This window comes from Stomoxys calcitrans, chromosome 4 (assembly GCF_963082655.1).
Source record: "Stomoxys calcitrans chromosome 4, idStoCalc2.1, whole genome shotgun sequence".
NCBI lineage: Eukaryota > Metazoa > Arthropoda > Insecta > Diptera > Muscidae > Stomoxys > Stomoxys calcitrans.
The window spans coordinates 75,979,548-76,110,441 of NC_081555.1; the positions used below are offsets into that span (position 1 = coordinate 75,979,548).

The following is a 130,894-nucleotide window of genomic DNA, read 5'->3' on the forward strand; positions in this document are numbered from 1 at the left end:
TGCGTTAAAATAAATACGCACTATATCTTAATATAGCCCTACAGAGGCCGACCTTATATATATGATATCTGTCCGAAACTCCGAGTATATGTCGCGAACTCAAAAAGGAGTATTTTTAATTGAATTGTATTAAAACTCTCTTCTTGCTGGTTCAAATCGGTCAATAACCTGGTATAGCTGCCAGTTAAACCGATCTTGGGTCATGACTTCTTGAGCCTCTAGAGAGCGCAATTGTTATCCGATTTGCCTGAAATTTTGTACAACGGATTCTCTCATTACCATCAACATATTTGTTTATTATGGTCTGAATCGGTCTATAGCCTGATACAGCTCCCATATAAATCGATCTCTCTATTTTACTTCTTGTTTTGCCTAAGAAGAGATGCCGGGAAAAGAACTCGACAAATGCAATCCATGTTGGGGTGTATATAAGATTCGGCCCGGCCAAACTTTGCACGCTTTTACTTGTTTTAATTTACTAACGAATAGCATTGTGTTTTTATTAAATTTAAAAACTTGACGGCAGTTCGCATCAATTTTCATAGCGTGAAACAATATCGAGCTTTTATCAAGATACAACATGTAACTTTATTCATTAATAACGACGAATACCAAAAAATTATTTAGTAGGTATTTTATTATTTGTGTATTAATTAATTTAAATCAATTATTTATATATTTATTTATTCATTTGATTTATTTATTATTTTACTTATTTGTATATTTTTTCGTTCATTTATTTCTTTGTTTATTTATGTATCAATTAAATAATTAAACTACTTGTTTTTATATGTTTATTGTTGTTTATATGTTTAATTATTTACTTATTTAGTAATCAATTTTATAATTTTCTTAACGAATTATTTTATATTATTTTTCTTTTATTTCAACTTATTTATTTTCCGTTATCATTTTAGATATTCTAGGTAGCTAATAAAACTTCTGTTAATATTATTACAACCACAAGTAACCATGGCTTTTCCACAGATTAATATCCATTTTAGTTATTTTAAAATTAATTAAATTATTTTATAGTTACTTCAACTAATTGTTTTTTTTTTTTTTTTTTCATTTTAAACATTCTATGTAGCTAATCATAACTACAACTATCCATGGCTTTTTGCAGCAAATATATATCCAAATTGGCTGGATGAGCTGTAAAAACGAGTAGAAGCATACAGATAATAACTCATCTTTAAAATATATAAATGTTTTAGATAATTCACTTCTACATGTGAATCAAAAGTGAAGTATAAGTATTGTTAAATAATAAAGTTTTTATTTATAGCTTAGCTTGACTTAAACTCAAAAATTAAAGATCATTATTCAAAATAAACTTTTTGGATTAAGCGAAAATTGTACAAATAAAATAATTATAAATTTGCGGAAAAAAATAACAAATTTTTATAAAGTTAGTACCAAAACTTAAAAGAATTTTGCTATAATTATGTTCGAAACATGCTGAAATTGAGTTCAGATATCCCAACTTCTTAAAAATTGCAACTAGATTTTGGGTCACTCGAATATACCTAAAATAAGGAATTGTGTATAGAAAACGGGCAAAAAAACATTGTAAGCGCCAAATAGTGGTAAATTTTACTACCATTTACTTCAATTTTCATTCATTTGGGGTTCACTTTGTTTGATTGTACAGTAAGACACACCTATGGGCAAATGAATGTGACTTTAGTCCTTCAAATTTACAAGAGTCGGTATAGGCACAGAAAGTGGCATAATACCGAATAAATGGCAGGCCTATATAGCATCCGAGCCCTAGAGGCTTCAATGTTTGCCCGATTTGGCTGAAATTTGTTATGTAAGGTACGTTTACGCCCTTCATCATTTGGAATACATAACATTCACATAGGTGCGTAAGAAGATATGGCCCACATATAATCTGATCCCCCGATTCGTGATTGATTTCTTCAAAATAATCCAAATATAAACTCAGCTTAGTTGCGTAAAGTCCAAACTGAGCAAGTTTTTAAGATCTTACAATTTAACGTAAGCCCAATTTGAAATCTTTATTCATTTATTCAGTTCATTATTGTTCAGGACTTATGTCAATCGACATCTTGATTAAAGCCTTTATCACCTGAACATCGATTCCGTCGTCCAATTTTGAAGACAATTTTAAAGTGAGCTTGTTTTTAAGGCCTGAGATCCATGTTTCTAGTTCTAAACAGAATGAGGTTGAAGATACTATACCATTTTTGATATAGCAAAACGGTTTAGGTATAATGTAGGCTGGTGCGATTCGTACATATCCCATTGTGCATGTTGAAAGTAAAATTATTCCTTTGGAAATTCCGGAAGATGGGTATTTTCCAAACAAATAACCCATACACGAGTTCAAAAAAAAAGTTTTGAAGTTTATCCAGCAACATGTTTGTCCCTCCTTTAATTTGGCCAACACTTCGCTGCTTGTTGGTGGAACGATTCAACCCAGATTTACTTTCGTGTGCTATATTGTTTGTTCGCAGTAAGCTGTTGTGTTCATGTGCTGCCTTAAAACTGGTTCCTAAGCAGTTATAAACAGGGAAGGAGAATCTGCTCAAGAGATTTACTACGAAATACCGGACCACGGTAAACAAAATAAAATTTAATTTTTTTTGTTTTGCTGTGTTGCCGGTAGTTTGTCTGTCCGTGCACTTACTTTGGCCGCCAGTATGTTTCATTTGGTCTTTTCAAACAGTGTGGCAGCAGACTTAAACCTATGGTTAACATAAAACAAGCAATTAAAGCATAATAACGACCATTTGGATGTTTTAGTGAGTCACATTTCGATTTGAATTTTTAGCGGTTTTGTTTAATTGACCCCGCAGCCAATATTTAAAATCTACAAAAGAAGGCGTTTTGCTTTCATGGAAATTTGATATTTGCATAGTAGTCATTAAAGATGTGTACGTTTGCGAAATTCACAAATAAATACTTATTTGGCCATCTCCTGACCAAAAATGTGTCTTTAGTCTATTTTAATACTGTGAATGCGCACCACTTCTTCGCGCTTTGTTTTGTGGATCAGCATTAGAAATTATTGGTGATTTTCCAATATAAGTCTCTTTAGACTTATTACCTTAAAACATATTGAAATTAATTGAATTTGAACTTCGATATAAATATCCATCTGTATATGGTCATGATGCGAACAGTTGAGCAATTAATTCCTATGATACTATGTTAATTAATGTCGAAGTAGTGTATTCAATTCGTAGGTGAATAGCATTTATAGTCATCAATGCCAATACTTTCATTTTAAGCATCCTACCTCAAACAAGGTTTTTTTGTGAACTGGTTTTAAATTTATCCAATTATTGAGAATTCCATTGCAGATATTGTCCGGCCATTAAGAACATTGTTTAATGCTTTCTATTCAAAGAATAGCATACCAAAAAAACATTCAAAAGTAAGCAAAAGTGTGTTGTTGCTAGAAGCATTCGACTGGCTATCCGTCTCGCGACGTCATTTTCGACCATGATCATGGTATAAACCACCATGATCCATTTGACATCGTCCGCTGATGATTTTTCTTGGTTGAAAATGAAATCGCGATACGGATAGCCAGTCAAATGCTTTCACCAACAACACACTTTTACTGACTTTTAGCGCAAACAGACAAACCAAACGAAATGCACATCGCATATGGTGTAGGTATCACTGCCTATACAGAAAAACAGCACCGGCAGCATCAACCGTTGGGCGATTCCCGTGCGAAGAGCAAAAGAGTTTTGCAAAAGATCTTAGTGTTTGTTGCCATTGGTATTGTTGGATAAGTTGGATTTGAATTAGGGAAGTAACATTTGATTTGTTTTCTATTGCGCTTGTGAAGCAAGTCGTCTTAAAAAACGCTGTTAAAATTCAGATGTGTGCTATAAAACCTACTCTAGTTTGGATGGTATGTAAAGCAACATGATCCATTGATTTTTGATGGTTTGATGATTTTTCTTTGTCCAAAACGATACGGATAGGCAGTATGCTTCTTGCAACAACACACTTTTATAGGGGGTATAATCATTTAGTCATTCCGTTTGCAATACATCGAAATTTCCGACCATACAAAGTTATATATATTTTGGATCGTCGTTAAGTTCTAAGACGATTTAACGATGTTTGTGTGTCTGTCCGTGTGTTGTAATCACTCTACAGCCTTCAAAAATTGAGATATTGAGCTGAAATTTGGCACGTCTTTTTGATGCAGTTCTTGAACGGGCAAAATCAGACCATATTTAGGTACAGCTGCTATATAGACCGATCTACCGACAAAGTGTCTAATGCCCATAAATGCTTTATTTTTTATCCGATTTTGCTGAAATTTGAAACATTGAGTAGCTTAAGGCTTCCGAAATCTGATTTACATATGGTTCAGATCAGGCTATATTTAGATATAGCTGCCACATAGACCAATCTGCCGATAAAGGATTTGATGCCAATAAAAGCTTTATTCATTACCCGATTTGAAATAGTGGGTTATTTTAAGCCTCCAGACATCCAACCTAAATATGGTTCCGATCGGACTATAAATAGATATAGCTGCCATATAGACCGATCTTCCGGTAAAGGGTCTAATGCCCATAAATGCTTTATTTTTTATCCGATTAGGCCTCCAGACGTCTGACCCAAATATGGTTTAGATCGGACTATATTTAGATATAGCTGCCCTGAAGACCGATCTCTCGATAAAGTGTCTGAAGCTCATTATTTATTACCCGATTTCGGTGAAATTTGAAACAGTGAGTTATCATAAGCCTCCCGACACCTGTTCTAAATATGGTTAAGATCGGACTGTATTTGGATATAGCTGCCATATAGACCGATCTCCCGACAAAGGGTATGAAGCCTATAAAAACTTTATTTATTACCGAATTTCGCTGAAATTTGAAACAGTGAGCAGTTTTTGGGGTCTCAACATTCGACCAAAATATGGTTCAGATCTGACAACATTTAGATATAGCTGTCGTATAGACCGATCTCCCGATAAAGGGTCTGAAGCCCATAAAAGCTTTATTTCTTTAACCGATTTCGCTGAAATTTGAAACAATGAGTAGTTTTTAGCCTCCCGACATCCGCCCCAAATATGGGTCAGATTAGACTATATAGATATAGCTGTCGTATAGACCGATCTTCTAATTTAGGGTCTAAATCGGCCTAACTTAATACCTTTTTGAATGTTTTTTGCTATGCTATTCTTTGAAGAGAAAACATTAAACAATGGTCTAAAGCCGGACAATATCTTGCAATGGAATCTTTATAAGATGTTAACACCCAAAATATGTATTGCTAGAAACGTTTTTCGTTGCGGCATATTTAAGATGTTAGGTTAGTGGAAAGTTTTTTCAAAAGTACAACATGACTTCCCATCTTTGATGTCGTTCTGCGATTTACTGTCCGAACTCGGCTATAAACAAGAAGTCCACTACCATTGAGCTAATCAGGCTGCATTTTTTTGATATGAATATGCATATGTTGGGTCCAACTTTGGTATCGAAAGAAACTAAAATTGTAAAATTTAATGATATACGCCCTAACAGGCAAAAAAAAAACAAATACTTGAAATAAAAATTCGGCAGAGCACGGCAGGGATTCGAACCTGGGCACACGGAGCAACAGCGATAGCTGTTACTGTTGCTTTACATTCGAAGCCATCAATTCAACTTCCAAAAGAAGCACAGAATTATGTGTATGCCATGGGAGTAGTGTAATTGCGTTGACATGAAATCTGCTATTACACAAACACATGCATTGAGAAAAGAACAGCTAACAGACAGGGTGTCGAGTGTGGTTAATGTGGTGTTAATATCATAAAGGCGTTTTCGCAATAAATTTTATACAGTACAACATACCAACGTACGACCCATAAAGCCTTCACAACTTATATGGCCGATGAGTTAAAATCTCCGATAATTGAGCTTGTCTCGAAACAGAAACCAACAATAATTTTTTTTTTTTGCTTTTGTTCAAAAATGTAAATCTTTTTTCTACATTTTTATACACACCACCGAACGATGGGGGTATATTCATTTTGTTATTCCGTTTGCAACACGTCGAAATATATATTTCCGATCCTATAAAGTATATATATTCTTGATCAGCGTAAAAATCTAAGACGATCTAGGCATGTCCGTCCGTCCGTCTGGATGTAGAAATCACGCTACAGTTTTTAACAATAGAGATATTGAGCTGAAACTTTGCACAGATTCTTTTTTGTCATAAGCAGGTTATGTTCAAAGATGGGCTATATTTTACTATATCTTGATATAGCCCCCATATAGACCGCTCCGCCGTTTACGGGTCTTAGACCAAAAAAAGCCACATTTATTATCCCACTTTTCTGGAATTTTGGACATTGCGTTGTGTTAGGCCCCTCCTTCATCAATTTGGCCCAGATCGGTCCAGATTTGGATATAGCTGCCATATAGACCGACCTTCGGATTTAAGGTCTTATGCCCATAAAACCACAATTATTATCCGATTTCGTTGAACTTACGGACAGTGAGTTGCGTAAGGCCCTTCGATATCCATCGTTAATTTGGCCCGGATCGGTCCAGATTTGGATAAAGCTGCCATATAGACCGATCTCTCGGTTTTGGGTTTTGTGGCCATAAAAGGCGCATTTATTGTCCGATGTCGCCGAAATTTGGGACAGAGAGTTAAGTTAGGCCCTTTCACATATTTCTGCAATTTGGTCTAGATCGATCAAGATTTGCATATAGCTGCCATATAGACGAATATCTCGATTTAAAATCTTGGCCCGAAAAAAGGCACATTTATAATCCGATTTCACTGAAATTTGACACAGTGACTTATGTTAGGCTTTTCGACATCCATGTTGTATATGGTTCAGATCGGTTTATTTTTAGATATAGCTACTAAAAAAACCAATATTTTGTTATACACAATTGAACAATGACATGTACTTATTAGTATTTGGTCCAAATCGGAACATAATTCGTTATAACTACTATGGGACATAAGATATGCAATTCTCACCGGATTTTGATGAAAGGAGGTTTACATATATACCCGAGGTGATGGGTATCCAAAGTTCGGCCCGGCCGAACTTAACACCTTTTTACTAGTCTTAAAACAACTTGGGAAATTTTGACACCATCTACGCTACAACCCAAATCCACTTGATTCGAGAAAAACTCCCAAAACAGTTTATACTATTTTTTGTTTGTTTTTTATATGGCCGTATTGAATAAAAAATGGTGCCTTTTGGCTACAAAAAGTACAGTTTTAACTTGTTTTTAATACCTGTTTTCCAACCTAATTTATGATGCCTGCTACCATTGGTATATAAGCTAAAATAGTCACCCTTTCTCTCTAGTGGGAGAAACACAAGAATAATTATTAGTCCGGTACGCGAATAAGGTTTGCGATAATCTAACACTTTTGCAAATAAAGAGTTTTTGGTGTTACAACAAATGAAAGGTCTTTTTACCGTAGGCGAGGCTGCTAAATGGTTTACAATAAACAATGTTAATTACGTTCAATAATGATACGTTTATGGCAAACGCTTGATACATCGAAGTAAAACGTTACACAGTAACAATAAAATTTCGTTAGAAAAGTAGTTTATTTGTCGTAAATATGTTTGTTGTAAATATTTTTATGCATTGCAAATATGCATAAACATCGCCCATTTGAAAGCTTTCGTATATGATAAGAGATGTTAGAATCGATAGTGTAGGGTATTATATAGTCGATTCCGTCCGACGTTTCTCTTTCCTTACTATTTTTTTTTTTTAGTAAATTTTAAGAAGACGTGAATACAGCAAGAAGACGTCGGGATTTTTACATAACAATAAACGCTTAAACAAAGTTTACCCCCATTTTCAACTTAGTTTTAAACTTAAAATGCTTACAAAATATTTCCTTTGAAAGATTGCATATTCGCATTTCTAATTTTATTTTTATGAAATTATTTCCTTCCTAAATCATTGTGAGAATTTGGTTTGAAGAAACTCCTCATATTCACCACTACATTTTCCTATTCTTGTAGGAACAATGGAACTGCTCCGCATATTAAAAAATGTTGAGTTTAACAAAGTATTGTGGTTAATTGTCTACTTTATGGTGGGTTGCCCCCGTTGAAAAACGTTTCTTATGCAATACACCCAACCATTGAGTTTGCGCTTTTGCATAAAGACCTTTCAACATTGTAACAATACCAACGGTGTAGTCCGGATTTAAATGAGTTTAATGGGTAGTTAAAGGGATTTAAATACTACTCATAAATACAGCTGCACAGATTATGCAGCGCGAAAACAATAACTCTCACAGCGTATTAAAATTGTGTTAAATTGGGTTGGGTCATTTACAGTCGGACATTTAAAATTGAATTAACTTCATATCAAATTGCCATACATGGCAAGACCATCGTTCATTTCATTATGGTATTGAACAATACGATGTAGTTGGAAAACATTTTAATATTTAGTTCCGAATTACAACTGTCCATGGATATTACACAATTCGTAAATTGGAAGAATGTTTATTTCATTTAATAGTCGAGTAATTAAATGCTATGTTTGAACAAGTCGAACTTTATAAATTCGAGATTAGGAAGTGTGGACTGAGACTGAATATGGTGGTGCAAGTTCTATCCATTAACTTACTATGTGTCACTCTAAGACTGTGCCACTATAATGGGTGACTCGTCCGACTCAAGCATTTGTTTTTCTTTTATACTCGCAAAAACAGACTTTTGACATACAAGCGAAGGAAAAAAACCAAGTAAGAGGGACAGGCAGATAAAGATTTGAGTAACATATATTTGTTTTCGAAGTTTGGTAATGTTCAACTGCGATATTAAATATAGAATTCGTAAATCTAAGCAAGGCTGCGGAATCGAGCAAATTTAGCTCAGAGCTGGATGGGGTGTACTAACTTCGTACTAACCGTTTGTACCTAATCGAATTGTTGATCTGAGACCCTACAAATTACATACAAACATTCTTGTCGTTTTGACATTATTAGTTGTTTTAGCCATGTTGGTCTGTGTGTTGGTCCGTCTCTGAAACGCACACGTTCCTTCAATGGAGTACATCTAGCCACTAGAATTGTTGCACATACATATATTGCTTATTAGTGCAGAACGGTTTTGATTTCCAATAGCACTAATCGGTCTTTGACCTGATATAGTTTCCATTTATACTGAACCCCTGATTTGACTTTATGAGTTCACTAAAGGCGTATTTATATCCTCACTTCATGGATGGGGGTATATTCATTTTTTCATTCCGTTTGCAACACATTGAAATATCCAATTCCGACCCTATCTTCTCCTTATAAAGGGTGATTTTTTTGAGGTTAGGATTTTCATGCATTAGTATTTGACAGATCACGTGGGATTTCAGACATGGTGTCAAAGAGAAAGATGCTCAGTATGCTTTGACATTTCATCATGAATAGACTTACTAACGAGCAACGCTTGCAAATCATTGAATTTTATTACCAAAATCAGTGTTCGGTTCGAAATGTGTTCATTCACCGTAACGTTGCGTCCAACAGCATCTTTGAAAAAATACGGTCCAATGATTCCACCAGCGTACAAACCACACCAAACAGTGCATTTTTCGGGATGCATGGGCAGTTCTTGAACGGCTTCTGGTTGCTCTTCACTCCAAATGCGGCAATTTTGCTTATTTACGTAGCCATTCAACCAGAAATGAGCCTCATCGCTGAACAAAATTTGTCAAAATTTTAACACATTTCGAACCGAACACTGATTTTGGTAATAAAATTCAATGATTTGCAAGCGTTGCTCGTTAGTAAGTCTATTCATGATGAAATGTCAAAGCATACTGAGCATCTTTCTCCTTGACACCATGTCTGAAATCCCACGTGATCTGTCAAATACTAATGCATGAAAATCCTAACCTCAAAAAAATCTCCCTTTATATAAAAATCAATTTGTGTTTGTTTGTAGGTTAGTTTGTTTGTGTATTCCTTATAGACTCAGAAACGGCTGAACCAATTTTCTTGAAATTTTCACAGAAGGTGCATAATGATAGTGGTGAAAATAGGGTGCTAAATTTTTTGATATCTGAAGGGGGAGCGGACCCTCCCCCTTACCCTAATTTTCCGAAACCCCAGATCTCGGAGATGGGTGGTGCGATTTAAGCGAAATTTTGTGTGCTCTCATAAAGCACCCTAAAAATAAAAATTTGGTATCCAATTTTCGGATGGGGTACCTAGGGGGGCCGCCCCACCCTAAAACCTACAAAACGTATTTTTAGACCAATCACAACAATATGGGACTCACAGGAAAGGTATTTAGGATAAGAAAACGTATCTGATGTCCAATTGTCGGACCAAGCGTTAGGGGAACCACCCCAACACCCAACACACCCTAAATCGGACATATTTACCAACCATGGCAATATGGGACTCAAAGAAAATGTATTTGCGAATAGAATACGAATCTAATATCCAAATGTGAGGCCACGTTTCTGGGGTTCAACCCCTTCCCCAAAACACCCCCCAAACAGGACTTATTTACTGACCATGGGAATATGGGGCTTAAATAAAAGGTATTTTAGTGTAGAATTCGAATCTGATATCCAAATATGAGACCAAGTGTTTGGGGGGCCGCCTCTCCCCAAAAACATTCCCCCAAGGGGACAAATTTACGACCATACCAATATGGGGCTCAAATGAAACGTCTTTGGGAGTAAAGCACAAATCTGATATCAATATTCGGGAAAAGTGTCTATGGGGCCACTCATACAACACCAACAAAATAGGAAGTATTTGCTGACTTTCGCAATATGAGGCTCAAATAAGAGGGTTTTTAGAGTAGAAAACGAATCCGATACTTATTTTCATCCGCCGCCCATCCCCAAGACGGGTCATGTTTGCCGAATATGGAAATTTGGGGCTAAAATTAAAGGTATTTGACCAACTGTCTAGGAGACATCGCACCACCATAACAACCCCCAAATAGGACGTATTTGCTCAGCCAGATAGTTAGGGTCTTAAAGAGAGTGGAACTAAATATATATAGTTTTTAGGGCCAATTTAAATGAGATTAGAAAACGAATTTGATATCCAATTATGAGGCCAATGACAATATGGGGTTCAAATATATGAGAATAGAGCACGTTGCTGATATATTTTCAGGGCTTAGTGTTTGGGCGACCACCATATGGGCATATTTGCCGACCATGTCAATGTAGGGGTCTACCCCCTTCCACGATATGTTTTACTGACCATCGCAATATGGGGCTGAAATGAAAGTATTTGGGAGTAGAATACGAATTTGATACCAAAATGTAGGACCATGTATGTCATGTCAAAACACCTCCAAAGGTTAAAAATTTTTTGACCATGCCAATATGTGTCTCAAATGAAAGGTATTTGAGATTAGAAAATGACTTTAATAACTTATTTTGGCGCCATGTGTTTGGGGGACGCCTCATCGTGTAAACTCCCCTAAACCAATGGCAATATTGGGTTTAAGTAAATGGTATTTGAGAGAAGAGCACGATGCTAATATTTTTTCAGGGCCAAGTGTCTGGGGGACCACCTCACCCCCGAAAACCACCCTATATCACATATCAAGAGAATATCGGGCTGAAATAAAGTTTTTATACCCACCACCGAAGGATGGGGGTATATTCATTTTGTCATTCCGTTTGCACGGAATCGAAATATCCATTTCCGACCCTATAAAATATATATATTCTTAATCAGCGTAAAAATCTAAGACCATCTAGACATGTCCGTCCGTCTATCCGTCTGTCTGTTGAAATCACGCTACAGTCTTTAAAAATAGAGATATTGAGCTGAAATTTTGCACAGATTCTTTTTTATCCATAAGCAGGTTAAGTTCGAAAATGGGTTATATCGGACTATATCTTGATATAGCCCCCATATAGACCGATCCGCCGATTTAGGGTCTTAGGCCAATAAAAGCCACATTTATTATCCGATTGTGCTGAAATTTGGGACAGTGAGTTGTGTTAGGCCCTTCAACATCCTTCGTCAATTTGGCCCAGATCGGTTCAGATTTGGATATAGTTGCCATATAGACCGATCCTCCGATTTAGGGTCTAAGGCCCATAAAAGCCACATTTATTATCCGATTTTGCTGAAATTTGGGTCAGTGAGTTGTGTTAGGCCCTTGGACTTTCTCCGTTAATCCTCCGATCCTCCGATTTATGGTGTTAGGCCCATAAAAGCTACATTTATTATCCGATTTTGCTAAAATTTGGGGCATTGAGTTGTGTTAGCCCCTTCGACATCTTTCTTCAATTTGGTCCAGATCGGTTCAGATTTGGATATAGCTGCCATATAGACCGATATCTTGATTTATGGTTTTGGGCCCATAAAATGCTCATTTATTGTCCGATGTCGCCGAAATTTGGGACAGTAAGTTAGGTTAAGGGCCTTGACATACTTCTGCAATATCGCACAGATCGGTCCAGATTTGGATGTAGCTGCCATATAGACCGATATCTCTATTTAAAGTCTTGGCCCCATAAAAGGCGCATTTATTGTCCGATTTCGCCGAAATTTGGGATAGTGCTTTGTATTAGGCTCTTCAACATTTTTATGCAACTTGTCCCAAATCGGTCCAGATTTGGATATAGCTGCAATGTAGAGCAATATCTCTATTTAAAGTCTTGGCCCCATTAAAGGCGCATTTATAATCCGATTTCACTGAAGTTTGACACAGTGTCTTACATTAGGCTTTTCGACATCCGTGTCGTATATAGTTCGGATCGGTTTATTTTAAGATTTAGCTAGTATACTTATTAGTTTTTGGTCCAAATCGGAACCTATTTTGATATAACTGATATGGGACATAAGGTATGAAATTTTCACCGAATTTTGATGAAAGGTGGTTTACATATATACCCGAGGTGGTGGGTATCCAAAGTTCGGCCCGGCCGAACTTAACGCCTTTTTACTTGTTTAAGAATGGAATACACCTTACATCCAAATTTAATTTCGTAGACCAATAAAGATCATATGGGATTCAGATAAAGGCACTTATATTGTTAAACTGTTAGTCAAGCGATGTACTATTTTCGTAGCATGGTATTTCACTAAAAGCTCTTTAATTGTCGAAAATAAATATTCCAATTAAAATTTTGTTCCCTATAAAGTAAAAGAAGGCGCAGCGGAGCGGGCCCGAATCAGCTAGTAAAGTATATATAATATTGGTCGTCGTATAAAACTAAGACGATCGTCCATGTCCGTCTGTCTGTTGAAATCTGTTGAAATCACGCTACAGTCTTTAAAAATAGAGATATTGAGCTGAAACTTTGCAGAGATTCTTTTCTTGTTAATAGACAGCTAATGTTCAAAAATGAGCTATATCGGACCTTATCTTGATATAGCCCCCAAATTTGGGACAGTGGGTTGTGTTAGGTCACTCCACATCCTTCTCCAATTTGGCCCCGATCAGTCCAGATTTGGATAAAGCTGCCATATAGCCCGATCTAAGGTCTTGGACCCATAAAATTGGCCGACTTTGCCGAAATTTGGAACAGTGAGTTGCGTTAGGTCCTTCGACATCCTTCGTCAATTTGGCCCAGATTTGAATACAGCTGCCATATAAACCGATCTTAGATTTAAGGTTTTGGGCCCATAAAAGGCGCATTTATTTTCCGATGACGCCGAAATTGGGAGCAGTGAGTTGTGTTAGGTCCTTCGACATCTTTCTTCAATTTGACTCAGATCGCTCCAGAATTGGATATGGCTGCCATATAGACCGATCTCTCATTTGAATGTTTTGGGCCCATAAAAGGGGCATTTATTCTCCGATGTCGCAAACATTTGGGACTGTGAGTTGTTTAAGGCCCTTCGACATTTTTAATTTGGCCCAGATCGGTTCAGGTTTTGATATAACTGCTATATTGTCTTGACCCCAAAAAATGCGCATTTATAATCCGATTTTGTTGCAATTTGAAATCCGTATCGTATATAATTCATATAGGTCTATATTTGGATATGGCTACCATAAAGACCAATATTTTGTTCTACCAAATTGAACAATGACTCTTCTTATTAGACCATTCTAGGTCCGCGCCGAATTTGGTCCAAATCGGACCATATTTCGACATATCTGCTATGGGTGATAAATTATGCCTTTTTATATCCTCCACCACAGGATGGGGGGTATACTAATTTCGTCATTCTGTTTGTAACTACTCGAAATATTCGTCTGAGACCCCATAAAGTATATATATTCTTGATCGTCACGAAATTTTATGTCGATCTAGCCATGTCCGTCCATCCGTCCGCCTGTCTGTCGAAAGCAAGCTAACTTCCGAAGCAGTAAATCTAGCCGATTGAAATTTTGCACAAATACATCTTATTATATAGGTCGGTTGGTATTGTAAATGGGCCATATCGGTCCATGTTTTGATAAAGCTGCCATATAAACCGATCTTGGGTCTTGACTTCATGAGCCTCTAGAGTGCGCAATTCTTATCCGATTGGAATTAAATTTTGCATGTAGTATTTTGTTATGATATCCAACAACTGTTCTGAGTATGATTCGAATCGGTTCATAACCTGATATAGCTGTCATATAAACAGATCTGGGGACTTGATTTCTTGAGCTCTAGAGGGCGCAATTCTTATCCGATTTGAATGAATTTCTGCACGAAGTATTTTGTTATGATATCGAACAACTGTTCTGAGTATGGTTCAAATCGGTTCATAACCTGATATAGCAGTCATATAAACAGATCTGGGGCTTTGACTTATTTAGCTTCTAGAGAGCGCAATTCCTTTCCGATTTGGCTGAAATTTTGCAAGACGTATTTTATTTTTACTTTCAACAACTATGTCAAATAAGGTTCAATTCGGTTCATAACCTGATATAGCTGCCATATAAACCGATCTGGGATCTTGACTTCTTGAGCCTCTAGAGGTCCAATTATTATCCGATTTGCCTGAAATTTTGTACGACGGATTCTCTCATGACCATCAACATACGTGTTTATTATGGTGTGAATCGGTCTATAGCCCGACACAGCTCCCATATAAATCGATCTCCCTATTTTACTTCTTGAGCCCCCAAAGGGCGCAATTCTTATTCGAATGGGCTGACATTTTACACAGGTCTCCAATATATGATTTAATTGTGGTCGAAACCGGACCATATCTTGATATCGCTCTAATAGCAGAGCAAATCTTTTCTTATATCCTTTTTTTGCCTAAGAAGAGATGCCGGGAAAAGAACTCGACAAATGCGATCCTTGGTGGAGGGTATATAAGATTCGGCCCGGCCGAACTTAGCACGCTTTTACTTGTTTTTTTTTTTAACGATTTTGGTTTTCATATATACCCAAGGTGATGGGTATCCAAAGTTCGGCCCGGCCGAACTTAACGCCTTTTTAATTGTTATGTTTTGCGGTCGACTTCTTTATTACAATTTGACAAGTCCGTTTTTCTGTACATGGCCTAATCACGGATTAGGCCATATTTGTTTACCGATTACCATGACATTTCACACAAATTGCTTTTTCAGTCCAAGGTCGAGCGCTTTAGAGTTTGGAGGAAATAGGTTCAGATTTATCCCATATATATCTCACATCCGGAATGGGCTATTTTGTTGTAGAAGCCACCATTTGGGTACGATCATCGCAAATTTTTATATCAATGTTTTAGTTGGTGTCTCAACATTATCTATTTGATGTCGCCATAAATATAAAAAGAAATTCTAAAATCAAACTAGATTTATTTAAAGTTGCGTTTTAAATATATTTTTTTTTTTTCAAAATGCTCACCCTTTTGATAAAAAAGCAGCAGTCGATACACTAGAGTTTTATAAAGTGAGCTGCGCCCGACTTACATCTTTGTCTGTTTTTATTTGGTTTCCGTGAAATTTTAAAAAGAACGTAGTTTTGAACCCCTTGACAGCCCTAAAATTTACAGGCCAAATCCGAGAATATGTGTGTAGCTTATGTATAGTTGGCCGGTTTGACATATCGATTTTACCAAATGCGAATATTCTATCTGATGTAGCTAAGAGTTGAAAAGGGGAGTTTAATTAAATCCGCCAACTATTGTGCCGAATATGTTCCACATTCGACCATAGTTGGATATAAAAATAACAAGTAAAAGCGTGCTAAGTTCGGCCGGGTCGAATCTTATATACCCTCCACCATGGATCGCATTTGTCGAGTTCTTGCCACGGTATCTCTTTTTAGGCAAACAAAGGATAAAAAAAAAGAATTGCTATGTTATTGGAACAATATCAAGCTATGGTTCATTTCGGACCATAATTGAATTGAATATTGGAGACCATAGTAGAAGTCATTGTGTAAAATTTCAGCCAAATCTAGTAAGAATTGCGCACTTTAGAGGCTAAAGAAATAAAATAGGGAGATCGGTTTATAGGGGAGCTGTATTAGGCTATAAACCGATTAATGCCATATTCGACACGTATGTTAAAGGTCACGAGAGAAGCCGTTGCACAAAATTTTAGCCAAATCGGGTAATTCTTGCGCCCTTAAGAGGCTCAAGAAGTCAAGATATATGGTATATTGATTTATATGGCAGCTATATCATGTTATGGACCGATTTGAACTATTCTTAGCACAGTTGTTGAAAGTTATAACAAAACACCTCATGCAAATTTTAGCTAAATCTGATATTAATTGCGCCCTCTAGTGGCTCAAGAAGTGATGACCCCAGATCGGTTTATATGGCAGCTATATCAGGTTATGGACCGAATTGAACCATTCTTAATACAGTTGTTGGAAGTCATAACAAAACACATCATGCATTATTTCAGCCAAATCGGATAAGAATTTCTCCCTGTAGAGGCTCAAGAAGTCAAGATCCCAGATCGGTTTATATGGCAGCTATATCAGGTTATGAACCGATTTCAACCATACTCAACACAGTTGTTGGAAGTCATAATAGAATACCTCATGCAAAAAAACAAAATCGGATAAGAATTGTGCCTTCTAGCGGCTCAAGAAGTCGAGATCCCAGATCAGTTTATATGGCAGCAATATCAGGTTATAGACCGATTTGAACTATTCTTACACACAGTTACACAGTTGTTGGAAGCCATAACAAATACCTTATGCAAAATTTCAGCCAAATTGGATAAGAATTGTGCCCTCTAGCGGCTCAAGAAGTGAAGATACCAGATCGGTTTTTATGGCAGCTATATCAAAACGTGGACCGATATAACCTATTTAAAATCCCATCCGACCTACACCAATAAGAAGTATATGTGCAAAATTTCATGCGGCTAGCTTTACTCCTTCGAAAGTTAGCGTGTTTTCGACTGACAGACGGACGGATGGACATGGCTAGTTCGACTTAAAATGTCATGACGATCAAGAATATATATTACTTTATTGGGTCTTAGACGACTATTTTGAGAAGTTACAAACAGAATGACGAAATTAGTATACCCCCATCCTATGGTGGAGGGTATAAAAGTAAAGCGTTTAGAATATTTTTTCAACGAACAAACATATATGTTTGGTAAGTACTACACTTAAAGTAACTGCTGTATAACATTTCCCTCCATAGAGGCCTAAGCCAACTGTCAATATTGGTATCACTACTGTTGTAAAGAGCATTTGTTTGAAAAGAGTTATAGAGATTCCGATTAACCATAAAATCCGAAATTAGAAGCACCGAGTTGTTTCGGACTAGTTGACATTCTGATGCGATGTGAACTAGATCGGATCATAGTCTATGTATTTTAGCTATATACGATATAGACCGATATAGCCCCTATTAAGATATAACTACGGATATAGAAGTGGAGTTATAATAAAATAGGATGATTACTATATACTTGTTTAATTTGGTCCAGATTTGGTTATAGGTACCATATAGAACTATCTCTCGATTTAAAATCATGGCCCTATAAAAAGCTCATTTATTATCCGATTTCGTTGAAATTTGACGTATTGACTTATATTAGGCTCTTCGACATCCGTGCCCTATATGGTTCAGATCGGTTTATATTTTGATATAGCTGCCAAAATTACCAATATTTTGTTCTTCAAAATTGAACAGTGACTTATATTTATTAGACTACTCAATGTCCGTGCCGAATTTGAGTGCATAAGTTATCCAGTTTTCACCGTATTGTGACGAAAGGAGGTTTACATATATACCCTAGGTGGTGGGTATCCAAAGTTCGACCCAGCCGAACTTAATGACTTTTACTTGTTTTTGATCAGTTTTTAGCGAATGAAAACTACATATTTCGTAATACAAAGTAAGTGTATTAACATCAATAATCTTCTTGCTATGCAGGAAATATACATTGAAACAAATTTTCCAGTTATTGCAAATTCATATAAAAGATGCGACATTTAAGATTAATACGCTAGATAGTCATATCACTGATGACTATTTCTTTCACTTTTCGCTTCATAGTGCCCTATGGATGGCTTATTTGGATGGTGGTACCAAGGCAGCGGCCTCGTGTAGTATACAGAGGGCGAAAGAAATATGAAAAGTTGACAGTGTGACTAAAAAGCAAAATGGATTACCAGCAAGTATGTAGTCGGCTCAGATCAGCTTTGACCATTATGGCTTTTTAAACATATCTCAATTTCCGCAGCTGACATGGTGATTGGCAACATGTACTACAGTCATGTATACATATGCATTCGTGTATGTGTAATTATGATTGATATCTTAGTGAACATTTTTATTTCAAAATAGATTGTTCGCTTCGTTTGGATATGAGTTATGAAAGTAAGTCACCAAAAGGCATTGCATAATGTTACAAAGCTACTTTGGCGCAGGATATCAAAGCTTAGTTCATTTTCTTGTTACACCTAGAAGAAATAAACCAGTTGAAGAGGCAGCTATAACTATAACTAGAGAGGCTATTCTAATGGATAGTTTTATTGGTTGGTTGAGCAAAACTTTTTTACTCGTTTAACGCCTTTTTACTTGTCATTTACTCAATGAGCACACTTACTATAAACAATACCTATGCATTAATATATTAATTTAATTATTGTAATTACTTATCATAGCTTCTCTGGTCTTCGTTATATTAGTTTCAACCATGGAGAAAATACTTCAGAAGTGGTCCCTGGGCTAAGCAGAAGAAAGGTGGATTAGGAAAAATTTCGGCACACATTCTGCACTACTTGCCTTTCTAGACCAGAAGTGGAAGTAAAAGCTGCAGAGGACATCGACATAATGATCACAAAGGCGCAGAATGACTGGTCAAACCATGGGGCTAACGGCTACCGCCATTTTGGTAGACATTTGCCCTACCATAAGAAGAACTGGTTGGTTTAAGGAAGGGCTTCACAAAACTCTTTAACAGGGCACAACGCGATTGATACGTCTATTAGGTTGAGCTAAGAAAATACAAGGGCGAGCTGAGAAAGGCTCAGAACAAATCCTGGGTGGAACTCTGCAGCTACGTGGAGAATACATCTAGGGCCGCTAGTCTAAGGAAGATTCTTTCCTACAAACCTTTTACGATGGGATGTATTCAAAAGTCAGAGAATGTATGGACACACCAGAACTACTACTACGGGAAACTCTCCAACTGTGAACGTGGCGCCAGAAGAGGTTGTCGCTGATATATATTCGATGGAGGTTATTAGAAAACTTGTGACTAAGTCGAAAATCCTTTAGGCGATAAAAAGTTCCGACTCCTTTAGGTCGCTAGGCCCTGCTGATATATCACCGGTTGAATTGTAGGCTGTGTCCGATAGACTGGTTCGTTGGCTTATTGAAATTCACTCTACTTGCATCAGCATGTCGTATATACGTGTAGGATGGAGACACACAAAGGTAATTGTACTTCCAAAATCAGGAATATACAATGGTAGCATTTCTTGATTTTAAAGGTGTTTTCCGTAAGAAAGTTTAATAATAGCTTGCTTACCAAAAGATGCATGACAGGCTTTAGATTTGTAGAAAAGATGGGTTAGCAGAAGAATTCCTCAAGGAGGTGTACAATATATCAATGTCTCTGGAAGTACAAGGTGTATAAATGGTTGAGTTTACTGATGACGTGGCTACTGCACTTAGTCGAAGTGACTACCGAAAGAGGTCCAGGCGTAAATCCGTGAAAGGCAGAAGTAGTTCTTTTTAGCAGGAGATACAAGTTAACTACAGTGGTACCTGTCTCCTTGGCAGGAGAGAATGTACCATTTACAGATAGCGAAAAATACCTGGGTGTTTTGCTGGACAAAAAATTAAACATCAAATCAAACATTTTGAAAAGTATAAGAAATGCAACTCTTGCTCTACAAGATAGCCATTGCCAAAAATTGGCGGCTTAAAACACGTGTTATGCGCAGGGTATATACTGCAGTTGTCAGTCCTATAATGCTATACGGTGTTGTGGTCTGGTGCACAGCACTTCAAAAGCCCAGCTTCTGTTCAATACTCAGTCGGATCCAAAGGATTTTCGTGCATCACAGCCGTATTGAGGACGACATTAGTTGATGCCCAGAATCTTATGCTACACCTAATGCCCCTGAACACTGTGACTAGATAAATTGTTGCGACCTCTGCTGTGTAGTGAAGGGAGCTTTCTATTTGGTCATGTGGCGGCTACGGACAGTGAGTTATCCTTGATACAATGGTAATAGAAGTAGAAGTGACGAACAGGTGGGCTTTGGGGTGTACCTTGAAGAACCAGGTCTGGACATATCGTGGAGATTGCCCGACCACTGTAGAGTATCAAGCGGAGATCCTTGAAATTAAAGAAGTCGTGGAATGGCTAAGATATTATGCCATAACGACGCTCAGTGGGATAGGGAAAAATATAAGTGGAAATAAGTCTGCCATTTTCGAACTAATAAAGATATCTTCAGGAAATTTGACATGGTTAAGCAGAATAATCGGATATGCTAATATCACATCAAATTGTTGATAATTTTGAAAGCAATCTAAATCAATACATTTATTTTAAAATCTTTTCACAAATATCTTCGCAATTTACTAAATACAAGGTCCGCCTCGGTAAAAATAACTTTATAGGTCGAATATATCCATAACAATTAGAGATAATTAAACAAAATATAATTTGTTTTATATGTCTTGAGAAATATTTTCCAACAAATACAAAGTTTTGGAAATCGGACCACAAATGAACATTTCGCAGTGCAAGCAAAAATTTGCAAGTGATGACCTGAAAGGAGGGCCCTGCAATTTTGCATATCGTCTTACAAATACCTTCTCTCTAAATCTTTTAATAATAGATATATCGTTCAAAAATGGCAAACTGATTTCCCCATCTTTTAAGTCTTCCGAATGTGTAATTCGTCGTGAAAGTATTGGGTTGCTCAAAAAGTAATTGCGGATTTTTTAAAAGAAAGTAAATGCATTTTTAGTAAAACTTAGAATGAACTTTAATCAAATATACTTTTTTTACACTTTTTTCTAAAGCAAGCTAAAAGTAACAGCTGATAACTGACAGAAGAAAGAATGCAATTACAGAGTCACAAGCTGTGAAAAAATTTGTCAACTCCGACTATATGAAAAATCCACAATTACTTTTTGGGCAACCCAATATAAGAAAATCACCGAGGTGACCACATTGGATAGCAATTTTCTGACGAAAATACCTAATATCCCTATATTGGAAAAAAATGTTTGCAAAATTGGATTTTTTTTTTTTTGCAAAATAGCCTTAAAGACCTCAATCCTTGGATTGCGCAAAACATTTTTGCATGCCATTAGGGACCACTTGGAGCAATGAAAATATGTTATAAAGTTGGAGTCTCAGTTTTGCGTTTTAAGAACTCGAAGGATTGTCCCAGTTTTTTTTTTTTTGTAAAAAATGCCAATATTGTACTTTTCATATCTCCTACTAGAGTCAACACAATTTATAAAAATTACAATTAAAACGCATCTACAGTGCAGTAAGTAATATTGATAGTACAATAAGCAAAACTGATAGTATTAAGCCAAGCAATAAGCAATAATATTACCATTTTCACGAGAAAATGGCAAAAATGTACTTTTCCACATTTTTTGTTTTGTAACTCGCATAACTTTTTACTGAAGAATCGAGTCTTAGTATATATCGCGGCAAAAATTTTGTAAATTTTGTCAGCTTTCCAAATCAGTTGAAAATTTAAAATCGATGCAGAAATACTTCCACAAGCAAGAAAGTAAAAGACGAGCCTCTGCGAAGTTTTCAAAAAAAAAAACAAATTGGTTAGTCAATTTTCTTGGACACTATTTATGATATTCCGCAATTTCCAGCAAATAATATCGGATCATAAATGCGCTTTTTCCAGCCCGAATAAAAATTTGGAGAGCCATGGTGATCAACTTTCTAGAGCCGCGCAATTAGCATGAAGATATATTAATCCGTTAGCATATGACAGACTTATTTCAAATTTTTTTCCCCATCCCACTGTGTGACGATTAACATTAATGAATATATGCAAATTGCAAATTTTTGCCCTCAAACATTCCACTAAGGAACGAGGGCAAACTTATTTCAACTTTTTTTCCCATCCCACTGTGCGACGATTGACATAAATGAATATATGCAAATTGCAAATTTTTGCCCTCGAACATTCCACTAAGGAACGGGGGTAAACTTCTCATACAATGAGAGCAGTCCGATTCAAGTTTAGGCTCAATGAAAATGGACCTCATTTTTAGAGCCGAGTCCGAACGGCGTGCCGCAGTGCGACACCTCTTTGGAGAGAAGTTTAACATGGCATAGTACCTCACATATGTTGCCAGCATTAGGAGGGGAAAACCACCGCTGAAAATTTTTTCTGATGGTCTCGCCAGGATTCGAACCCAGGCGTTCAGCGTCATAGGCGGACATGCTAACCTCTTTTTGCAGAAGCTGTGAGAACATCGAAGGTGAAGGGACTATAGAACACCTTCTGTCTGTGTGTCCCGCACTAACAGTTAGATGGAGTTCCACTTTAGGTTCTCATTTCTTTGAGAACCTGTCTGATTTAGCGGATGTGAACATTTGCAAGTTATTGGGCTTTATAAAGCGATCTGGATGGTTCAACGGTAGGAACTAGAAGTCATCTTCTTTCTTCTGTTCCTGTAGTATCACAATGGACGAAAACGTCTAAGTGAGTCTGACGGCAGACTGCCACCTAAACCTAGCCTAAGTACGTACACAAGAAAATATTCAAAAGAAAGCTTATATTCTTGCAAATAATTGCAATTGTGTGCTCGTCACCGGTATAAACCCAATCTCACACACCACACTTTTTCCTCTTTTTGACTGAGTAAAGAGCAGTCAGTATGTTGAGAAGTTCGGTCGACTGCAGATGGTGAGTTGGCAAAGTGACAATTTGTAGATTTCCGCCTTAGATACAAAAATGCTAGTATGTCGAATGACAAACATCATTAGAGCAACAGACAAATGGCTGCCAAGTACAAGAAAATACAACAAGAATTTATAAGGCACATACCTTTTTGATAATATTTAGACGATAAAAAAATCCATCGCAAAGTATTTAAATGTGCGAAAACAGAAACTCCCATAATTAATCTTTTAATATATAGCATAATGAATGCAGAAGATCATAATACAAAACCATAATGAAGTTGTGCGAAAATGGAAGGCTTTTAAATAATTGTGTATCATAAATCCAAATAAGCTCTGAAAAAGTTTGAACTATCAACTGAGATCAACTTATAATTGGTAAAAATTTTAGATTGAATTATGTTACAACCAGTGTTTCCGTTTTTGGTTGGTTCCTACCAAAATTGGTAGGTTTTTATTCTCTTGATAGGTTAGTAGGCCGACCCCAATTTTTGGTAGGGTTTTTCCAACATACATATAAAGGGTGATTGTTTAAGAGCTATAGGAAAGTTTTCAAAACAAACAAAAACACATAAATTTCAGAAAAATACATGAAATCTTTATTTGAATCGATAGTACCGTCCATATAACTTAATGTTTGAGATTATTTCATTCAAATGTTGACCGTCACTGCGCCTCAAATGATCCATCCGCTTAGTCCAATTTTGACATACACTCTCCAACATTTCGGCCGGTACCTCACGAATAAATTCTTTAATGTAGTCTTCCTATGCGCCAATTGAAGCGGGATTGTCTGTATAGATATGAGCTTTAACATAGCCCTACAAAAAATAGTCTAAAGGCGATAAATCGCACCATAGCGCTCACCATTCACAGCTACGTTACGATTCGTATTATCTTGTTGAAGTTGTTTTATAAGTAGCCTGAAATCTACTTTACTACGTTGTTATGTTGTGTTGTTATGTACGTTGTTATGTTGTGTTATGTGTACTCGTATATGAAAAACACTTTTTTCAGTCAATAAAATACCTTTGAACTCAATAGGTTATGAGCCCAGTCTCGTAAAAAAAAAATATTTTTCACAAGAAAAGAAAAATTCTGGATTTTTTTTTTTTTTCAAGAAAGAAAGATGTGGAATTCACCAAGAATTTGAAGCCGCTATCAGGTCCTGCGGATTGGCCTATATGGAAAAGGAAAGTAAGGGATATTCTAGACTTCTATGAAGGCGCTTTAGATGTTATAGACAAGAAAGTTGAAGCACCACTTCCTTTGCAAGATGGAGCTACCGAGTCTCAAATTAAAGAACACAAGAAAATAGAGCAATTTTTCCGTAAAGCAAATTGTTATGCGAAAAGCATAGTTACCAACACGGTCACGGATGAAGTATGTATATCAGAAGATTATGGATAAAGAGAATGCCTACGAAGCATGGAATGCGTTAAAGAACATTTATGAAGCTACATCAAAAGACCAATTGTTTAAAATATGTTCAGACATGTTTTCTTTTGGATGGCAAGATCAAGATGCTTCGACACATATTGCGAAACTAAGAGGTTTATGGGATGAATTAAATGCTGGATTGAGATCTAAAGGAGAAAATATATTGCCAGATATGCTCTTGGTATGCAAAATCCTTCATATTCTTCCACCGTCTTATGAAATGTTCCGCTCTAGCTGGATGATGATGACAAGAGATATAGACAAATCCATAGATGAGCTAATTTTACAAATTTGTCTCTATGAAAGAAATTTTAGGAAAGATTTCGAAGATTCAGGTAACAATCAAGAAGCTTTAATGGTAAAAGCAAAAAAATGTTAAACATTCCTCAAAGAAGGAAGACGTTTGTCATTACTGCAAAAAGAAGGGGCATTGGCTAAAAGAATGCAGAAAATGGATTGAAGATGGTAAACCATCAAAGAAGTCGTTAGCGTCGTCGCCGTCTACAAATATTAATGTTGCATTAAATATTGAAAGTGATACAGATTGCACATTTAATTCCAGTGAAATTTGGTGGATTGACAATGGAGCTACGAAACACGTAACAAATTCATATGAGATGTTTTCAGACTTCAACAATTTCAATGAGCCCCAAATTATTAAAGCAGCTGGAAAGGAATCAATAAAGGCTTATGGTAAAGGAACTATCGAAATAATTTCATTTGTCAAAGGCATGAAATTAAAAATGAAACTCGAGGATGTTTGGTATGTACCAGATATTTCAAGAAATTTATTTTCGGTACTTGCAGCACAAGATAGAAATCCAAAAAGCAGTTTTAATTCAACAGTGAAGGAGTGTTGGTTGTCAGTGAATAACCAAGTGGTACTGCATGGAAGTCGTTCAAGGAATGGAAGCCTTTATAAAGCATCAATACGACCAATAATTCCAAAAGTTAAACAAAATATATGCATGGCAGTTTCAGATAATTCTATGCTTCAACTTTATCATGAAAGATGGGGACATCAAAATATACATCATATAAAAGAAAAGTTGGAACATGAATTTGGCATACAAGTTAAGATGAAACGAGAAATTTGTGAGCCACGTGCTTATGGAAAATCTACAAGAATACCGTTTGGAAATAGAGAAACAGCAACATCGTGTGGAGAACTTATTTCAGCCGATATTTGCGGTCCCTTCCAAAAATCTTTTCAAGGGTACAAGTATCTCATATTATATAAAGATGATTTTTCAAAATACAGGTATGGATATGGATAGCTAAAGAAAAATCCGACGTGACTATTACACTCAAGGAAATGCTAGCCCACGCTAAAGCACAAGGTCATTCAGTGAAAACTTTTCTTAGCGACAATGGAAAGGAATTCAACAATAAATACGTAAACGGAATTTTAAAAAGTTTTGGTATAACTCACAAATTAACTGCACCCTATACCCCGGAGCAAAATGGTCGATGCGAACGTGACAACAGAACAATAGTTGAAATGGCAAGAACGTTCAAATATGCAAACTCAGAAGCAAATTTCCCAGAATCGATGTGGGCAGAACTAATAAAAACTGCAATATACGTTTTGAATAGGACATCGAAATCTTCCATATCCAGCATGAGTCCTCATGAAGTTTGGTTTGAAAAGAAACCCAGAATAAACCATTTGCGCATAATTGGTTCGAAATGCTATATGCATATTCCAAAAGAAAAAAGATCAAAGATGGACAAGAAAGCCATGAAAGGGTACCTAGTCGGTCACGACGGTGATGAGAGGTACAGGGTTTATATACCAGAAAAGGGAAGTGTAGAAGTTTCAAGAGACATAAAATTTGATGAAAAAATTCAAAATTGTCAAATAAATTTCATAGACGACAAAAACGAATCGAAGGATGTATCAATAGAGAAGAAGGATATGAACTTAAAGGATATGTCAAAGGATTTGAATTACAGTTCATCAAATGAATTAAGCCTTCCAGCGCCTCCTACAAAAGAACCAGGTTCAGAATATGACGAGGATATAAATGAAGAAAATGAAAATAGTTCAGACATACTTCAAATAGAAAGGAATCAAGCTGAAAGTAATAATCCTGTTGTACCAGCATTATCTGAAGAAGATCAATCATCTTCAGAAGATTTCGAAAGGGTTCCTGAGAACACTGTATCGACGAAACGTTTTAGAGAAACTGATTCCGAAGATGAAGAGCCGATATACAAAAGATTGCGAGAAAGGTCTCTTATTCAAAATCAAAAGTATAAGGATTTTGTTATGATGGTACAGGAAGTAGAAAGCAGCATTGAAATACCAGAAACTTATAAACAAGCTTTGAATTGTCATGAAAAAAATTAATGGATCAAAGCAATGGAATCCGAAATTGAATCACTACAGGAAAACCATACATGGAATTTGATAGAGTTGCCTCCAGGTGGAAAAGCTTTGCCAGGTAAATGGGTTTATCGACTAAAATTAAATGCTGATGGTAGTATAGATAAATTCAAAGCAAGACTAGTTATCAAAGGGTTTTAACAAGAAAAAGGCGTTGATTATAATCAGACCTTCAGTCCAGTAGCAAAAATGAATACAATAAGATCACTGTTAAGTATCGTTGCAATCGAAAATCTCTGCATGATGCAGTTCGATGTATCAACAGCATTTTTGTATGGTGAACTGGATGAAGTTATTTACATGGATCAACCTGAGGGCTTTAATGATGGTAGTGGACGTGTTTGTAAGCTAAATAGAAGCCTGTATGGACTGAAACAAGCACCTAGATGTTGGAACAGAAGAATGGGAAAATACTTAGAAAATGAAGTTAAAATGAAAGCAAGTTCAGCTGATCCTTGTTTATATAAAAGAGAGCAAAATGGAAATAAGTTAATACTTGCATTGTATGTTGATGATGGCTTGGTCGCAGCAACAGACAGGGAACAACTACGAGAATTTATGGATAATTTGAAGAAAGAATTTAAGATAACAGCAAAGGAAACTAGTTATTTCCTTGGCTTGGAAATTCAAAGAACCCAAGATTGTATCAAAATAAATCAACCGGCATATGCAAAGCGCATATTACAAAAATATAACTTCTCCGAATGCAAAGCAGTTTCTACACCTATGGAAAAATCCAAAGACAATTGCAAAAGAGGAAATATTGTAACGGATTTTCCATATAGACAAGCTGTAGGTGCTTTGATGTAACTAATGATTGGAACAAGACCAGATTTAGCATATAGTGTTGGCTATTTATCAAGACATCTGGAAAATCCAACTCAGGAGGACATTATCAAATTAAAAAGAGTGCTCAGATACATATCTGGAACACTAAGCTATGGCATCAAATACGAGAAGCAAAAAGAAAATGGCTTGAAGTGCTACAGTGATGCAGACTTTGGAGGCTGTATAGAGACAGGAAGATCTACGTCAGGAGTAGTGGCTGTCTATGCTGGTGGTGCCATATCTTGGTTAAGTCAAAGACAAAGAATAGTGTCAACATCAACTACAGAAGCCGAAATAATAGCTGCAAATGAAGCTTGCAAAGAATTAATTTGGCTTTGGCGGTTGTACAATGAAATTTCAAATTTAAAGGAGACGCCAGTATTATATATAAATAATAATGCGGCATTACGATTGACACAAAATCCGGAATTTCACCGAAGAACCAAACACATTTCTATCAAACACTTTTTTATCAGGGAAAAAGTTTCTGAAGGCAAAATAGAAGTTGCGAAAATTTCGACAGAAAAACAATTAGCTGATATGATAACAAAACCACTGTCCAAGACACGTTTGGAAGCCTTATGTACCAAAATTAATTTATTTTAACTTATAAAACAAGGGGAAGTGTTGAAGTTGTTTTATAAGTAGCCTGAAATCTACTTTACTACGTTGTTATGTTGTGTTGTTATGTACGTTGTTATGTTGTGTTGTTATGTGTACTCGTATATGAAAAACACTTTTTTCAGTCAATAAAATACCTTTGAACTCAATACATCTTTGAAGAAGTACGCTCCAATGATGCTACCAGCCAACAAACCGCACCAAACTGTGACTTTTTCTGGATGCAATGGTAGCTCTTTCAATGCTTCTGGTTTATCTTTATTCCAAAATCGATATTTCTGCTAATTTACGTACCCATTGAGCCAAAAATGAACTCGGATATGTGGCAGCTGCATACAAATATGGCCATATCTATGTCCATACTCAAGGTTTATGCTAGTCACTGTAACTTCGAAAATGGGTAGTAAAAACGCGTTTCTGGGCTTAAATTGGGGGACCGCTTTATCCAAACTCGTCACGGTTATTCATTGAAATCGGGGCAGGAATGCGACTTTATGAACTCAAGATTTCTTATCAGGAGATCAGTAGAAAGTGTACTATATGAAAATAGTGTCTAGGGCGTGTCTAGATCCTATATGAATAACGACGATCTAGTACTTTGTAGCGTTAAAATTGTATATTGTGTAATTTGATGTGTTCCAAATGGAATGGCAAAATGGCCAACTGTTCGGTGGTGTGTAAAAATACTTTCTATAGCACATGCCTTGCACAGCATTTGGTAGGCTTTAGTCGGGTTTGGTAGAATTTTTCTTAAATTTTGGTAGGAAATAATTTCTTGAATGGCAACACTGGTTACAACATTAAATTAAACTTGGCATCGGCATAGATAAATTATATAAAGATAAAGAATTTGAACTTCGCACATAGACAGATTGGTGACGCCTATGAATGTAGATAAATCAGTATTATCTAAGAACATGCCGCAAGCAGAATTCTGATCCTAATGGCATGCAGTTTGCGTCATTTGCATTTTCTTAATATGCATTATTTCCTTTACGGTAAAACTATGGTGTAATGCACGTCTACAGGGCATTGGCAGTCCTAGCTACCAATATGGTTATATTACTTTATTCTAATTCTTCTCTTTTTGCTGTAAATTAGATTTTTAAATTTTTTCGGCAAAGCTGCTTGCTTTGAAGAAAAATAAAATAATAACCGACACCTACAAGCTTGATATTTGCTGTAAAAATTTGAGATCATAAAAATTCCACCAAATAAACTTTATTTGGCATGCTTTCAGGAACACAGTTTATTTAATAAACTATGTGCTCCTGAAAGCATGCTACGTAAATTGACATTACCATACACAAAGAGGATTGAAATAGCAGAGAAATTGTTGTGCTCTCAAAATTTTACAGCAAATGTCAAGATTATAGGTGTCGGTTATTTTTTTTTTTCAAAGCAAGCAGCTCTGCCGAAACAATTAAAAAAATAAATTTACACCAAAAGGAAAGAAAGAATGATACGCATATTGGAAGCTATGACTGCCTTTACTGGAAAGTAAATAACACATATTTAGAAAATGCAAACGACACACAAACTGCATGCCATTGAGAGCAGAATTCTGCTTGCATCATGTTCTTAGATAATTCTCATTTTTTTATATATTCACAAGCGCCACCAACATGTGCGAAGTTCAAATTCTTTATCCAAATACAGTTTATCAATGGAGATGTTCAAAGAATGATCATCGTTCATCTTGTATGTGTGTTTTGAAGTTTAGCTTTGCTGTGAGATGAGCTTTGTTTTTAAGCTTTGGGTTTTGTTGAAAAATGCAACTCTGCAAACAAATCCTGCAATAGCAGCGCACAAAAGTTAAACACTTTTTATCTTTGACAATTTAAAACACTACTTCAAGTGTGGCAACACAGAACGACGCTCGATTTCAGTCGTCAAAGTTGAAAATTCTTTAACTTTTGCGCGTTGCTTTTGTGTGATTTGTTTGCAGAATTGAATTTTTCAATTCTGCTTTGGTTAATACTCATTTTCATGTACTCTATGTTGATTCTTCCCTCAAAATAGTAATGAAAAACAAGTAAAAGCATGCTAAGTTCGGCCGGGCCGAATCTTATATACCCTCCACCATGGATCGCATTTGTCGAATTCTTTTCGCGGTATCTATTTTTAGGCAAACGTATGATAAAAGAAAAGAATTGCTATGATATCGAAGCTATAATATCAAGTTATTGAACTGAATGTTGGAGACCATAGTAGAAGTCGTTGTGTAAAATGTCAGTAAAATAGAATAAAAATTGCGTCCTTTACGGGCTCAAGAAATTAAATAGGCGATCGGTTTATATGGGAGCTGTATCAGGCTACAGACCGACTCAGACCATGTTTGACACGTATGTTGTAAGTCGTTGTACAAAATGTCAGCCAAATCGGATAATAAATGCAAACTTTAGAGGCTCAAGAAGTGAACATCCCAGATCGGATTATATGTCAGCTATATCAGGTTATAAAAAAATAAAATGATATTAAGCACAGTTGTTGGAAGTCATAACAAAACACTTCTTGCAAAATTGCAGCCTAATCGGATGAGAATTGCGCTCTATATTGGCTCAAGAAGTCAAGATCCAAGATCGGTTTATATGACAGCTATAACAGATTATGAGGTGTTTTGTTATTTTGTTATGACTTCCTATAACTATGCTAAGTATGGCGCAAATCTGTACATAACCTGATATAGCTGTCAGATAAACCGATCTGGGATCTTGACTTCTTGAGCCTCTAGAGAGTGCAATTGCCATCCGATTTAGCAGAAATTTTGTACAGCGGCTTCTCTTATGACCTTCAACATACGTGTCTTATATGGTCTGAATCAATCAATAACTTTAACAGCTCCCATATAAACCTATCTCCCGATTTTGCTTCTTGAGTCCCTACAAGGCGCAATTCTTATCCGAATGAACTGAAATATTACACAATGACTTCTACAATGTTCGGTATTCATTTATGGTTCGAATCGGACCATAACTTGATATAGCTCCAATAGCATAACAGTACTTATTCAACATTCTTTGTTTGCCTAAAAAGAGATAACGCACATAGAACTCGACAAATGCGATCCATGGTGGAAGTTCGGCCCGGCCGAACTTAGCATGGTCTTACTTGTTGAAAATACATTTGACATGTTTGATCGTGTAATGGTAGCTTCAGTCTCACGGCAGTGGCAATTTGTCTAGTCACGAGCTCCAGAGGCGTTAGGCGTAGCATTAAGGCGTTAAGCCTCAAGAGGGCGTAAATACTATCCGATTTGGCTGAAATTTTGTACGGCTCTTTCCACGACCTCCAACATACTTGTCAAATATGGTTTGAATCGGTCTTTAGCCTGATACAGCTCCCATATAAACCGATCTCCCTATTTTACTTCTTGAGCCCCTAAAAGGCAAAATTCTTATTCGATTTGGCTGAAATTTTACACATATACTTTTACTGTGGTCTCTAACATTCAATTTAATTAGCACAATTCTTTTCTTTTATCCTTCGTTTGTCTAAAAAGAGATACCATGAAAGAACTCGACAAATGCGATCCACGGTGAAGGGTATATAAGATTCGGCCCGGCCGAACTTAACACGATTTTACTTGTTTATATATAGTTTGACCGTTGTTCAGGTAAAAAGTCGAACAGAGTACCAAAACTAAGGCAGATTGAATCCCAGACATTTCCCAAACATTTAAAATCAGCAAAAAGTATGTTGTTGTTTGAAGCATTTGATTTGTTTCCTGTATAGCGATTTCATTTTCGACCAAGAAAAATCATCAGCAGGAATTTTTTCCGCAAATACGAATAACTTTTTTTTATTTGCAAAATAAAGTTATTGGGTTGCCCAAAAAGTAATTGCGGATTTTTTAAAAGGAAATAAATGCATTTTTAATAAAACTTAGAATGAACTTTAATCAAATATACGTTTTTTACACTTTTTTTCTAAAGCAAGCTAAAAGTAACTGTTGATAACTGACAGAAGAAAGAATGCAATTACAGAGTCACAAGCTGTGAAAAAATTTGTCAACGTAAAAATCCGCAATTACTTTTTGGGCAACCCAATATTTGCAAATAAAAAACGGGTATTTTCAGCATATATGTTACTTCAGCCTAAAATAATGAAAAATCGGGCGAAATTATGAATCGATGTTTTTTCCTTATTTTGTTTAGTATTGTAAACAAAATATTGATGACTCTTCAGGTTTTAAGATATCTTTATAAAGAAGTTTTACATGGCTGAATAAAATTTAATCAACATTGATAAAGAGATAGCGGCTCTGGAAATTGTTTATGATATTTTCTCTAAGCTTGGAACTCAGGCTTCTCTCGATGAATTTTTGCTTAGAAAAATTGATTACTTTGGATTTTGTTTTCATATAAATTATTCTTTCAATTTATATGAAAACAAAATCCAAAGTAATAAATTTTTCTAAGCAAAAATTCATCGAGAGAAGCCTGGGTTCTAAGCTTGGAGGAAATATCATAAACTATTTCCAGAGCCGTTATCCCTTTATCAATGTTGATCAAATTTTATTCAGCGTTATTTTGTGAACTCCCAACGGAAAGGCTGATTTTTCATAACGGTTTGTGTCAAAGATAATCTTTTCTCTATACGATTTAATACAACACTGAGTCACCCTGCCATTAGCACTGTCAAACTCTGTTTTCTTTGGTTTTTGAGTATTCTCTCCAGGTTTATTCAACATTTGACAGTTGTGGCACTTCTTCGCCAACGGCAACCTAGGGTAAACATTTTGTGGCAACAACCACCACCATTACGAATCATTAATAAAACATCTGCGACAGTGTGTTTGTAAGTTCTTGCAACGAACGGACAGAGACATAGGTTGACTTGTATACCGAAAATAAATTATAAAAGTCATGTGTAAAAGGCTAACAATTTCTACGTTACTCAAGGAAGGTTCGTTCTTCATTCATAAAATACGACACAATATAGCCGGAGTGAAAAAACAATGACGCTGAGGCCTTGCTTTCTCTGCTAACGGACAGACTGCGGCGGTCGACGTCCGTCATGTGTATGTTGTGTTGCTTCCATCCATCCATCGTATCTTTACTTCATTTCTTTTCAGTTCGGACGACGTTTCAACAAACTTAGCGATACTTTTCTTCTGCGGACAAATTTATACGATTTTGGTGTTTTTTCTGGTGTTTGGTTTTTTAAAGCTACATAATAATTGTTATGCTAATCAAAAGGAAAAAATAAAAGTAATAAAAGAATTTCGAAAAAATTTATTTGAAAATATGGAAAAATTTTGCTTAGTAAATATGGTAGGTTTTTGTAAATTGAACAAGTGCCTCGTAACGAGTGAATGGAAATAAATCAAATAATACAGATGTGTGTATATGAAAGATACACCAAGCAAGCGAAAAACATTGAGCAAATAAAACCGAAAATTGTGTGTATGAAAAAAATATTTGTAAAGTGATGTCATTTGTTGTTATTTGTGAATATTAAACAACATATTTGTTCTCGACAACACAGTGTGAGTGAATTGACCAGTAGTCAATTATTGCCCAGCCCGGTCGACAGAAGAACCATAAGTGGAAAAAGATTGGTAGCACATTTATAAACAATTTATCACAATACCTTAATAAAACATCTTGGGATACCCCACGACAATTGGACGCCAAGACAAAAAAAAAAAAAAATCCGGTTTTAGAAAAAAAATTATAAACGGGGCACAGAGACCTTCTTGGAATTTACCACAGGAGAAGGAAAGGAAAATAAGTTAAGTGGTGCAGTGTATTGCTTCAGGAAGTGTTTCAAAGTCATGTGCTTAATTTGATCGTCCTTCGGCAACAGCCTTAACACATAAAAAAATTAACGAAGTCAAGTGGGTACTCAATGGAATTGCTGTAAGTCATCTGCCCACGAAACTGTGTCTTAAAAGTGTAAATTTACAATTCCCCGAAATCCTACATTGTAATGTAAGTGTTTTTTTTTAAATGCAAATCCACAATTTCAACTAAAATCCTCACGAAAAAAATCAAAGAAAAGCCTAACAAAATTACTAACCGCATATGCTTTGTAGTCAGCTATCTAACGCCAACGGAGGAGTGCATGTGGGATTCATAAGATATGATTCACCTTCACAGAAAGCTTCAAAAAGTAATTAACAAAAACGAAAAATATGATGCATTAAAATCAAGTGTAAATAAACAAAACCCACATTAGATAATTTTAAATAGTCGATAAAAATAATGTATAGGCAATCATGTCAATTAACTTGTTAAAATATTTAGTTTTCATTCATAATGTAAACAAACGGAGCGAAACAAACAAATATATAAATAAAACAAATGTAAAAAATCTCTTCAAAAAAGAGAGCGAACGTAGTATTCAATTACGTACATATGAATGTATGTGTAGTCGATTAGCTTGTAAAAAATGAAAAAAAAAACAAAACAATAGCTTCTATGACATTCGTTCAGAGCTGCCAACATTACTTAACTGCTAACCGTTCCATTAATAAAACAGCTGATTCGTAAGATAACGGTATCACATGCTTTTTGTATACAAACATTAATGTCAGCGCTTTGTTTACATCAAAACGGCTTTGACGTTGGAGTCAAGTGGGGACAAACTGCAAAAACTTTATTTGCTTTGATTATTGTGTGGTACAAGGCGAAGTCACGGTGCAATTGAAAGATTTACATGAAAAGGAAACAAATAAATAGTAACATAAATAAATTCGTTGCAGAAACAAAGTCAAGTTTTTGGATATTTATATATAATCGTACAAACATCGAAATTGAAAATAGGCCGGGCGATGTATTTGGTAACAATGTTCACACAAAAACTTAGCACATATATGCAACATTTTTGCAAACTTGCCCATGAACATTCCATTAAGGAACTGGGGCATACTGTCTCACATATCATTGAGTGCTATCCGATTTAAGCTTAAGCTCAATGATTTGGCATCTCCTTTTATAGCCCAATCCGAACGGCATGCCACAGTTTAACATGCGACCACATAGACTATATGGATTACAAATGCCAACAGCATTAGCAGAGAAAAACCACCGCTGAAATTTTTTTCTGATGTTTTCGCCAGGATTCAAACCCACGGCGTTCAACGTCGTAGACGTACACTCCTCTAAGCAACAGAGGCCTCATATACATGGATTACTTAAAAAACAAGTAAAAGCGTGGTAAGTTCGGCTGGGCCGGATCTTATATACCCTCCACCATAAATTGCATTTGTCGAGCTCTTTCCACTCATTTTATGCAAAAAAAGCATACAAGAAAAAAATTGCTATGTTTCTGGAACAATATCAAGCTATGGTTCATTTCGGACCATAATTGATTTGAATATTGGAGACCATAGTAGAAGTCATTAGGTAAAATTTCAGCCAAATCTAGTAAGAATTGCGCACTTTAGGGGCTGAAAAAGTAAACTAGGGAGATCGGTTTATAGGGGAGCTGTATTAGGCTATAAACCTATTCATACCATATTCGACACGTATGTTAAAGGTTATGAGAGAAGCCGTTGGACAAAATTTCAGCCAAATCGGAAAATACTTGCACCCTTTAGAGGCTCAAGAAGTCAACATCCCATATTGGTTTATGTGGCAGCTATATCAGGTTATGGACCGATTTAAACCGTTCTTAATACAGTTGTTGAAAGTCATAACAAAACACGTCATGCAAAATTTCAGCTAAATCGGATAATAATTGCGCCCTCTAGCTGCCATACAGATCGGTTTGTATGGCAGCTATATCAGGTTATGGACCGATTCGAACCATGCTCAATACCGTTGTTGGAAGTCATAACAAAAGACGTCATGCAAAATTTCAGCCAAATCGGATAGAAATTGCTCCCTGTAGAGGCTAAAGAAGACAAGGCCCCAGATCGGTTTATATGGCAGCTATACCAGGCTATGAACCGATTTGAACCATACATAGCACATCTGTTGGATATTACCATATTCAACACGTATGTTAAAGGTCATAGAGAAGCCGTTGTACAAATTTCAGCCAAATCGGATAATACTTGCGCCCTTTAGAGGCTCAAGAAGTCAAAATCCCATATTGGTTTATATGGCAGCTACATCAGGTTATGGGTCGATTTAAACCATACTCAACACAGTTGCTAAAAATCATAACAAAACACCTCATACAAAATTGCAGCTAAATCGGATAACAATTGTGCCCTCTAGTGGCTCAAGAAGTCAAGACCCCAGATCGGTTTATATGACAGCTATATCACGTTATGGGCCGATTTAAACCATACTCAGCACAATAGTTGAAAGTAATAATAAAACACCCCATGCGAAATTTCAGCCGAATCGGATAAGAATTCTGCCCTCTAGTGGCTCAAGAAGTCAAGATCCCAGATCGGTTTATATGGCAGCTATATCAAAACGTTGACTGATATTGCCCATTTACAACCCCAACAGACATACACTAATAATAAGTACTTGTGCAAAATTTCAAGTGGCTAGCTTTACTCCTTCATAAGTTCGCGTTCTTTCGACAGTCAGACGGACGGACGGACAATCAGACGGACGGACATGGCTAGAATTATTAATATGTCATAACGATCAAGAATATATATTGGGTTGCCCAAAAAGTAATTGCGGATTTCTCATATAGTCGGCGTTGACAAATTTTTTCACAGCTTGTGACTCTGTAATTGCATTCTTTCTTCTGTCAGTTATCAGCTGTTAATTTTAGCTTGCTTTAGAAAAAAAGTGTCAAAAAAGTATATTTGATTAAAGTTCATTCTAAGTTTTATTGAAAATGCATTTACTTTCTTTTAAAAAATCCGCAATTACTTTTTGGGCAACCCAATATATATTTTCACAAGCTGTGAAAAAATTTGTCAACGCCGACTATATGAAAAATCCGTAATTACTTTTTGGGCAACCCTATACTATATATGGTCTTAGATGAATATTTCGAGGAGTTACAAACAGAATGACGAAATTAGTATGCCCCCATCCTATGGTATTAAAATTATTTAATTTAATTAATTAATTAAATTAGTATACCCCCATCTAAAAAAAAGTGTGCTAAGTTCGGCCGGGCCGAATCTTGGGAACCCACCACCATGGATTCTGCTAAAAATGTACACATTTTAACTTAGTTTGTATTTGAATTATTTTGGTCTCAAGTATTCACATCGGGTTATCAGTACTTTGGGGGACCTATATTACCATATTGACCGATTTGGATCAAACCTGCCTTTGATGTTGTAAGTCCTAAGATAGAGGTTTGAACCAAATTTTAGCCAGATCAGATTAAAATTTAGGCTTCTAAAGGCTGAAGAAGTCAAATCTGGGGATCGGTTAATATAGAGGCTATATCTGTTTATAGACCCATTCGGATCATATTTGGAATTGATGTTGGAAGTAATAACTCAAGTCTTTGATCCACATTTCAGCCCAATCGGATGAAAATTGAGAACGGACGGACATGGCTAGTTAGACTCAGAATATATATACTTTATGGAGTCGCAGATCAATATTTCGAGGTGTTGCAAATGGTATGACTAGATTAGTATACCGTCATCCTATGGCGGTGGGTATAAAAACGCATGCTTTGCTTTAGGCGTGTAGGATCTCTGGAAATTAAATCAGGGGATCAGTCTTGTTTATTGTCTATGGAGTGAAGACTTGTTTCTCATCAACCTCACACTTCTTACCAGCACAGCAAGAATTAGACACCGATAAGAGTTATCCAACTTCCATTATATATCTAGAACATTAAACGGTCGCGAGCAGAGGATGGCCACAGCGTGAGTAAGAACAAGTAAAAGTGGGCAAAGTTCGGCCGGGCAGAATCTTCCATGGATTCTGCTAAAAATTTATACAACGTAAATTTGTTGAAGGGCATAATATTTTTCTACATACCAAACTTCTGTCAAACCAGTAAATATTAAAGCTTCTAGGAACCGAACAAGGATGATCGAGAGACCGGTTTACATGGAAGCTATATCAGATTATTAACTGATTTGGACCCTGTTTGGCACAGTTGTTAGAAGTCATAACACAACACCGCATGACAAATTTCAGCCAAATCGGTCGAAAATTGCTGCTTATTAGGGCTCAAGAAGTCAATTTAGTAGATCGGTTTATATGGGAGCTATATCAGATTATTAACTGATTTGGATCGTACTTGACACAATTGTTGGAAATCTTAACGGGAGACATGCAAAATTTCTGCCAAATCCGACAAATATATCTGTGCAAAATTTCAAGCGGCTAACGCGTTCGACCGCAATCGTTATTTCCACAGACAGACGGACTAACGGAATGACTAGATTAGTATAGGACGGTTGCATGAAATGTGTAAGGTCTTCAGTATTGCTATTGCGTAAGGAACCAAAGCTGAAAACCCCTCCAAGGTCATTTTATCAGGTTATTGATTTCTAATAACGATGTCAAACTTGTTTTCAGGAAACAGCAAGATATACGTGATGAAAAAATAATGTATGTAGTACACTTTGCTAGGAAGACGATAGCGGTGAGAGATGAACCTGAAGCACATAGAGATAAAATGGGAACACCAGCAAACTACCCAGAATAGACTAACTCAATGTCGTAACTACCAGATGTTTTGCAATGGATCAAGTAGATGTAAGGCCAAACGATTACGTGGCCGTTGTGCTGCTGTAAGGCTAGAATCCAGAAATGTGCTACTTGTGGCGGCAAGCATGAGGCTTTATCCTAGCAATGCCCCAGTATGGACTAAGATATATTGTAGTCAAGGAATACGCCAGACCTAAAAGATAAATGCATATCTCTTTCAATTATGCGGCCCTAGGTAATCAATATACGCCCAACAGTTTCCAAATCAGCAATACCAAACCCAACTTCAGATTAATAACTGAGAAAACTTGCGCCAATCTTCCGGAAAAAATTATCTTTTAATACCCTTCACCATAGGATAGGGGTATACTAATTTCGTTATTTTGTTTCCACCTCGACATATTCGTTTAAGACCCCGTCAAGAATATATATATTTTTGATCGTCATAACATTTTAAGTCGATCTAGCTATGTCTGTCTGTCTGTCGGAAGCAAACTAAATTTCGAAGAGAAAAGCAAGGCGCTTGAAATTTTGTAAAAATACTTCTTATTAGAGTAGGTCGGTTGAGATTGTAAATGGGCCAAACCAGTCCAAGTTTTGATATAGCTGCCATCGGTCTATATGGCAGCTATATCTAAATATAGTCCGATCTGAACTATATTTGGGTCAGATTTCGGAAGGCTTAAAATAACTCACTGCTTCAAATTTAAGTGAAATCGGGTAATAATTAAAACTTTTATGTGCTTCAGACCCTTTATCGGCAGATCGGTCTATATGGCAGCTATATTCAAATATGGTCCGATTTGGCCCGTTCCAGAATTTAGCCTGCCTGCGGTAAAAGTTGTATCTGTGCCAAATTTCAGCTAAATATCTCATTTTTTGAAGGCTGTAGGGTGATTAAAACAGACGGACGGACAGACACACGGACATCGTTAAATTGTCTTAGAATTTTACGACGATCCACTACGCTTTCGTTATCAAAACGCGGAAAAAACTTAACTTATGTCATGTAACCCACTCTCCAATGCCTCTGATTCTGTGTTCGTTTGTTGCGCCTTCCCTTCTAACCATTGACAAACTAGGATCTCACTGAACTCCGACATTGTCATGATCGGTCAATTAGCCTATTTGCGGCTTTTTTTGGAAACTATGTTGAGGTGCTTTCCAATGAGTATGCAAAATTTGGGGATCCTAGTGCGTCCAGAAGCTGATCCATGGGGCTTGAAATTTGATCACCTCGAGTATGTCAAATTTTGTTCTGCTTTCCAAGCAGCCATTTATGGACCGATCGGCTTGATTTTTTAAAAGATGAAGCTCGTAAAACCCTACCATATCTGCGGAAATGTCCAGTATATCTCTAACTGTTTGGACTAACAATGACACTTGGACTTACAATGGACTTGGACTTACAATGATTTTGGTTTGAAAATTTTTGTCAAGGTATGGTCGGTATTTCTAAAATTGTGAGCGTATTTGAAAACCGATTGAAATTTTTTAGACATCTTTGGTAAGGTTCCAAATTCTACGCGTATTAAAATATTTGTTCAAATTGTCCCTTCCTATCGATTCGCTTCAGAATCTAAAATTTCCGAAAAACATCACAATTTGCATTTTACAAAATATATGATGTTGCAAAAAATGCAAAATTTTGATTCTTTTCGGATATTTGAGATTCTGAAGCGAATAAATTTTGATAGGAAGGGACAATTTGCACCATTTTTTAACACCCCATTTGTAGAATGTCCAAAAATTTTTAATCGTTTTCCAAATACGAGCGTTTCGGGATTAGACAACCCTTGTGTTGCAATCTGCCGACTGAAAGCATTATCGTAAAACTTGACATTTTTGAGGTTTTATGTACTCAGAACGTTTTGACATACGAGCGCTATTTGTGTTGTTTACAGTAACCTAAAAGATTCATCTCGTCCAAAAAATTTAATTAAATCGTGAACTTAATTTTTAGCGATAAAGCACCATCAAGGACCAGTGTTAATAGATGATATAGTGAATTCAACCCAACTCGCAGTTCACTCCAAGACAAATTTAATAAAGCTCGCCCAAAATCAGTTGGTCTTCCAAAAACCATTGATGCTGTGCGCCAACTGATATTGCAAGGTCGTCATGTGACCTATCGCGAGATTGAGACATTACTTAGACATTAAAAGTACCAGCATACATTCAACATTGCATTAAGATTTGACCGTCAACATGTGGCGTTAAGTTCGGCGGGGCCGAACTTTGGATACCCAGCACCTCGGATATATATGTAAACCACCTACCGTCATAATACGGTGAAAAATGCATAATTTGTGCCCCCATAGTAGCTATATCAAAATATGATAAGATTTGGACCAACTTCGGCACGGACATTGAGTGGTCTAATAAGTTCAAGTCATTGTTCAATTTTGTAGAACAAAATATTGGTCATTTTGGTAGCTATATTCAAATATAGACCGATCTGAACCATATAAGACACGCATGTCGAAAAGCCTAACATAAGTCACGGTGTCAAATTTCAGCGAAATCGGATTATAAATGCCCCTTTTATGGTACCAGAACTTTACATAAAATATGAATAAATGAATATATTTACCACATTCCTTCGGTGGTGGGTATACAAACATTTCTCCGTGTTGGATCTCACACAATTTGTCAATCGTTAAAAGAAGGCTCGTCTCGATTGGTCGAAAAATACGACATAACTGCATTTTTAAGCACATTTTTGTGTTCTCTAATCCCGAAATATAAAAGGCAACCATAGTAGTCTGACAATTTCGGAAACCATACGTTGACAAAAATTTTCACACAAAAATCGTTGATAGTCTAATAACTTATAAACCGTTAGCGATATACTGGACATTCCCACATGTTTATTTTAAAGTTTTACGAGCTCTATCTTTTAAAAAAATCAAACCGATTGGTCCATAAATGACTGTTTGACAAGCAGAACAAAATTTTACATACTTAAGGTAACCAACTTTCAAGCCCCACGGATCAGCCTCTGGACCTACGTTTTGCATACTTATAGCAAAATACCTCAACATCTTTATCCGTTCAAAAGTTCCGGAATTATTTCCAAGATTTTTCGATTTGGTAACACTGTGCATCTGTCAATATGTCTGTTTGGGGGTTTGTTCGCCGTGTGAGTTATGGGCATGGACAGTCCCCAGACACTTGGTCACAAATCGCCCCATATCTTTCATTTGAGTAACAAATATCTTTCATTTGAGTACCATATGGTTACGGTCGGTCAATGTTTCCGTTATGGGGGTTGTTTTGACGTTGGGACGGCCCCCGGGTATTTGGATCGAAATTTTATTATCAAATTCGTATTCTACTCTTTAATACCTTTCATTAGATATCCATATTCTTCCGATCGGTCAACTAATGATTTTTGATGGTGTTTTTGGTGTAGGGGGGAGGGTCCGCCCCATTCAGATATCAAAAAATTAAATAGCCGTCTTTTAGTTCCAGACCATATTCGTTATCTACTCCCGAATAATTTTCATTTGAGTCCCATGTCATTATCGTACAATATGCCCAGTTTGAGGGGGTTTTGGGGTTGAGGTGGCCCGCTGGATATTTGGACACAATTTTAAAAGAATAGTCTTATTCTATTCGCCAATACCTTTTATTTGCCTATTATCCACTAAAATGGTTGCTTGATGGTATTTTAAAACAAATATTGCAGCTTGTGTACATAAAATTAACAGAACTTTGTACGTTTACAAGTATCCTTGGCAGTCAATAGCCCAACATTCAAAATATTTTGTAACTTGTATCAAAATATTGTCGTGTATTTATACACTTTATCAAAGGGAAGTGTGAAGACAGTGGTCGGTCTGCTGCAAGGGAATACCAAGTGTGGTAAGGGAAGGAGGTTACATAATTTTGACCTCATTATATTCGTGTTATTGAATATTCCAACCCGCGAAATGCGTTAATTGCTTAAGGTATCACAATGCTTATCAAATAATTACTAGAGCTTTTTTGTACAAAATGTTAATTCAAAATAAACATGTCTATATGTAAATAGGAATATCGAAAATAATCAGCCATAAAAATTTAAACTTTAACCTTCAATACGATTTAATTTCCTCAATGTTATGCGATAACACAGCTATCATTTGGATATTGCTCTATTGCAAACATTGAGGTCAATATATCTAGCTTTTATCAAAGAAATATGAGTTTATACATATATCTAGACTAATCTTGTATCCTTAAGTTAGAATTGTTTTGTTTATGCAGTTTGTTCTGTACATCTGTTTCTAGTCATGTAATAGTCCTTTGATAATAATATGATATCTCGATATAGTCCCCATAAAGACCGGCGTCCCGATTTAAGATCTAAGGCCCAAAATCACGATAGCGGTCGAACGTGTAAAGCTAGCCGCTTAAAATTTTGCACAGATACTTAATATTGATGAAGGTCGTTGGGCCATAACGGTTTAGATTTAGACATAGTTCCCGTATAAACCGATCTCCCGATATGACTTCTTGAGCCTTTAAAAGCCTCAATTTTTGTCCGCTTTGGCTGAAATTTTGCAAGTAGTGTACCGTTGTGACTTCCAACAACTGTGCCAAGTACAGTCCAATTCGGTCTATAACCAGATATACCGCCCATATTTTAGCTGAATCCATGGTGGTGGGTTCCCAAGATTCGGCCCGACCAAACCCAGTACGCTTTTACTTGTTGTTTTTAAAATTAAAACAGAAAAACGATGCGCATGTTCATTCGTTGCTGTCTCAACAATGACAAAAACAAAGAAAATAAGACTACGTGTGACTTCCTATCAACGCTACATGTCTGGTCTAAGGCCCATAGAAGTCGCTTTTATCACACGATGTATGGTATGTATGGTTCGAAACGAACCATGTTTGGGTTTAGCTGCCCACCAATTGCCCAATTTCACTGAATTTTAGAAGAGTTAGCAGCGTTAGACCTTTAATGTTAAAGTTACATCAGTGCAATTACTAGCATTCGCTACAACATTCCATTTCTGGAGCCTAGCTCTCGGACGTGTATTTGTAACTCTTTAGATGCATTTGTCGGATTACGATGTATACTCATAAAAACAGTATTATCTGCAAAAGTCGACGTGACCGTTGTATCGGTAGTAGGCATGTCTTCATTATATAAAATGTAGAGCACAGAACCGAATATGCTTCTAGGTTTGTGCTTCATGCCACACCTTGTCGAATGCTTGGGAGATGTCTATGAACAATGCTAAGCTGTACTGTTTTTATACCCACCACCGAAGAATGGGGGTATATTCATTTTGTCATTCCGTTTGCAACACATCGAAATATCCATTCCCGACCCTATAAAGTATATATATTCTTGATCAGCGTAAAAATCTAAGACGATCTAGCCATGTCCGTCCGTCTGTCCGTCTGTCTGTTGAAATCACGCTACAGTCTTTAAAAATAGAGATATTGAGCTGAAATTTTGCATGGATTCTTTTTTTTGTCCATAATCAGGTTAAGTTCGAAGATGGGCTATATCGGACTATATCTTGATATAGCCCCCATATAGACCGATCCGCCGATTTAGGGTCTTAGGCCCATAAAAGCCACATTTATTATCCGATTTTGTTGAAATTTGTGACAGTGAGTTGTGTTAGGCCCTTCGACATCCTTTGTCAATTTGGCTCAGATCGGTCCAGATTTGAATATAGCTGCCATATAGACCGATCCTCCGATTAAGGGTCTATGGGCCATAAAAGCCACATTTATGGTCCGATTTCGCTGAAATTTGGGACAGTGAGTTGTCTTAGGCCCTTTGACATGTTTCTTTAATTTGGTTCAGATCGGTTCAGATTTGGATATAGCTGCCATATAGACCGATCCTCCGGTTTAGGGTCTTAGGCCCACAAAAGCCACATTTATTATCCGATTTTGATGAAATTCGGGACAGTGAATTATGTAAGGCCCATCGACATCCTTCGTTAATTTGGCTCAGATCGGTCCAGATTTGGATATAGCTGCCATATAGATCGATCCTCCGATTTATGGTGTAAGGCCCATAATAGCCACATTCATTATCCGATTTTGCTGAAATTTGGGACACTGAGATGTGTTAGGCCCTTTGACATATTTCTTCAATTTGGTCCAGATCGGTTCGAATTTGGATATAGCTGCCATATAGACCGATTTCTTGATTTATGGTTTTGGGCCCATAAAATGCTCATTTATTGCCCGATGTCCCCGAAATTTGGAACAGTGAGTTAAGTTAAGCCCCTTGACATACTTCTGCAATATCGCAGAGATCGGTCCAGATTTGGATATAGCTGCCATATAGACCGATATCTAGGTTTTAGGTTTTGGGGCCATAAAAGACGCATTTATTGTCCGATGTCGCTGAAATTTGAGACAGTGAGTTTGGTAAGGCTCTTCGACGTCCTTCTTAAATTTTGCCCAGATCGGTCCAGATTTGAATATAGCTGTCATATAGACCGATCTCTGGATTTAAGGTTTAGGGCCCATAAAAGAGGCATTTATTGTCCGATTTCGCCGAAATTTGGGAAAGTGCTTAGTGTTAGGCTCTTCGACATGTTTATGCAACTTGGCCCAAATCGGTCCAGATTTGGATATAGCTGCCATGTAGACCGATATCTCGATTTAAAGTCTTGGCCCCATAAAAGGCGCATTTATAATCCGATTTCACTGAAATTTGACACAGTGACCTATGTTCGGCTTTTCGACATCCGTGTCGTATATAGTTCAGATCGGTATGAGGTATATGAGTATAAGGTATGAAATTTTCACCGAATTTTGATGAAAGGTGGTTTACATATATACCCGAGGTGGTGGGTATCCAAAGTTCGGCCCGGCCGAACTAAACGCCTTTTTACTTGTTTCTCATATGCTTTTCTTATAGAAGTTGTTATACGGTGTACTTGTTCTGCGGTGCAATGGTTCTCTCGAAAACCAAACTGGTAATATTTAATATTTAAATATGTAAGATTTTATTTTTGTCAGTACATTTTTTTCAAATAATTTTGATTAAATGAATAGGAGACTTATGGATCTATACGACTTTATTTGTGTAGGGTCCTTGTCGGGTTTCATAACTATTTCAGATCGTATCCAAGATTGGAGAGAATATCCACAACTTAATATGCTGTTAAAGATGAATAATAATATTCTGATAGTTGATTGTGGGAGTTGTTTTATCACTTTTGCGTTAATACCATCGCCACCTGGTGATTTTATAGATTTATATAACTACTTCAGATCGTTTTCAAGATTGGAGAAAATATCCACAACTTAATATGCTGTTGAAGATGAATAATAATATTCTGATAGTTGATTGGGGGAGTTATTTTATCACTTTTGCGTTAATACCATCGCCACCTGGTGATTTTATAGATTTTCTTTCGATCTCATTAAGTGTCAAACGTAACGGATTGTTTACTGCATTTACTAAAGAGGATTCAAAATCTGTAGTTTGAAGGTTTGGAAGAACGGAACTATTTAAAGTTTCAATAGGTGTGAAAAGTGTTTAAAGCTAATTTGCAAAAGCAAAAAACGTTGGTGAATAATTTGACTGCTTTCTCTATATCATCTTGTGATTGCAGTGGAATTCTGTATTTTCTTATTTGTAGTTTTTGTATTTAGTCCAGTCTGTGATCGAATTATAGTGTTATTTTTCACTTCTAAAGTCCAGCAGAATGAGGATCGTTGAGGAGATCTAACGATGGACGAAGGTTTGGAGTTTTGTTAAGGTCCGTGGGCCAATAGGTGTAATTAGCTTTATAGTCTCCAGCTGCAATACATTTTTGTTCCCATGGTCGAAAAGATTCTAAAAATTTATCTTTATCAATGTTTTATCGAGGGGGAGAGTAGATCGCCGATATTACAGTTTTATTATGAGTGATCTCGATCGAAGTTGCTTGAATGTGGTTGGTCTTGTATTCGGGCAATGGACAATGTTTGATTGAGTCACGTATAATGATTGCTGAACCTATAACTAGGATTTTTGGTGACATATGTGGAATATACTTACATACATATAAAGCAGTTTCTCGAGGTGAGCGGGCCTCAGAGACTCGCAAAATATCTATAATTTGGTTTTGTAGTAAGTGCTCAACTTCTTTTTTATGTTGGCTTAAGCCGTTGGCATTTCAGTAACATATTACTAGGGCATTATTTTTGGTTAAGAATACTTTGATTGAGTATGTTTTGATTGCGCATCATTACCTGTATAATATTTTGCATAGTCGTGAATGCAAACATAGTTTCCATGATGAAATGGCGTAGAATAGTGAACCATTTTCACTTTCACAGATGACGTTTGGACACAATTATCAATCAGCATTGTCTCCACGAAAACTTAACACATAAAAGATCAGCCCTCATCATCAGATTATCTTCCTCATCTCTGAAGGGATATGTGTTTTGACTAAAGCCCAAGATTGGTTATTACTCTTTGGTTAAGTATTAAAATCTTAATTTTTCTTTCTATACCTTTTTGATGCGAAATAAGTTTCTCTTGTTCTCGCGAAACCGATTTCTTATACAACAATAGAATTGTCCTTTACGTAGCGTTAACATAGGTATTAACTTCTTTGGCGATAGATCAATCCACCCCCATCAAATTCCGGGTTAATGATAGTGATGACCATTCACCACTCAAATTTTTCCGAAAGCAGGCAAATAAATTTGGTTTAAGGTGAAGTTATAATCCAAAAGTGGACTAATGGGGATCATATTTGGGCTATAGGTAGATCTGACTAATCACCAGTGCATAAAAATATGAGTTTGAGAGTATATACGTGATATCGTTCTATCTGTATAGTATAGGAAACCATATTTTTGAAAGGTTGTAAAAAGACTTGCGATTTCTTGGCCTTACTTTAAGCATTATCGTTTTAAAACAAAACATTTAAGCTAACGATATCACCTCAGTAGCCAGTTTTACAAATCAGATTGAGCTTAATTAATCCGGCCAGGGGCTACTGCCTCTATACAGAAAAAAAGGTTTAATTGTTCTGTTCCCCTTACCGCGCTTTTCAAAAACACCAGATCTCGGAGATGCGTGCACCGATTTAAGCGGAATTTTGTATGCCATCTCATGGTACCCCCAAAAATACGAAATTGGGTCAACTAACCTGGGGGGACGCTCCACCTCAAAACCCACCTGGACGGGCGTGTTTACCGACTGGGACAATATGAGTATCAAATGAGAGGCATTTAAGAGTAGAGTATGAAAATTTTACCCTTAGTGTCGGGGGGTTCCCCTCCCCCCAAAAGAACACCCAATAGAACACTTTTACCGCTTTAGGCAATATGGGTATCAAATGAATGATATTTAATAGTAGAGTACAAATCTGTATTCCTTGGTGTCTGCCCCCACCAGGACATATTTACCGAATGGGACAATATGGATATCAAATGGAAGGCATTTAAGAGTATAGAAAAAGCTGATATACAAATTAATTCCTTGGTGTCTTATAGATACATAAAAAAATTTGGGATCCAAATTTCAGGTGGGTGCCTAGAGGGCCGCCCACCCCCAAAACCCACCAAATATATATATAAACCAATCAAGACAATATGGAACCAAGTATTTGATGGGCCACCCCAACCCCCAAAACTCCCCTAAATCGGACATACTTATCGACCATGGCAATATGGAGCTGAAATAAAACGGAATTTGAGAGTAAAATAGGAATCTGATATTCAAATGTAGGGCCAAGTGTTTGGGGGCCGCCCCTCCATCAAAACAACCCCCAAAGAGGACAAATTTACCGACCATAGCAATATGGGGCCCAATAAATGGTCTTTGGGCGTAGAGCACGAATTTGATATATATTTTCAGGGCCAAGTCACTCAGTGGCCACCCCATCCCACAAAACAACCCCACCCTTAAACCGTACATATTTGCTGACCATTGCAATAAAGGGCTCAATTGAAAGGTATTTGTGATTAGAAAACGAATTTGATATGCAATTTTGGGGTGAAGTGTCTGTACACCTTAAGCCAATGGTAATATGGGGTTCAAATAAAATATATTTGAGAATAGAGCAATAAGTCTTTGGGCGACCACCCCACACCCCAAAACACTCAAATCGGGCATATTTACCGACCATGGTAATATGGGGCTCAAATGTAAGGTATTGGGTAGTAGAGCACAAAATTAATACCTACTTTCGGGACCAAGTTTCTAGGAGACCACCCCTTCCGCACAACACCCCGTCCCATTGACAATTTGGGGCTCAAAGGGAGTAGAGCTCGATGTTGATAGTGTTTAGGACTTGGGGGTGGGTCGTATTTGCTGAATTTTGTAATAAGTGGCTCAAATGAAAGGTATTTGAGATTAGAAAACGATATCGAATGTTGCTGATATTTTTTCAGGGCTATGTGCCTGGGGAACCATCCTATCCCCTAAAACACCCCTTAATCGGACGAAGGAAGGTCTTTGGGAGTTTTGCCCGAATCCGATATCAACATTCGGAAAAAAGTATTTATAGGGCCATCACACCCCCATAACACATTCAATGGGACTTTTTTGCTGACCATTGCATTATGGAGGTATTTTAGAGTAGACCACGAATCGGATATATATTTTCTAGTCACTGGGTGCAATTGATACCCACTTTCGGAATCAGGTTTCTGGGGTTCAGCACTACCCTCTAAACGCACCAAACAACACCCTTAGGGCCTTCTCAATTAAAGTATTTTTTTTTTTTTAAATGGAGTACATCTAACATCCTAACTTAAGTAACCTCTGAGCGACTTTGTAGTCCTATAAAGATCTTATTGTATTCAAATATAGGCATTTATATTGTTATGCTGTTAGTCAAGTGACATATATACCATTTTTGTAGCATGGTATTTCATTGAAATCTCTTAAAAGTATAGTTTTGTTTCATAAAAAGTAAAAGAAGGCGTAGCGGGCCGGGTTCAGCTAGTAATAAATATATTTAAAACTTCAGTAGTTGAGTTTACAATTTTCTCCTATGGCACCAAATCAATTACAAATTATAATTGGATATACAACATCAGGCCATTGTCGGCAATTGAAAATTTTAATGTCTGTTTTTAATTATCGGCAATGGCCTGGTTTTGTAAATCCAATTGTAATGGTAATTGATTTGGTGTCAAAAGAGGACAAGTTGTAAATATAATTATTATTGTTTATTGAAAACATGGAATTGGAATAGAATTGGCAATTGGAAATAGAAATAATAATCACAATTTTAAACTTAATAAAGAGTTTATTGAAAATGAGTCAAAAATCTACAAAAACAGTACTTAAAACAAAACAATTGGTATTTTTTTCTGTGTACTAGCTCTTACATGTTTTTTTTTTTTTTTTGTTTTATCTTTACCTCACTACAATGAATAACGAAAGTTTCCAGTGCTAAGCTATCCTTGATTGCCCAGTAATTCCGCCAAAGTAATTAAGAATCAAGCTGAAAATAATGATTAGCATAACACTTCCTGTATTATTGCAAACTCAAAGTCAACTTCTTCATAGCTTGCTGAAAGCGGTCACTTTCAACATGCAACCCAATTTATTTCTTTTCAAATTCTCTTTACTCTTTGAAATGATTTCATGGAAACTTTACAATCCGCAAAGCAACAGCCCCAGCAACGGGGTAGCATTTATTGTAAGCCACTAGCTAGTACAACAAAGTCCATACATTTGCAAAGAATTGCTTTGAATAAAAAAGATGTTCCACAGACAGACAATGTCACAAATTAAAACTTTCTGCAATTGCCAATTCGCATGTCAGTCATAATGACACTTGTGGCTTGTGTTGGTAGCTAGCTCCCTGATCTGCCACAGCACCTTTTCTTTTATCAAACAAGGACTGCCTGTATGAAGGACAGTTCGTGAGTCTTTCTTTCGGTGCTCGAATATATTGTGGCGACCTGTTTCTTTTACCTTATTTTACTTCAATGGGGGATTCGTTGAAGTTCGCCACTGGACTCATAGCACACTGTGGTTACCATTTGGATTTGCCATGTGCATTTCTGTTTTTGCCGAACACTTCACTATTTTGTGAACCCCATCGGCTGGGATTGTGGCATACTTTGATTTGATTAAAAGCCAAAGGTTAACAAGAGCTTATGCAAATTTGATGTGCTTGTAATTGAAGGTTTTTGGTTTGATTCCTCGGCGGGCATGCAAAACATAGTTTGAATTGTTTGTGCATGCCAGGTATACAAATGTCACGAAAGTGTCTATCAGATGATGATTGAAATCAATATAAAGTAACGCCCAAGAAATAAGTTAATTGTTAACGGCCAATAGCGTATGCAAAATTTTATTATTATTATATAATTAAATTTTTATTATTATTGTATAAAGGACTGACTTTTCAAGGGTTGCAATGCCTCTGCATTTTCGATATTTGAAGAAAAGGTGCTTGAAGCACCTAACAACTAGAATCAATGAACCATCGCTTAGTATACCAATCGACTCATAATAACATACTGATTCATATGTTTCTGTCTGTATTATCATTCGCCTGTCCACCTTTTATGTATACAACATAAATATCGTATTTTTAAAGGGATTTTCATTGTATTTGTCATATAAATTGGAGTACACCCAAAGCAGCTCCATTGAAAGTGGTAAAGGGTCATGGTTTACTGGAATAGGAAACATTTGTGCGGTTATTTGCAAAAAAATATTCTAGAATTATGAAACAATTTAATTTGGACATACAATGGTTGCCATTCATGATTAACAACATTAAAGATAATGTTCAATTCAGATTGTTGTTGTGCATAATTGGAATCATTTAACAGTTGACATTTTAATCCCGCATAATAAAAATTATCAAATTTAAATTATATGCGAATTTAGGCAGTCAATTTAATAATGTTCGTCATCTTTTGCTATGTCTTACACTCAACCAAATTTGTTATTCAAAACAGCAAAAATGTTTGCTTAAACAGCAGTTTTTCTCTGCTGGAAATGGGAAAAGCAGACATTAATGCTGCTGTTTTAACTAAAAAAATCTGCTGAAAAAATATTTATGCTATTTTTTATTATTACCTGTTACTTGTTTTGTTCGATGAGAAGGGTTTACTTTGTGAAATATTACTATTAAGCAGCTACCTGATACATCCATTGGTATACATTTTGAAATGTGGCTGAGCTCGCTCTCATTTTTAATACCCTACACCACTACTGTGGTACAGGATATTATAACTTAGTGAATTAGTTTGTAACACCCGAAAGGAAGAGAGGTAGACCCATTGATAAGTATACCAATCGACTCAGAATCACTTTCTGATTCGATTTAGCTAAGTCCGTCTGTCTGTCCGTCCGTACATGTTAATTTGTGTACAAAGTACAGGTCGCTGTTTTCATCTAATCGTCTTCAAATTTGGTACTGGCTAGAGACGAAGCCTGTTGATATTGGAAAAAACTGGATCTGGATCTGGATATAGCACCCATATATATATATATATTCGTCCGATTTCCAGTAATAATTCAATAATATAGTTATTTGTAAACCTATTCTCTCAAAATTTGGCAGGAAGGATTTTTTTGACTCTCGACATAGCTAGATATAGCTCTCATATATATCGCCCGATTTTAACTTCTAGAGCAAGCGCATTTATTGACCGATCTTGCCAAAATTTTGCACAACGCTTTCCTCGATGACTACCACTGAGAAGTTTGCTCGAAATCGGTTTAGAATTAGATATAGCTCCCATATACGTGTTCGTCAGATTTTGGGTAATTTGCCATAATGTTGTCATTTGTCAACCGTAGTTTTTATAGTTTGAACATATTTCCTCGCCGAGGTCCATCAAAATTGGATATAGCTCCCACATTGTACTTATAGGGTGGGTGTTGGGTATAATGCAGCCGGCACCGCCCGACTTTTGCCCTTCCTTACTGGTTTGTTATTGCTCTACTCATGTGTACAAGAGTGGAATGGCCATTTGTTTCTAAATTTAAAGAAAAAAGATTATAGAAAGTGTACATTAAGTGGTGGTTATAAACATCCACTGATACACACACTTACATTTGTATTTTATTTTTATACCCACTACCATAGGATGGGGTATACTAATCTAGTCATTCCGTTTGTAACACGTCGAAATATTGATCTGGGATCCCATAAAGTGCATATATTCTTGATCGTCTCGACATTCTGATTCGATCTAGCCAAGTCCGTCCTTCCGTCTGTCGAAATCACGTAGCGGTCGAATGTGTAGAACTTGCCGCTTGAAATTTTGCACAGATACTTAATATTGACGTAGGCCGTTGGGGATAGCAAATCGGTTCAGATTTGGATATAGCTTCCATATAAAACGATTAGGCTAAAATTTTGCACATAGTGTTCTTTTATGACTTTCAACAACTGTGTTAAGTACCGTCTAAATAGATCTATAATCTGATGTAGCTCCCATATAAACCGATCTCCCGAGTTGACTTCTTGAGCCCCTGGAAGCCGAAATTTTTGTCCGATTAGGCTGAAATTTTGCACATAGTGTTCTGTTATGACTTCCAACAACTGTATCAAGTACCGTCTAAATCGGTCTATAATCTGATATAGCTCCCATATAAACCGATCTCCCGATTTTACTTCTTGAGCCCCTGGAAGCCACAATTTTTGTCCGATTTTGCTGAAATTTTGCAAGTGCTGTTCTTTTACAACTTTCAACAACTGCGCCATGCACGGTTCAAATCAGTGTATAATCTGATATAGCTTCCATATAAATCGATCTTTCGATTTGACTTCTTGTGCCCCTGGAAGCCTCAATTTTTATTCGAATTCGCATGTAGTTTTCTGTTATGTCTTCCAAAACTGTGCCAAGTACGGTTCAAATCGGTCTATAACCTAATATAGCTCCCTATATAAGCCGATCTAACAATTTGACTTCTTAAGCCCCTGGAAGCCGCAATTTGTGTTCGATTTGGTTGAAATTTTGCACATAATGTTTTGTTGTGACTTCCAACAACTGTGAGAAGTACCGTTAAAATCGCTCTATAACCTGATATAGCTCCCATACAAACCGATCTTCCGATTGGACTTCTTGAACCCTTACAAGCCGCAATTTTTGTCCGATTTGGCTGATGATCTACCTGGTTGTAGTCATATTGAAATATTTTGTTTTTTTTTTTTTTAATTTAAAGTGAAATTATTTTTTTGCTTTTCTGTTTTATGTTAAAATAAATAAAATAGGATCTTAAGCCGGACAATATCCCGTCCAAACGTCAAACGTAATAATAAAAACCGTAGTAGGCGATCAATGCTTCTTTTATGTTAAATCACTTAAAATATATTAAATTTTTTAGCTATAATCAGTTGAGGATTATTTATAGCGGTTCTTTTGCCTAAACGCTCCCAAAACACAGTTCTTTTTGTCCAAAAAAATCTCATGTCAAAAGTAAAAAAACTTGTCTCCAGAAAAAAAATCAATATCTCAGTGAGAAGAAGCGATAAACACATTTTATAAAATGATAGTTGTAGTGAAGGGAAAAGGTTTATTTTCCATGGAAGGTTTATTTTCCATGGAATTACATATAATGTTACTTGCATACCTACAATGCTAGCCTAGATGTCAATTTTTATACCCTCCACCATATGGATGGGGGTATACTAATTTCGTCATTCTGTTTGTAACACCTCGAAATATGCGTCTAAGACCTCATAAAGTATATATATTCTTTATCGTCATGTCATTTTAAGTCGAACTAGCCACGTCCGTCCGTCCGTCTGTCTGTCGAAAGCACGCTAACTTTCGAAAGAGTAAAGCTAGCCGCTCGAAATTTTGCACAAATACTTTTTATTAGTGTAGGTCGGTTGTTATTGTAAATCGGTCAAATCGGTACATGTTTTGATATAGCTCCCATATAAACCGATCTTGGGTCTTGACTTCTTGAGCCTCTAGAGGGCGCAATACTCGTCGGATTTGGCTGTAATTTGCACGTAGTGTTTTGGTAGCACTTCCAACAACTACGCTAAGTATTGTTTACATCGGTCCATGTTTTGATATAGCTGCCATATAAACCGATCTTGGGTCTTGACTTCTTGAGCCTCTAGAGGGCGCAATTCTCGTCCGATTTATCTGAAATAAGTGTTTCAGTGTTTTGGTATCACTTTCAACAACTGTGCTAAGTATGATTCAAATCGGATCATAATCTGGTATAGCTGTCATATAAAAAGATCTAGGATCTTGACTTCTCGAGCCAATAGAGCGCGCAATTCTCATCCGATTTGGCTGAAATTTTGCATGAGGTGTTTTCTTATGACTTCCAATAACTGTGCTAAGTATGGCGTAAATCGGTATAGAACCTGATATAGCTGCCATATATACCGATCTGGGATCTTGACTTCCTGAACCTCTAGAGGGCGCAATTCTCATCGGATTTAGATAAAATTTAGTACAACGGCTTCTCTCATGACCTTCAACATACGTGTCTAATATAGTCTGAATCGATCAATAGCTTGATAGAGCTCTCATATGAACATTTCTCCCGATTTGCTTCTTGAGCCCCTACAAGGCGCAATTCTTATCCGAATGAACTGAAATATTACACAATGACTTCTACAATGCTCAGCATTCATTTATGGTCCGAATCGGACTATAACTTGATATAGCTCCAATTGCATAACAGTTCTTATTCAATATACTTTGTTTGTCTAAAAAGGGATACCGCCCATAGAACTCGACAAATGTGATCAATGGTGGAAGGTATACAAGATTCGGCCCGGCCAAACTTAGCACGCTCTTACTTGTTTATAATGTATATTATTTAATACCCTCCGCCATGAGATTGGGGCATACTAACATCGTCACTCATCGAAATAATCATCTGATACCCAACAAGGTATAAACATTTGATCATCTTGTTATTCGATAAGTCTATAGGTATCCTTCCGTCTGTCGAAAGCACGCAAACTTTCGAAGGAGTAAAGCTAGGAGCTTGAAATTTTGCACAAATTATTAGTGGTCGGTTGGGATTGTAAATAGGTCGAATCTGTAAATGTTTTGGTATAGCTGCAATATAAACTTATTTCTCGATTTGACTTCTTAGACATCTAGAGGATGCAATTCTTATCCGATTTGGCTGACATTTTCTTAGACTTCCAACATACGTGCTAATTATGGCCTGAATCGGTGTACAACTTGTTTTAGCTCCCATTTTAACCGATCTAATGATTTTGCTTCTTGCGCCTCTAGGGGGCGCAATTATTGTATTGTACCATAATTTGATATCCTAATTATAAGCACGCAGTTCTTATCTAATTTTGCTGAAATTTTGCATATTCAATTATTAACTTTGAAAAAATCTCTTTTTATACCCTCCACCATAGGATGGGGTATACTAATTTCGTCATTATGTTTGTAACACCTCGAAATATGCGTCTAAGACCCATATCATAAATTATATATATTCTTGATCGTCATGACATTTTAAGTCGAGTTAGCCATGTCCGTTCGTCTGTCCCTCTGTCCGTCCGTCTGTCTGTCCAAAGAACGCTATCTTTCGAAGGAATAAAGCTAGGCGCTGGAAATTTTGAATAAATACTTTTTTTTGTGTAGGTCGGTTAGGATTGTAACCGGCCCGGCCGAACTTTGGATACCCACCACCTCGGGTATATATGTAAACCACCTTTCATCAAAATTCGGTGAAAATTTCATACCTTATGTCCTATAGCAGTTTTATCAAAATATGATCCGATTTGGACCAAATACTTATAAGCATAGTAGCTATATCTATAAATAAACCGATCTGAACCATATACGACACGGATGTCAAAAGCCTAAGTCACTGTGTCAAATTTCAGTGAAATTGGATTATAAATGCACCTTTATGCGGCCAAGATTTAAATCGACATTTCGGTCTACATGGCAGCTATATAGAAATCTGGACCGATTTGGGCCAAGTTGCAATAAAATGTCGAAGAGCCTAACACAAAGCACTGTCCCAAATTTCGGCGAAATCGAACAATAAATGCGCCTTTTATGCGCCCAAATCCTTAAATCGAGAGATCGGTCTATATGGCAGCTATATTCAAATCTGGACCGATATGAGCCAAATTGAAGAAAGATATAGAAAGGCCTAAGACAACTCACTGTCCCAAATTTCATTAAAATCGGATAATAAATTGTGGGCCTAAGACCCTAAATCGGAGGATCAGTCTATATGGCAGCTATATCAAGATATAGTCCGATATAGCCCATCTTCGAACTTAACCTGCTTATGAACAAAAAAAGAATCTGTGCAAAATTTCAGCTCAATATCTCTATTTTTAAAGACAGACGGACGGACACTAGATCGTCTTAGATTTTTACGCTGATCAAGAATATATATACTTTATAGGGTCGGAAATGGATATTTCGATGTGTTGCAAACGGAATGATAAAATGAATATACCCCCATCCTTCGGTGGTGGGTATAACTGAGGACAGAGTGGGCCTGGTGGTCTACATTGAGAACCCAGGGACTGATATTCGCAGAGGTTAGCATGTCCGCCTATGACGCTGAACCTGGTTCGAATCCTGGCAGGAACATCAGAAAAATTTTCAACGGTGGTTATCCCCTCCTAATGTTGGCGACATTTGTTAGGTACTTTGCCATGTAAAAACTTCTCCCCAAAGAGGTGTCGCTCTGTGGCACGCCGTTCGGACTCGGCTGTAAAAAGGAGGTCCTTATCATTGAGCTTAGAATTGAATCAGACATCTCTCATTGATTTGTGAGAAGTTCGTTAATGGAATGTTAATGGGCAAATTTACATTTGCATAATACGGTCCTGCAGACGGAGATCCGGGCGATCATGGAATGAGTGAGATGGTGTGGTGTTACCGCGAGGACGGCGAGTATGAACATCTTTACGGACAGTAAACAGGCCATAAGGGCCATAACAACCAGGGCTGTAAGATTACGAACAGTCTTGCAGTGTAAGAAGGAGATTAACGCCTTCTCTGAGGATGACACGAGCCGCATCTTTGGGTGCCGGGCCATAGCGGAGTAACTGGGAATGAGAAAGCAAACGATTTGACAGCGAAGGCCAGAGAACTGCCGTCAATAAACTTTGATTAACCCGAAGCCATTCGGGTCGACGCAGTCGGAGTTAAGGGAGTGGGCGACGAATACGCATGTTATCTTGTGGAACAGCGAAACGGTCGGTAGGACGGCGAAAATCCTATGGGGGCATCCAGATCGTGAGAAGAGGCTATTACTGAAAGGAAGTACGAAGGTGGTCAGTATAGCTATTGGTATCATAACGGGATACATAGGATTACGGGCTCACTTATGTTAAATCGGTGCGGCAAGTGATACCATTTATAGGGCATGATGGGAAGATGATGAGACGTTGGCGCATTTCCTATATCATTGCTCGGCTTTCGCGTCTTGCAAATACCGGCACTTAGATGGGGACACAATACCAGACATGAACCAACTTAGGGGCGTGGCATGGAAAACGATTAAGGATTTTGTAAGTAACACGGAATTCCTAACTTAGATTTTCTTTTTAGAGGCTATTTTATAGTTTTTAGAGCGCACAAAAAGCCGATTACTGGCTTTGGTGTATGTCATGGGGCGGATTAATATCTGTTAATATTCAACCTAGCCAATCAAAGAATGGAACCGATTTATATATAAATTCTCCCTGTGTTTATGCATGGCATTAAACCAACTTTTGCATATAAGCCATTTTCACGAATCAATATCATTACTCCCTAATATTCAAAACTAATTTGTTTGGGTCTCACAAAAAAAAGAAGAAATCCACTTGACTCCAAAGCCAAAATTGCAACAAAAGACAAAGTAAATATGGCCGCAATGTGGCTGTTGTCTCTCTTCGATCGTGTTAATTATGACAGAGTTTTCACTGTTTATTGAGATAGCACCAAACCTTTTTGGCTAGAAAGCGGTCGAGAGTGTACATGAGAGTCTGGAAGAAGAGTAAAGAGCAAAATTCACATCGAACAAGCCGAAAAAGCATGAGAGGTAGCTGTTTGCTTCTAATATCAGCCAGATGTGTGCTTTAGGTTACCTATTTGAATGGATGGCTGAAGGCCGGCTCGTTCATCGAGCTAGCTATTTATTTAATCGCTTGAAATGGTATGATACGTCATACGCTCGCAATGATAACATCAACCACAAAAGCAGCGGCAGCACCATATAGCAGCATTGGAAATCATATCAAAACCATATTCGTTTAAATTGGCGTATCACCTATGAATAAAAAACACTAACAAATGCTCTCAACCGGTGCCGCAGCTCTTGAGAGCAGTAGCCAGCAAGGCAGCAAAACACAGCGAGCGTTCTACAAGTTCAGTGTTCTGTGGAAATGGGAATACGAAATACAAAATACTCTGTTTTAGATTCAGTTTTCAACTTAACGCTCGCGTGGACGCACTTCATTAAAATCTAAAGTGATATTCTCCGTTTACCGCGTTAGTTTCGCGCCGAAAACACCCAAAATTTTTTTCTTTACTTTCTGCGGGGAAACAAAAGCAACCAGCTCAAAGCCGAGACATAATGTTGATAACGTGGGCGAATGGCTTTTGACCAAAAAAGCAACCAATCGCTATTATAATTCGGCTAATTAAAAAAAATCAAAGAAATGATCAGAGCAAAATATGTATATAAAAGTGATTGAGAAATTTATCACCCAAGTGTTTGATAATCGAACCGATCGATTGAAGTGATGTCATAGAGATGAATGTCAGTCAACCTCCCCTCCCCGATTTGAGTAATGTGGTCCCATGCGAGGTCACGACATACATTTGTTTAATGAACGTTTTCAGTTTGAAAAATTAAATATTCAAACCATTATAGAACAAAGAACGTGGAATTTTAAATATTTAACATTGGCTGTTTTTAAATCCACATTCATATATGGGCTCTAAATAAACGGCTGTTTTAACATTGTCTCTTATCTTAAGAGAGAGAAAAATAAGTTAATGAAATTAAATTTTGAAGTAAAAAAAAATTTAAAAAACAAAAAAATAGTACAAAAAAAAGTAAAAAGGCGTTAAGTTCGGCCGGGCCGAACTTTGGATACCCACCACCTTCCATCAAAATCCGGTGAAAATTGCATACCTTATGTCCCATAGCAGTTATATCGAAATATATTCCGATTTCGACCAAATAGTACGACGAACTGTCCTAAATTTCGGCGAAATCGGACAATAAATGCGCCTTTTATGGCCCCAAAACCTAAAACCGAGAGATCGGTCTATATAGCAGTTATATCCAAATCTGGACCGAACTGGGCCAAATTGAAGAAGGACGTCGAAGAGCCTAACTAAACTCACTGTCCCAAATTTCAGCAAAATCGGATAATAAATGTGGCTTTTATGGGCCTAAGACTCTAAATCGGTCTTAGGCAGCTATATCCAAATCTGGACCGATCTTCGCCAATTGACGAATGATGTCGAAGGGCCTAACACATCTTCCTGCCCCAAATTTCAGCAAACTCGGATAATAAATGTGGCTTTTATGGGCCTAAGACCCTAAATCGGAGGATCGGTCTATATGGCAGCTATATCCAAATCTGGACCGATCTGGGCCAAATTGACGAAGTATGTCGAAGGGCCTAACACAACTCACTGTCTTAAATTTCAACAAAATAGGATAATAGATGTGGCTTTTTTGGGCCTAGGACCCTAAACAGGAGGATCGGTCTATATGGCAGCTATATCCAAATCTAAACCGATCTGGGCCAAATTAACGGAGGAACTCGAAAGGCCTAACACAACTCACTGTCCCAAATTTCTAAATCGGATAATAAATGTGGCTTTTATGGGCCTAAGACCCTAAATCGGAGGATCGGTCTATATGGCAGCTATAACCAAATCTGGACCGATCTGAGCCAAATTGACGAAGGATGTCAAATGGACTAACGCAACTCACTGTCCCAAATTTCAGCAAAATCGGATAATAAATAAATGTGGCTTTTATGGGCCTAAGACCCTACATCGGCCGATCGGTCTATATGGGGGCTATATCAAGATATAGTCCGATATAGCCCATCTTGAAACTTAACCTGCTTATGGACAAAAAAAAGAATCCGTGCAAAATTTCAGTTCAATATCTCTATTTTCAAAGATTGTAGCGTGATTTCAACAGACAGACGGACGGACATGTCTAGATCGTCTTAGATTTTTACGCTGATCAAGAATATATATACTTTATAGGGTCGGAAATGGATATTTCGATGTGTAGCAAACGGAATGACAAAATGAATATACCCCAATCCTTCGGTGGTGGGTATAGTAAAATTCTGGAAACAACATATAAACGTACATAATTGTAAACGTTTGTTCCTTTAAGCAGGATACTCCTTTTGTAGTATTTCAAAAAATATTGATCTAAACCCCATAAAAATATTCTTAATCGATCTAGCCATGTCAGTCCGTCCGTCGGTCGAAAGCACGCTAAATTCGAGGAAGTAAAGCTAGCCGCATGGAATGTCTATTAAATTCTTACTAATATAGGTCATGTTTACATACAGCTTTCATATAAACCGATTTTCCGATTTTACTTCTTGTGCCTCTAGAGGGGCAATTACTATCCGATTTGTCTAAAATTTTGCAAGCAATGTTTTACTATGACTCCTAATAACTGTGCCATATATTGTCTAAAGCGGTTCTCCACCTAATATAGATCCCATATAAACCGGCCTTTGAATTATATATCTTGAACCTCTAGAGGTTCAACCTCCATCGTGCTGTGCTAAGTATGGGCTAAATCATTCTTAACCTAATATAGCTCCCAAACAAAGCAAATCTTATCCATTATCCCTTATTCGCCTATAAAGAGATTCTGAGTATAGAACTTGAAAAATGCTCTATATGGTGAAGGGTATATAATTCTCTAATATCTTTTTAAGATAGGGGCACATCGCCCTGAATGTGGATGCCGAATTCGTGCCACTGTTGTCTATGTCCGCCTATGACGTTGAACGCCTGCGTTGGAATCCTGGCGAGAACATTAACATTGGTTTTAAACTTGAATCGGAAAGCACTCAGTGATGTGTGAGAAGTTTGCCCCTGCTCGGTTCCTGGACAAATTTTTACTCTACTCCCAACAGCTTTTCTTTTGAGTCCTATATTACCGTATTGGTAAATATTTCCGGTTTAGGGTGTATTTAAAGGGTGTGGTGGCCACCCTGACACTTGGCCCTCAAAGTAAATATAAGCTTCGTGCTCTACTTTCAAATACATTTTATGTGGGCCCCATATTGCCATGATTGGTAAATAAGTTCTGTTTGAAAGTGGGGTGGACCCCAGGGTCTTTGTCGCGAAAATGAGCATCAGTTTTGTACTCTATTCCCAAATAGCTAGTACCATATAACCATGGTCGGTAAATACGTCCCATTAGGGAGGTATTTTGGGGTGGGGCGGCTTCCTCATCCCACAATTGGAGCAGTTAGATATGATATTCGTTTTTTTCTCTCAAGCATCTTTCGTTTGAGTTCTATATTGTCGTGATTGGTCTATATATCCATTTGGCGAGTTTTTGGAGGCCACCGTGGCACCCGACTCCAACAATAGAAACCATGTTTTGTTTTTGGTGACTGCATTACCAGTCTCCGAGATTTGATGTTTTTGAAAATTAGGGTAGTGAGAAGTACTTTTTAGGGGGGATGGCACTCCAGATATTTCAACTGAAATATGAATATCAAATTCGTGCTCCACTCCTAAATCCCTTTAATTTTAGCCCAATATTGCCATGGGCAGTAAATATGAAAAGTTTGGAGTGTTTTTGAGACTGGGCGGCCACCGGCACTTTGCCCTGAAAATAGATATCAAATTTGTTATTTACTCCCAGATACCGTTGAATTGAGCTCCATATTGCCAAAGTCGGAAATGAAGTTCAGTTTAGAGCATGCTTTAGGGCGAACAACCAAACACTTGGCTCCAAAATTGGATATTAAATTCGTTTTCTACTCTCAATTTGAGTCCCATATTGTCATTATGGGTCAATGAAGCAATTTGAGGAACTTTTAGGAAGAAAAGTGCCACCTAGACTTGAACGCAAATTTTAATGCCATATTCGTAATTTATTCCCAACTACCTTTCATTTGAGTCCCATGTAGCCATGGTTGGCTCATATGCCCATATGGCGGTATTTGAGGTTGGAGCGAGCTCCCATTACTTGGACCTAAATTTGTATGCTATATTTGTAATCTACTGCCGAATACTTTTCATTTGAATCCCATATTGACATGAACGTCGAATATATCTGTTTAGAGAAGATTTGGGGTACTTGGGCCCAAATTTTGAAGCAATATTCGTTTCCCAGTTTCCTATACCATTTATTTGATACTCATATTGTGCCTATTGGTCCACTTTTGGCTTTGGGAGGCGTTTTTGGGGTAAGACGGAAGGTCCGCCCCATTTGATATCAAAAAATTAGATAGCCTACGTTTCCTTCCAGAAAAACCTAGGCAATCTGCAAAGTTTTAAGAAAACATTGGTTCATATGTCCATTTGGGACGTTTTGGAGGGGTGGGTGACCCTCTATACTTCGATCTAATTTTGAATGCCAGACTCGTAATCTACTTCTAAACACCTTTTATCTTTCATTTGAGCCCCATATTGACATGAACGTCCAATAAGTCTGTTTGGAGTGTTGTGGTTAGGGCGGCCCGATGGGTACTTAGACTCAAAGTTCCATATTCGTATTCTACTCTTCAAAACCTTTCATTTGGTACTCATATTGTAAAGATCGGTTCACTTTTGATTTTGAGTGGTGTTTTTGGCATAAGGGAGGGTCCGCCCCATTCCGATATCAAAAATATATGTTGCCAATGTTTCGTTCCAGACCAACCTACACAATCTGTGAAAATTTCAAGGTAATCAGTTCAGCCGTTTTTGAGTCCATATGGAACAAACAAACAAACACAAATTGATTTGTATACTCACCACCATAGGATGGGGGTATACTAATCTAGTCATTTAGTTTGTAACACCTCGAAATATTAAATTAGGATGTAGGTCATTGGGGGCAAATGGGCCGTATCGGTTCAGATTTGGATATAGCTCCCATATAAACCGATCTGTTGATTTAACTTCTTGAGCCCCTGAAAGCCGCAATTTTGGTCCGATATAGCTGAAATTTTGCACTTAGTGTTCATGTGCCAAGTACGGTCCAAATCGGTCTATAACCTGATAAAGCTCCCATATAAACTGATCTCCCGATTTGACTTCTTGAGCCCTTGAAAGCCTCCATTTTCATCCGATTTTTCACATAGTATTCTGTTATGACTTTCAACAACTGTGACAAGCACGGTCCTAATTGGTCTATAACCTATACCCTATCATTCTATAGCTCCCATAAAAACCGATCTCCCGGTTTGACTTCCTAAGCTCTTGGAAGCCTCGATTTTCATACGATTTAGCTTAAATTTTGCACATAGCGTTCTTTTATGACTCCTAATAATTATGCCAAGTGCCGTCCAAATCGGTCTATAACCCTATATAGCTCTCATATAAACCGATCGCCCGATTTGACTTCTTGAGCCCTACAAGCCGCGATTTTTGTCCGGTTTCACTGAAACTTTATGTTATGCGTCTCAACAAGTGTGCCAAATACGATCCAAATCAGTCTACAACCAGGTATTGCTCCCAAATTTTTGCTGAATCTATGGTGGTGGGTTCCCAAGATTCACCCGGCCGAACTAAGCACGATTTTACTTGTTATATATAATATTTGACAGTTGTTCACGTGAAAAGGTTAACAGAGTACCAACTATGACTATGAAGTTCAACATAAATTTTTTTAATGATAGTCGACGTTAATGTATTTCTAAATCGTTTTAAAATGTTTTCGTATTTCATTTTGCTAGCTACTAACCATGAGGAGGGCATAAAAACGCCCTCCACCATAGGATGGGGCATACTTATTTCGTCATTCCGTTTGCAACATCTCGAAGTATTCGTTCTTGATTGTCACGACATTTTTTTGCATTAGGTGTTTTGTTATGACCTCCAACAACTGTGCCAAGTATGGTCTTAATCAGTTCATAACCAGATACAGCTCCCCTATAAACCGATCTCCCTATTTTACTTCTTGAGCCCCTAAATTTTACACAATGACTTCCAGTATGGTCCCCAACAGCCAGCCCAATCGGTTTATTACTTGGTATAGCTTCAATAGCATAGCAAAGAACTTGACAAATGCGATCCATGGTGGAGGGTATATACGATTCGAACTAGCACGCTACTTTTTAAACATAATATGTGTAAGTTTTTAGAACAAATACTCTTTCAACTAAAAATATTAGCAATTCAAACTTACCGTTTCTAATTAATCATAACAAGACGAAAACATATAAATCAACTTTGGACAGAACAGAACACTAGATCGCCTTAGATTTAGAGCTGGCAAAACATCGATGGCACTATCTTTACTATCGATATTTAAGTTTTTGACTGAATATTGATTGGTATTTTTCGGATGGTTACTATCGTAAAAGTTAAAAAAGAAATTTAGCGTGCTTTCGACGGACGGACATGGCTAGATCGACTTAAAATGTCATGACAATTAAGAATATATTAACTTTATAGGGTCTTGGAGGCCGCCATAGCGCAAAGGTTTGCATGTTTAATTTAATTTGCATAATTAAGAGAGTATTCTTCTTTTTTGTGGTCCTACACATTCAAAATCTTCAACTACATACTCACTTCTGTAAGTCCTACTTTTGGGTATGAGAAGAGAAGGTCTTACATTTTTTAACATCCCTTATTATAAAGCAAGGACTATTGAAGGTAGCTGGTACGTCTTCCGACTAGAACATAAGGCTTTTGAGAAGCTGATTTTACTCCTGACATTTCCCCCGCTAGACCACATTCCAGAATTTGTATTCTCTATTAATGCTCTTGTCAGCTTGACTTGTTTTGTTAACCTTAATCTCTCAAACACATCTGTACTGAATTCCATACGTTTGTAACATTGTGTTCAGGAGAAACATGATCCGCAAGTAGCAAAAAGTTTATAAGGTTTCACACCCACAGTAAGATCATTGTCTTTTACCATTTACCATTTCTTTCATATGACGACAATGATCTAATCTAGAGTAAACTTACGAGTGAGGTTATACAATTTGGTGATTTTGGATTGAGCATCAGGTTTTGGCAACGAAACCTATCATATTTGTCATCAATTGCAATAAGCTTTTAAACACTTGGTCTATTTTTCAAGCCATGCGTAAAAAAGGACAAAGGCTGTCAAAAAATACAAATTCTTCTGCGGACCAGTTGAACTTCGCTCTTGCATCGGTCGATCATCTGGCTCTTAATCTACTATTCCTTCTGCGCGAGTAGTAGTAGAACACTTAAGCGGAAGAACAACATATAACAGCAATATGTTGTTTCATTGGCCAGACAAGAGATCTCACTCATCATGTCCGTCATAACCATCTCTTCTTCCTGTGGTATCACAATGGACTAAGAAGTCAAAATGAGTATAATTTCAAACTGCCACTAAAACTTTGCCTCACCATAGACTCAAAAAAAGGTTGAACCGATTGTCCTGAAGTTTTTAGTGAATGACGAATTTTTGATCTCTGTAAAAAGAGGGTACTGCATTTTTTTATACACTCTACCTTAGGAAGAGGTATACTATTTTCGTCATTCCACTGGTAATTCCTCAAGGCACCTGCAATTTTGCATATACATATACTTCTTTTCATTGTAGGTCGGTTGCGATTGTAAATGTGAATAATCGATCCCTGTTGAAAAATAGCTCCCATATAAACTGATCTCTCGATTGAACTTCTTGAGCCTTTAGAGAGCGCAATTCATATCCAATTTTGCATGATAATTTTTTTATGACCTCTAACGTACGAACCGAGTTTGGTCCGAATCGGTCCAAAACATGATATATCTCCCAAAGAAACCGATCTCCGGAATATACTTTTGGAGCCTCTAAAGGACGTAAATCTTATCCGATATGGCGGCAATTATGCACCGATTTAGCTCCTAATACTAATAATAGATACCTCGATATAAAAAAGATAAAATAATGCTAAGCCAGACGGAATCTTGGGATTCCATAGATTCTGCTAAAAATGGACACAATATAAATTTAGCTGAATTTTTCTCTACGTACCAAACATTAAAGCTTCTAAGAACTGAACAAAGATAATCGACAGATCGGTTTATAAGGGAGCTATATCAGTAAAGAGTCCGCGACTTTACTTCTGTGCATATTGAGTTGTAGGATTTTCAATGTGACAGCTGCTCATTCGCTTTACAGCTTCTTGAGCAAGGTAGCTAATCCACCTTGATTTTACCCTCGTTAGATCAGATACAACATTTCGGATTGTTTCCACATTTCTTTAGCTTGTTTTGCTGCACTTGATGCATAGACCTGTTCTTTGTCTGTCGGGCCCTTTACACTCCTATTGAATGTGTCCGCTCCGAAGCATCTAAAACACCTTTTCATCACTTCGCGGTATCTAACTCTGCAGATCGTCCATCCTTAGTTTCTCCGTCTTCAATATTTTGTTTGCCCAGTTGACCAGGAGCGAAACAAAAGCTCTCCTTTGTTTCCTTCTGTTTGACGTAGTGAGACGTATGCTCATGTTGCCCGGAGGTATGTGTGTGCTTTCATTGATGGCGATTTCCACCTCTTCTTCTATAGACAATGCGTTAAGGTCTAGTATCTCTAGCTTGGCTTTTGGTTTAAGGTCCTTTGCTTCTACGCTTTTTTAGGGTGTTCTTAATGCCGTCTTGGAATTGGTCTTTCTCCCCTCCTCTTCCCATCACAAGCAAAATTGATTCAGTTTTCGTTATGCTAATGGACCGAATAGCAAAGTCAGCTTCATCTGGTTTTACGTTCTTTCGAAGGTCTCTTAGCACTTCGGCGTAATTCTGGCCTTTTAGGGGTTTATTGACAACCGCTTCTGAATTTTTGTTTTGGTTTTCGCCCCTCCTTCGCTTTTTTCTTTAGTCTGTTGCCCTGTCTCTTCGGAAATTCGTTATTTACTTTTTCCCGTTGAGAAGCAGTGGCAGAATGGTCAAGCTTTTTGCGGCGTCTGGTACTATTTTATCTCCTTCACATTTTTAACGGTTTTAGTTCAGCTGGGCTGGTGGCAACAAGTTTATGGGAGGCTGATGCCCTGTCTCGCACTGCCGGCCAGGAGGCAGCATTGCCAGCTTCTCTTTCTTTCTACAACTTTGTCAAAAAGTTCTTCGAGCTCGTCGATTTCATTTTTAACTTCCAGGTTAACTTTTTTTGTTTCCTCATTTTGAAAAATTCTTGCCGAGGGGAGTTCTGCATTAGGCCATCCCGCATGTTGGTGGATTCTGTGGCCGCCATCTGTGGAGTGATGTATGTTACTGCTTCTTCTCTTCCTTTGGGATCAACAGCAAACTTCGGGGTATCCAAGGGTGATTGATAGATCGTTCCCTCTCTTTCTCGAGACTCGGCCTGAGGTCCGAAATCAAGCGGTAATCGGGGTACTATCGATTTTCTTGCGAGGATCAATGCTGTCTTTACTGCTGCTGTGTTGGTTGGTGTATCCAGTTCGATTGGGTCCCAACTTAGACCCATTATCTGTGTCCGAAAATTTAGTCGTCCTTCATGTTGACCCGGAGGGTGCCTTTGTAAGCAGTGAGGTCATCGTGAGTGTTGACGCAAGACCTTATGAGTAGTTGCGTTCAGAGCCAGGTCGGGCATTAATCTGGATATGTCTCAACAGAACCGACTTAATGGTTAGGTTAGGAGGCACAGAGTGTTCTTTAAGTCCTGTCAGGGAATTAGGGGTAAGGAGGCAGCTGGGGAATTAGCCTGAAAGCCGTTTCGTGAAGGATGTCACTCGCTCCTATTCAGGTAACATAATACCACAGCTGTCAGCCGTTAGCATCAATCCAAATCCGTTATCAAAATCATATTCTACTCTACGCGCAAAAATTAAGCACGGTCCACTTGCATCTATCTGTGAAGCAGACTGCATCTATCTGTGAAGCACCCCTGTGGTTGCATGCTTAAGCAACTGGCGGCATCCTTTCGCATTGTGGCGAAGACCACGTCTGGTAAAAATGCCTTTTTCGTAGCATCTGATCGGAATGGTTTTATGAACTGATTAGCTCCATATAAACGGATCTTCCAATTAAACTACTTAAATGGATGTAGGGCTAAATTCGATTATGTGTTGACATTTTACATGTGATACTTTTTATACCCTCCACCGAAGGATGGGGAATATTCATTTTGTCATTCCGTTTGCAACACATGTCAATATCCATTTCCGACCCTATAAAGTACAAATATTCCTAATCACCGTAAAAATCTAAGACGATCTAGCCATGTCCGTCCGTCTGTCTGTTGAAATCACGCAAAAAAAAGAGATATTGAGCTGAAACTTTGCACAGACTCTATTTTTGTCCATAAGCAGGTTAAGTTCGATAGCCCCCATGTTGACCGATCCGCCGATTTGGGGTCTTAGGCCCATAAAAGCCACATTTATTATCCAATTTTGCTGAAATTTGGGAAAGTGAGTTGGGTTAGGCCACTCGACATCCCACTTCAATTTAGCCCAGATCGGTTCAGATTTGGATGTAGCTGCCATATAGACCGATCTCTCGACTTAAGGTCTTGGGCCCATTAAAGGCGCATTTATTGTCCGATTTTGCTGAAATTTGGGACAGTGAGTTGTGTTATGCCAGTCAACACCCAATTCAATTTGGCCCAGATCGGTCCAGATTTGGATATAGCTGCCATATAGATCGATCTCTCGATGTAAGGTCTGGGGTCACAAAAGGGGCATTTATTGTCCGATTTTGCCGAAAATTGGGACAGTGGGTTGTGTTAGGCCTTTCAACATTATTTTTCAATTTGGCCTAGATCGGTCCAGATTTGGATATAGCTGGCATATAGACCGATCTCTCGATATAATGTTTTGGGCTCATAAAAGGCGCATTTATTGTCCGATTTCGCCGAAATTCGGGACAGTGAGATGTGTTAGGCCCTTCGACAGCACTCTTTAATTTGGCCCAGATCGGTTCAGATTTGGATATATCTGCTATATACACCGAAATTTCGATTTAAAGTCTTGAACTCATAAAGAACACTTTTATTATCCGATTTTGTGAAATGTGACATAATGACTTATGTTAGGCTTTTCGACATCCGTGTCGTATATGGTTTAGATCGGTCTATAGTTGGATATTGCTACCAAAATGACCGATATTTTGTTCTACAAAATTGAGCAATGACTTGTACTTATTAGACTTCTCAATATCCCTGTAGAATTTGGTCCAAACCGGACCCTATTTCGATAAAGCTGCTATGGGGGCATAAATTATGCATATATACCCGAGGTGGCGGGTATCCAAAGTTCGACCCAGCCGAACTTAACACCTTTTTACTTGTTTGGACTCAAAACTTTACTCCAAATTGGTTCATAATGTAACTTCCCACATAAACTAGAGGGCACAAATATTATTTAAATTGGGTGAATTTGTGCATATCGCTTTCTGCTATGTTTTCCAAAGCCATATTATTGTAAGAGATCTACTGTGGTGTCCTCTTGATGCATATCGGTTGCCTATTAGATGTACAAAAATGTAAAAGAAATAATTGAATTTATTAAAATTAATAAACAAATTATTGACATTTTTGGTGAACTTATTCATGACACTAAATCGAAAGTTCGACCAATAAAATTCAATTTATTCAAAAAAAAAAAAATAAAAAAAAAATATATATATATGTATATATATATATATATATATATATAAATAAATTCACAAATGACTTGCATTTATCGGTATGATCATCACTTCAAAAGTTTTTTTTTTAACATTTGTCGCAGAAAATGTAAATTGATATACTCAAAGAAATATAAAACTACAACAATTTTCTTTAACAAATGTCATTATAGATTCATCAAAGAAATCATCGCTGGTTGATGAACCTTTTTTTGAATTAAGAATGCAAACATATGTGACCCATATATAACAGAGCTCTACACATGCTGGTTAGTGTACATTCAGATGTACACTTTATACAGTAGCAAATAAAACAAACTCACCACGTATGGATAGTACTGAGAATTAAGCTAAAGTGACTGTGTGTTCGTATATTCGTTCATTGATATTTATGCCAGAGTGTATTACAATTTCCGTCCATTAAGTGAGTGAAGTGTAATGAAGTGAAAAATTGTGAACCACTGTGTCCATGTCGAATGAATAGCGACCGAGTGACCCAGCGCCCAAGCGAATGAATGTGTGATTGATCATCGTTTGTAGCATTCAGAGAGCGAATGTAAACACTGCAACCACTATTCAAAGTGCATAAAAAACGAAAAATCGGCGACCATAAAACTTGGCATCACCATCATCATCCTCACATTATGGTGCTGTTGTAGTCATTTGAAAATTTTGTTACACTTTTTACGGTCATGGTGCCGTTTTTACTGCCGAGACACCAACGAATTGTTCACCCTTTAAATGGATTACAACAACTACACAATCTTCAAAAGCACCTCCGATAACAGAAGCAACACTATTGAATCATAGGAGAAATTCTTTGATTCTATTTCTGAATTACGATATAAAGTTATTGCCTGTTTGCTGTTCCAAACCGGAAGAGTACAACAACCAAAAAACGACAACGACAACAACATTTCGGGTTCAAGTTCCAGTTTCGAAAATTTGTTATTGTTTTTTGCTCGCCTGTTTTCAAAAGATTAGAACCGTTCTTATGTACGGCTATTTGCAAGAAAGCCGTCATCATCATCATCAACACCACGACCATTCACATTGGCTCCACCAGTATTTCGACTTCAGACCCAACTCTTCACCCGACTGCCCGAATCGTCGACAGTAAAACATAAAAATGTATTCTGCCGGTAATTAATCCATGAATTATAAATTTGTCTGCTCCCTTTTTTGTGTGTGTGAATGTAAACGCTTCAACGCTTTTTTTTTGTTGCCAACTCTATTTTGCACTGTGGACATTTGTTATTTGCTTGAAATCACAATTTTATTTAAATTTTGCTGGATTTTACGCTCAGATAACTTCAACCTTAGCATCTTCACTACGCACACACTCACCATCATGGGCTTTTATATTAGCATTTTCACCTATATAGTTACCATAGACATTATAACCATTATTCAAGTTTTGTGACAATTTCTCTTACAATAATTTAACATACATACATATCTTTATGTATTCTTGCATGCTAAATAAACTTTGTAAATAATATTGTTTATGTTTATTCTTTGTTTCTATGTGTTTATATTAGGGTGTCCCAAAAAAAAATCATTGTTTTGGAAAGCGTATCCCATTTTTTTTTCTTTTGATCCTTATAACCGAAACACAAAATGTTACAGTGATAGGTTAACGATAGCACGCGGCAAAGTCATGTCTAAAATTGATGGGAATCCTTCAAAGTATTTGGTTGTTAGAATGTAAATTGTGTGCAAATTACTTATTTATATGTCATTTATTATTAATTAACATGATTTAGTAAATAAGCAGTGAACCACTACTTGGTAGTGCTGCATAAACAATTCGAAGAAAAGTTTGTGCTGATTATTATTATGGTTAAAATAGGACACGATTCTTTTGAATCCGTTCAAGCGAACATAAATTTCACATTCCTTTTTTTTCACACTTCTGAAATCCCTGAACAATAATAAATGCTGATAACCATAAAGTATGTCTCTCTTATTTTTTCGAGAAATCTGTTAAACAGAGGGTTATGTGTTTGTGTAAATAAAATCAGAAGTATTGAGTCGTCAGTTGCCCAAGGAAGTGTTCTTGGACCAGCATTGTACATAATATTGAAGTTTGCCACTTCCATAAATAAAGATGTGACTATTGCTACCTACATAAGACATACGGATTTAGTGTGTAGCAGTCACAGAAGCTACGAGACTTAGAGCTATAGGAGATTGGATAAAGAATAGGAGCATTGGAAGAGAATATCATAGTGGTAAGATCGGGGCAATGAAAGGATACCCAGAATTAATGGAAGGTAATTCAGATCGCTTACCTGAGACGACACTTGATGTCTAGTGCGAGATATTGCTGCCAGCGGCACAGTATTGGATTCACGGAACTCAGGTATGGCTATCTGGAAGTTCATGCTACATTGATGAATCAAAGCTAAAGGACCGATTGGGTCTGGAGGGCGGCATTGAGGATCTGGGAGCAGATATATGTTTCCGACTATTGACCATAACACGTTCCTGCACGAACAGTCTTAGAGTGCAAGATGGAAATTAACGCCTTTTCTGAGGATGGCACGATCCTTATTGTTTGAATACCGGGTCAAAGCAGAGTTACTGGGAATGAAAGAGCAGACGATTTGGAGGTGAAAGGCAGAGTTCTGCCTTCAATAAATATGGTTATTCCAAATAGCGAAACTGTCGTTAGGACGATGAAAATCCTATGGGTAGGTCTGGACCGTGAGAAGACGAGGAAGTAGGAAGGAGACCAGTATAGCTTTCGGTGTCATAACGTAACGCATAGGACTACGAGCTCGCAAATGCAAAATAGTGAAAGCATATGTGGGGCAAGTGAAAGCATGTGGGGAAGATAATGTGACTTTGAAGCATTTCCTGTGCCATTGACTGCCCTTCACGGCTTACAGACATCGGCACTTAGCTGCGACACAATAACGGACTTGAATCGACTTAGGGGCGTAGAATGGAGAAATTTATGGATTTTGTTAGTGCCATGGAATTCCTGGCTGAGATTTTTTTCGAGGGTTCCTTTCTGCTTTTTAGTGCGCGCAAAAAGCCAAGGCAAAACAGCATTTTATAGGACGCACCTCCGATTTCTCTGAAACTTGGTGTGTAGATGTGGACAAAGCCCTGGGCCAAAAATCCCCCTTTTTGGGGGGTGGGTGGTCCAACCCAGACAAAATGGATATCACATGAAAGATGTTGTCGAGTTGAGGTTAGGTTAGGCAAGAGTGGCAGTCCTTTACAGACTCACTTAGACAACTTAAGTCCATTGTGATACCACAGTAGCGGCAGACCAAGGCCTCTGGTGGGAGTCGAACCCATGGCGACCGCACTGGCACTCCGAGCACTCTACCAACTCGACTACCGGGGCGCCCTTGTGGAGTAGATTACGAATATGCAGAAACATGTCTAAAAATTTGACCCGGTAAAGACCAACGGGGTCTTGGGAATTTTGCCACTTATTATTATAGGCAATATGATAACCATATTGCCTATGTTACCTGGGTTAAAAGTTTTCAATGGAAAACAACAACACCGTTTTACTTGTTTTCCATTGAAAAAATGCGTACCTTATGCCCCTTAGCAGCAGTATCGAAATATGTTTGGACCAAATACTAATAAGCAGAAGTCATTGTTCAATTATGTATAACAAAATATTAATCTTTTTAGTAGCTTTTTCTAAAAATAAACCAATCTGAACCATATACAACACGAATGTCGAAAAGACTAATATAAGTCACTGTGTCAAATTTCAGTGAAATCGGATTATAAATGCACCTATTATGGGGCTAAAACTTTAAATCGAGATATCGGTATATATGGCAGCTATATCTAAATCTGAACCGATCTGGGCCAAATTGACGAAAGATGTCGAGTGGCTTAACAATAAACGGATAATAAATGTGGCTTTTATGGGCCTAAAACCCTAAATCGGCGGATCGGTCTATATGGGGGCTATATCAAGATATAGTCCGATATAGCCCATCTTCGAGCTTAACCTGCTTATGGACAAAAAAAGAATCTGTGTAAAATTTCAGCTCAATATCTCTATTTTTAAAGACTGTAGCGTGATTTCAACAGACAGACGGACGGACATGTCTAGATCGTCTTAGTTTTTTACGCTGATCAAGAATATATATACTTTATAGGGTCGGAAATGGACATTTCGATGTGTGGCAAACGGAATGACAAAATGAATAAACCCCCATCCTTCGGTGGTGGGTATAGAAATCGGGTGTGCGTCCTATGAAGTGCAGTTTTTCCAAAGCAAACTACCGGCTTAGCTGTATGTTCATAGTGGCATGAGGCGCATTAATATCCGTACCCTCATTTCGACCTAACCTTTCTCTCATTAGAGTAATTTACATTTATTAAAATTGACTCAAGGCGCATAGACTTTAAGTTTTCTTTACAAAACAATAAGCCAACGAATCACTATCCAACAGAAAAACAAGTTTTTTAGCCCGATCCACATATTGTTGAGATGAGGTGATGAACTTTGACAAGCCCTCTAGGGCGTGAAAGGTAGGTGGAATAGCTTAGGCATAATACATTTACAATGGGAGAAACACATTTCGCCTTACGTAGCCAGACTGCCCAGATCTACATATTTCTGAATATAAAAATCTCCACCTAATATGGGCCATCAAAAATATGATAATACTTTTACAACGGTGAAGACATATTTCGCCTTATATAGCCAGACCGCCATAAATTCCTGGAGCTAACTATTTCCGTATTAAGGATCTCCACCTAATGTGGGTCATCACAAAAACATAATTAATGGGGTCTTAGGTAAATATTTCATTGCGTTACTAAAGAAATAATGGTATTCGCAAATTCCATATTCTATTGTATATAAAAACTTGTATATTATTTAGATGCATTTTAGAATAGATTTTACTATATGCACTATTTTGAGAAAATTTTCCATTTGCTTTCATACACGCTTCACTCTTGTGCCCAGGCTATGAATTTAACCAATCAATTTTCGTTGGCGTTTTCCCCTAACAACAAAATTCTGGTATCTCACGTCATTCGAAGCTTTTATTATATACAACTCTAACACATAATCAAATAAAACAATTGCGAATATTGACCATACGCAAAGACAAATAATTCGTCGATAAATTATTAATACAAACAATTCATGCCGAAATATAAATTTGTTCAAACAATTATTATGGCTTTTTGGCCTTTACTTGGGACAAGTGTGCAACAATAGTTTTGAAAATAGTTTATTGTTCTTTTTATACCCTACACCACTACTGTGGTACAGGGTGTTATAACTTAATGAATTAGTTTGTAACACCCAAAAACCCAAAAGAAAGAGAGATAGACCCATTGATAAGTATACCGATCGACTCAGAATCATTTTCTGATTCGATTAAGCTATGTCCGTCTGTCTGTTCGTCCGTCCGTCTGTTCATGTTAATTTGTGTACAAACTACAGGTCGTAGTTTTCATCCGATCGTCTGGTATGGGCATGTTTTTCGGCCTAGAGACGAAGCCTATTGCAATTGGAAAAAATCGGTTCAGATTTGGATATAGCTTCCATATATATGTTCGTCCGATTTCCAGTAATACAGCACTAAAATGGTCATTTGTTGACCGATTCTCTTGAAATTTGTTGGGAAGGATTTTCTTCTGACTCTCAATATTACTGATGAATTTGATAAAAATCTGTTTCGATTTGAATATAGCTCCCATATATATTTTCGTCCGATGTACAGTAATACAGCAATAAAATGGTCATTTGTTAACCGATTCTCTCGACAGGAAGGATTTTCATATGACTCTCGATATTACTGGTGAATTTCATAGAAATCTGTTCAGATATATATCGCCCGATTTTCACTCCTAGACCCACTGCAAGCGCATTTATTGACCAATCTTCCCAAAATTTTGAACAATGGTTTCCTCGACGAATTCTATAACATCCAAAAAGATTGGTCGAAATCGCTTCAGATTAAGATATAATAGCTCACATGTATTTGTTCGTCAGATTTTGGATAATTTGTTGTCATTTTTCAACCGTAGTTATTGCATTTTGAACATATTTGTTTTGCTCGAAATTTGATACAGGAATTTAATAATCTATCTGGATACAACACAAATTTGTTTCAGAATTAGAGTTTATAGGGTAGGTGTAGGGTATTATAAAGTCGGCACCGCCCTTTCCTTACTGTTTTTTTTTTCTAAATAAAAAAATCTTAACAGGTAATCTGGAGACGTTGCAGTAGTCGATTATTTAATTAAGTTTTTAATAAAAAGTAAAATAATGGCAAGTAAAGCCCATTGGCGCACTGTTGTTATTGTATTCAAACTCAATCGTTATCTTTGGGTCCACCTAATGTTATCAATATGAAATGATATCACATACATAAATAGGCGTTAAATTCTTTACTATCTACGTTTATAAATATAGGACTAGGTGAATAACTAAGTGAAATAGGCAATTTATGAGTAGAAAAAATAAAAGCAAATTAGAGCTGGATGTAAGCAAGTCCAAAGGAGTTACATTTTTAAAGTTTATAGCCAAAGGATGAAGTCATTCAGAGCCATAGGGGCTCTCTCAGATCCACATTAATTGATTTGTTATTCTTATTAGTTATGTTTTTCAAGTCCCAATTTTTTATTCTTCGCCTATAGATCATTCATCAAACTCGTTTTTATTTTTGGGGGTGAGCGATTTCAGGCCACTGGTCCCAATTATGGGGATGAATTTCTTACTCACTTTTCAAAGACTGATCGCCCTATCTACTACGCCCTATATACACCAGAAAAAAAACCACTGATACATCGACCGTTATGAAAGGGTCTACCATAAATATGGGAGAGAGTACTTGAATTTTTATAAAATGTATAAAAGGGATAAACTTTTTCTTGCCGATTAAGGTAGTTGCTATTCAAAAATTCTGAGTAGCCAGTGAAATGCTTCAACAACATCGCATATTTGCCTAAATTGTTAAGAGTTGTTTGCTATGCTATATCTTGATTGTCTCGACGTTCAGGGTTGATCTAGCCATGTCTGTCGAAATCACGATAGCAGTTGAAGGCGTAGAGCTAGCCACTTGAAATTATGCACAGATACTATATAGTTATGTAGGTCGTTGGGCTATATTGGTTCATATTTAGATATAGCTCGCATAGAAACCGGTCTCTTAACTTGACTTCTTGAGCCCCGGTAAGCCGCAGTTTTTGACAGTCTATAACCTGATACCGACAGTCTATAACCGGATGTGGCTCCCCTTTATACCGGTCTTTCGATCATTCCTGTTCGGTTCTTAGAAACTTTAATTTTTGCAGGATTGACAGAAATTTGGTATGTAGAATAAAATTATGCCCTTCAACTGAATTTATTTTGAATAAATTTTTTGCAGAATCCATTGTGGGTGGATTCCCCAGATTCGGCACGGCCGAACTTTCATTTGTTTGTCCATCATATTTGTGGCGTTTATTCTTATAAACCAAGTCTTACTTACTTTTTGTAACAAAACTTTGGCAGGGTTTTTGAATTTATTGAAATATCATATATACTATACATAAGTTATGGGGTCTTGGAGCAATATTGAATGAAGAAGATTGTATACCCACATCCTAGGGTGGAGATAATGTTAGAACATATTTATGTTTATTTATACTGGAGTTGTAAACTTTTTTGGTTTCCTGTCAAAATTTTCGAACAAAAAGAAAAAACTATAGGAATCTTTTTTATCCAACTACAATAGTTTAATTTGCCCACTTATCGATGTTTCAGTTTCCATCAAACTTTGGAATAATATTAAAAATATAAAAAAATTGAGCGGGAGAGTGAGCAAAATTTTGAGAGTTTGGTAATTCAGAGCCTACGATTCCAATGGCCGTAAGAAGAAAAATCTTCTCAATCGAAAGTAGGGCATTTATGTTTCGATACGTAAATTCGTACAATAGTTTTTCCTTAAGCTGAATGATAAGCCTGCTATTGAATTTCATGTGTCGACCCACGTTTCTTTGTATCTGCTGTCCGATTCAAGTTTAAGCTCAATAGTAAGGACCTCATTCTTTTAGCCAAGGCCGAACGGCGTGCCGCAGTGCTGCACTTCTTTGGAGTGAAGTTTTTAAATTGCAAATTACCTCACAATTTTCTAAAAATTTTTTCTGATGTTGATGTTGATGTCAGGATTAGAACCCTTGCGTTCAGCATCAAAGGCGGACATGCCATACTCTGCGCTACGGTGGCCTACGATCATTCTGTAAAAATATTAAAGTCTTCAAACTTTATCCGCCAATCATTATCTGACATTCCTTCAAGGTAAGCACTAGCACAAGAAACTTGCTGCCAATAATGTCTACCCTTGTCACGTAGTCAGTCTATAGGTCTGTCAACGCTCCATTGAGTATACTGATACATTTGGCCGGTAACCTCTAAAGTTAAATAAGTTTCAACAACATGATCAGCGTTTCTTCAACCGATTTCCTGGTGTACAAGTCAATCGGCTGAGCATTCATCAGTACCTTCAAGAATCTAGGTGCAAAAGTACTCATAGCACCACTTACAAATCTTAATTTCGCCTTATTCACTCTATCAAGACCTCACATGTTTCACTGTTTCCAAATCTAAGGTGAAAGCGCTCTGAACCAGTAAATTCGCACGAGAACTGAAGCTGCTTATTTATAGATTTCGATACTAAAACACTGTGGGCCCAGTATCAATTACCTTAATCATTGTGTGAATAGTGCGTTCTTAGATGGCATTTGATTAGTTATTTTTGTATACCATATTTACATACAAAAAAAAAATATTTTACTATAAGGCAATATATGAATGAGATTTTTATACCCTCCACCATAAGATTGATTGTAACTACTCGAAATATTCGTCTGAGAACCCATAAAGTATATATATTCTTGATCGTCGTGAAATTTTATGTCGATCTAGCTATGTCCGTCCGTCTGTCCGTCCGTCGGTCCGTCCGTCCGTCTGTCTGTCTGTCCGTCCGTCCGTCCGTCCGTCTGTCGAAAGCACGCTAATTGAAGGAGTAAAGCTAACCGCTTGAAATTTTGCACAAATACTTCTTATTAGTGTAGGTCGGCTGTTATTGTAAATGGGCCATATCGGTCCATGTTTTGATATAGCTGCCATATAAACCGATCTTGGGTCTTGACTTCTTGAGCCTCTAGAGTGCGCAATTGTTATCCGATTGGAATGAAATTTTGCACGACGTGTTTTGTTATTACATCCAACAACTGTGCCAAGTATGGATCAAATCGGTTCATAACCTGATATAAATCGATCTTGATTCTTGAATTCTTGAGCCTCTAGAGTGCGCAATTCTTATCCGATTTGAATGCATTTTGGCACTACGTGTTTTGTTATGATATCCAACAACTGTGCCAAGTATGGTTCAAATCGACTTATAACCTGATATAGCTGCCATATAAACCGATCTTGGGTCTTGACTTCTAGAGCCTCTAGAGTGTGCAATTCTTATCCGATTGGAATGAAATTTTGCACGACGTGTTTTGTTACGATATCCAACAACTGTGCTAAGTATGGTTGAAATCTGTCCATAACCTGATATAGCTGCCATATAAACCGATCTTGGGTCTTGACTTCTAGAGCCTCTAGAGTGCGCAATTCTTATCCGATTGGAATGAAATTTCGCACGACGTGTTTTGTTACGATATCCAACAACTGTGCTAAGTATGGTTCAAATCTGTCCATAACCTGATATAGCTGCCATATAAACCGATCTGGGATCTTGACTTCTTGAGCCTCTAGAGGTCGCAATTATTATCCGATTTGCCTGATAAATCGATCTCACTATTTTACTTCTGGAGCCCCCAAAGGGCGCAATTCTTATTCGAATTGGCTGACATTTTACACAGGCCTCCAACATATAATTTAATTGTGGTCCAAACCGGACCATATCTTGATATCGCTCTAATAGCAGAGGAAAACTTTTCTTATATCCTTTTTTCCCAAAGAAGAGATGCCCGGAAAATAACTCGACAAATGCGATCCATGGTGGAGGGTATATAAGATTCGGCCCGGCCGAACTTAGCACACTTTTACTTGTTTTCTTTCTAAACGACATTCGGGACGAATGTCAAAGGTCTACAGCGAATTCTTGAGGCTCTAGAGTGCGCAATTCTTATCCGATCAGAATGAAATTTTGCACGACGTGTTTTTTTATGATATCCAACAACTGTGCCAAGTATGGTTCAAATCGGTCCATAACCTGATATAGCTGCCATATAAACCGATCTGGGGTCTTGACTTCTTGAGCCTTTAGAGTGCGCAATTCTTATCCGATTGAAATGAAATTTTGCACGACGTGTTTTGTTATGATATCCAACAACTGTGCTTAGTATAATTCAATTCGGTCCATAACCTGATATAGCTGCCATATAAACCGATCTGGGATCTTGACCTCTTGAGCCTCTGGAGGTCGCAATTATTATCCGCTTTGCCTGAAATTTTGTACAACGGATCCTCTCATGACCATCAACATACGTGTTTATTACGGTCTGAATCGGTCGATAGCCCGATACTGCTCCCATATAAATCGATCTCTCTATTTTACTTCTTGAGCCCCCAAAGGGCGCAATTGTTATTCGAATTGCCTGACATTTTACACAGGTCTCCAACATATAATTCAATTGTGGTCTAAACCAGATCATATCTTGATATCGCTCTATAGCAGAGCAAATCTTTTCTTATATCCTTTTTTTGCCTAAGAAGAGATGCCGGGAAAAGAACTCGACAAATGCGATCCATGGTGGAGGGTATATAAGATTCGGCCCGGCCGAACTTAGCACGCTTTTACTTGTTTTTAACTTTTTTCATCCTACGCGTCGGAAAGAATTCTGAACGATTTCTGAACTGTTTGTCTGTAGGAAGTTTTGTTCCTACAGTTCTGAAAGAATTCTAAACGATATCTGGACGTCCTGTCGGATTTTTTTTTTTTAGTTTTTCTTCCGTAGTTCGGTAGGAATTCGGAACGATGTCTGAACTCTATGTCGGATGTTTTTATCTTTTTGTGCTTGCTTTTTCACTTTTTGTATTGTTTGAACCGTTAGGAATTTTTGCTCCGTTAGTTCCGATGGAATTCGGAATGAAATCTGAACACGGGGTAACATAGTTTTTTTAGAAATTTTACCCGACAGTTCGGTAGAAATTCTGAACAATGTATGAACTTGTTGTCGAATGTTTTTGTCTATTTTGTGTTTGCTTGTTTGCATACTTTTGTTTATGAACCATAGGATGCCACCGTGGCACACAGGTTAGCATGCTTGCCTATGACGCTGAGTGCCTGGGAAGCACTGGAAGCACCACCCGATTGGGACATCTATAATGATGAGCTATGAAAATATAAGGATGAGCTGTGCAGCTAAGGAAAATTATATCTTCGAGACCTATTACAGTGGGGTTTATTCAGAAGACAGAGAATGTATGAACAATGTCTAGTGAGGAAACACTAGAACTATTCGTTGATGTACATTTCCCGGAAAATTCTCCAAAGGACAAGGTGACGCCAGATGATTGTCACTAGTATGCATTACTCGGAGGCTATTGGAGAAATTGTGGCTGAGCAGAAAATCCTTTCGCGATGTGGTCGATAGTTCCACAGGCAAGTGTTAAGCAAAAACTGCTGAGTCGTCTCCTGATTCCCCAACTCCACCGCTTCTATAAACATTCAGTTTCAATTGTTGAATCCGTAGGATACAACACCTTCAGACTTGATGTGGTCTGCGCAGACAGCAGGAGTTTAGAGCGAAAACTGCATGCCTCCGGTCATCATCAGCCTTATCCAATCTTCCAGTCGGTGGTTGAAAGATTAGGATTCCATTCCCTTAGTCTTTCAAGAATCGATTTTGTATCTGAGGGAATCCTTGGTATCCAAGCATCCGCTATTGGTCGAGAAGGAATATCTTCCTTCAAATCTAGTGCTGCACCTGGCCAGATCTCACCAATCATTCATACATACACCAATCTTACATACATTTCAATTGAGCGTTGATACCCGAAGGCAATTAAGCTGTATCGGCCCCGATACCAGCCTGCATCGTCTTTTTGTCTATGTTTATTGAAATTTCAGGTCCAAACTCTAAAATGAACTGAAAATTTATTTATTAGGTTGCCCAAAAAGTAATTGCGGATTTTTCATATAGTCGGCGTTGACAAATTTTTTCACAGCTTGTGACTCTCTAATTGCATTCTTTCTTCTGTCAGTTATCAGCTGTTACTTTTAGCTTGCTTTAGAAAAAAAGTGTAAAAAAAGTATATTTGATTAAAGTTCATTCTAATTTTTATTAAAAATGCATTTACTTTCTTTTAAAAAATCCGCAATTACTTTTTGGGCAACCCAATAGTTCGCACCCATTTTCCATAAATTTGAAATATTTTAGTTATTTTTACTGAAAACGCAAAGATTTAAGATTTAGGCTTTGTAAAAACTGTAAAATATAAACTGTAAATAATAAACAAAATAAATTTAATTCTTTGAATTTTTACTTTTTCCATTATGTTTTCGGGTGAACCTATATTTATTTCGCGCACAGTATTCAAATATAATCTTATATATACCTGGTATGTATATTATGTGGCCTAACGCAACTCGCTGTGCCAAAATTGAGCGAAAGAGAATACCAAATGCGGCTTTTACCCTAAATTGAGAGATCACTGTGTTTGCTTTCAGCGTATTCCCAAAACAAATGTGTGTTCTATGGGTTCAAGGCCCATAAATCAGGAGATCGGTGTATATGCCAGCTGTATCCAATCTAGACCATACTCGGTATGGATGTCGAAAACATAATTCGGGAGATCGGTAGATATGACACCTGTAGTTCGATCTGCACCATATTAGGTACGGATATCGACCTTAAATCAGCAGACCGGTCTATATCGGGGCTATACCAAGATATAGTCCCATATAACCAATACTTTCATTTTTAGAAATTGTGGCGTGATTATCACAGGTACACGGACCCTCACGGCTAGATCGTGTTAGAATTTTACGACAACCGATAATATACATAAATACTCTTTGGGGTCGGAAATGGATTTTTCGATGTGCTGTAAACGGAATGACAAAATTAATATAAAAACTATAACATTTCCCCAATAATTTGGCCTTCGAGATATGGGCATTATCCATTTCATCCCATCTAAGAAAGTTTGATAAATGTCATCGAGAAGCGATATTTTTATAAGAAGCATGTAACACTAGCAAATTGTAGTTGCTGTGCATTTTCCACAGCTATTGTTGTTAAAAACTTGATTTGTTTGTCACAGCTAAATAAGCATACATTACGTTAATTTATATACGCATTCATTGAATAATAAATTAATCAATATTTATTTTTTTTTCTACTTTACTTTCAGTTCGAACACACGACTTCGATTATCCAGAATCGGAAATGGATGATCGCGAGAGTTTATATTTCGATACAATATCGCTGGCCGATTCAGAAGCTGCCGCTGCTGCAGCAGCTCATCGTAAATCATTATCCCAGTCACGTAACACCATCTACTATTCAGCGGCAGATTTGGCCGGTGATGAGACGCCTGCCAAGCGAACAAATAGCATGCGTCTAGAGAATGGTCATAGAATGCGTTCATCATGGAATCCCAATTATCGGCATTCATCGCCATTAGAACATTATCTGCCACCGACGTCGTCTACAATGATGATGATGACAACTGCGACAACAAATGGCACAAATTCAACAACTGCAGGCGTTGGTGGTGGCGGCGGCGGGCCCGGCAGCAATGGTGCAGATTATACAGATGCTGTTTTAGCTGCTCAGGTAATGGCCCTACAGAATGGTCGGTCAAATTACACAGCTGGTGCTAATGAGGCTGCACTTCATATGGCCAACGATATGGAGGTCTCTAGGCGTCTCCTACAGAATAGTGCACAGAGTAGTAGAGATAAGAAATTGCCAATTACATACTCCCAGTGGAAATTTAGGGTAAACAATTAAATTCCCTTTGCTTTGTATCACAACACAACACATCGTTCCTTAACAGATGAATATCAATAAATTTACTCTTGCCCTATATATATCCCCATCACACTCACAATCCTCTCCTCTCTTGCTCTCAATCAATAATGCATTCACTCGTTTAAGCCTTCACTCCCATACCAAAAATTTCTGTTCTGGTCTTGAAACAAATTTTGCACAAAATTCCTTTCATTCTCTCTTTCTCTTCTCTTTTTTGTCCTTTCTTTGGTTTAATTGATAAATTTTGATTGGAGACATGAATTTTTAACTATCATCTTCATACAATTTTTTTTTAAGTATGCATCAAGTCTTTTTTTTAATTTTAATTCCTCATTTTGTATTTTTTTTTGTTGGAATTGCTCTCTTGATCCTTGTGATAATTCTTAATAACTGTCTTATCCTTTTTATTTCTATTTTCTTGCTCTTGTGTGTGTGCGAATTGTGCGTGTGCTAAAAAGCCTAAATAAAAAAAAATCAAATAACAACCCACACTCACACCTTTTTAATGAAAACGCTTGCGGGAACGGGTAATGGCAATTTTTTTCTTGTTTTTTTTTTTCTTCTTACGAAATATCACAGTATTTAGTTTATACACTACAGAGTTTGGTAGTTTTTTAGTTTGAAGTTATTTTACAATAGTTTTGCATTGTTGGTCTCATGAAATTGGGCAAATCAATAACACATTAAACGCTTGACTGCATGAAATAAGTTTAAATGATGATTCACATATAAATTAGAGACTTTTTAACTGCACCAAGGTTATCTTTGCTAGCACAACATTTACCGTAGGTATCAGTTTGAATTTCAAATGTTTCCAAATTTACTAGTAGTACTATTGCAAATGGAGGCCACCGTAACGCTGAGATTAGCATGTCCGCCTATGACACAAACTCCTGGGATCAAATCCTGGCGAGAAAATCAAAAAAAAATTTTTTTCAGTGGTGGTTACCCTCTCTTAATGCTGGCAATATTTGTGAGGTACTATACAATGTAAAAACTTCTCCCCAAAGAGGTGTCGCACTGCGGCAAGCGTTTTGAATTTGGATATGTGAGAAGTTTGACTCTATTCCTCAATGGAAAATTCATAAGCAAATTGGCATTTGCATCAAGGGGTATTGGATGATAGAAATCATTGCTGTAGTCTACCTGGGCCGTAATAAGCATTAAAATTCCACTTAGTCGGGCCGGGCTTATTCTGAATACCGAACACCATTGATTACTTGCAATGTTATTAAAGTCAGTTCATATGGGTGCTGATCGATATCATAGGACAAAATACTACGAGAACAATCCGGAGAAAATACATCATATATGAACCCATTGCAGCTATATTTAAATATGGTCCGATTTGGCCCAAACTCGGCACGGACGTCAATTCACAGTTCAAGTTGTTAAAACAGAATATTGGTAAATATGGCAGATATATTAAAATATAGACCGATATAGGGCACAAAATATGAACTATGTAGGGCACGGATGTCGAAAATCCTATACCAAATTTCCGCGAAATCGGATAAAAGGTGCGCATTTTATGGGCCCAAGACCTTAAAACGGGAGATCGCTCTATATGGCAGCTACATGTATTCAAATATAGACCAATGGGGGCCATGTTGAATGTGGATGTCATAGGGCTTAACACAGCTCACCGAGTCACATTTGAGCAAAATAAACGCTGCTTTTATGGCTTCAAGGACTAAAATCGGGAGATTAATATACATTCCAGCTATATCCAACTTTAGACCGATCTGAATCAAATAGGGAACGGATGTCAGAAAACTTAACATAGGTACTTGTGCCAAATTTTGGGGTCATAAATGCTGCTTTTATGCTCCCAAGACCCTAAATCGGGAGATTAGTCTATATGGCAAATAAATGCAAATATGGACCGATTAGAACGATATAGAGCACTGATGTCGAAAACCTTAACATGAGTCGCTATGCCAAATTTCAGCAATTTCGGATAATAAATTCGCCTGTTATAGGCTCAAGACCTAAGATCGGGAGATCTGTCGTTACGGCAGCTATACCCATTTAAAGGCCGATGGATGTTAAAGGGTCTAACACATCCAACTGCCCAAAATTTCAGCGAAATCGGGTAAAAATGCTCCTTTTATGGGAACATAATGACTGAGACGTCTGTTCTAGCCAGGATTAATGGCTGCCTGGCAAGAACAACTCCACGGATTTAATGACTGCCTGGCTGTCTGAGAAGATATTTATGCTTTTCGTCGTTATGACATTATATCTTAGCCATTCCACCACTTCCTTTATTGCAAGGACCTCCTCTTGATTTATACTGCAGTGGTCGGGTAACCGTTTCCCTATGACCAGTTCTAGATCTTAAGAGTACACCACAAAGCCCACCTGGTTGTCTAGTTTGGAACCATCCGTATAGAAGTCAATATAACTTCTATTACCAGGGATATCGTAGTTCCAATCGGTTCTATCTGGAATAATGGTACAGTACTTTTTGTCAATAAGTGGCTCATGCAGGGTGTAATCCACACTCCCTGGAACATTGGACATTGGATGACACAGTGTCCCTAGTGCTGCTGTGATGTACAAACAATCCATCCTTTGGATCCGGTTGAGTATTGAACAGTAGGTAAACTTTGAATCACCGTCCACCAGACCACAACACCAACACCATAGAGCTTTGACAACTGCGGTGTATACCCAGTGCATGACACGCGGTTTAAACCCCCAAATTTTTTCAATGGCTCTCTTGCAAGTGTGTAAGCCAAGAGTTGCTTTTCTTGCCCTTTCCAAAATGTTAGATTTGAAGTTCAATTTCCTATTCAGCAAAACACCCAGGTTATTGCGCTTTCTGTAAATGGAACATTCTCTTCTCCCAAGGAGACATGTGCCACTGTGGGCAATTTGTATCTCCTGCTGAAAAGAACTACTTCTGTCTTGTATGGGTTTACGCCTAGACCACTTTCGGTAGCCCACTTCGTTGTTGCACGTAGAGCTTTCTATAGTATATCTCTTAGAGAGCTGGAAAACTTTCCCCGAACGGCTACGGAGAGACAGTAATATATTGTTAACGGCTATATGCCAAAGTAGAGGAGACAGTACACCTCCTTGAGGCGTTCCTCTGCTGACCCATCTTTTTAGATCCAAAGATCCCAAACCTGCCGTAATGCATCTTTTAGTAAGTAAGATGCCTAGAAACTCCAAATCCTTTTTGATTGACATCGGTTGACAGTGAGAGAACCCTCTATGTAGACGACTGGACGTTAAGGGCTGTTTCAGTGGACTTGTCTTTACTATATGCTACTGCAGAGACAGGCGATCTCCAGGGATCCTTGCCTTTAGATATGTTTCTATCAACCTCTCACGAGTCTTCAGCATAAAGGACGACAGACTAATAGGACGAAAATCTTTCGCTTTCGTGTAGTAAGATTTTTCGTCTTTTGGAATGAAAATTAACTTTGTGTCCCTCCATCCCACAGGTATATATGACATGCTGATACACAAGCAGAGTATATCTCCCGAATCCAAGGAACCAGTCTATCAGACAGCTTGTTTTTCAAGTCTATCAGACAGCTTGTTTTTCAACCGGTGATACATCATCAGGGCCTGGCGACTTAAAGGAATCGAAACTGCTTATCACTCAAAGGATTTTCGGCTCAGACACAATTTACCCAATTAAATCCGACGAATGCATACCAGTGACAACCTATTCTGGCGCCACGTTGTCCGTTTGAGAATTTCCCGGAAAATGTGTATCAACGAATTGTTGTGGTGTTTTTTTACATTAGATATTGTACATACATTCTATGACTCTATATACCCCATAGTAATAGGTCTCGAGAACAGAATCTTTCTTAGCCTAGAGGCCTCAGATGTATCCTCCACGGAGCTACAGAATTCCACCCAGGATTTGTTCTGAGCCTTTCTCAGCTTGCCCCTATATTTTCTTAGCTCAGCCTTATAGATGTCCCAATCGGGTGGTGCTCTTGTGGCTTTTGCTCTATTGAAGAGTTTCCTGGAATCCTACCTTAGACCAACCAGCTCTGGGGTCCACCATGACGATTGCTGTTTGCCCCTTGGCTTGGCACTAGGACATTGTGACACAAGCGAGTCATTCAGGGCCTCCGTGATCCGCGTAACCACTATGTCTATATCCTCCGCAGTTAGCACTTTCTTTTCTGGTCTAAAAGGGATAGATGTGCAGAATTTGTGCCGAAATTTATCCCTAATAATAAAAGTCGGTTTACAAATTACAAATCGCCAGATTGTAATATAAAATATATTCGATAAGCAGCACACCCTTTTCGTTGACAACCGAACTTCCCAATATCTGGTGATGTGCATTAGCATCACTTCCTACAATGAGGCTCTTCTTTCCTACAAAAGTAGCTTCAACCACCAACTAGGTTTGAAGGCGGCATCTCTGAATCTTGTGCCATATATAGGGAAGCCAGCCAGTAATGAGATTTGTTTATTTCAAGGCTGGCTACTACTGAATCTTCAGTGCTTAGCGATGGACTATTATTATTAGACTATTATTTGCAAGAATACAGTTTCTGTGTCTCACATTTCCCGTACCCTTGAATAGTGTAAATCCCGGAATTCTTAGTCCACGAACTATACCTCCACACACCCATGGTTCCTGGATAAGGACCACAGTCAGAATTCAAAATTTCCATCACAGATGCTTGAATCGAACAGCACTCATTGATATGTGAAAAGTTTGCCACTGTTCCTTAATGGAATGGACATAGGCAAATTTTGCATTTGATGTGTGGAAAATGCATAACATTATCCAGCGAAAAAATATACATATAGACAAATGTATTCACGAACATTGCTAGATCGAACCAAAAATTATTCTGAGTCGATCGGCACACTTCATCACTGCAATAGAAGTGGTGCTGGATATAAATCATTTTAAACGATAAGAGTTATATACATTTCTACTTGTTTATGAGTTACATTCTATCAAATTTTGGAATTGATGGTGGCACATTTTGTCGATAATCGATCATCATAACATTTTGTATTTTGCTTAATTAGTTGGTAAGAAAGAAAATTAAGGGTGTTTCATAAAAAAGATTTATTTTTCGTGATGGTCTATTGCATCGTAACCAAATATGATCTTAAAAGGTCTATATTAGGGAATAACCTATACTAGGCCATATCGGTTCAGCAACTTACATATTTGCTAGATATTTGGTACACACATGCCTTCAACTAAATTATTTTGTGGAAATTTTCGTATAATCCATAATGATGGGTTTTAAGATTTGGCCCGGCCGAACTTAACACGTATTTATTATACCCTACACCACTACTGTGGTATAGGGCATTATAACTTAGTGAATTAGTTTGTAACACCCAAAAGGAAGAGAGATAGACCCATTGATAAGTATACCGATCGACTCAGAATCACTTTCTGATTCGATTGAGCTATGTCCGTCTGTTTGTTTGTCCATGTTAATTTGTGTACAAACTTCAGGTCAGTTTTCATCCAATCGTCCGATTTTCTCGGAATTCGCCAGAAAGGATCTTCTTATAACTCCCGACATTGCAGGTGAATTTCATAGAAATCGGTTCGAGAAGTTTGTTTGAAATCGGTTGAGATTTAGGTATATCTCCCATATACATATATGTTCGTCCGATTTTGAGAAATATTGTAAGAAAGTGCTCATTTTTTAACCAATTCTTTCGAAATTTTGCAGAATTTTCTTATGACTCTCGATATTACTGGTGAATTTCGTAGAAACTGGCCCAGATTTAGATATAGCTGTCATATGTGTATATCGCCAGATTTTCACCCAATAGCCAGCAAGCGCATTGTTTGATCAATCTTGCCAAAATTTTACACAACGCTTTCCTCGATGACTACCACATTATCTGAGAAGTTTGCTCGAAATCGGTTTAGAATTAGATATAGCTTCCATATATTTTGGGTAATTTGCAATAATGTTATCATTTGTCGACCGTAGTTATTACAATTTGAATATATTTGCTCGCCGAAGTCCATCAAAATTGGTTCAAAATTGGACATAGCTCCCACATTGTATTTATAGGGTAGGTGTACGGTATTATACAGTCGGTACCGCCCGACTTTTGCCCTTCCTCACTGGTTTTATTTAAACCTGTATCACTATGGTAGTGTAGGTATCACTGGTGGCCATCGTAAATAGAGGTTAGCATGCCTGCCTATGACATTGTACACCAGGGTTGGAATCCTAATGAGAATCCAAAAAAGATATTTTGTTTTTCTACAGTGGTTATCCTTTTCCAATGCTGGCGACATTTGTTTGGTACTGTGCCATTTGCAAAATGGTGTGTTAGCCATGTACAAATTTCTCGCCTAGGATGTGTTGCACTGCGGAATGTATGTGTTGCACTGTTGGCTTTAAAAAGAGGTCCCTTATCATTGACCCTAAACTTGTATCTGACAGCACTCTTTGATATGTGAGAAGTTTGACCCCTGTTCCTAAATTTTAGGAAAATTTTAGAAAAGTACACCACTCTTTCTGATTTGATTTAGCTATCCCTGTCTGTCTGTCCGTCTCTTTATCCTTGTTAATTTATGTTACCAGTACATGTCACATTTTTCATTCTATCATCTTCAAATTTGGCCTTGAGACAAAGCCTATTGAAACTTGAAAAATCGTTAAGATTTGGATACAGCTCCCATGTAATTTTTTGACCGATTTGGACTAATATAGCAATAATGTTTTCATTTGTAAACCGCTTATCTCGAAATTTGACAAAAAAGGTGAATTTTTGGTAATCTTTTTTGTGTGTATACTCCAACAACTAACTCTATGAACTCTACAAAATTCCAGAACATCTTTCGATTATTTCAAATTTTTCGCATTTTTGACCATTCATAGTGACGATATGCTAGAAGATTCCTCAGTGGGATGTATGAAGACTTTGCTTAAATAGCAGCTTCACCGTTAACGCAAATAGTTCTATAGACTTTACGAATACTATAGCATTCAAGTACTGCTTGGTCTACTTTCGCAATTTCTCATTGTCAATATTGACTGTTGTAATCTTATGAATCATTATGCGTTGATCTTATCTTCTACTTCTTACTATCTTACTATCAATTAAATTCACAACTTTTTGAAGCGCGAAGTAACACCCTGCATTGCGAAGTGAAAAGAAAACATGTGCTTTGTTTGGAGTTTTTATATTCAAAATATGCCCAGAATATGAAAATGACAGTTTCAATGAAATTATGAGTCATTTTTACCGATAAAAAAGAAAACGTTTTTATCTGTAATCGTGTTCTACGTTTTACAAGACTTTTTGCAAATTTAATGCTAAATTACAGCAGTATTCTTTAAGAAAACCTGATCTGTCAATATGAGTGTTAAAATAAACAAAAGTAAGCGACTTGTATCATAAAGAGGTTCCTTAGAGTCTAAAAGAACACTACTTGACGCTTAAGCAAAAATACGCTTCTAAATGATATAACATATTTATACCCTCCACCATAGGATGGGGGTATACAAATAGGTCGGTTGGGATTGTAAATGGGCCAAATCGGTTGATGTTCTGATATAACTGCCATATAAACGGATCTTTGGTCTTGACTTCTTGAGCCTCTAGAGGTCGCAAATCTCATCCGATTTGACTGAAATTTTGCACGTGGTGTTTAAGTATCACTTCCAACAACTGTGCTAAGTATGATTCAAACCGGTACATAACCTGATATAGCGGCCATTTAAATCTATCTGGGATCTTGACTTCTTGAGCCTCTAGAGGGCGCAATTGTCATACGATTTGGAAGAAATTTTGCACAACGGCTTCTCTCATAACTTTCAACATACGTGTCTAATATGGTCTGAATCGATCAATAGCTTGATACAGCTCCCATATAAACCTATCTCCCGATTTTGCTTCTTGAGGCGCAATTCTTATCCGAATGAACTGAAATATTACACAATGACTTCTACAATGTTTAGCATTCATTTATGGTCCGAATCGGACTATAACTTGATAAAGCTCCAATAGCATAACAGTACTTATTCAATATTCTTTGTTTACCTAAAAAGAGATAACGTGCATAGAACTAGACAAATGCGATCCATGGTGGAGTTAGATTTTGTTGAAATCTTACATCGGGACAATATAGAGTGTTTCAAGTATGCTTTAAATACTTCGATTTTGACAAATCGAGATATTAATTTCTAATGCTTTACAATATAGGGCTCGAGATGTTCTATTTGACGTCCCAGTATATGTGCAAAAGTTCACACACGCGGCACAGATTTAGATATTACTCCCGTATATATTTTTTCTATCGGATATGGCCTTTTAAGGTTGTAGAAATTCGCAATTTTTGTCCTATCATCAAAAACTCAACGGTTATATTCGATATTTCAATAGGTTGCAAAATTAAAGTCTGACTGGATTTGGAGATAAGTTCTATATATTAAAAGTAGTATAAATTTTATATAATATATATATCAATTTTTCCAAACCAATAATATTTTTTTGATCGTCATGTAAATCCAAAATGATAGAGTAGTATTCTGGTATTGTATCCAATTTGGCTAAAATTTTGTGTATGCAAAACGTTTTTCTTATAATATTCTATTTATATTGGAATTTATTCTATAGAATGTATAAACTATACGGCTATGTAGACCCATAATTTTTGTAGCACCCACATATTATTAGGAGGCCAGTGTAGCGCAGAGGTTAGCATGTCCGAAAACTGACGAGACTATCAGCAAAAATTTTTAGCGGTGGTTTTCCCCACCTAATGCTGGCAACATTTGTGAGGTACTATGCCATGTAAAACTTCTCTCCAAAGAGGTGTCGCACTGCGGCACGCCGTTCGGACTCGGCTATAAAAAGGAGGCTCCTTATCATTGAGCTTAAACTTGCCCCTGTTCTTTGGTGGAATGTTCATGGGGAAAAAAAATTTGCATTTGAACATATTATTAGTTGTTTTGTAATACATTTTGTATGAAAACTTTAATTCAATGATTTTTTTAATAGGATCTGAAATGTAGTTAAATTGGCACAATTAGTATAAACTAAAAGAAAACATAACTCCATAATACACGATGAAACCTCCAAAACTAAAGAAGATGTAGCCATTATTATGCACAAATATTATCAATTCAATATCATGCAAATTTAGCGCCAGCATTAACAATGCACGCAGCATCTGAAACCTGTATGGTTAAGACCAAACACTTAGGATGATATCTCTTCACTTTAATAGTCTCACACCATAGCAGAGAAATATTCAATCAAGTCAACGTGTAGTCTCTCACTGTTAGGATCCACACAATCCACATTAGCCGGTAAATAGAGTCAATATTTACATATTTTTTGCTATTGTTTGGTGTATCATCTGGTCTTGGGCAAGAAATGGCCTTAGCATTGACTCAGTGATCTTGTGCACTCGGCAAAAAACATTTCAGGCGGACGTGGCGTGAAAAGAATAATTGAGTGTTTTTGTTTTCTTTTCATAAATTTAACATACAAACAAAAGACTGCTAAAATAGTTCCTCTCAAAATAATACATTGCATATACCATGAAACAAATATATGTGTAATTTTTTGCCAAACATATTTGCGAATACAGTAACGTAATGGGCAATGCTTTAAAGGCCTTTTCCGATCTAGACAACATAGAAGGTGATCCTGAAGTAAGAAGTTCTAGTGCAATCATATTGTAAAAGCTTTTCTTGAATTCAGTTATGCATAAATTAGTGATTATTTTGCTTATTTGATAATTTAGTACAGCAGCACTAGGCTGGCCACCACCTACTTTCTACACATGTGTGTACATGAATGCCTTGAAAACCAAAATCATCCCAACAAAATTATTTCATTTTTTGAAAAAGCATAGACAACTACACCACTATTTACGCATTATACAAAAGCGCAGGGCCTAATAAATTAAACTAATCACTGTTTGGTCTTTCATCTTCCCCTTTAGACGCGGCGGCGTTTTCAAGATGGTGTCCGAGGGGTGGATTATGTTTTGGCTTTCAATGGTGCCGATCACAAATTGGATAACATAAAGAAACGAGAAACCTTTGAGGCGAATTTAGAAAAAGAAGGTCTGCAGCTGGAGAGGGACAACACTCAACGGATACATTTCATTAAAATCCACGCCCCCAAAGAAGTGCTGTATCAATATGCGGAAATACTTAAGATAAAGCTACCAATGAAAAAGGTAAGTAAAATATAGCAATACTTTCTTATATACAGAAAAAAATATTTGTATACTCACTGCAACATTATTAGGGAGCATAGTTATAGAAGATGTCTGTTGGTTGGTCTTTTGGTATCACGATGGGGCGTGATACCAAAAGACCAACCCGCTAAAATACAATTAATTAGGTCATGCACATACATCTAAGCCAGTAATCGGCTCTTAATACAAGAAAGTAACCTCGAATATATAAGTCAGATATTCCAGTCTACTTACAAAATCCCTAATAGTTTTTTCCACCACGACCTTAAGTCGGGTATGGGCTAACAGTTTTCCCTGGGTTAACATTGAGACCTTTGGGTCTAGCCCAGTCATATGTCATAAGCAAGACCCTTTCAGACCTTCAGCATAGCTGTTTCGGATCCTTACCCCTTAGAAGTAATATAACATCGTAGCAGACGGGTTCAAAACCGTCCCTAGTCAGCATTCGTAATAGGAGACATTGACGACAAAGTCCTGTTGACTTTGTCGCCAATGTCTTCTTTCTTTGGTCAATCTAAATTATCTTGCCCAATTTATTTTCAACTTATTACGGAAGCTTATCGGATTCGGCGCTGCTATTCTAAACCAATATAGCGATAGTCTGAGAAGGAGTGCTCCTTGGAGATCCTCCAATCCTGAACCTCATCGATCAGGTTTTCCGAATATATTGTCACATCTAAAACCTTCTCCCTTATCCCATTAATAAAGGTAACGGTGTTACCAATATTAAGTGTTATTAGGTCGTTAATATTCAAGAATTCTGCCAGTGCTTGGCCCCGCTAATCATGGTACTACCCCACAAAACGTGGTGAGAGTTCGTATTGCACCCGATTAGTACCTTATTTTTCTGTATGTTTTGCCTTCCTCACCAGCCGTTGCAGCTTCGACGTGGGTGGTGGTGTCGGAGTGTCGAAAGGCAGATTAAGTGATGCCAGGTATGTTCCACAGTCTCCCTGTATCATCACTGTTGCATCTCCCTGTATCGTCCTGTCGCAACTGTGGAGAAAATATATAATTTATGTTTTTATGAGCAGTGTTACCATAGAATAATTGGTAGTTGATATAGTTTAGTCCAGAAACATTGTTGCAGGTCGTCCCTGATCCCTGAATAAAGGCAATATAAATCTTGCCCTTTCTGATTTTCTCCCTCAGAGTGTTAGTAACTGTCTCGCTCCGTTGGAGATTTAACTGGATGACCTTAATCATTGGTCCTTCAGTAAATGGACTTCTTGGGAGTAGGTGATGATCTCATCATCTGCTCCTTGTTCTTTAGACTGCATTGAATTTTCTACCACTGTACTGCCTGATCTAAACAATTCATATGTTGACTTGAATGAGCTTAACGAAAGTTTCGTTAAGATTGAATCTGTGGAACCAATTTCGGACATATGTGAACAGATATGCACTCCATTCATTGAGAAACCTTTTACTTTCCGCTGTGTAGATGGAAATGACGTTTTCGAAAGCATTCACAGAATTAAATCCAATGCTATGTGATTAAGTGTAATTGATCCACGCTTTCTGAGGCTATTTCTACCTGACTTAATACCCTATATAACATAAATTTTCAACTCTATATTGACTAAATCGATTTTCCTGCTGAGTGGAAAATTCCAAAGATTTTACCTATTCCTAAAGCAAATAGAGAGTACCGCCCAATAGCTATACTACCTTTCTTGTCTAAAGCTTTAGAACGCATTATGTCTGATCAAATTAGTAGTGTAACTGAGAATGACTTACTATCTGACAGACAATCTGGATACCGGAAGAAAAGGAGCTCTGTTAGATGTTAGTGAAAACCTTCGCCTAAACCTGGATGACAAAATGGTATCGTTCTTACTTCTTTTGGACCGCAGTAAAGCATTTGATACCATTGATCTTCACAGGAGGCCACCGTAGCCAGAGGTTAGCATGTCCGCCTATGACACTGAACGCTTGGGTTCAAATCCTGACGAGACCATCATAAAATATTCAGCGGTGGTTATCCCCTCCTAATGTTGGCCACATTCGTGAGGTACTATGCCATGTAAACACTTCTCGCGCTGCGGCACGCCGTCCGGACTTGGCTAAATATAAGAAATCGGACTGCGCTCATTGATATGTGAGAAGTTTGCCCCTGCTCCTTAATGGAATGTTCATGGGCAAATTCGCATGTAATCATCATATTCTGATATTAAAAGTTCAAAACTGCTTAATTTTTCTCATACCGCCAATCATATATGTCACAAAGAGCACAAGCGATAGTAACTGAAAGTCGCTGCTCCAGTCTATTTGAACTATCCAAAGGCGTTCCCCAAGGATCCATTCATGGCCCTCTACTGTTCTCCATTTACATAAATGATTTTCCGGATGTTCTAGCTAAATGTAGAACATAAATGTATGCTGATGATCTGCAGCAATATATTGGTACAAAAATAAGCGATATTCAAAAATGTGTATCTGATACAAACTATGATTTGAATCAAGTTTACAACTTGGCAAAAAATAATAAACTTTGCATAAACCCATCAAAGTCGAAACTGCACGTAATTCATAGACGTAAACTAACCGTCCTGGATAATTTAGTTGTACATCTTAATAACACTTCAATACCACGAGTTGAAACTGCTTGTAACTTGGGTTTAACTTTTAACTGCAATTTACAGGTTAAATTGCAGTTGCTAATCACATCAGTAAAACTCTTGGCACAGTGTATGGAATGCTGCGTAATCTGTGGGCAGTCTGCCTCTCTACACCATTTCAAATCCGCATGCTGCTTGCAAAATCATATCTGATTCCCCCTCTCCTATATTGCTGCGAAGTTTTCTTCAACTGTGATTTTGAAGATAATCGCAGACTTACTGTTGCCTTCAATGAAATTGTGAAGTAGTATTTCACAATTTGCGCTACAAGTGTTTAATGCATCCTTTTAAAACTATTAGAAGTCTAATTCTGCTTCATAAAATTATCCAAACGAAAGAACCTGGGTACCTCTTCGCTCATCTAAAATTTACACGATCTAACAGAGGACTCAAAATAATACCACCCAGAATAAACTGCCTGAACTCAGAGAGACAATTCTTCATTGCTACAATACGTCTCTGAAACAACCTTCCTTCGAACATTCAACGCATAAGCAATTTTACAACTTTCAGAAAAGAGCTTTTCTCATTTTTCCAACAATATTAATAATTACATTTTTTTATTTTTAAATATTAAATTATTGTATTTTAAATTTAGATTTTAGATTTAAATTTTAAATCTATTTTTTTGATATTTTTAATCACAATATTTAATTCTTTAATTTTTATAATTTTTTGTAAACTAGACTTAATTGTTGTCTACACATCTATGAAACCAACACTGTCATATATAAGAGCATATCTTGTTGTGTTGGTATCACAAATAAAAAAAATAAATCGTAGTTTTCCTAATCTTGGGAAAGTCGGCAATGGATCTATCGCCGGGTCCCTGTTCGTGAGGCTGTATTGAGTCTTTCGTCCCTGCACTGGCTAATGTTCCAATACTAGGATAGTCTTCCAAATCTGCTTATGTTCCAATACTAGGATAGTCTTCCAAATCTTAAGTAAATGGGCTTCTTGGGAGGAGCTTATGGTCTCATCGTCGGATTCCTGTACGTGAGGCTGCATAAAGTTTCTTGACATTACACTGCCTGATGTTTAAATTTTTAAACCTTTATTTATCCCGGTCTTCCGAAACTTGAGAAAGCTGTTGATGGTTCCACCGCCGGGTCCCTGTCCGTTAGGGTGTATTGAGTCTCTCGTCCCTGCAGTGCCAGATATTTTAATACTATAATATTTGATTGTCCTAGTGATCCCAATTTTAAGAGAGACGGTTATTGTTTCGTCTTCGGCCTCCTTTTCGTTAGGTGGTATTGAGTGTCCTGCCACTGCACTGCCTGATGGCGCACTATGAGGATATTTGTACAACCTAGTCTTCATAATCTTGAAAATGCGATCTTGGTCCCGTAGTAGTCCATGCCTTCATTGCACTCATGTCATTTTATCTCACAAGGGCGAGCTTTGCGAAATCGAGTAATAAACGTGCTTTTATGGTCCCAGAATTTAAATTGGGAGATCAGCTATTTCTAAATATAGCCCGATCTTGACCATACTCTGTCAAGGGGCCTAACACAACACATTGTGAATAATTTCAGGGAAATTGGTTGATTCATTTACCTTTTATGGACCTAAAACCTTAAATTAGGAGATCAGAATATATGGCAGCGACGTTCAAGTCCAAACCGATCTTTGCTATATTGAACTGGATTGTTGAGGGGCCTTAAACAATAAATGCGCCTATTATGTGCCCAATATATCCAAATAAAGTCCGACCTTGACCACAATTGGTTCGAATATCAAGTGGCCTAACGTTACTCATTGTGCTTAAGTTCAGCTAAATCGGTTAAAAAATTCACCTTTTATGAGACTAAAACCTTAAATCGGAAGATCGGTATATATGGCAGCTATACTTTATGAAAACAAGGTCGCTGTTTCTTTTCGGTGAAAGCGGTAGTCTTTTTTGAAAACATTTTCGAAAGTAGAGCTGGCTCATCAGGGTAATATATTCGTTCTTTGAATAGTCCCGACTGTTTGTTTCAGTTTTTAAATAGCTATACTGCTGATTTATCGGACGAAAGTTTCTTTCCACAAATCCTTTAAAGTATTATCCCTTACCTTGCCTTAAAACCGCTGGTAGAGTCGTTAAGTCTAACAAGTAATGTTTTGGATTTCATAACTTATCTCTAATTACTGGAGGAGTTTTTTCACCGCTGGTGAAAAAGCAGTTCGAATTTCGTCGCGATGGCATTCAGATTTTTAAAAATTTTCTTTTAATTGCACATGCATTTTGAAATTAAAATTTGTATTTATTTATTGACACTTATTGTTGATTTTGCTACTCGATTATATTTTTGGTTAACTGACACGCAGTTCAATTCAATATTAAAAACAAGTAAAAAGGCGTTAGGTTTGGCCCGGCCGAACTTTGGATACCCACCTTTCGTCAAAATCCGGTGAAAATGCATACCTTATGTCCCATAGCAGTTATATCGAAATATGGTCCGTTTTGGACCAAATACTAATAAGTACAAGTCATTGTTCAATTGTGTATAACAAAATATTGGTCTTTTTAGTAACCATATCTAAAAATAAACCGATCTGAACCACATACGACAAGGATGTCGCAAGCCTAACATAAGACACTGTGTCAAATTTAAGTGAAATCGAATTATAAATGTGCCTTTTATGGGGCCAAGTCTTTAAATCGAGATATCGGTCTATATGGCAGCTATATCCAAATCTGGACCGATTTGGGCCAAGGTTGAGAAAAATGTCGAAGAGCCTCACATAACTCACTGTCGGCGAAATCGGACAATAAATGCGCCTTTGATAGCCCTAAAACCTTTAGTCGAGAGATCGGTCTATATGGCAGTTATATCCAAATCTAGACCAATCTGAGCCAAATTGAAGAAGAATGTCGAAGCGCCTAACACAACTCACTGTCCCAAATTTCGGACAGTGAGTTGTGTCAAATCTGGACCGATCTGAGCCAAATTGAGGAAGGATGTTGAAGAGCCCAACACAACTCACTGTCCCAAATTTTGGCGACATCGGATAATAAATGCACCTTTTATGGGCCCAAGACCTCATATCGAGAGATCGATCTATATGTCAGCTATATCCAAATCTTGATCGATCTGGCCCAAATTACAGAAATATGTCAATGGGCCTAACGCTACCCACAGTCTCAAATTTTGGCAAAATCGGACAATAAATGTGCTTTTTATGGCCCAAGACCTTAAATCAAGAGATCGGTCTATATGGCAGCTATATCTAAATCGGGACTTATCTGGGCCAAATTGAAGAAAGACATTGTAGGGCCTAACACAACTCACTGTCCCAAATTTCAGCAAAATTCAGTAATAAATGTGGCTTTTATGGGCCTAAGACCCTAAATCGGCGGAGCGGTCTACATGGGGACTATATCAAGATGTATTCCGATAAAATCCATCTTCAAACTTAACCTGCTTATTTCTTTTTTTTTTTTTTTTTTTTTTTTGTTTTATTATTTAAATCTATAGATAATAAATACCCCTGCAGACTAATAACCATATATTTACAACTGTATTAACCTAAGAATTTAAAAATAATATAATTTTCCTTTTTAAACTTTCTCGATTCACGATAGATCTATAATATATTTCAGTTGATTAAATTGGTAACATAGGTGCCGAAAAGGTTCATTATTGGCATAGTTGGTTTTATAATAAGAAATTTTCAAAAGATCAAAATATCTGGTAGGTCTGATAGGAACGTTAAAGAAAATTCGACTCAAAAGAAAGCAGGAATCTATTTGGCCATAAATTAATTTAGTAAAAAACGTAATGTTTAGCATGGTTCTACGACTTTTTAATGTAGGAAGCTTTATAAGATTTAATCGGTACTCATACGAAGGTAATGAACTTCTGTCCCACTCATTTCGACGGAGACAAAATAGTAAAAATTGTTTTGGAACTGATTCTATCAAATCAGAATGAATATTGTAGTACGGATCCCATACCACTGAACCGTACTCGAGATTACTTCTAACTAGCGACGTATATAAGTTTTTCGTCACAGAGAAATCGTTATGTTCTTTACTCCAGTGTTTCATGAAGCCAAGAGCACTACGTGCTTTGTTTACAACCATTGAGATGTGTTGACGGAAGTTTAAGCGTTGATCTAGAAGAAATCCAAGGTCTTTAAAGCTATAGACTACTTCAAGTTGATTGGAACCCAAAAAGTAGCTAGTTTTATGAGAGGTTATTCTTGAAAATGATATGCGTTTGCATTTGGAAATATTAAGTTCCATAAAGTTCTGGTTGCACCATTCGTAAAGAGTATCAAGGTCATACTGAAGATAACACTGTTCATCAGAGTCTCTCGTTGATCTGAAGATCTTTACATCATCTGCATACATCAAAATATTCGAGTGCTTTAAAGCAAAAGGGAGATCGTTTATGAACAAACAAAACAGCACAGGGCCAAGGTGACTACCCTGTGAAACACCTGAAGAGACAACAATTGGTTTGGAAACTGCAGTACCAAATTTAACTCTTTGAATACGTCCAGTCAGATATGATCTGATCCACTTTAGTAAAGATGGACTGAAACCAATAAGATCTATTTTTCTTAACAGAAGGTTGTGGTTGACTTTATCAAATGCTTTACTAAAATCGGTATATATAGCATCCGTTTGGTAGCGTTCCCTAAAGCCATCGTTGACTAAAATAGTAAATTCTAAAATATTTGTTATCGTCGATTTCGATTTCCGGAACCCATGTTGGTAGGGAGACAATATAGAAGAGACTTGATGTGAAATAGTGTCAGTCAGAATTTTCTCTAATAGCTTCGGAATAGCATTCAAAATTGAAATGCCCCTGTAATTATTTAGATACCTCATTGCGATTTCCGGCTTTAAATAACGGTCTTATATAAGATTGCTTCCACAATTCCGGCAGATATCCATGCTTTCATGAACTGTTAAAAAGTGTACAAAGGAGATACGAAAGTTCGAGAGCTCAATGCTTTAAAATGTTCGATGGAATTCCATCTGGACCGGGATTAAAAGTTATCTTCAGTGACCTTAAATTTTCAAGTACTACGTTTTCGCCAATCTAAGACACGTCTATAAAAGCTGAATTGTTGATTGTGTATGGATATGTTCCACATAAATCATAATAATTATCTGAGTAGGTAGTGCTAAAAAAGTCAGCAAAGATGTCGGCAATGCCTGAATCGTTATCAGCTACTTTAGCTTTATATCTAAGAAAATTCGGTAAACTATTACAACGGCGCTTTGAATTCACAAATTTGTAGAAGGATTTAGGATTTAATTTCAATTGATTTCTAATTTTATTCAAATAACTACCATACGCCAATTTGTTATACCCTCCACCATAAGATGGGGGGTATACTAATTTCGTCATTCTGTTTGTAACTACTCGAAATATTCGTCTGAGACCACATAAAGTATATATATTCTTGATCGTCGTGACATTTTATGTCGATCTAGCCATGTCCGTCCGTCTGTCCGTCCGTCCGTCCGTCTGTCTGTCGAAAGCACGCTAACTTCCGAAGGAGTAAAGCTAGCCGCTTGAAATTTTGCACAAATACTTCTTATTAGTGTAGGTCGGTTGGTATTGTAAATGGGCCATATCGGTCCATGTTTTGATATAGCTGCCATATAAACCGATCTTGGGTCTTGACTTCTTGAGCCTTTAGAGTGCGCAATTCTTATCCGATTGGAATGAAATTTTGTACGGTGTGTTTTTTTATGATATCCAACAACTGTGCCAAGTATGGTTCAAATCGGTTCATAACTTGATATAGCTGCCATATAAACCGATCTTGGGTCTTGACTTCTTGAGCCTCTAGAGGGCGCAATTCTTATCCGATTGAAATGGAATTTCGCACGACGTGTTTTGTTATGATGTCCAACAACTGTGCCAAGTATGGTTGAAATCGGTCTATAACCTGTTATAGCTGCCATATAAACCGATCTTGGGTCTTGATTTCTTGAGCCTCTAGAGAGCGCAATTCTTATCCGATTGGAATGGAATTTAGCACAACGTGTTTTGTTATTATATCCAACAACTTTGCCAAGTATGGTTCAAATCGGTTCATAACCTGATATAGCTGCCATATAAACCGATCTTGGGTCTTGACTTCTTGAACCTCTAGAGGGCGCAATTCTTATCCGATTGAAATGGAATTTCGCACGACGTGTTTTGTTATGATACCCAACAACTGTGCCAAGTATGGTTTCAATCGGTCCATAACCTGATATAGCTGCCATATAAACCGATCTTGGGTCTTGACTTCTTGAGCCTCTAGAGTGCGCAATTCTTATCCGATTGGAATGAATTTTTGGCACCAAGTATTTCGTTATGATATCCAACAACTGTGCCAAGTGTGGTTGAAATCGGTCCATAACCTGATATAGCTGTCATATAAACAGATCTGGGGATTTGACTTCTTGAGCTTCTAGAGGGCGCAATTCCTATCCGATTTGGCTGAAATTTTGCATGACGTATTTTTTTTTTACTTTCAACAACTGTGTCAAATAAGGTTCAAATCGGTTCATAACCTGATATAGCTGCCATATAAACCGATCTGGAATCTTGACTTCTTGACCCCTAGAAGTCGCAATTATTATCCGATATGCCTGAAATTTTGTACGACGGGTCCTCTCATGACCATCAACAAACGTGTTTATTATGGTCTGAATCGGTCTATAGCCCGATACAGATCCCATATAAATCGTTCTCTCTATTTTACTTCGTGAGCCCCAATGGGCGCAATTCTTATACGAATTGGCTGAAATTTTACACAGGTCTCCAACATATAATTTAATTGTGGTCCGAACCGGACCATATCTTGATATCGTTTTAATAGCAGAGCAACTATTTTCTTATATCCTTTTTTGCCTAAGAAGAGATGCCGGGAAAAGAACTCGACAAATGCGATCCATGGTTGAGGGTATATAAGATTCGGCCCGGCCGAACTTAGCACGCTTTTACTTGTTTTCTTTATTATATTCGCATCTTGTTAATGAATATATCGAAAAGTCAGACGTTGACCCTGAGCGTTTAAACCTTTTATATCAATATCTCTATTTTTAAAGACTGTAGCGTGATTTCAACAGACGGACGGACATGGCTCGATCGTCTTATATTTTTACGCTTATCAAGAATACTTTATAGGGTCGGAAATGGATATTTCGATGTGTTGCAAACGGAATGACAAAATGAATGTACCTCTTTCTTTCGGTGGTGGGTATAAAAAATGTGTCTATGTACCACAAACAAATAACGAAACCAAGCAGCAGGAGTTGACAAAAGATTATTAAACTTTTGAGTACATATAACACAGGTTTCAAAATTTCACTTATTGGTGTAACTAATGGAATAAATTTGGTGTTCATACGAACGAGGCGTTCACTCGATCGATTGTTCACTCTAACCCGACTGTACCGTAACATATTTTTCGTTAATTAAAATTCTTCAATTTATAAAATTGTAAATCACGATTAATCGTTTCTTATTATCGCATGATATCGATAACTTACCAGTGCAACTTTGTAGTATCCAGAACATCTGACTGGCACTGGAGAGGACTAAAATAAAACAGTGAATTTAAAAGGATCTAAGACCATTATTAAGTTAGAAATACCAATTGAAAAATAATAAATTATCAAAAATCTTTAAAACCCCCTTAAATGATTGTATGTGTTTTTCCCATTTCTAAAAATTTAAGGCAATGTCATAGTTCCCACTCCTCATGCTCTTGAACTTAAAAAACCTAATGCTATAAAAGTATTTTAAACACACAGAGTAAAACATCTGCTCCGAATCGTCTAAAAATATCCCAAAATATCATGGAGGGGAACAGTCTAATTTAGCTATTGGTTAAAAAAAACAATACATTTTATAATTTATCACTACATGCTGCAAAGATTGAGACAAAAATGTGCTATTTGAAATAATATATTTTAAAGAGATCATTAGAAAGGTTTATAATAGCCACACGAATTTAAATTTGATTAAACAGGGACCAAATAAAAATGTTTTTTTTTTCTAAACTATCCTAAAACACAATAAGACGATCCAGCGATGCGCGGCTTGCAGTATACCTATAAGTTCAAACGCTAACAATTGACTGCTTTTCATCATATATGTATGTTAGGGATTCTCTTTGCGTCATTTTGTTTAAAGTTATAATACATATTAAGTTTTAATTTAAGGGTAGAAAGGAAACTTGTGATCAATGACCAATAAAATCATATTAATTTATTGGTCATTGATCACAAGTGTCAATATTGTATTACACATATTCAAAATTTTATAGCTAAATTTTTGTACAATTTATTTAATGGCATGAACTGAATAGTTTTATTAATTCAATATTTTTATTTTGCAGATTCCCGGCCAAGATCAAATCTATGATGAGGAATATGAACTCAGTGATGGCGTGCGAAACTGTTGCAGTAATATTTTCAAGTCAATTCAACTGAATCCTGAAAAATTTCCACCTAAACCGAAACGTATTCATTTTGAATTTCAACGCAACTATGAGCATTTGTAAGTATCAAATTAAGCATATCTTGAATGTTTATAAGTAGCAGCTCATGTGTATGTAGGTCCCGTCGAAATTTCTAGCATTTTATGTATCGAATTGAATCGAAATTCGAATAATAAATTAAATGTCCTTAAGCTTGACTATTTCAATATCTGCATATGGCGCATACAGTCAACAAGACTCCTTCAACTCATTTTTAAAAAAATTTGTCATCTCAATTTCTACAACCAGTACTACATCTCTTGTCATAAGTATTCATCCATGCAGAAGAACGATTTGTGTAGAGTAGTTTTCTTCATATGTAAGTCTTCAAACGTCGTGAAGGTAACTTTGTCTCTATCTCTGCCTGGGTATAGAAAATAGACCATAGGCCTACGTTTTGGAATAGCTCCCATATAGACCGATCGAGCGATTTTTTCCAAGCCGACAAAATTCGAATCCGATCCATCCGATTTCATTCAAATTTGAAACAAAGACTAGTTTTGGACTTCACAACCTTGGCAAATTTGGGCAAAATCTGATAGTAGTTCTACATAGCTGCCATTAAGACCGATATCCCGATTAACTGTTTTTTTTTTTAGCCTATAAAAGACCCATTTTATAGCCGATTTGGCTGAAATACATATCAGTGAGTTCTATTTCATATCTTGCCGTACCGAAAAGATCTACATCGGACTTTATTTGGATATAGCTACCATATAGACCGATCTTTCGATTTTGGATCTTGAGACCAATAAATATATATTTGTCATCCGATTTCACTGAAATAAGCACAAGAAGTCAAATCGGGCAGCTGTATCACAACATGGATCGATTTAGCCTATTTACAATTCTATCTGACCTACACTTATAGGAAGTATTTGTGCAAAAATTTTACGAGCCTAGCCTTACTCCTTGTTTTCGACAGACATACGGACGTACATGGCTAGATCGACCTTAAATGTCATAACTATTAAGAATATATATACTTTATGGGGTCTCAGACGAATATTTCGAGGTGTTACAAGCGGGGTGGCGAAAGGGTATAAACAAATTTGTGAGATAATCAGACGTGTTAAATTTCTCTAGGATAGATGTCACTTCTTAGCCCACAGAAGTATATACGCATGAGGCTGTATCATAATGGGAAACTATATATATTTGATATGGATTGTTGAGGGAGCAAAATGGACCATTCCAACCTTCAGGAAAATTGTCACACAAAACTGCTTTTAGTATATGTATGGTCTTATCAAATTGTTCAACTTCCATGTCCCATAAAAGTTATTTATGCTTTGGTATACGAATATTTGGGGACAAACCATACTTTAGACATTTAAAATTAAAATCAAATATTCAACAAAAATTAAATACATTTGTAAATTCATATTCCAGATTCGAATGTGAACAACCAAATTTTTTCGATGCTGGTACACGAATTTACATAATTAATTTTATATTGGAACGACAACACTTTGTTGAGGGCGAAGAAACACCGGACAATTTGGGCATTGAGAAGTTATTGGCTGATGGAGTCTATGAGAGTGCATATACACTCCATGACGTAAGTAGCTTAAATAAAAATAATATACTCGTAAGTTAAATATTTTTATAAATATGAGAATTAATATTTGCAGGATACTGATCGTGATTTGTTGCTAAGTGAATGGGCCAACATAAAAAAATGGAAACAGTAAGTGAAAAAATTTAAATTTCAAATAAGCAATAACGAAATATCTTTTGCAGCTTACAACCCTTGGATGCGATAAAAGACTATTTTGGTGCCAAAGTAGCCATATATTTTGCATGGCTTGGTTTTTACACTCACATGTTGATACCGGTTAGCATTATGGGCATTTTGTTCTTTGTATATGGATTTTTCACATTACACACTGACCCCATAAGGTTTGTGGATTTCTTTTTCTATTTTTATTTAAATAAAAATTCTATTTAAATAAAAATTGTGTTTTACAGTCAAGAAATTTGCAACGATAATAAGACAACATTGATGTGCCCGCAGTGTGATCGTAATTGCGATTATTGGGAACTGAAGAAGACATGTACATTTTCGAAAGTGAACTATTTCATAGATAATAATATGACGGTTGTGTTTGCCTTTATTATGGCCATGTGGGGTAAGTTAAGAAACACGTTAAAAAAAAAAAACAAGTAAAAGCGTGCTAAGTTCGGCCGGGCCGAATCTTATATACCTTCCACCATGGATCGCAATTGTCGAACTCTTGCCACGGTAACTCTTCTCTTTTTAGGCAAACAAAGAATAAAAGAAAGGTTTGGAAGAATATCAAGGTATGGTTCATTTCGGACCATAATTGAACTGAATATTGGAGACCATAGTAGAAGTCATTGTGTAAAATTTCAGCCAAATCTAGTAAGAATTGCGCACTTAAAGGGCTGAAGAAGAAAAATTTACAAAGAGAATGACGAAATTAGTATACCCCCATCCTATGGTGGAGGGTATAAAAACAAAATATGTTATAAAAGATATTATTGAAAAGAAAGTGTGTACTTTGACATGAAATATGAAAACGGCTTTGTTTAAAAATATGGTATTTTTCAAGAAAAATTCAAACATTTCTTTTAAATTTATTAAGGCATAACAATCCATAATTACAATAAAGGAAGAATGGAGAGTACGACATTAACGTACATATGTAATGTCGTTTGACTTTAACGACATAACTCGATGGAGCGTTGACCACGACATCGCTCATCTATGTAAAGGCTTTTGCTAGATGGCTACAAAAGACAATTTCGCATTTGCTGGTCTTTCATTGATTTTGAGGCTACTCCATCTGTAGGAAGGTATTTAAACCACAACTATCCCGATTTTTCTTAGGAAGTTTACTTCTTCAAATATAAACATAATTTTCCAAGATTGTTACGGTCCATGTTGACGACCGCCGCGGGCTATTAGTTATTTAAAGGCACCAATAAAACTCCTTGTCATATTGAGTATCACAGGCACTAAGTATTTAAACAAGAGCCCGTCCTCTCACTGGGTCCACTGATTGCCCGGGCCTGAAATTGCAGTTACCCCTTATACCCATTTAGCATTCGACTAATCGCGACCTGTGGACGCCCCCGGTAGCTCTCAGTTGAACTTCTCCTGATAACGATGTTTGTGCAATTGTCGGGGATAGAATAGAAAATGTGTAGGGGTTTCTATCAAAGTTTGACTTAATGGGGCTTCCACTTATTATTCTACATATGATTAGTGAAAAGTAAGTTATTAGCGATTAGACGTTTCAGGTGTAGGCGTTATATGTAACTTGGCATAGCTGACCGTACCGAAAGTTTTGAACAAGACAACATGGTTTGCCTAGCAATATTCTAGAACATTGCGCAAATTCCCTGTCTAGTGTTTTCTCACTATTGTTAGATGAATCTTTGAGAAAACAATATGTTCCTCCATTATGGAAAAATTTTTTCATTAGTTTCCCCGGAGGAAACGCAGAGCTTAGCGCTTTTCCTAAACTTCTTCAAAACAAACAAAGTAACCTCGAAAAAGAAAATCTAAGTTAGGAATTCAGTGCTACTTACAAAATTCTTAATTGTTTTCCATACCAATCCCCCAAGTTGGTTCATGTCTGATGTGTCCCCATTTTAGTTCTGGTGTCTGTTAGCCGCAAAATACCGGGCAATGACATAGCAAATGCTCCAACGTCTTATCATCTTCCCCACATGCCCTACATATGCTATCACCGCCGCACCGATTTTCCTCTCACGATCCCGATCACCCCATAGGATTTTCGCCGTCCTACCGACAGTTTCGGTGTTCCACTGTGTTATATGCGTTTGTCGCTCACGCCCTTAACTCGGACTGCGTCGACCCTAAGGCTTCAGGTTAACTAAGTTTATTGACGGAAGTTCTCTGGCCCTCAACTCCAACTCCTGGCAGCAGTGCTTAGCACTCTACCTCAAATGTCGCGTCAGGTATCCGATCGGAAATCTCTTCCCTTCTATCCAAGTTTCCTATCGCCGCCTCGATTATACCCAGATAGAGTGAGCTGCTCCCATACTCAATCCATTCTCCGATCACCTTAAATTCCATAGCCGCAGTGGCTGTCTCACACATAATCTGTATGTCAATGGGTCGGATATCTAGAATAGTCTCAAGTGCCCTAGTGGATGAGGTCCTCATCGCTTCGCCTATGACAAGCCCACATGTTCTCTGAACCTGTTTTATGGTCCTTATGTTGCACTTTTTCTCCATAGCAGTCCACCAAACTACTGAGGCTTAAGTAAAGTTTGCTCTAATCATACTCCTGTAGAGCCAGTGGATTATCCTTGGATTCAGGCGTCATTTGGAGCCTACGGCCCATCTATATAATGGCCAACATCTGTGAGCCTTCTCAGTGCGCTCCTGAATGTGACACTTCCAAATAATATCAGGTTATGGACCGTTTTGGACAATACTTGGTTTGGACGTTGGAGAGCATAGAAGAAGTCATTGTGCAAAATTTCAGCCAAATTGAAAAAGTAAAATAGCGAGATCGGTTTATATGGAAGCTATATCAGGTTATAGACCGACTTTGACCATATTTGGCACGCATGTTGAAGGTCATAGAAAAAGTTGCACGTTGTACAAAATTTCAGCCAAATCGGATAAGAATTGCGCCCTCTAGAGGCTCAAGAAGAGATCGGTTTACATGGTAGCTATATCAGGCTGTTAACTATATGGCAGCTACTAATCGGTTTAGAATTGCGCCCTATGGAGGCTCAAGAAGCCAAGATCGGTTTATATGGCAGCTACATCAAAACATGCACCGATAAGGTCCATTTACAATCCCATCCGACCTGCACTAATAAGAATTATTTAAAATTTCAATTGCCTAGCTTTATTCCTTCGAAAGTTAGCGTGCTTTCGACAGACGGACGGATATGGCTAAGTCGATTTGTAATGTCAACACAATCAGATTTCGATGTTTTACAAAAGGAATGATGAAATTAGTATACCCCCATCCTATGGTGGTGGACAAAAAAAGAACCATTTTGGTTCTCACCACTTTGCTTGCTTGAAGTCTTTAGCTACGGGAGACAAACCATACGATTCTACCGTATATGACAGGCTTATTGTTTTAGTCAGTAACTCAACTCCCGGTTCATTAATATTCTTTAGCATCGATTAAGAAAATTCGTTGGGGTCCGGCGCTTGGAACGATTGGAAGCTACGAAAGATGTTTATCCTTCTACCGGGACTCGAGGGTGAATGTGCAGTAGACCTCAACTCACCAGTATTGGTTGAGTTCTCTCATTGAATTCTAGATTCAGTTGCCAGATTCTAAATTAACTGGGAATTGAACTACCGGAGGTAACCGTTACGCAGAGGTTATCATTTCCGCCTATGACGCTGAACGACTGGGTTCGAATCCTGGCAAGAACATAAGAAAATGTTTAGTTGTGGTTATCCCCTCGTAGTGCTGGCGGGATCTGTGAGGTAGTATGCTATATATACATCACGTAGCAGACATGCAAAAACTTCTCCTGAAAGTGGCGTCGGCCTGTGGCACGCCGCTCGGCAAGATATCTAAGAAAATAATGTCGAATACCACCACATTCATCTGCGAGTTCTGGAAGTTTTCAAAATTTGCTAAAAAATCTATACAATTTTCTATTAATTCAAATATAAAGTTAATTTACCATTTTAATTGTTCTTTTTCTTGGTAGCCGTTATTTATTTGGAACTTTGGAAACGTTATTCAGCTGGTCTGATACACCGTTGGGGTCTCACGGGCTACAATCATGAGGTGGAACATCCGCGTCCCGAGTATTTGCATAAACTTAGAAAGAATCGAAAATTCGCAAAAAAGCTGGAAGAGATGGATCCGGAAAGTGTATTCGAGCCCGAGGTGCCTTTTTGGACAACGAAGTTTATACCAAGCTTCACAAGTTACAGTATAGTGGTACTTTCGGTAAGCTTCCCTGACAATTAAAAAAAATTGAGTTTTAAAGTCATCTATTTTGTTTTTCTTCCACAGATATGCATATCAATTATTGCCATTTTCTCCATGGTTGTATACCGCATGGCCCAGAAAGCATCGCACAGTGTACTCGGCGATGTGGACTCTGCAACGTATAAAGTTATGGCTATGCCCTTCACGGCTGGTATCATTGATTTGATAGTCATATCAATATTGGACTACAGCTACAGTTACTTGGCTGTTAAGTTAACTGACTGGGAGTACTGTCGCACTAAAACTGAATATGAAGAAAGTTTGACGACGAAAAACTATGTTTTCCAATTTGTGAATTACTATTCTTCGTTATTCTATATCGCCTTTTTGAAGGGCAAATTTGTTGGTTATCCCATGAAATATAATCGCATTTTTGGTTTCCGCCAAGAAGAATGTAGCCCTGGTGGATGTCTCATGGAACTGTGTGTGCAACTTGTAATCATAATGGTGGGTAAACAGGCGGTAAATGGCATAATGGAAATGTTGGTGCCCTATCTTATGAAGAAAATCCGAAAGTTTATGACTCGTGTTGGCATTAAACGCCGAAGTTCGGAAGAGAAATTGGTATCGTGCAATCAATGGACAGAGGATTATCATCTAGAGCCATGGAGAGACAATTTAATGTTTGGAGAATATTTGGAAATGGGTAAGAATAAATACCATATGCATATTGCAATAACAAATGTTTTCTTTCTACTAAGGATTTTTTTTTTTTTTTTTTTTTTTTTTTTTTTAACATTAAACATATCGCTAGTTTGTTATTGACTCAACCATTCATTTCACAACTTGCTAGCTGACAGAATCAAATTTTATTTTACAAATAACTACCATTCACGTCCTTTTTTAAAAATTTCATTTCAAACTTACCATGTTTTGTAAGTTTGAATTTCGGAAACGAAATGTAGTGCAAATCCGAGAAAAATTGTGACTAATTTCACATATATGTGAAAATCGGGCAATGTCCTCATCTAACCAATTTCAATGATATGAAGCGGACATTGGCAGAGAAGTAGACAAGCCGTGACAAATTTCGAGCAGAACGCTTGAAAATTTTAGATACTGGAACAATATGAATATAATTTGGGCGATGGAAATATATATGGGAGCCATATCCAAATAAGATTGTATAAAACATTAGTCTTTAAGAATCAGGCGATAATTGAAGCTATTTCGGCCTTCTATGTATGCCCTCTCATTCCCCCATTGCCCCGGCACTCAAACTATGTAGAGTGTACCATACTGAGAAAAGTCGTTAATCTCCTCCAAACTCCAACACTATACCACCTCACACTTCTATGATTACCGGGATGTCCGGTGGCCGAACCGTATTATGGTATGGCAGTAGGAAAAAATATCTTAGTCCCTCGTTTATTCTTTTCTCCAGTTTTGATCTATCCGTGTAGCATGTACTTTGATCCATCCATGTAACATATACTTGTCAATCCAATACCATCATAGTCAAAGTGGCTGCCTCATATTGTTATTAGACATGTAGTATATGTTAATGGATAAAAGTGCAATGGTGCAATAATACAAAGCATCCCAGTAAAATTTGAGCCATCTAGCTCCATGGCCTCCATTGGCCATTTCATCCTAACTATAGAGAGATCAAATTTGCATAAATTCTGTATTTCCGGTTCTATTCATGATTTTGGAGGCTACTGTAACGCGGACGTTGGCATGTTCGCCTATGACGCTAAAAGCCTAACATAACCTATCCCCTCCTAATGCTGGCGAAATTTGCGAGGTAGTCTGCCATGTAAAATCTTCTATTCAAAGAGATGTTCCATTGCGGATCGCTGTTCAGACTCGGCTATAAAAAGGAGGAACAAAAATTGTAAAATTTAATGATCTCGCCCTAACAGGCAAAAAACTTGAAAAATGATGTCCCTTTACATTGAGTTTAAACTCGAATCGGAGAACACTCAGTGATATGTGAGAAGTTTGCAACTGTTCCTTAATGGAATCTTCTTGGGCAAATTTGCATTCATGACTTTTACCAGATTTCCGATTTGACTCCTCGAATACATTCAGGATTGAAAAAAAAAGAAAAAAACAAATTGGGGGTGCTCTTGCATTATGAAAGATGACTTCAAAACAATTGCACCCAAAGCATGAAAATGCACCTTTTGAAAAATTTGTGCCGCTATATTAACAAAATGGCGTTAAGTTCGGCCGGGTCGAACTTTGGATACCCACCACCTCGGGTGTATATGTAAACCACCTTTCAACAAGCAGTTATATCAAAATATCAAAATATATTCCGATTTGGACCAAATACTAATAAGTACAAGTCATTGTTCAATTATATTACAAAATATTGGTCCTTTTAGTAGATTTATCTAAAAATAAACCGATCTGAACCATATTCAACACGGATGTCGAAAAGCCTAACATAAGTCAATGTGTCAAATTTCAGTTAAATCGGATTATAAATGCGCCTTTTTTGGGGCCAAGACTTTAAATCGAGATATCGGTCTATATGACAGCTATATGCAAATCATGATCGATCTTGACCGATTTGCAGAAATATGAGGAGGGGTTTAACTTAACTCTCTGTCCCAAATTTCAGCAACATCGGACAATAAATGCGCCTTTTATGGGCCTAAGACCCTAAGCTATATCTAAACCTGGACCGATCTGAGCCAAATTGACGAAGGATGTCGAAGGGCCTAACACAACTCACTGTCCTAAATTTCAGCAAAATCGGATAATAAATGTGGCTTTTATGGGCCTTAGACCCTAAATCGGAGGATCGGTCTATATGGCAGCTATATCCAAATCTAGACCGATCTGGGCCAAATTGACGACGGATATCGAAGGGCCTAACACAAGTCACTGTCTCAAATTTCAGCAAAATAGGATATTAAATGTGTCTAAGACCCTAAATCGAAGGATCGGTCTATATGGCAGCTAAATTCAAATCTGGACCGATCTACGCCAAATTGATGAAGGATGTCGAAGGGCCTAACACAACTCACTGTCACAAATTTCAGCGAAATCGGATAATAAATGTGGCTTTTATGGGCCTAAGACCCTAAATCGGCCGATCGGTCTATATGGGGGCTTTATCAAGATATAGTCCGACATAGCCCATCTTCGAACTTATGGTTGTCTACATGCTTATGGACAAAAAGGAATCTGTGGATTTGCTTGAGGAAAAACTAAATCGATCCCAATGTCGGCATGTAAATAAGCTTTAAACGAACAGAAACAGGTCCCAAAAGTTTTGTTGTTGTGCTCTTTATTACTGTTTTAGGCATATTTTTCGTTGGGTTGGGTTTGCAATTTCGTGGGGCCAAACTCCATAGCGCCTCAGGATAGAATTCCTATTCAAGCCGGACAAAATTTTTCATGTGGACTTCTGTTGTGACTTCCAAATGCTTCCCTTTGTTTGCTGTCTTTAGAACGAAATATATTTATATCTTTTGAAAATTAATTTTTTTTTTCGCTTTCAGTAATCCAATATGGTTTTATCACCCTCTTCGGATTGGCCTTTCCCCTTGCTCCACTTTTAGCTTTGATCAACAATGTCATAGAAGTTCGTATGGATGCTGTAAAAATGCTTAAGTACATACGAAGACCGGTGGCACAGCGGGTACGCAACATCGGTGTTTGGTTTGGAATTATGACTGTTGTCACAAAGATTGCTGTTGCCTCGTGTGCCATGATCATAGCGTTTTCGACAAATCTCATACCGAAAATAATCTATAGACACGAACATCCCAACGATGAGGGATTGCAGGGCTATTTAAATTATACTTTGGCCTACTTTGAAACCAAAGATTACACTATAAGTCCTCTGTTGGGTGAATCCAAATATGGCAATGTAACAATGTGTCGCTATTCGGAGTTCAGAAATCCTCCATGGCATGGAAATCCGTACAAGCGACCTCTATTCTATTTTAAAATATTGATGGCACGTTTGGCTTTCATTGTGATATTCCAGGTAAATATTGCAATAAAAAATAAAATAATGAAATGTCTAAGAGTTATCAATCATAAATATTTTCTCGTTTTATTTTAGAATATTGTTGGCGTCTTGCAGACTCTCATCGCTTGGGCCATACCGGATGTTTCGGCCAAATTAGTGAGACGCATTAAGCGCGAAAACTTTTTGCTGCGCGAACATATTATCGAATATGAAAGGCGTCAGGCTAAAAAAGAAATTGAGAAAAAAATAGTCGACAAGGTCCACGGATTGACTTCCAATATCTTTAAGAGTGGTGTCAATAACAATCTCCTCAATAATGGAGTGGGGACATTCTCTGATCCCATCGAAGAAGAGGATGACGATGTTGTGCAGCTACGCAAACGCAATATTCAACAGGATGATGCAACACCTCTGTAGTTATCACTCAATATCCTCATAGCATTAGGCAAAGTAGTTCCAGTAACAGTAAGAGTTGCCATTGCCCTAACACAGCGTCATCAGACTATCCTTTACCGTTTTCTATTCATGATTTATCATTATTGGATGAGTCAATTTCATGATATTTTTTTTTTCTATCTCACCTGTCCTTTACATTTGTCTTTATATTGTTAATCAATTCCCAAGTGTTGTAAATGTAATTATTCTTAAATATTGTAAGGAAAATTATATGGTATTTAGTTATTTATCAGAAACATCTATGCTAAACATACAGCTACTTCTCTTCTACTATATCTATTTCTAATTTTATATTTTTTTACTTTTATTTATTTGTATTGATATTTGTTTAGAACGAAATAAGTAAAGCAAGAAAACCAAACTATTGTCAAAACTGAAAACCACAAGAAAGTACTTAAAGTACGAGTACTAATGTTAGTCTATATACACATAAATGTTAAGTTTAAAATTGTAAAAAAACAACAACAACAAATTATTGTAACTCACTCACATAATGCAGCTGAAAATATAGTTTCACACAAAAAACAAAACAGTAAAAAAAATACATACCAACAAATTGTTTATATATTTAATTTGCCTTAAAATAGAAATAGAGAAACAACCAAGCAACAAACAACAAAAACAAAAACAAATACACTCAATTTGCCTTAATATATACACTAAAGTTAAATAGCCAACCAGTCCATTTTTTAATGAATTTATTTAGTTTTGTATTGAATTTTGTACAGATGTTTGTAAGAAAGACAAAACACTAAAAAACATACACACCATTCAGCGCGCTCGCTCTCTAAATACATACATACCTTTGACCAAATATTAAACCAAGTTACAAATGGCATTCAATTTTTAGTTTTCGAGTCTGAATTTGTACATTTTCCACAAATGCACTTGGGCAGACAGAATCAGATAGTGATGCAGAGCCGATTCGAATATTTATCTATCTCTTCTCACTAAGTTTTAACACCCTTTCCCACAGTATTGGTGTAAGCTATAAAACCCCGTTTACACTGCACAATAAATCCGCATTTACGACTCTCGTCAGCTGATTTTACGAAAAGAAAACAGATGATCGAGCCATTAAATCCGGATTTAAAGAGTGTAAACGGGGTTTAAAATCATTTGATGAAATTAAATGATTCTCCAATTAGGATACTCTCTTGTGTTCTAATTTGCCGCTATCTTCCCGTCGTAAGCGTTGTTAACGGGGTTTAAAATCATTTGATGAAATTAAATGATTCTCCAATTAGGATACTCTCTTGTGTTCTAATTTGCCGCTATCTTCCCGTCGTAAGCGTTGTTAAGCGAAAACAAAAAGAAAAATAAAAAAAATAGTTTAATGTTATTGGTACAAAAGGTAGTAGTAAGCTTTATTTCCCTTCAATAATGTCGCAAATGAAGGAGGTTACAAGATTTAAACCTATCGATTTGCTTTTGAATGGCAATAAATCTTCTATCATAAAGATTGTGTTGAAACGAAAAATAATGATTAAATGGCTTTTACCCTATCAGGCAGAAAAATTAAAAAAAAAATAAAATTCGGTGGATCCCAAAACACGACTTCGAAAGGAACAGTTTGTGTGACGAGTTGTTGAAATTGTTTGGTGTCGTACTTCTTTCATAAGCCTCTTGCACTCATCGCAGAAGCCTTCGGAATCTCTTGTAATACTCTAAACGATAGTAAATGCAAATTCTTATACCTACTAGGATGGAGAGTATACCAAACTAGTCATTCCGTTAGTAACACCTTGAAATATTGATCTGGATCCCTATGAAGAATGCAAATCTTGTCCATGAACATTCATTTAATGAACATGGACAAACTTCTCACATCTCTTTTTTATAGCCAAGCCTGAACGGCGTGCAACAGTGCGACACCTATTTGGAAAGAAGTCCGAACGACTAAAGATATCTAGTTGAAATTTGCGCAGATACTTCTTACTGAAGCTGGTCATTAGGGATTGCAAATGGACCATATCGGTTAAGTTTTCAATATGGATAAGCTAGGTTATGTTTAAATGGCAGTCTGCCATCAGACTTACTTCGACGTTTTCGTCCATTGTGATACCACAGGAACAGAAGAAGAAAGATGCCTTCCTACCATTGAACCAATCAGCTCGCATTCAAAAGCCCAACAACTAGTTTACATCCGCTAAATCAGACAGGTTCTCAAAGAAATGAGAACCTAAAGTGGAACTCCTACTGACTATCAATGTGGGACACATGCACACACAGCAAATATTCTATTGTCACTTCTTCTCTTCGGAGACACCTCTTCTAGCGACAGCAGAGTGACAGACCTCTTAAACAAGCCGCACTTTGTGATAATCTGTCATTATTTGTCCTGATAGTTCCTAGTCTCGCAAGCTCGTATGCTCTACAATTCCCTGGGATATTTCTGTGGTCCGGCACCTAGAACAATTCTGAACTGCTGAAGGTAGTTTTTGTATTCGTACGTATGTTTTCCAGGGATTTGATGGGTACCTGGCTGCCTGAGAAGATAATAATGAAAATCATCGTTATATTGGGTTGCCTAAAAAGTAATTGCGGATTTTTTAAAAGAAAGTAAATCCATTTTTAATAAAACTTAGAATGAACTTTAATCAAATATATAATTGCCATTTTGTTCTATAACCTTTTGCCATCTTCCTGGCAAATTTAGTATTCCACGCTCATAGAACTTCTGGCCTTTATCTGCAAAAAACTGAACCAAGTGCGATTTTATAGTCTCATCATTGCCGAAAGTTTTACCATTTAAGGAGTTCTGCAAAGTTCGAAATAAATGGTAGTCAGATGGCGCAAGGTCAGGGCTATATGGTGGATGCATCAAAAGTTCCCAGCCAAGCTCACTCAGTTTTTGGCGAGTGACCAAAGATGTGTGCGGTCTAGCGTTGTCCTGGTGGAATATGACACCTTTACGATTGACCAATTCTGGTCGCTTCTCCTTGATGGCTGTATTCAATTTGTCCAATTGTTGACAGTAAACATCCGAATTAATCGTTTGGTTCCTTGGAAGCAGCTCAAAATATACCACACCCTTCCAAACCCACCAAACAGACAGCATAACCTTCTTTTGGTGGATATCAGCCTTTGAAGTGGTTTGAGCTGGTTCACCATGCTTGGATCATGATCGTTTTCGACTAACGTTGTTGTAAACAATCCATTTTTCATCTCCAGTTATGATTCGTTTTAAAAACGGATCGAATTCATTACGTTTAAGGTGCATATCACAAGCGTTGATTCGGTTTGTTAAATGAATTTCTTTCAATACATGTGGTACCCATATTAAAATTCACGCCAAACAAACAAATGTAAATAAAAATTCGCGCACTTTTTTTCTAAAGCAAGCTAAAAGTAACAGCTGATAACTGACAGAAGAAAGAATGCAATTACAGAGTCACAAGCCGTTGAAAAAATTTGTCAACGCCGACTATATTACTACTGTATTACCGACAATTACTTTTTGGGCAACCCAATAACATTATATCATAGTCATTCCACCACTTCTTTCATTGCAAGGATCTCTCGCTTGATACAGTGGACGTGTAACGTTCTCGATATGGCCCCAAAGCCCATCTGGTCCTTAAGTTTAGAAACATCCGTATAGAAGTCTATGTAACCTCTATTACTTACTTTACTTTAATTGGCTACGACAGAATATTTTTATACCCTCCACCATAAGATGGGGGGTATACTAATTTCGTCATTCTGTTTGTAACTACTCGAAATATTCGTCTGAGACCCCATAAAGTATATATATTCTTGATCGTCGTGAAATTTTGTGTCGATCTAGCCATGTCCGTCCGTCTGTCCGTCCGTCCGTCTGTCTGCCGAAAGCACGCTAACTTCCGAAGGAGTAAAGCTAGATGCTTGAAATTTTGCACAAATACTTCTTACTAGTGTAGGTCGGTTGGTATTGTAAATAGGCCATATCGGTCCATGTTTTGATATAGCTGCCATATAAACCGATCTTGGGTCTTGAATTTTTGAGCCTTTAGAGTGCGCAATTCTTATCCGATTGGAATGAAATTTTGTACGACGTGTTTTGTTATGATATCCAACAACTGTGCCAAGTATAGTTCAAATCGGCCCATAACCTGATATAGCTGGCATATAAACCGATCTTAGGTCTTGACTTCTTGAGCCTCTAGCGTGCGCAATTCTTATCCGATCAGAATGATATTTTGCACGACGTGTTTTGTTATGATATCCAACAACTGTGCCAAGTATGGTTCAAATCGGTCCATAACCTGATATAGCTGCCATATAAACCGATCTTGGGTCTTGACTTCTTGAGCCTCTAGAGTGCGCAATTCTTATCCGATTGAAATGAAATTTTGCATGACGTGTTTTGCTATTATATCCAACAACTGTGCCAAGTATGGTTCAAATCCGTCCATAACCTGATATAGCTGCCATATAAACCGATCTTGGGTCTTGACTTCTTGAGCCTCTAGAGGGCGCAATTCTTATCCGAATGGAATGGAATTTCGCACGACGTGTTTTGTTATGATACCCAACAACTGTGCCAAGTATGGTTTTAATCGGTCCATAACCTGATATAGCTGCCATATAAACCGATCTTGGGTCTTGACTTCTTGAGCCTCTAGAGTGCGCAATTCTTATCCGATTGAAATGAAATTTTGCATGACGTGTTTTGCTATTATATCCAACAACTGTGCCAAGTATGGTTCAAATCCGTCCATAACCTGATATAGCTGCCATATAAACCGATCTTGGGTCTTGACTTCTTGAGCCTCTAGAGGGCGCAATTCTTATCCGAATGGAATGGAATTTCGCACGACGTGTTTTGTTATGATACCCAACAACTGTGCCAAGTATGGTTTTAATCGGTCCATAACCTGATATAGCTGCCATATAAACCGATCTTGGGTCTTGACTTCTTGAGCCTCTAGAGGGCACAATTCTTATCCGATTTGAATGAATTTTTGCACCAAGTATTTCGTTGTTATATCCAACAACTGTGCCAAGTATGGTTTAAATCGGTCCATAACCTGATATAGCAGTCATATAAACAGATCTGGGGATTTGACTTCTTGAGCTTCTAGAGGGCGCAATTCCTATCCGATTTGGCTGAAATTTTGCATGACGTATTTTATTTTTACTTTCAACAACTGTGTCAAATAAGGTTCAAATCAGTTCATAACCTGATATAGCTGCCATATAAACCGATCTGGGATCTTGACTTCTTGACCCCTAGAAGTCGCAATTATTATCCGATATGCCTGAAATTTTGTACGACGGATCCTCTCATGACCATCAACAAACGTGTTTATTATGGTCTGAATCGGTCTATAGCCCGATACAGATCCCATATAAATCGTTCTCTCTATTTTATTTCGTGAGCCCCAATGGGCGCAATTCTTATACGAATTGGCTGAAATTTTACACAGGTCTCCAATATATATTTTAATTGTGGTCCGAACCGGACCATATCATGATATCGTTTTAATAGCAGAGCAAATCTTTTCTTATATCCTTTTTTGCCTAAGACGAGATGCCGGGAAAAGAACTCGACAAATGCGATCCATGGTGGAGGGTATTTTTGCCTAAGAAGAGATGCCGGGAAAAGAACTCGACAAATGCGATGGAGGGTATATAAGATTCGGCCCGGCCGAACTTAGCACGCTTTTACTTGTTTCCACTAGCCGAACATAGAATAGCGTTCCAAGCACCTCGATCTTCTGCTCTCATTCTAAAATCTCTGACACCAAGTTTCGTGGTGTCTCCCACAACTTGATCTTTCCATCGGGCTTTTGGTCTTCCCGGTTTGCATGTTCCACCGTTTTTGCCTTCAAAAGACTTTTTTGCTGGAGCTTCTTCATCTATTCTGACAACATGACCTAGCCAACGCAGCCGTTGTATTTTGATGCGTGTAACTATGCTATAGTCGTCATACAGCTCGTGGTTCATAAGTCGCCTATATTCTCCATTAGCAAAACGGGTCCATATGTAACCTCTATTACCAGGAATATTATATATGCCATCGGTTATGAGTAGTGGTACAGTACTTTTTATCAAAAAGTTCCTCAGGATCAGTGAAACGGTCGGTAGGACGGCGAATAACCTGTGGGGAGATCGGGATTGTGAGAGACGAGGCTTGCAGAAGCAAGGAAGTAAGAAGGTCAGTATAGCTTTCGGTATCATAACGGTACTTATTGGCCTACGAGTTACTAATGCAACATCCGTGCGGCAAGTGAAAATATGTGTACGACATGTGGGGAAAATGATGTGACGTTGGAGCATTTCCTATGTCAATGCCCGGCTTTCGTGGTTAACAGGCACCGGCACAACATCTGATCCTGGCTACTTAAAGGAGTCCCTATGTATTCTCCACGGAGCTGCAAAATTCACACAGGATTTATTCTGAGACTTTCTCAGCTCGCCCTTGTATTTTTTTAGCTCAGCCTTATAGACGGCCCAATCGTATTTTTCTGCAGCCCTTCCATAGACCAGCCAGTTCTGGTGTCCATATTGGGGGCGCTGTTTGCCCATTGCTTGGCTCTGGAACACGCTGACACAAGCGAGTCATTTAGGGCCTTCGTGATTTGCTTGACCATTATGTTTTCCGCAGTTTCCACTTCATTTTTGGTCTAGAAGGGACCAGATTACGTGCAGAAATTTATCTCAATCCGTCTTTCTTCCGTTTATTTTAGCTTTAATGAGGAGGTCACTTAATAAAAATCTACTTTGAACGGCAAAGCTACATAGAAAGCCAGTCATAATATAGATTTGGGAGCTAAACATCGTCTGTAACAAGAATAAATATAACTCAGTTTAAACAAAGAAGAGCGTGCAAAGTTCGGCCGGGCCGAATCTTATATACCCTCCACCATGGATCGCATTTGTCGAGTTCTTTGCGCGGTATCTCTTTTTAGGCAAACAAAGAATAATGAATAAGAACTGCTGTATCAAGTTATAGTCCGATTCGGACCATAAATGAATTGAATGCTGAACATTGTAGAAGTCATTGTGTTATATTTCAGTTCATTCAGATAAGAATTACCCCTTGTAGGGGCTCAAGAAGCAAACTCGGGAGATCGGTTTATAGCAGAGCTGTATCAATCTGTTGATCTATTCAGACCATATTGGGCATGTATGTTGAAGGACACGGGAGAAGCCGTTCTACAAAATTTCTGCCAAATCGGATGCGAATTGCGCCCTCTGGAGGCTCAAGAAGTCAAGATCAAAGATCGGTTTATATAGCAGCTATATCAGGTTATGTATCGATTTGCGCCTTACTTAGTGCAGTTATTGAAGGTCATAATAAATCACCTCATATAAAATTTTAGCCAAATCGGATGAAAATTGCGCCCTCCAGCGTCTCAAGACATCAAGATCCTAGATCGGTTTATATGGCAGCTATAACAGGTTATGAACCGATTTGAATACTACTTAACACACTGGTTGGAAGTGATAGCAAAACATCACTTGCAAAATTACAGCCAAATCGGATAAGAATTGCGCCCTCTAAAAGTTGAAGAAGTCAAGACCCAGATCGGTTTATATGGCAGCTATATCAGGTTATTAACCGACTTGAACTATACATAGCACAGTTGTTGTAATATATACCAAAACACCACGTGCAAATTTCAGTCGCATTGGAACAGAATTGCGCCCTCTAAAGGCTCAAAAAGTCAAGACCTAGCTTTACTCCTTTAAAAGTTAGCGTGCTTTCGACAGACAAACGGTCGGACGGGCAGACGGACGGACATGGCTAGATCAACTTAAAATGACATGACGATCAAGAATATATATACTTTATGGGGTCTTAGACGCATATTTCGAGGTGTTGCAAACAAAATGACGAAATTAGTATACCCCCATCCTTTGGTGAAGGGTATAAAAACTTTTCTTAAACGTGAATAATTTGAAAAATACCACCGATTTCTCAAATATGTTCCAGTTGAACAAGATTTGTTATTATGCCGCGTCAATAGTCATGATGCCATGGAACCTATTTCACTATGACTAAAGAGCTTCTACTGTCCCAGCTTAGATATCTTGGTGGTAAGGTTGGGTGAAAGAAGAGGGTGCGGATTATAATCCGCCTCTTTCACTTACATCTAAGCCAGCAATGGATTTGTTGTGCACTCCAAATACCGAAGACTAACCCCGACAAACTATCTCAGGAATTCAGTCCTGCTCACAAAATTCATAATCGCTTTCCACTCTTTGGCTCTAAGCCGCGAACCCGAACCCGCGAACACTGACATAGGAAATGCTTCAACATGTCATAGTCTTTTCAATCCCATGGCAGCCGGTTGTACGTATCGGATTGACCCGATGGAATTCTTCATCGGCAAAGGTTGCCGACTCGGTGTACAATACACTGCTACAACAACATAGTCTTTTCATGATACACACGCTGGCCGTCACTTCCCCATCTATTCTCCATTAGTGCGCTTGTAGTATTTTGTAACCCATTATGATACCGTAGTAGACTAGTGTTCTCACCACATAAAAGCTTGCACGATCTTAAGAGTTTCTAATTCATACTACAATTCCACAAATTGAGTCATCTTATTATTATGATTATATATAAAGGTTACTTTGAAAAAACTACTAACATACGAGGTCTGTTATATAAGTTTCTGGTCTAATAATGGAATGCAAGTTTGTCGTCAACTGCAAAGGAGCGCAAACGTTTTTCAGGCAAAAACTCGAACTTTTAATATTTCTTTAAGAAGGAAATGTAGATACATGTTTTATAAGCTGAACTCATTTAACAAAAGAAAGCTTTAATTCAGGGGAGTAACAACGCACGTGCTGGAAGCACAATAATTGTTTAAAAAAAGCAATGAATGGTGGTTAAGAAATAAAATTAGCTCTGATGATCTTCAGTCGACTACAATTACTACAAGTATTGACTATTGTATGAAGTCCTTATAGATATCAGCCATATTGGATTGTCACTTTGTTTTTGACAGATAAAGAGGTTAGTCGTGTTTTGGTGTGCCCTTCAATTTTTTACTATTCGAAAAAATGGACCAATGAAGTTTTGTGTAATCAAACAGCCCGTTTCAGAAGTGTTTGGAGAATTGGAAAAAAGGATCAGACCTCTTATACTTTGTTGGGTCTCAGATCATTACTTTCATGAGTTACAAACAGAAGGACAATGTAAGTATTACTTTGAATGGGACAAGATAGTTTTAATGAATAGATAACAAGTACGAGCGTGCTAAGTTCGGCCGGCCGAAACTTATATACCCTCCACCACCGTCGCATCTGTCGAGTTCTTTGCGCAGTATCTGTTTTTAGGCAAACAAATTGTAATGAAAAAGGACGGAAGAGCAGCTATATCAAGTTATAGTCCGAATCGGGGTTCAAGAAGCGATCAAGAAAAAGATCGGTTTATATGGGAGCTGTTTCACGCTATAGATAGATTCTGACCATATTGCACGCGTATGTTGAAGGCCATGGTAGGAGCCGTTGTACAAAATTTGTGCCAAATCGGATGAGAATTGCGCTCTCTAGAGATTCAAGAAGTCAAGACCCAAGATCGGTTTATAAGGCAGCTATAACAGGTTATGAACCGATTTGAACCATACTTGGCACAGTTTTTGGAAGTGATATAAAAACACTATTTGCGAAATTTCAGTCAAATCGAACAAGAATTGCGCCCTCTAGAAGCTCAATAAGTCAAGACCCATGATCGGTTTGTATGCCAGCTATATCAAAACATGGAACGATTTGGCTCAAGATCGGTTTATATGGAAGCTATGTCAGGTTATGGACCGATTTGAACCATACTTAGCACAGTTGTTGGAAGTGATATCAAACTACTATCAATTGCGCCCTCTAGAGGCTCAAGAAGTATTGGTACAAAATTTCAAGCGGCTAGCTCTACTCCTTCAAAAGTTAGCGTGCTTTCGACAGACAGACGGACGGACAGACTAGTTAGCATGGCTTTAAATGTCACGACGATCAATAATATATATATATATTTATATATATATATATATATATATATATATATATATATATATATACTTTATGGGGTCTTAGACTTATAATTCAAGGTGTTGCAAACAAAATGACGAATGAAAATGGTGGAGGGTATAAAAACTACATATAAATATAATTTCATAATATAATCAAATAATCATTGCGACCCGCTTAGAAAGTAAAATCGGGATGTCGGACTATGAGGAATTTGGAGGTCGTAGGGGAAGTCATGCAAAATTTCACCCAAATTGGATACGAATTGCGCGACTCAAGGGACTCAAGAAGGACAATTGCGTGATCGGTTTGTTTGGGGGCTTTAAACAGTTATGGACAGATTGAGACTATACTTTACGACAAGTAAAAAGGCATTAAGCTTCGCCGGGCCGAACTTTGTATTCTTACCACCTAAGATATATGCAAAGGCAAATTTAGCCCATGAACATTCCACTAAGGAACAGGGGTAAACTTCTCACATATCGATGAGTGCAGTCCGATTCAAGTTTTAAGCTCAATGATAAGGGCCTCGTTTTTATAGCCGAGTCCGAACGGCGTGCCGCAGTGCGACACCTCTTTGGAGAGAAGTTCTACATGGCATAGTATCTAACAAATGTTGCCAGCATAAGGAGGGGAAAACCACCGTTGAAAATTTTTCTGATGGTCTCGCCAGGATTCGAACCCAGGCGTTGAGCGTCATAGGCGGACATGCTAACCTCTGCGCTACGGTGGCCTCCACCTAGGATATATATATATATATATATATATATATATATATATATATATATATATATATATATATATATATATATATATATATATATATAAAGGGTGATTTTTTTGAGGTTAGGATTTTCATGCATTAGTATTTGACAGATCACGTGGGATTTCAGACATGGTGTCAAAGAGAAAGATGCTCAGTATGCTTTGACATTTCATCATGAATAGACTTACTAACGAGCAACGCTTGCAAATCATTGAATTTTATTACCAAAATCAGTGTTCGGTTCGAAATGTGTTCATTCACCGTAACGTTGCGTCCAACAGCATCTTTGAAAAAATACGGTCCAATGATTCCACCAGCGTACAAACCACACCAAACAGTGCATTTTTCGGGATGCATGGGCAGTTCTTGAACGGCTTCTGGTTGCTCTTCACTCCAAATGCGGCAATTTTGCTTATTTACGTAGCCATTCAACCAGAAATGAGCCTCATCGCTGAACAAAATTTGTCGATAAAAAAGCGGATTTTCTGCCAACTTTTCTAGGGCCCATTCACTGAAAATGATTTGCAAGCGTTGCTCGTTAGTAAGTCTATTCATGATGAAATGTCAAAGCATACTGAGCATCTTTCTCTTTGACACCATGTCTGAAATCCCACGTGATCTGTCAAATACTAATGCATGAAAATCCTAACCTCAAAAAAATCACCCTTTATTAACAAACTTTCGCCAGTGAAAGTGAATCGTCATTTATGAACCCATAACGGCTTTATGTAAATATGGTCCGATCTCCAATATTTGCAAGAAGGCTATGTAAGGGTCTAACACATTCATTGGTCAGAAAATACACCTTTTATGAGCCTAAAAACTTAAATCTGGAGATCCGTACATGTATATGACAGCTATGTCCAAAAAAAGACCGATCTGAACCATATTGAACACGAATGTCTGGGAGTGTCATACAGCCCACTGTGTCAAAGTTTAGCGAAATTGAGTAATAAACGTGCTTTTAGTGTCCCAAGAATTTAAATCGGGAGATCGGTACATATAGCAGTTATATCCAAATACAGCTCGATCTCGACCATGCTCGGTACGAATGTCGAGTGGCTTAATGCAACTCATCAGTATCAGCAACTCAGTATATATAGCACCTATATCCAAATCTGGACCGATCTAAGCAGTAATGAACTGGGATGTCAATTTCTGCGAAATCGGACAATAAATGCGCCTATTATGGGCCCAAGACCTTAAATCGATCCAAAATTAAATAAGAATGTCGAAAGGACTAACATAACGTACTCTCCCAAATTTCATCCAAATCGGACAAGATCGACAAATAGGCCTGTATGGGGAATATATCAAGGTATAGTCCGGTATACGCCTTTAAAACCTGCCTATGGACTAAACTGAATCAGTGCAAAGTTTCAGTTCAATGGTTCTATCCTGGTTCACCAGGATAGAACCACATTAAGGTTTGTCCTACCCTCATATTCGGTAGCGATTAAATGTATTGAAATCTTTATTAAATGAACATTAATCATCAATCGCCTCGGGATAAACGTAGATTTCTTCGAATTGCCTCATTTTTGTGTTATTATACTTCTAAAATTAAGGTTTAGCCCCAGTTACGGGAAATAAATTCAAAGTTTGACTTATTTTAATGAGCTCGGGTCAATTGCAGCTTCAAAAACTAAGAAAAAAACCACTACAAAATGCATCTCGTCAAAAATTGTGACCTGAATTTGCTAAGGACCACATGACATTGGATAAGTAAGGCGACTGAAGTAATCGGGACTGGAGAAAAGTAATTTTTCGGACAAACAAAGGTTCAATTTTAATATTGCGGACGGTTATAACTTCGATTTACACTATATTCGTAAAGAAACAAATTTAAGTGGTATTTTTTTCATTTCTTTCCCAAGCTAAAAAACAAGTTAAAGGCGTTAAGTTCGGCCGGGCCAAACTTTGGATACCCAACACCTCGGGTATATGTGTAAACAACATTTCGTCATAATCCGGTGAAAAATGCATAATTTATGCCCCCATACCAGCTACGTCGAAGTATGATCCGATTTGGACCAAATTCGGCACAGACATTGAGTGGTCTAATAAGTACAAGTCATTGTTCAATTCTGTAGAACAAAGTATTGGTCTTTTTGGTAGCTATATCCTAATATAGACCGGTCTGAAGCATAAACGACAAGGATATAGAAAAGCCTAACATAACTCACTGTATCAAATTTCGGCGACATCGGACAATAAATGACTTCCTAAATTTCGGCGAAATCGGACAATAAATGCGTCTTTTATGGGCCCAAAACCTTAAATCGTGAGATCGGTCTATATGGTAGCTATATCCAAAGCTGAACTGATCGGGGCCAAATTGAAGAAGGATGTCGAGAGACTTTACATAACTCACTGTCCCAAATTTGAGCAATATCAGGGCCTAAGACCCTAAATCGGCATATCGGTCTATATGGGGTCTATATATATCAAGATATAGTCCCATATAGATCTTCTTCCAATGAAATCTGCCTATGGACAAAAAAAGAATCTGTGCGTAGTTTCAGCTCAATATCTCTATTTTTTAAGACAGATTTCAACAGAGACACGGACGGACGTCTTAGATATTTACGACGGTCAAGAATATATATACTTCATAGGGTCGAAAGTGAATATTTCGATGTGTTGCAAACGGAATGACAAAATGAATATACCCGCATCCTTCGGTGGTGGGTATAAAAAGTCAAACGGTGGATTTACTTGCAGTGACTGAGGCGAAATTCATAAATTAAGAAATATTTAGAACGGCACACGCGAAAAACAGAACACTGCTGAAAATAACCAACAATTGTGAAACATAATCGTAGTCAAGTGACAAAAGCCAAAGGCGAACACCTGATCATAATCGGAAATCGAAACAAGGAGAGTGTGGTGCAAAACCGACTTCAACAATACCGAGTGAAAACAGCATTTGGCAGCACGCCCACAATGCCCTACCATACTATAACTCTTAAAATTGAGTCGGACAGCACTCATTTGTATGTGAGAAGTGTGTCCCTGTTCTTTAATGGAATTTCTTGATCTAATTTGCATTTGCAGTTTTTCACAATGCTAAAGGATGGTTCTTCATCACCATATAAAGGGTGGTACTATGTTCGTATTTCGCAAAATTTTTTCTTGATTACTTTTTATAGATAATAGATTTTGAAGCAAGAAACCTTGCTGATTTCATTCAGTAGGACATTCCCCCATAATTAAATGAAACAATTTTTATAGAAGTATTAATCATTGAGATCTATATAGTGTTTCAAAAGAGTAATCGAGAAAAATATATGTTTTCAAATGTGAAACACGAACATTGTACCAGTCATAAAGTAATGATAATCCACGCCGAAAGTTGTAAAAAATGTTCACTAGTTAATTCTATTTTTTTGCCAAATTAATTTTATTTTAAATTTTCGTACATCAAAACGTTCTGAGTATGATAATAGTAGAAAATGTTTAACTTTCCGATGGAAATGTAAAATTGCACCAGCCAATACTGGTGTTGCCTAGGCCAGAAACTTATATAGCATCGAGCTTTCGGTAAAGTACATTGTATTTTTCAAAACTTATAGATCACACTGTAGATCAGCAAATCTGGGATATGGGAAATTGCAAATGGGGATGACAGTACTAGGTCAGTAGAGCAAAACTCCAAAAGGGTGTTGTATTCTCATGCGAAAAATTTGTAGAGCCATTTTTATAAAACCTCCTTCTACTAAATTTCCCATGAACATTCCATTAGGAAATATGGGATACTTCTCTCATATCAATGAGTGCAGTCCGATGAAAGTTTTAAGATCACTGATAAGGGG

General features: G+C 37.4%; 1 protein-coding gene across 10 annotated transcripts; it reads left to right on the plus strand.

Annotated features, from left to right (window-relative positions):
* The first annotated feature begins 33,208 nt into the window (after nucleotides 1–33,208).
* Nucleotides 33,209–117,023, plus strand: LOC106093989 (anoctamin-2). Of its 10 annotated transcripts, none has more exons than XM_059367423.1 (14): nucleotides 33,209–33,531; nucleotides 33,586–34,444; nucleotides 70,888–71,856; nucleotides 84,075–84,664; nucleotides 94,629–94,868; nucleotides 105,851–106,011; nucleotides 107,384–107,552; nucleotides 107,626–107,681; nucleotides 107,735–107,893; nucleotides 107,963–108,123; nucleotides 111,677–111,921; nucleotides 111,988–112,609; nucleotides 115,422–115,912; nucleotides 115,991–117,023. In XM_059367423.1, the coding sequence occupies exons 3-14, from the start codon at nucleotides 71,844–71,846 to the stop codon at nucleotides 116,312–116,314; spliced, it is 3,231 nt and encodes a 1,076-aa protein (XP_059223406.1). In that variant the 5' UTR covers nucleotides 33,209–33,531; nucleotides 33,586–34,444; nucleotides 70,888–71,843; the 3' UTR covers nucleotides 116,315–117,023. The 10 variants fall into 10 exon arrangements, with proteins under 10 accessions (XP_059223406.1, XP_059223415.1, XP_059223407.1 ...); XM_059367432.1 differs by having other exon boundaries at nucleotides 84,075–84,499; XM_059367424.1 differs by having other exon boundaries at nucleotides 33,612–34,444.
* Nucleotides 117,024–130,894: the final 13,871 nt, after the last annotated feature.

What these genes read in the sequence shown, in the direction of transcription:
- LOC106093989 (XM_059367423.1), top strand. An exon ending in ACTCCCAGTGGAAATTTAGG is followed by an intron (nt 84,665 to 94,628) that starts GTAAACAATTAA and finishes CTTCCCCTTTAG; the next exon opens with ACGCGGCGGCGTTTTCAAGA. An exon ending in TTACACACTGACCCCATAAG is followed by an intron (nt 107,894 to 107,962) that starts GTTTGTGGATTT and finishes TGTGTTTTACAG; the next exon opens with TCAAGAAATTTGCAACGATA.